General features: G+C 46.0%; 1 protein-coding gene across 2 annotated transcripts; it reads left to right on the forward strand.

Annotated features, from left to right (window-relative positions):
- Positions 1–1735: 1735 nt before the first annotated feature.
- On the forward strand, positions 1736–76760 carry CYSLTR1 (cysteinyl leukotriene receptor 1). 2 transcript variants are annotated; one of them, XM_069746889.1, is made up of 3 exons: positions 1736–1874; positions 63555–63690; positions 73187–76760. In XM_069746889.1, the coding sequence occupies exons 2-3, from the start codon at positions 63670–63672 to the stop codon at positions 74231–74233; spliced, it is 1068 nt and encodes a 355-aa protein (XP_069602990.1). In that variant the 5' UTR covers positions 1736–1874; positions 63555–63669; the 3' UTR covers positions 74234–76760. The 2 variants fall into 2 exon arrangements, with proteins under 2 accessions (XP_069602990.1, XP_069602991.1); XM_069746890.1 differs by lacking the exon at positions 1736–1874 and adding an exon at positions 58918–59040.
- Positions 76761–144179: the final 67419 nt, after the last annotated feature.

Below are 144179 nucleotides of genomic sequence, written 5' to 3' on the forward strand. Positions count from 1 at the left end.
TTCAGCAGGCTCCTTATCATCAGAGGTGGGATTACAATGACTGGTAACACTTCTGTGCACAGCAGATAACACAGGATCCACCAATCACAGCAGGCGATTCACAGCTGACCCTTCTCCTTCTGCCTTCACAATGACTCTTTTTACACACTCATTAGATGCTTCAATATAAAAGACAGGGTTTGCAACTGGTCTTATTGCTGCTAATGTACATGTGAAAAACTAAAACAAAGGCAAGTCTAAAAAAAGCACCAATAACTCTTGTGAAAATTGCAAGATTCCTCTTTTTATTTTTAATAAAGATTGTGATATGATAAAAAAAAATTCAAACATTTTAAAAAAATACATTTAACATAAAAAATGAGGGTAACTAATGAGTTTTCTAAGATGGTCCCCCTTGTTTGTTGACTATTTATAGGGAACCTGTCACCTCGAGAGATGCTATTTGCCTGCGGATATAGTTGCCGGAAGAAAATTACATTTAAACTCTGTGTGGACAGATTACTGGAGCAGCAGGTACAGGGCGAACATTACGTTTTATTCTCCCTGCAGCCTCTTGATCTCAGTCATTGCTGCTTCGGTAAGCCGGGTAAATGTTATTTACTTACAGATTACCATTGTATCTGCAAGTAAATTTTTCTCAGAGTGATGGGTTCCCTTTTTGTTGTTCTATTGTCTGTGGTCTCTAAAGGATTGTCAACATGGGATGTTCACTGACCAGCACCTCCAGCGTGCACTATACATGTATGACACAGTATAGGCAGGGGATGAACATTTTTAGAACATATATTTGTAACATAATTGCTAACATTTGATTGCAAAATTACCACAGACATAAACTTTACATTAGCTTTACCTCCATTTCACCCCAAAACATCTCAGAAACACCTTATGCAGCTTCTGCTGCCCCATCTAAAAAAGCAGCATGATGTAGAGGCAGAGACCCCAATTCCAGTGATTTATCACCAACAGGTCTGCTTGCTGTAGTTTTCATAAAATCATAGTTTTATCTGCTGCAGATCTAACAATTCTATGAATGCTGAGCTCTGTGTAACCCCAGCCTACACCATCGACTGGCAACTTTCTGTGTACACTGTGCATAGGCAGAAATCTGCCAAACAGTGGTAGGGGGTGCAGTTATACAGAGCTCATGAATATGAAGGACTACCTGGCAGCTGGATTTCTAGTCCGCTAGAGCTACTCTCTTGCTTATAAAACTGTGATTTTATGAAAACTACAGCAAGCAGCCCAGTAAGTGACACATCGCTGGAATCAGGGTCTCTGTCTCTACATTATGCTGCTCTCAGATTAGGTGTCAGAAACCTGGTGACAGATTCCCTTTAATTTAAATTGGTACAATTACCAAGAAATAAGAAAATGTGTAGGACTGGGGACTGGGTGTGTGTGTTTTTTTAGAGGAGCAATGCAGGAACATTTTATTTAACTGCGTCTGTTACAATTTTGTCATCATTTTTCCTTTTTACGGTACGGTAGCATTGCAGTTTTCATGTGATCTTGTGAATATGTGAACCTCTCAGAAATCTTACAAACTAAAAGATCTATTAATATTACTTATGATGTATAAATATATAATATGTTCTCAATGTCAGGTGTAATTCTTCTTTAAGAGAAGGGTGAATGGTCTCCGGATTACGTGCGGGGAGTGATATTCGGGGCGGGTGACATGGGAGGTCCAGGCAGGCACATTATTTAGTCTGCAGTCCTCGCAGCTTCTATCAGTTCCTTCTTGCCAAGCACAGATGAGGGTTTCTCCGCTCCTGGAACTTCCTCTGTTCAGCCCTCAGCAGCTCCTCTCCTCCCATCTCCTCTCCTCCAGTCTGACAACTCAAGGCTTCTGTTCTCCTCCACCTTCTCGGGTAAGTCAATGAGATATTCAGGCTCCATACATTCGTTTTCTGCAAAGCAGAGGAGGTAACACTAACTGCATGAAATAGGTAAGTACTAACCTTTCCTTCTCACCTCTGTGCTCACCTTATTATTATGCTCCATTGCTATGATCTGTGCAGAGTCTTGTTCCCGAGAGCTGAATGTAAGGACTGTGATGACTACCGGGGGTTCTTCATTTACACGCCGTCCTTCATGTGGGGCACACCGGTGCCCATTAGTAAGCAATGTTGCCCTCCATGGAGCATTCCGGTCATGACCCAGAAATCCTTCTAGTTTCTTATATGTCTAAGGCGTGGGAGACATTGTGGTCTGAGCACTAATTCATCATTGGCGCTTTACTGTCCGCTCCGCACCGGATCCTTGGATAAATGGACGTATTACGGCTATAGAATATATGTGCGTATAGACATATCACCAATTTGCCCTTTTTTGTGAGACGGTCCTTTTTTTTTTACCCTACTGTTTCTTTAAAGGGAACCTGTCAACCCCGAAGTCGAGGGTGAGCTAAGCCCACCGGCATCAGGGGCTTATCTACAGCATTCTGTAATGCTGTAGATAAGCCCCCGATGTATCCTAAAAGATGAGAAAAAAAGGTTAGATTATACTCACAGGGGTGGTCCGGTCGGATGGGCGTCATGGTCCGGTCTCCTATCTTCATCAGATGACGTCCTCTTGTGGTCTTCACGCTGCAGCTACGGCGCAGGTGTACTTTATCAGCCCTGTTGAGAGCAGAGCAAAGTACTGCAGTGCGCAGGCGCCGGGAAAGGTCAGAGAGGCCCAGCGACTGCGCACTGCAGTACTTTGCTCTGCCCTCAACAGGGCTGATAAAGTACACCTGCGCCGTAGCTGCAGCGTGAAGACCACAAGAGGACGTCATCTGATGAAGATAGGAGGCCCCGGACCGCGACACCCATCGGACCAGGACCTGAGTGAGTATAATATAACCTCTTTTTCTTATCTTTTAGGATACATTGGGGGCTTATCTACAGCATTCCGGAATGCTGTAGATAAGCCCCTGATGCTGGTGGGCTTAGCTCACCCTCGATTTTAGGGGTGACAGGTTCCCTTTAAGGAAAATTGTTTTTTTTAGATTGAGTTCTCACAATGAGTCTTCGGTGAGTCTTTTACACGTATTTTCAAAAAAAATGTTTTAATTAACAGATTCAGAAAATCTGCAATATCAAAATCTCATTGTGGGAACTTGGCCTTATGGAAAAAGGAAATTCTGTCAAAAGGGCATTAAGATTTCAGGATATTTCAGTATATATTATTATTTTGTATAATGAAAATTCTGCCTTAAATTTTTAAATAACTTTTTTTAGTGCGTTTTTATCACATTTTTGACACTGCTTTGGGTCTCTTGTTGGTATGTCATGTATTAAATAACGCTGATTTATTTTTTGATACTTGTGGAAATGCGCTAAATACGCATGTTCATTTTTTACCTGCCGATTTTCCGCATCTAATACATGTCTATGGGAAAAATCTGCACACAAAACTCAGCGTACCCACAAGAGAAATTGACATGTTGCTGATTTGAAACGCGCACCGCAGGTCAGTTTACGTGGAATAAAAAAGCGCAGGAGGCAGGAGATTTCTATAAATCCCATCTGCTTTGCTGGAGGCCACGTTCACACTATCAGTATTTGGTCGGTATTTGACATCAGTATTTAAAAGCCAAAATCAGGAGTGGAACAATCGGAGGCTTGGAGAAACGTGTCCACCGCTTCTGTATTTTTCATCCACTCCCGGTTTTGGTCTGACTTGCTGATCAAACTCTTCCATTCATGTAAATGGGACCCTGAAAAAAAAGAATCTGATAACACTTGGATGTGTTATTCATTTTTCGATGAGTAAATGATAGCAGAAGCTTTGGAATGCCTCTCTAAATATTTCTAAACTGATGATAGAAGATTGGTAAAAATGAAAACATGGGTCCAGAACACGGAACAAAAGTCTATTTTTCCAAAAAAAAGAATGTATGAGAGCGGTCACTTTTTCCTCTCTGAAATGTTTAAAGGTCTAAAAAAATGAATCCATCCTTTCACTATGAACCAACCCAGGAATTATGGATCCGATGGCCGGAGTGTGCGGACATGTGAGCGCTGTATGCTTGTGAACTATGTACAGTATGTATCGTCCGTAATGTAGAAGTGAGGTTATATCTTACTACATCGTTCTCTTCCTGTGACAAAATCTAAGTATATCTTAAAAGGAGGAACATGTTATGTTTTGTAAAATGTTCATGGTGTCACGCAATCCTTCTGCACGTTTTACTGAGACACAGACAAGATACTTGACTGATTTTGTATTATGTTGTGGGGTCATCAGATCTCATTCATTCATGGATACACATTTTGGGCCTTTCATTACACTTCCAAACAGTAACGTGTAAGCAGGATTGTGCTTCAGTGGTCCGCACAATTCTCTATTATTGGGGTCCTGGGTGTAAATCTGACCACTATGGAGCTTGTAGGTTAACACTAAGGCCTGTCCCACACGTCCAGATAATTCCGGTACCGAAAAAAATCGGTACCGGAGTTATCCATGTTAGTGAGCTCACGTAGGCCATCCGTGTGGCACACGTGCGGCACACGTGTGCCGCCCGGGTACCACACGGAGCGTGCAGGAGACAGCACTAGAGATAAGCACTGTCCCCTGCATCTGGTGCTGAAGCCGCCATTCATATCTTCTCTCCAGAAGCGTTTGCCATAGGGGTGGAGCCGCATATTCATGACTGTAATGGGCGGCACCACATGACCGCTCATACAGGAGAAGCTGCGGCGAGGACAGGAAGCTGCGAGGGAGCCGGGTGAGTATTTTATTAACAGCGGGCGGGCGCACAGGGGGTGGGAGGGGGGTGGGGACAGGGATCTTTATTTAAAACACGAAAAAAAAAAAGGATTTTTCATATCATCTTTCCAGCGAACGTTGCTGGAGAGAAGATATGAATGGCGGCTTCAGCACCACGTGGGGGGGGGGGACAGCTCTTACTTTAGCGCTGTCTCCTGCACGGCACACGGACTGCACACGGACTGCGGTACGTGTTTTACACGGACTCATTGACTCTAATGGGTCCGTGTAATCCGTGCACTCCCACGAACACTGACATGTCTCCGTGTTTTGCACACGGACACACAGTCCGTGAAAACACGCTGACATGTGCAGAGACATTGATTTCAATGTGTCTACGTGAGTCAGTGTCTCCGGAACGTGAGGAAACTGTCACCTCACGTACCGGAGCCACTGACGTGTGAAACCGGCCTGAGAGTTGAAAAACATATGAAGTTAATTGGTGTTCTGTGCGGAGTGTCCATGTGCGCCCATGTGTGAAAATGAGATGGGGAAATCAGATTGTGAACCCTGACACGTGCCATGACAATCTCTATAAAATGGAATGTGTCGACTCCGTGAGAGCTGCAAAAAATACAGGAAGTCATAAGTGATCGTGCTGCTGTCCAAAAGAGAATCTGACACCTGAATCAAATGGAGATTATAGGGGAATGTGTGTGCTAATAGTTTAGTATTTTTAAGCATTTCTATGATTCGTCTGCCTTCAATTCCTGAAATGGAATACTTGACTAGGTATGCTCCAATCTTGTATTCTGCTGCACGGTGCACGGTCTGGCGGATTGGCAGGTAGTAAACCAGAGCGGTGAGGTTGAGGACTGATCATCTCATGTTCAGCTGTGTTAAAAGCATGATCATTTAGGAATAATGTGCAGTTTATATCTATTTCTGTGTGATATCACTCATAGGTCTACTGCCATAGGCCAGTATGTGGACAATGGTGACCACTGGTTCATTTACTTCAGGGCTACATGGAAATCTGATTACTAATGCAGTCTAATTTTGGGCAGACCGATTACTCTTGAATAGATTCTCAGACAAAATCCTAGAAAACGTAACATCCAGTCTCTCCGAGATGACGCGAGTCTTTATCGCAGTGGCGTCTTGCCATCGAGCTGAGGGAAGAGGCATCAATGCTTGGCAGAATACCAAACCCAGCTCTCGCCTTCATCCCGCATGGAGCAGAATAATCGTACTAATCTCTCTCTAGTCATTGAAACACTGGCCTTTCATTGAATGTGCTCCGGATTCTGATTAATGAATATAATGATGAGAATACTGTCCTGCGAACCTGCCAGTTTCCTCCCGAGTCAAGCAATGTTAAAGAGGTTGTCCACTACTTTAACATTGGTTATCAACCCTAAGTGTAGGTCATCAATGTCTAATCGGTGGGTACCGACACCCGGTACCCCTGACGATCATCTGTTTTTGGTGTCGGCGGCGGCCAGAACTACTCAGTTAGGCCAAGGTTCACACTTGCGAGTGCAATGCGAGAAACTAACTTGAGTTTCTCGCATCAATACCCGGCACTGCCGCCGGCATTCGGGACTGGAGTGTGCAGCTACATGTATTTCTATGCAGCTGAATGCTCTGGTCCTGAGAACCGGCGGCAGTGTCGGGTATTGATGCGAGAGACTCGTGCGAGTTTTTCGCATTGCACTCGCAAGTGTGACCCCGACCTTATGGAGCTGTTCTGCTTACTGATAGTGGCCATGGCCAGGTACGGCACATCCACCCCCTATTGATTTGAGTAGGTCGGGGATGTGCAGTACCCGGCTGTGGCCACTATCCATAAGCAGAGCAGCTCCTTAGCTGAGCACTTTCATCCAGCACTGAGAACAGCTGATCGGCGGGGTGCTGATTGTCGCACCCCCACTGATCAAGCATTGATGACCTATGCTAACGATAGGTTAAAAATTACACACTGAACAAATTAAGAAAGGGAATATGTAAGATTGCAGATACCCATCGAGTGATGACCATAAAATAATAATAATATGTAGCTTAATTCTGGAGTGAATGGCAGACCATTCGGGAGATAAATATGTACAAGGAAGAAAAAAACGAACTATATGGTCCAGTTAACAAAAAATGGAAACCAATGCGTGGATGGAGTACAAAAATATTTATTTAGGACAAATAAAGGGAAGCACAAGATGATAACAGGATGCTAAGAATAAAAAGTGTATATCTGCCATTTAACACAAAAAGTGACTACAAGAAAAAAAGATCATAAAATACTGACATTGATGAACATAAAGCATGAATAAATCACTAAGTGTGATAATTATACAAAGGAGGAGTCAATGTACTCACAAAAGTTAAACTGAGTACATGTAATTTTGTTTGTATATCTAAGAAACTGCACTACTGTGCAAAAGTAAGGTAGAAAGACTCCAGATGAAAAAACGTGTATGTCTATTTCAGGGTACATATAGTAAATGTCAGTTTGGCAAATCACCACAAATATTTTTAACAGGTAAAAGGAGCCTTGTGACTCACATATATATAATATTTGCCAGTACAAAAAAATAGTAATATAAGTAATAAAGTGCATGTGCAAAGAAAATGTTGTAGCCACAATAGATTACCAGGCTGTGAAAAAAAGTAAGAGTAAAAGTCAGAATGAATGACCCCATACTGCAGAATAGGAGACCTAAGTACTATACAAATGATAAGCCTGGAAGAGTACAAGGCAAAGACTAGCGTACAGTGATCTGGTAAAGCTAATTGTTGCCAGAGGCAATATTTACCTGTATGGTCATGATAGTGTAGGCAGACACGCACCCCGACGCGCGTTTAGGATAAGAATCCTTCGGTTACCAATGTTAAAGTACTGGACAACCTTTATACATTTTGAATTGCGATTTGCATGCAGAAAACCTGCTCTGTATAATGTTACAAGCTTTCTGGATGGGATTTTACAAAATCTCATCCAGACGCTGTGGAGATTGAACTGCGTACGGATTTGAAATAATTTGACCAGTTGTGGATTTGCAGTGAGCATTTCATTCCTTTAGATATCCATTCTATTCATTTCTGGAAAAGCAATACAAAAGTAACAGGTTTGCGGATGTGCTGTATTTTCCTTTGCAACAACAAAAGAAAACATGCAGCAAGATCACAGCATTTTCGCAACAAAATGAACTGTGTGGTTTGATGGATGCCGTTAAAGACTTTGCATTCTTTTTTCATTCTTTTTTTTAAATTGCCATGTGGAGGAAAAAATTGCAAATAATTGTGGCAGATTTGCGAAATTTTGAACTTCTTTTTTCTCTCCACGTTACTTTTGAAAAGTGGATGACAATTAATGAAGGTGTATGACCTCAGGCGTCCAACAATTGTGCTATCATTTACACCAGAAAATGGCATAAATTATAGTACCTATGATTTGCTGGCATACAGATCGGCATCTTAATACATTAGGCACATCTCGCTTCACTGGGTTTTTTAGAAAGTCTAATGTACTAATGTTTCCTTTTTTTTTCTTGTCACAATCACTTATGAACAACCACAATGTCATCAGCACGCTAGCGTCCCATAAGCAAAGCGTCACAGAAGATAAGCGTCGTGATACCGCAGTTATTCCATGGCAGTTAGTCAGGGCAGGAGTCAGGTAACCCACACTCTGCTCTCCCGTCTATCCATGTGCTTTATTCCTATCCTCCTATGTTCCCTTGCAATCCACATTCACCGCCCAATCCCCCCTCCATCACGACTCGTATACATCAGCTCCTCTCTCCTTCCCTCTCCCATGTACAGCTCCCATGCACTTCTCACCTTCCTGAAAAACCTCAGTCCATCTTACCCAAACAGACTGCATAAAAAAACTTCATACAATCTCAAAAGCTACTTGCTTTTTATCTTCCTACTCCTGCTGATATCATTCAGGAGACATCTCCCCAAACCCCGGTCCACCATCCACCAACCTCAACCCCTACCCTACCTCACATCGAAACCTTAATAATCTTACTAATATTAATTGCACTCCTCCATCTCCTCCTCCTTTTTATTGTGCCCTTTGGAATCCACGGTCTGTATGTAACAAGCTTCCTTTCCTACACAATTACTTTCTGAAAAACTCTCTGAATCTGCTGGCCCTCACGGAAACCTGGATTCAGGATTCTGACACTGTCTCTCCTGCTGCCATTACCCATGGTGGCTTACAATTCTCCCATTCCCCGAGACCAACAAACAGACCTGGTGGTGGAGTTGGCATACTCCTGTCCCCACAATGCACTTTCCAGGTCATCCCCTCAGTTCCATCACTCTCATTCCCTTATTTTGAGGTCCACACAATCAGGCTCTTTCGTCCCCTCTCCCTCAGAGTAGCGGTCATATACTGGCCCCCAGGCTCACCCACCCACTTCCTGGACCATTTCTCTGCCTGGCTGCCTCACTTCATGTCCTCAGAACTACCAACCCTTATCCTGGGAGACTTCAACATCCCCATTAACAGCCCCACTTCCACATCTGCATCCCAGCTTCTGTCACTAACCACTTCTCTCGGCCTCTCACAGCTCTCAACCTCTGAAACACACAAAGACGGTAACACCCTGGACCTGGTTTTTGCCCGGCTCTGCTCAATCTCCTACCTAGATAACTCACCGCTTCCCCTCTCTGACCACAACATTCTCTCCTTCACACTCACATATCCTCGCTCACCCCAGCACCCTCCTACCTACCATTCAGTCAGAAATCTACAAGCCATTAACCCTCTTACACTTTCAGACTCCTTACACTCATCACTGTCCCCAATCTCTTCGTTTCCTGTCCTGATCTGGCTGTACATCACTTCAATGACACTCTTAGAAGCACCCTGGACCAAGTAGCTCCCCTCACCCTCAGAACCTCCAAACACAGAATAAAACAGCCCTGGCTTACATCACAAACCCGATTTCTCCAGCGATGCTCTAGGTGTGCTGAACGCTTATGGAGGAAAACACGTACACCAGAAGACTTCATACACTTCAAATTTATGTTAAGGACCTATAACTTTGCCCTTCACTTCGCTAAACAGACCTACTTTACCACTCTTATCTCCTCACTATCCAACAACCCCAAGAAACTTTTTGACACCTTTCACTCCCTCCTCCGGCCAAAAGCACAAGCCCCTATCACACATATTTGTGCTGGTGACCTGGCCTCCCACTTTATAGAGAAAATAGACAATATCCGTCAGGAAATCCGCTCCCAACATCTAAGTTCAGTGACTCCCATCCCTCCCCTCATTGCCCCTGGCTCACTCTCCACATTCGATCCCATCACAGAAGAAGAAGTCTCCAAGCTCCTCTCCTCTTCTCGTCCGACTACATGCACTACCGACCCCATTCCCTCACATCTCCTCCAGTCTCTCTCTCCAGTTGTCACAAGTCACCTAACTACAATCATTAATCTCTCCCTGTCCTCTGGCATTTTCCCCTCCTCCTTCAAACACTCTATCATTACTCCATTACTAATGAAACCCACCCTCGACCCATCCTGCACAAACAACTACAGACCGGTCTCCAATCTCCCCTTCATCTCTAAACTCTTGGAGCGCCTGATATACTCCCGCCTTACCCGTTACCTCTCCACTCACTCCCTCCTAGACCCTTCACAGTCTGGTTTCCGCCCCCTACATTCGACAGAAACTGCACTCATCAAAGTGACCAATGACCTTCTGACAGCAAAACGTAATGGTGACCACTACTACTCATTCTTCTCGACCTTTCTGCAGCTTTTGACACTGTTGACCACCCTCTCCTTCTCTCTAGGCTCCAGTCACTAGGCATTAAGGACACTGCTCTCTCCTGGTTCTCCTCCTATCTTTCCGACCGCTCCTTCAGTGTTCTGTTCTCTGGCTCCACTTCATCTCCTCTTCCTCTCACTGTTGGGGTACCTCAGGGCTCAGTCCTTGGCCCCCTTCTGTTCTCTCTCTACACGGCCCCAATTGGACAGACCATCAGCAGATTTGGCTTTCAGTACCATCTTTATGCCGACGACAAACAACTATACACATCATCCCCTGGCCTTACCCCCGCTGTACTACAGAACGCCACTGACTGTCTGTCCGCAGTCTCCAACATCATGTCCGCTCTCTATCTCAAACTCAACCTCTCCAAAACTGAACTTCTTCTGCTCCCACCATCTACTAACCTCCCTAAATCTGACATTTCCCTCTCCGTGGGTGGCACCATAATAACACCCCGGCAGCAGGCGCGCTGTCTGGGTGTTATGTTTGACTCCGATCTCTCCTTTACCTCCCATATACAATCTCTTGCCCGCTCGTACCGCTTACACCTAAAGAACATCTCTAGAATCCGCCCTTTTCTCACCATGGAGACAGCTAAAACCCTCACTGTTGCCCTGATCCACTCCCGCCTGGACTACTGTAACGCTCTATTAATTGGCCTCCCCCTCACTCGACTTTCCCCTCTCCAGTCCATCCTTAATGCAGCAGCCAGGGTCGTCCATCTGGCTAATCGTTACTCGGACGCGTCTGCTCTTCGCCAGTCGTTACACTGGCTACCCATTCATTACAGGATACAATTCAAAGTACTTGTTCTCACCCACAAAGCTCTCCACAGTGCGGCACCCCCTTACATCTCCTCCCTCATTTCTGTCTATCAGCCTAACAGACCACTGCGCTCTGCAAATGACTTTCGATTAACCTCTGCACTAATCCGTACCTCCCACTCCCGACTCCAAGACTTCTCCTGTGCTGCGCCAATCCTCTGGAATGCTCTACCCCAAGATATTAGGACCATCCATAATTTGCATAGTTTTAGGCGCTCACTCAAAACACATTTGTTCAGAGCGGCCTATCACGTTCACTAATCAAAGTTATGTTATGTTTGTGTGTGTGTGTAGCCCATTCACTATCTCCATCTATCCCCCACCCCCTGAAGATGGCTGGACCATGATTGTAAATACATCATTGCAAATACACACCTGTACTTTGCATCTCCCCCACCTCATTGTAGATTTTAAGCTCTCACGAGCAGGGTCGTCTTATTGTGCTTTAATTATTGTATTGTTAACGTTGTTACTTATGACTTTTGTGTTTGAAACTGTTAAACTGTAAAGCGCTGCGGAATATGTTGGCGCTATATAAATAAAGATTATTATTATTATTATTATTATCAGTGTTCGTTGATATTTCTTTTTCACATTAGATGCTTTTTTCGGTTTGGCAGTACCCAACATTGCCAGTTACTGTCAGGCAGATGTTTTCTTGTTAAATTTAGTTTGCCTTTGTTTGATTCTCTTGTGGCTTCCCGTAGGGACACTACATGGCTGCTTTTTCCTACATTAATAATACATGCATGGTTGGCCGGGGACAGATAACCTTGGCAAAACTGCTCATGGAAGGATTGCACTGCGCTGATGAGACCATTTTCTGCACAAATGTGAAAATACATGTATAGTGTTATTCTAGTTGTGAGCAACTTCTGATTTATCATTTCTTCTGCGTTGTCTACCTTTTAGCTCTGCTCTATTAAATTGAATCTGTCAGCAGGTTTTTGCTACCTCATCTGAGTGCACATAAAACCTACAAGAAGCAAAATAAACATAAAACCTACTGTAAAAAAATAAGTAAAAAGCAAAAATGCATTTAAATAACACAGGGTTCTTAGTAATACTGTTTTTGATTGAAAAAAAATAGTATAAAAGCCATCTCACCATCGACAAGGTGACCCGGATCGGGACAGTCCTACACTGTCTAATATTAAAAACCTTACCATTAGTGTTGAGCGATACCTTCCGATATCGGAAAGTATCGGTATCGGATAGGATCGGCCGATATTCAAAAAATATCGGATATCGCCGATACCGATACCCGATCCCAATGCAAGTCAATGGGACCAAAATATCGGAATTAAAATAAACCCTTTCTTGCCTTGTAGGTTCATTCTACATGAAGGAAAACAACTAAGAATAATGTAGGATGTATTGTGGGAGGTGGCGGAGACATTAAAGGCAATGAGGTTTAGCCCAATCAAATAGAATAGCATGTTTTTGTTTTTTTTAAAGACGTTCGGAGTGAAAAAGATATTGAGTATGTAAATTTTTTTTTATTTTGTCAGATATTGATGTTTCACTATTCCACGCCCTTCCCCTTCTTTTTTTTCTTTTTTTTTTTTACTTTTCCCACACTTTCATCTTCATCATCATCAGCATCTTTGACATCAACTTCTTCTTCACCTTATTCATCTTCTTCTTCATCTTCTACCTATTTTTTTTTTTTATTACATTCTTCATATTCATTTTATTCAACTATTATTATTCTTCCTATTCTACATATTCTTTTTATTCCACTGTTATTATTCTTCCTATTCTACTTCTTCATCATATTCTCATTTGTGACAGGCATTCCCGTAGTTGTTATCTATAAAAGTTGGAAGATTACACCTTCCGTTCTGCCAGTCACAAAAGTTACATTTGTCCGTGTTCAGTTTGGCCTGCAGCATCAGGCTTTATCCAGGGGCACCACGAGGCGGAACGGACTCACCCCCATACACTGCTTAGTCTTCTTCTGCATATAATTTAGATAATATCTTTTGCTCTGATATTAAGTCTTATGCTTAATGTTCTTCTGCTCTTTGTTCTGCAGCCTCTTGTTCTTCTGCTTCTCGGTCTTCCATGTCGTCGTCTCCAGGGTCGTCGTCTCCAGTGTCATCATCTCCGCCGTCGTCGTCTCAGCCGTCGTCGTCTCCGCCGTCGTCGTCGTCGTCATCGGGGTGGTCTTCCGGGTCGTCGTCGTCGTCATCGGGGTGGTCTTCCGGGTCGTCGACTTTAGGGTCTTCAACTTGGAAATGTAGCAGAAGGTACAAGAAGGCTGAGAAAATGCCAAGAACCAGCTGATGGAACTGGAACTCGGATGGCTACCCGAAGGTTCAAGAGCCTATGGAACTACCGAGGACCAGCTGACGTTACTGGAACCCGGTTACTAAGCAGGAGGTACCCGTGCTAAAAAGCACTACCAAGGACCGCCTGACGTTGGCGGAACTCGGATACCCAGAAGGAGGCACCTAAGCCAAAGGCTCTGCCCGGAACCAGCTGACGGTACTGGAACCAGGATGGGGAGCAGAAGGTACAAGAGCAAAAGACACTGCCGAGAACCAGCTGACGGTACTGGAACCCGGATGGGTAGCCGAAGGTCCAAGAGCCAATGGAACTACCGAGGACCAGCTGACGTTACTGGAACCCGGTTACTAAGCAGGAGGTACCCGTGCCCGAAAGCACTACCAAGGACCACCTGACGTTGGTGGAACTTGGATACCCAGAAGGAGGCACCTAAGCCAAAGGCTCTGCCCGGAACCAGCTGACGGTACTGGAACCAGGATGGGGAGCAGAAGGTACAAGAGCAAAAGACACTGCCGAGAACCAGCTGACGGTGCTGGAACCAGGTGGTGGACCTGAAGGTCCACAGGAGAAGAGAGAACAGCTAGGTCGCGAGGCAGCCGCAGTTACCGAACCCCAACAGTGCTACAGGGGGAGCTGGGCCTACTGGCACTACAGAACCAGCCTTGACTACCAGTTCACGCAGCCCACATAGGAAGCTCCTAAACTGGAGGCACCCTGGAGTTGGCTAACCCGACCGCACCACGACGGGGCAAGCATAGGCGTCTCAGTGAGCTTGACACAACCCGGAAACAGCTGGCGGTGCTGAAACCAAGCTTGGCACGAGGGAGTACCTGTGTCAAGAACACTGCCGAGAACCAGCTGGCGGTGCTGGAACCCAGATGCGTTGCCCCAGTGTGCAAGAGCCAATGGCACGACCGAGGACCAGCTGACGGTGCTGGAACACGGTTACTAAGCTGTAGGTGCCCGCGCTTAAAAGCACTACCAAGGACCGCCTGACGTTGGCGGAACTCGGATACCCAGGAGGAGGCACCTAAGCCAAAGGCTCGGCCCGGAACCAGCTGACGGTGCTGGAACCAGGTGGTGGACCCCAAGGCCCACAGGAGAGGAGAGAACAGCTAGGCCGCGAGGCAGCCGCAGTTACCGAACCCCAACAGTCCTACAGGGGGAGCTGGGCCTACTGGCACTACAGAACCAGCCTTGACTACCAGTTCACGCAGCCCACATAGGAAGCTCCTAAACTGGAGGCACCCTGGAGTTGGCTAACCCGACTGCAACACGACGGGGCAAACATAGGCGTCTCAGCGAGTTTGACACACCCCGGAAACAGCTGACGGTGCTGAAACCAGGTTTGGCACGAGGGAGTACCTGTGACAAAAACACTGCCGAGAACCAGCTGGCGGTGCTGGAACCCAGATGCGTTGCCCCAGTGTGCAAGAGCCAATGGCACGACCGAGGACCAGCTGACGGTGCTGGAACACGGTTACTAAGCTGTAGGTGCCCGCGCTTAAAAGCACTACCAAGGACCGCCTGACGTTGGCGGAACTCGGATACCCAGGAGGAGGCACCTAAGCCAAAGGTTCGGCCCGGAACCAGCTGACGGTGCTGGAACCAGGTGGTGGACCCCAAGGCCCACAGGAGAGGAGAGAACAGCTAGGCCGCGAGGCAGCCGCAGTTACCGAACCCCAACAGTCCTACAGGGGGAGCTGGGCCTACTGGCACTACAGAACCAGCCTTGACTACCAGTTCACGCAGCCCACATAGGAAGCTCCTAAACTGGAGGCACCCTGGAGTTGGCTAACCCGACCGCAACACGACGGGGCAAACATAGGCGTCTCAGCGAGTATGACACACCCCGGAAACAGCTGACGGTGCTGAAACCAGGCTTGGCACGAGAGAGTACCTGTGACAAGAACACTGCCGAGAACCAGCTGGCGGTGCTGGAACCCAGATGCGTTGCCCCAGTGTGCAAGAGCCAATGGCATGACCGAGGACCAGCTGGCGGTGCTGGAACCCGGTTACTAAGCTGTAGGTGCCCGCGCTTAAAAGCACTACCAAGGACCGCCTGACGTTGGCGGAACTCGGATACCCAGGAGGAGGCACCTAAGCCAAAGGCTCGGCCTGGAACCAGCTGACGGTGCTGGAACCAGGTGGTGGACCCGAAGGCCCACAGGAGAGGAGAGAACAGCTAGGCCGCGAGGCAGCCGCAGTTACCGAACCCCAACAGTCCTACAGGGGGAGCTGGGCCTACTGGCACTACAGAACCAGCCTTGACTACCAGTTCACGCAGCCCACATAGGAAGCTCCTAAACTGGAGGCACCCTGGAGTTGGCTAACCCGACCGCACCACGACGGGGCAAGCATAGGCGTCTCAGTGAGCTTGACACAACCCGGAAACAGCTGGCGGTGCTGAAACCAGGCTTGGCACGAGGGAGTACCTGTGTCAAGAACACTGCCGAGAACCAGCTGGCGGTGCTGGAACCCAGATGCATTGCCCCAGTGTGCAAGAGCCAATGGCACGACCGAGGACCAGCTGGCGGTGCTGGAACCCGGTTACTAAGCTGTAGGTGCCCGCGCTTAAAAGCACTACCAAGGACCGCCTGACGTTGGCGGAACTCGGATACCCAGGAGGAGGCACCTAAGCCAAAGGCTCGGCCCGGAACCAGCTGACGGTGCTGGAACCAGGTGGTGGACCCGAAGGCCCACAGGAGAGGAGAGAACAGCTAGGCCGCGAGGCAGCCGCAGTTACCGAACCCCAACAGTCCTACAGGGGGAGCTGGGCCTACTGGCACTACAGAACCAGCCTTGACTGCCAGTTCACGCAGCCCACATAGGAAGCTCCTAAACTGGAGGCACCCTGGAGTTGGCTAACCCGACCGCACCACGACGGGGCAAGCATAGGCGTCTCAGTGAGCTTGACACAACCCGGAAACAGCTGGCGGTGCTGAAACCAGGCTTGGCACGAGGGAGTACCTGTGTCAAGAACACTGCCGAGAACCAGCTGGCGGTGCTGGAACCCAGATGCGTTGCCCCAGCGTGCAAGAGCCAATGGCACGACTGAGGACCAGCTGGCGGTGCTGGAACCCGGTTACTAAGCTGTAGGTGCCCGCGCTTAAAAGCACTACCAAGGACCGCCTGACGTTGGCGGAACTCGGATACCCAGGAGGAGGCACCTAAGCCAAAGGCTCGGCCCGGAACCAGCTGACGGTGCTGGAACCAGGTGGTGGACCCCAAGGCCCACAGGAGAGGAGAGAACAGCTAGGCCGCGAGGCAGCCGCAGTTACCGAACCCCAACAGTCCTACAGGGGGAGCTGGGCCTACTGGCACTACAGAACCAGCCTTGACTACCAGTTCACGCAGCCCACATAGGAAGCTCCTAAACTGGAGGCACCCTGGAGTTGGCTAACCCCGACCGCACCACGACGGGGCAAGCATAGGCGTCTCAGTGAGCTTGACACAACCCGGAAACAGCTGACGGTGCTGAAACCAGGCTTGGCACGAGGGAGTACCTGTGACAAGAACACTGCCGAGAACCAGCTGGCGGTGCTGGAACCCAGATGCGTTGCCTATTAAAGATTGTCTTCCTAGAGCCCCAACTAGCGGTGTTGCAGCTAAGGGTAAGCAGGGGGAGCAGAGTGTAGGCCGAAGCCTGCACTGGAGGCAGTTTTGTGTCTGCGTTGCGTTTGCAGGACACCTTGCCGGCTACACAGTGGGGGAACAGCTGGCGTTGCTGAACCCCACTAACACAATGGCGTGTGTTTTTCTCTGTGCAGCTAGCACTTGCGGTCAAAAACCAGCGATGTTAGAGCCCGTGTTGAAGCAGGAGGAGGAGGAGAGGAGCAGAGTGTAGGCCGAAGCCTATTTGAACCAATTTCAAAGGAAACCTTTAACCCCCCCTCAGGTGTTACAAAGTACAAGAGACACACCTTGTGCAGTATTAATGCTGCACAAGTGAAAGGTTGCTCTATTAATTTGTCTACTTGCACACGCTGAATGAAAGACGTACACAATTTAGCCCATTCTACAGTCAAACTGTAGTGGATGCGTGACTTGGCTTTTTAAGGAGACGCAGCACAGGTGTCCCAAATAACACCTTGGTGCTTGGCGCAGCTTCCTGAGCGTTGTTATTTGCTGTACAGGAGTCTGCGCTCTTGTGTTATCCCTTGGCAATGCCCTGTTAGAGCTGCCCGTCTTATGACCTCATTTCATGTTGGCCGGTGCGGTTAACGATGGCCATAAATCCCAGACCCACAGTGCCTTTTCATAAAGTCACACTGCGGTGCTGTGATTCGTGGCCTTGAGCAGTAAATATTTTGGCCCCTCACACACGTCCTTACACCTGCTTCAGACTGGGCGGCCTCTGCTGATCCCTTCTCGCATGCCGCGGCCATGAGGCTGCACAGTCTGAAGAAGGCGGAAGGAGATGAGTTAAGACAGGTGAAGATATGCACTGCTCGTGCCCATCAATCACACCCTCGCAGTCAAAATAAGACAACGAGGAGCATTGTTTCAGGCAGGGCAGACGCACAGGCGCAACAAGCCAACCAATGATGTCAGAAGACGGGAAGCGCTACCAAGGGGGGTGCTGCGTATCATTAGAAAGGAAAGTCACACCTCAGGGACAGTGGAATGGTCTCAATGAGACACATTTTGTACATTTTGAGTTCCACGTGGGCAAGGACAAAAAGTCAGCCACCTTGTACAAATGCAGCAGTACTGCTGTACAAGGTGGCTGTTATACATAGAAACACCTGGGGGTGGGGGGCAGGCTCCCTTCAATTTCAGTTCATGTGCCTGCGTGGCGTTTGCAGGACACGTTGCCAGCTACACAGCAGGGGAACAGCTGGCGGTGCTGAACCCCACTAACACATTGGCTGGTGTTTTTCTCTGTGCAGCTAGCATGTCCGGGCAGAAACTGGCGTTGTTTGAGCCCAGGGTCAGCAGGAGGAGGAGAGGAGCAAAGTGTAGGCCGAAGCCTGCACTGGTGGCAGCTTTTGTTCAGTTGTGCCAGCGTGGCTTGTGCTGGACACGATGCCGACTACACAGCAGGGGAACAGCTGGCGGTGCTGAACCCCACTAACACATTGGCTGGTGTTTTTCTCTGTGCAGCTAGCATGTCCGGGCAGAAACTGGCGTTGTTTGAGCCCAGGGTCAGCAGGAGGAGGAGAGGAGCAGAGTATAGGCCGAAGCCTAGTTGAACCAATTTCAAAGGTTACCTTTAACCCCCCCCTCAGGTGTTGCAAGGTACAAGAGCCACACCTTGAACAGCATTAATGATGCACAAGTCAAAGGTTGCTCTATTTAATTTTGCTCCTTGCACACGCTGAATTAAACACGTACACTATTTAGCCCATTATACTGTCAAACAGTAGTGGAGGCGTGACTAGTCTACTAGTCTTTTTAAGGAGACGCAGCACAGGTGTACAAATTTACACCTAGGTGCTGTGCGCAGATTCCTTACCGTTGTTATTTGCAGTACAGGAAACTGCGCTCTTGTGTTATCCCTTGGCAATACCCTGTTAGTGCAGGCCGTCTCATGACCTCATTTCATGTTGGCCGGTGCGGTTAACGATGGCCATAAATCCCAGACCCACAGTGGCTTTTCCTAAAGTCACACTGCGGTGCTGGGATTCGTGGCCTTGTGCAGTAAATATGTTCGCCGCTCACACATGTCCTTACACCTGCTTCAGACTGGGCGGCCTCAGCTGATCCCTTATCGCATGCCGCGGCCATGAGGCCGCACAGTCAGAAGAAGGCGGAAGGAGGGGAGTGAAGACAGGGGAACATATGCACTGCTCGTGCCCATCAATCACACACTCGCAGTCAAAATATATGAGACAACGGGGGGCGTTGTGTCGGGCAGGGGGGACGCACAGGCACAGCCAGCCAACCAATGATGTCAGGAGACGGGCAGCGCTAACAATGGGTGTGCTGCGTGTCATTAAAAAGGAAAGTCACACCTCAGGGACATTGTAATGGTCTGTAATGAGACACATTTTGTACTTGTTGAGTTCCACGTGTGCAAGGAGAAAAAGTCAGCCACCTTGTACAAATGCAGCAGTACTGCTGTACAAGGTGGCTGTTATACATAGAAACACCTGGGGGGGTGGGGGACAGGCTCCCTTCAATTTCAGTTCATGTGCCTGCGTGGCGTTTGCAGGACACGTTGCCAGCTACACAGCAGGGGAACAGCTGGCGGTGCTGAACCCCACTAACACATTGGCTGGTGTTTTTCTCTGTGCAGCTAGCATGTCCGGGCAGAAACTGGCGTTGTTTGAGCCCAGGGTCAGCAGGAGGAGGAGAGGAGCAAAGTGTAGGCCGAAGCCTGCACTGGTGGCAGCTTTTGGTCAGTTGTGCCAGCATGGCTTGTGCTGGACACGATGCCGACTACACAGCAGGGGAACAGCTGGCGGTGCTGAACCCCACTAACACATTGGCTGGTGTTTTTCTCTGTGCAGCTAGCATGTCCGGGCAGAAACTGGCGTTGTTTGAGCCCAGGGTCAGCAGGAGGAGGAGAGGAGCAAAGTGTAGGCCGAAGCCTGCACTGGTGGCAGCTTTTGGTCAGTTGTGCCAGCGTGGCTTGTGCTGGACACGATGCCGACTACACAGCAGGGGAACAGCTGGCGGTGCTGAACCCCACTAACACATTGGCTGGTGTTTTTCTCTGTGCAGCTAGCATGTCCGGGCAGAAACTGGCGTTGTTTGAGCCCAGGGTCAGCAGGAGGAGTAGAGGAGCAGAGTGTAGGCCGAAGCCTAGTTGAACCGATTTCAAAGGTTACCTTTAACCCCCCCCTCAGGTGTTGCAAGGTACAAGAGCCACACCTTGAACAGCATTAATGATGCACAAGTCAAAGGTTGCTCTATTTAATTTTGCTCCTTGCACACGCTGAATAAAACACGTACACTATTTAGCCCATTATACTGTCCAACAGTAGTGGAGGCGTGACTACTAGTCTTTTTAAGGAGATGCAGCACAGGTGTCAAAATTTACACCTAGCTGCTGTGCGCAGATTCCTGAGCGTTGTTATTTGCTGTACAGGAGTCTGCGCTATTGGGATCCCTTGGCCATGCGCTGTGAGCGCTTCCTGTCTTCTGACCTCATTTAATGTCGGCCGTTACGGTTAGCGATGGACATGAATCCCAGACCCACAGTGTGTTTTCAAAAAATCACACTGCGTGGCTGGGATTCGTGGCCTTGTTCAGTAAATATGTTTGACGCTCACACATGTCCTTACACCTGCTTCAGACTGGGCGGCCTCATCTGATCCCTTATCGTCTGCCGCGGCCATGAGGACACCCAGTCTGAAGAAGGCGGAAGGAGATGAGTGAACACAGGCAAACATATGCACTGCACATGCCCATCAATCACACCCTCGCTGTTCAAAAAAATAAGACACCGAGGGGCGTTGTTTCGAGCAGGGCAGACGCACAGGCGCAGCCAGCTAACCAATGATGTCAAAAGACGGGCAGCGCTAACAAGGGTGGTGCTGCGTATCATTAGAAAGGAAAGTCACACCTCAGGGACAGTGGAATGGTCTCAATGAGACACATTTTGTACGTGTTGAGTTCCACGTGGGCAAGGAGAAAAAGTCAGCCACCTTGTACAAATGCAGCAGTACTGCTGTACAAGGTGGCTGTTTTACATAGAAACACCTGGGGGTGGGGGGCAGGCTCCCTTCAATTTCAGTTCATGTGCCTGCGTGGCGTTTGCAGGTCACGTTGCAAGCTACACAGCAGGGGAACAGCTGGCGGTGCTGAACCCCACTGACACATTGACTGGTGTTTTTCTCTGTGCAGCTCGCATGTCCGGGCAAAAACTGGCGGTGTTAGAGCCCAGGGTCAGCAGGAGGAGGAGAGGAGCAATGTGTAGGCCGAAGCCTGCACTGTTGGCAGCTTTTGGTCAGTTGTGCCAGCGTGGCTTGTGCTGGACACGATGTCGGCTACACAGCGGGGGAACAGCTGGCGGTGCTGAACCCCACTAACACATTGGCTGGTGTTTTTCTCTGTGCAGCTAGCACTTCCGGGCAGAAACTGGCGGTGTTTGAGCCCAGGGTCAGCAGGAGGAGGAGAGGAGCAGAGTGTAGGCCGAAGCCTGCACTGGTGGCAGCTTTTGGTCAATTGTGCCAGCGTGGCTTGTGCTGGACACGATGCCGACTACACAGCAGGGGAACAGCTGGCGGTGCTGAACCTCACTAACACATTGACTGGTGTTTTTCTCTGTGCAGCTAGCAGTTCCGGGCAAAAACTAGCGGTGTTTGAGCCCAGGGTCAGCAGGAGAGGAGCAGAGTGTAGGCCGAAACCTAGTTGAACCAATTTCAAAGGTTACCTTTAACCCCCCTCAGGTGTTGCAAGGTACAAGAACCACACCTTGTGCAGCATTAATGCTGCACAAGTAAATGGTTGCTCTATTTGTTTTGCTCCTTGCACACGCTGACTAAAACACGTACACTATTTAGCCCATTATACTGTCAAACAGTTGTGGAGGCGTGACTTGTCTTTTTAAAGAGACCCAGCACAGGTGTCAAAATTTGCACCTAGGTACTGGGCGCAGATTCCTGAGCGTTGTAATTTGCTGTACAGGAGTCTGCGCTATTGTGATCCCTTGGCCATGCGCTGTGAGCGCTTCCTGTCTTCTGACCTCATTTCATTTCGGCCGTTGCGGTTAGCGATGGACATGAATCCCAGACCCACAGTGTGTTTTCAAAAAATCACACTGCGTGGCTGGGATTCGTGGCCTTGTGCAGTAAATAGGTTTGCCGCTTACACATGTCCTTACACCTGCTCCAGACTGGGCGGCCTCAGCTGATCCCTTATCGCCTACCACGGCCAGGAGGCCGCACAGTCTGAAGAAGGCGGAAGGAGATGAGTTAAGACAGGCGAACATATGCACTGCTCGTGCCCATAAACCACACCCTCGCTGACAAAATAAATATGACAACGAGGGGCGTTGTTTCTAGCAGGGCGGATGCACAGGCGCAGCCAGCTAGCCATGATGACAAAAGACGGGAAACGCTACCAAGGGGGGTGCTGCGTATCATTAGAAAGGAAAGTCACACCTCAGGGACAGTGGAATGGTCTCAATGAGACACATTTTGTACGTGTTGAGTTCCACGTGGGCAAGGAGAAAAAGTCAGCCACCTTGTACAAATGCAGCAGTACTGCTGTACTAGGTGGCTGTTATACATAGAAACACCTGGGGGGGTGGGGCCAGGTTCCCTTTAATTTCAGTTCATGTGCCTGCGTGGCGTTTGCAGGTCACATTGCCGGCTACACAGCAGGGGAACAGCTGGCGTTGCTGAACCCCACTAACACATTGGCTGGTGTTTTTCTCTGTGCAGCTAGCACTTCCGGGCAAAAACTAGCGGTGTTTGAGCCCAGGGTCAGCAGGAGGAGGAGAGGAGCAGAGTGTAGGCCGAAGCCTGCACTGGTGGCAGCTTTTGTTCTGTTGTGCCAGCGTGGCTTTTGCTGGACACGTTGCCGACTACACAGCAGGGGAACAGCTGGCGGTGCTGAACCCCACTGACACATCACCTAGTGTTTTTTCTGTGTAGACAACACTTCCAGGTGGCAACTGACAGTGTTGAAACCCAGGGAATCAAAGAGGAGCAGAGTGTAGGCCGAAGCCTGCAGTGGAGCAAGTTGAAAGGGAACCTTTAACCCCCCCCCCAGGCATTTGTTGCTGAAAGAGCCATCTTGTACAGCAGTAATACTGCACATGGAAAATGGTGGCTCCGAAAATTATGCTCCTTGCAAACGCTGAAGTACACACTCATATAATGTGTCCCCTCACACCGTCAAACCATCCCGGAAGTGGGACTTTCCTTTGTAATGTGACACAGCACAGCCGTCATTCCAACCCCCTTGGTGCCGGGCGCCACCTCCTCAACGTTGTTTGGTTCTGTCACGGAGCCCGCGCTGTAATGTTATCCCTTGGCCATGCACAGTTAGCGGTGCCCGTCTTCTGACATCATGTAGGTGTCAGGCTGGCAGTGCCTGTGCGTCCAAGCTGCCCGAGATCCAACCTTGCAGTGTCATCTAATGTAGTCCCACTGCGGGCCAGGGATCCATCGGCATGCGCAGTGCATATCATCGCCTCTCACTCACCTCCTTCCTGCTTCTTCAGACTGTGCGGCGTCACGGCCGTGGCATGCTATTAGGGATCAGCTGACGCCGCCTAGTCTGAAGAAGCGTGAAGAAGGGGAGTGAGAGGCTAGTATATGCACTGCGCATGGCCATGGATACCAGGCCCACTGTGGGATCACATTAGACGACACTGCGAGGTGTGATTTCGGGCAGCGTGGACGCACAGGCGCAGCCAGGACGACAACAAATGATGTCAGAGGACGGGCAGCGCAAACTGTGCATGGCCAAGGGATAACATAACAGCGCAGGGTCCATGACGGAATCAAACAACGCTAAGGAGGCAGCGCACGGTGCCAAGGGGGTAGCAATGACGGCTGTGCTGCGTCACATTACAAAGGAAAGTCCCACCTCCGGGACAGTTGGACGGTGTGAGGGGACACATTACATGAGTGTGTAGTTCAGCGTTTGCAAGGAGCATAATTTCAAGAGCGACCTTTCCCTTGTGCAGTATTAGTGCTGCACATGGTGGCTCTTTCAGTAACAAACGCCTGGGGGGGGGGGGACAGGTCCCCTTACATTTTAGTTGTGCCAGCGTGGCGGTCGCATGACACGTTGCCGGATACACAGCTGGGGATCAGCTGACGTTACTGAACCCCAATAACAGAGGAGCGACTGTTGACTGTGCACACAGCACTTCCAGGCACCAACTGGCGGTGTTAGAGCCCAGGGACAGCAGGAGGAGCAGATTGGAGGTATTGCCGCACACACAGCTGGGGATCAGCTGACGTTACTGAACCCCAATAACAGAGGAGCGACTGTTGACTGTGCACACAGCACTTCCAGGCACCAACTGGCGGTGTTAGAGCCCAGGGACAGCAGGAGGAGCAGATTGGAGGTATTGCCGCACACACAGCTGGGGATCAGCTGACGTTACTGAACCCCAATAACAGAGGAGCGACTGTTGACTGTGCACACAGCACTTCCAGGCACCAACTGGCGGTGTTAGAGCCCAGGGACAGCAGGAGGAGCAGATTGGAGGTATTGCCGCACACACAGCTGGGGATCAGCTGACGTTACTGAACCCCAATAACAGAGGAGCGACTGTTGACTGTGCACACAGCACTTCCAGGCACCAACTGGCGGTGTTAGAGCCCAGGGACAGCAGGAGGAGCAGATTGGAGGTATTGCCGCACACACAGCTGGGGATCAGCTGACGTTACTGAACCCCAATAACAGAGGAGCGACTGTTGACTGTGCACACAGCACTTCCAGGCACCAACTGGCGGTGTTAGAGCCCAGGGACAGCAGGAGGAGCAGAGGAACAGAGTGTAGGCCGAAGCCTGATTGGAGCAAGTTGAAAGGAAACCTTTAACCCCCCCCCCCAAGACGTTTGTAGCTGAAAGAGCCATCTTGTGCAGCACTAAGGATGCAAAAGGAAAAGGTTGCTCTTTTAATTATGCTCCTTGCAAACACCGAAGTAAACACTAAAAATGTGTCCCTTTATACCGTTAAACCATTCCGGAGGTGCGAATTTCCTTCGTAATGGGACACAGCACAGCTGTCATTCCTATCCCCTTGATGCCGTGCGCTGCCTCCTCAGCGTTGTTTTAAGCTGTCACGGAGCCTGCGCTGTTCTGTTAGCCCTTGGCCATGCCCAATTAGCGCTGCCTGTCTTCTGACATAATTTGGTGTCAGGCTGTCAGTGCCTGTGCGTCCACGCTGCTCCAGATCCCACCTCGCAGTCTCGTCTAACGTAATCCCACTGCGGGCCTTGGAACCATGGGCATGCACAGTGCATAACCTCGACTCTCACTCCCCTCCTTCCCTCTTCTTCAGACTGTGCGGTGTCACGGCCGTGGCATGCTAGGGATCAGCTGACGGCGCACAGTCTAAAGAAGGCGGAGGGAAATGAGCGAGAGCCCGAGGGGAAGATATGCACTGCGCATGCCCATGGATCCCAGGCCCGCAGTGTGACTCAATCAGAAGACACTGCGAGGCGGGATCTCGGGCAGCGCGGCCGCACAGGCGCAGCCAGCCTGACACCAAATTATGTCAGAAGACAGGCAGCGCAAATAGGGCATGCCCAAGGGATAACAGAACAGCGCAGGCTCCGTGACAGCTTAAAACAACGCTGAGGAGGCAGCGCATGGCACCAAGGGGGTAGGAATGACGGCTGTGCTGCGTCACATTACGAAGGAAAGTCCCAGCTCCGGGACGGTATAACGGTATCAGTGAACACATTTTATAAGTGTTAAGTTCTGCGTGTGCAAAGAGCTAAAAAAAAAGAGCTACCTTTTCCTTGTGCAGCATTACTGCTGCACAAGATGGCTCTTTCAGTAACAAACGACGGGGGGGGGGGGGACAGGTTCCCTTACATTTAGGTTGTTGTGCCAGCGTGGCGGTCGCAGGACACATTGCCGGCTACACAGCTGGGGATCAGCTGACGTTACTGAAACCCAATAACACTGGGTCGTATGTTTTTACTGTGCAGCCTGCACTTCTGAGCCGCAACTGGCGGTGTTGGAGCCCAGGAATAGCAGTTCAGGTGGTAGAAAGATGAACACAGCAGGAAACCTGGATGACACCCAATTACTTAATCAGGCAGAGGAGTGGCAAATTCCTGCGAGATCCAGGCCTGGTTCATTTTCAGGAAAGTAAGCCGGTCAACGTTATCGGAGGATAGTCGCATGCGACGGTCTGTTAGTACACCACCTGCGGCACTAAAGACACGTTCCGATAAGACACTAGCCGCAGGGCAAGCCAGCACCTCCAATGCATACTGGCTTAGCTCTGGCCATGTATCCAGCTTAGAGACCCAAAACTTGAACGGGGAAGAGCCGTCTGGGAGTACAGTAAGAGGGCAAGCCATGTAGTCTGTCACCATCTGACGGAACCGTTGCCTCCTGCTGACTGGAGCCGCCGGTGATGGTGTAGACATTTGGGGCGGGCACACAAAAGTGTGCCAGAGTTGTGCCATACTGGGCTTGCCTTGGGCAGAGGCACTGCTTCTGCTCCCTCTTTGGGCAGAGCCTCCCCCACTGCCTCGACGCACTGAGCTGCTTTGTAAAGCACTAGCAGCACTCCTCTCAGTTGGACAGGAGAAGATGATGGAATTCACCAGTGTGTCGTGGTACTCCCGCAATTTACGCTCCCGGGTCAACGCAGGGATGAGGTTTTGGACGTTGTCCCGGTAGCGAGGATCGAGGAGGGTGAACACCCAATAATCAGGCATGTTGAGAATGTGGTCGATGCGGCGGTCGTTTCTGCTTGAGACATGATCTCTGCCCGCTCGTCATCACCCCACCCTCGCTGTACACACTGACCACTGGACAATTGTGTCGCTCCCTCCTCTGGACGGAGCTCTTCCTCCTCCATTGACTCCTCCTCATCCTCCTCACAAATTGGCCCCTGCGTACCCCTTTGTGAGGAACCACGTGGCGCTGACTCTCCAGAAGCTGATGGAAAAGGTGACTCCTCATCCTCCACCTCTTCCACCACATCATCCCTTAACCCTTGCAAAGTTTGCTGAAGCAGGCAGATAAGGGGGACAGTCATGCTGACTAGTGCATCATCTGCACTTGCCATCCGCGTGGAATAATCAAAAGGACGCAAAACCTGGCAGACGTCCTTCATAGTGGCCCACTCTGTGGTTGTGAAGTCTGATCGGCGCTGACTGCGACTTCTTTGCGCCTGATGCAGCTGGTACTCCATAACTGCTTGCTGCTGCTCACACAACCGCTCCAACATATGTAACGTGGAATTCCACCGGGTAGGTAGGTCACATATGATGCGGTGTTCCGGAAGGCGGAATCGGCGCTGCAGAGCAGCAATGCGGGATCTGGCCAAGCTGGAACGCCGCAAGTGAGCACACTCTAGGCGGACCTTGTGCAGCAGGGCATCAAGATCCGGATAGTCCCTCAGAAAACTCTGCACAACCAAATTGAGCACATGTGCCAGACATGGGATGTGAGTGAGGTTGCCAAGGGCCAAAGCTGCCACCAGATTTCGGCCATTGTCACACACTACCATGCCTGGCTGGAGATTCGCTGGCAGTAACCACACATCGCTCTCCTGCTTGATGGCATTCCAGAGCTCCTGCGCTGTGTGGCTTCGATGCCCCAATGAAACTAGTTTCAAGACGGCCTGCTGACGTTTGGCCACGGCTGTGCTCATGTCGGTCATAGGTAAACGTTCACGGGTCCATGTGGAGGTGGACTGTGACGGATCCTGCAGAGAGGAATCAGAGGAACTGGTGTAAGAGGAGGAGTCGATGCATACAGACTGGATTCCTGCAATCCTTGGAGTGGGCAGGACACGTCCTGCGCCACTCGCACGATCTGTACCTGGCTCAACAACATTAACCCAATGGGCAGTGAGGGAAACATATCGCCCCTGTCCATGCTGACTGGTCCACGCATCGGTGGTGAGGTGGACCTTGCTACTGACGGCGTTCAGTAGCGCATGTTTTATGTTTGCCTCAACATGCCTGTGCAGGGCAGGGACAGCCTGCCTGCTGAGGTAAAAGCGGCTGGGCACCTTGTACTGTGGGACTGCCAATGCCATCAAGTCACGGAAGCTGTCAGTCTCCACCAGCCTGAACGAGAGCATTTCCAGGGACAACAGTTTGGCAATGCCTGCATTCAGAGCCTGTGCTCGGGGGTGGTTGGCCGAGAATGCCCGCCTTTTCTCCCATGCCTGGACTACCGATGGCTGTAGAGTAGACTGGTAGTGTGAGGATGACTGGGAAGGTGGTGCTGTGGGTGGAATTACACTAGGTCTCTGGACAACAGTGGAGGAAGAGGCAACACGAGATGAAGAGGTGGTAGCTGCCGCTGTTGGTTGGCCTACGTCTTCACTGTGTTTCTGTAACTCCACCGCGTGCCTGTTCCGCACATGTTTCCACATATTTGTGGTATTGAGGTTGCTGACACTTTTACCTCTTTTTACTTTCTGATGACACAGCTTGCATTTGACAAAACAAATGTCATCTGCAACTGTGTCAAAAAAGGACCAGGCACTGCAAGTCTTGGGAGCGCCCTTTTTGGCTTTGGAAAGAGACAGGCTCCTAACGGGTGCCAAAGTGGAGGCTACAGGCTCCGCAGTCTTCCCCCTCCCTCTCCCTCTTTGGCCCGTAAGGGGAAGCTCTTCCTCAGAGCTGCTCCCACCACCTTCCTGTTCCTCACGCCACGATGGGTCAAGGACCTCATCATCTCCACTACCCTCTGCCACCAACTGCTCCTCCTGGGTAGTCTCGGCAGCACAGTACGCATCAGAAAGCGGCACCTGAGTTTCATCATCAGATGCGTACTGCGCTGTGGTCACCGGAGGCACTGGCCCACCTGCCTCTTCAGAGTCAGAGAGATAAAGCTTTTGGGCATCACTGCACACTGCCTCTTCTTCCATTTCTCCAATGCTGCTTGGCTGGCCCCCTGTTTCCAAGCCAAGAGATTCAGAGAACAGAAGTAGAGACGGCTCCTGTCCTGGGCTCTCTGACTGCCTGGCCAATTTGGCAGGTGGTGAAGAGACAGATGGCTGCTCTCCAGTGCTCTGTGCCTGAGAGGATGTGGCACTAACTGAAGTCGATGCCGAGGCGTTAGCTGCCATCCACCCGACAACGGCTTCAATTTGGTCTTCACGTAGCAGCGGTGCACGGCGCTCTCCGACAAAGCTGCGCATGAAGGACTGTTCCCTGCTGAAACTGAGTGACGACGAGTCACCGGCGCCCGCAGCAGGCACAGAATCACCACGTCCTCTCCCTGCTCCTCTCCCTGCTCCGCGCCCACGCCCACGTGCCTTACTCCCTGCCCTCTTCATCTTGGTTGACAGATAAAGATAAGCAGAAAAGTACTAAGGCCTTAGTGTGCTTATTCCTGAAATGCTCCTCCTAACAGGTGTAAGAAACACTAATGTTGTAAATTGTGGACTAAACTTTATTATTTTTCAAATGTGGCCTACACAAGTGTTAAGTTGTGTTTGGTGAACTTAACTTTTTTTTTGGTGCAGATCGGGCTACAGAGCTAGTTTAAATCACACGGAGACCGTGTAGACAGCCGTAAACGGCGCTGCAAGGCCAAAAAACCCTCCTCTCGGTTATCCTATATAGTGTTTTTCCACTATTTAGCTGGATACGAGTGGAAAGACACTAATAGGAATTTTTTTTTTCAAATTTTAAACAGGCTGCACTATTTGAAAAAAAGTAAAATTTTTCTCAAGGTATGAGGCAGTAACGAACCCTGAGCTGAATCCAACCGGCTATGGCTGCACACAGACTACAGGGCGAGCTGGGCTCACACGGAGACCGTGCAGACAGCCGTAAACGGCGCTGCAAGGCCAAAAAAACCTCCTCTAGGTTATCCTATATAGTGTTTTTCCACTATTTAGCTGGATACGAGTGGAAAGACACTAATAGGAATTTTTTTTTTCAAATTTTAAACTGGCTGCACTATTTGAAAAAAAGGAAATTGTTTTTCAAGGTATGAGGCAGTAACGCACCCTGAGCTGAATCCAACCGGCTATGGCTGCACACAGACTACAGGGCGAGCTGCGCTCACACAGAGACCGTGCAGACAGCCGTAAACGGCGCTGCAAGGCCAACAAACCCTCCTCTAGGTTATCCTATATAGTGTTTTTCCACTATTTAGCTGGATACGAGTGGAAAGACACTAATAGGAATTTTTTTTTTCAAATTTTAAACAGGCTGCACTATTTGAAAAAAAGTTAAATTTTTCTCAAGGTATGAGGCAGTAACGAACCCTGAGCTGAATCCAACCGGCTATGGCTGCACACAGACTACAGGGCGAGCTGGGTTCACACGGAGACCGTGCAGACAGCCATAAACGGCGCTGCAAGGCCAAAAAAACCTCCTCTAGGTTATCCTATATAGTGTTTTTCCACTATTTAGCTGGATACGAGTGGAAAGACACTAATAGGAATTTTTTTTTTCAAATTTTAAACTGGCTGCACTATTTGAAAAAAAGGAAATTGTTTTTCAAGGTATGAGGCAGTAACGCACCCTGAGCTGAATCCAACCGGCTATGGCTGCACACAGACTACAGGGCGAGCTGCGCTCACACAGAGACCGTGCAGACAGCCGTAAACGGCGCTGCAAGGCCAAAAAACCCTCCTCTAGGTTATCCTATATAGTGTTTTTCCACTATTTAGCTGGATACGAGTGGAAAGACACTAATAGGAATTTTTTTTTTCAAATTTTAAACTGGCTGCACTATTTGAAAAAAAGGAAATTGTTTTTCAAGGTATGAGGCAGTAACGCACCCTGAGCTGAATCCAACCGGCTATGGCTGCACACAGACTACAGGGCGAGCTGCGCTCACACAGAGACCGTGCAGACAGCCGTAAACGGCGCTGCAAGGCCAAAAAACCCTCCTCTAGGTTATCCTATATAGTGTTTTTCCACTATTTAGCTGGATACGAGTGGAAAGACACTAATAGGAATTTTTGTTTTTCAAATTTTAAACAGGCTGCACTATTTGAAAAAAAGGAAAATTTTTCTCAAGGTATGAGCCAGTAACGAACCCTGAGCTGAATCCAACCGGCTATGGCTGCACACAGACTACAGGGCGAGCTGGGCTCACACGGAGACCGTGCAGACAGCCGTAAACGGCGCTGCAAGGCCCAAAAACCCCCCTCTAGGTTATCCTATGTAGTGTTTTTCCACAATAGAGCTGGAGACTGGTGGAAAAACACTAATAGGAAATTTGAGAAAAAATGTGCAGCAGGCTGCACTAAGAGCAAAAAAGGACAACTGTGTGAGGCAGTGTGAACCCCCCCTGAGCTGAATACAACCGGGTATATGGCTGCACACAGACTACAGAGTGAGCTGCACACACACACACACACAGAGACCTTGCAGAACGCTGTTAAAACAGCGCTGCAAGGCAAGAGCAAGGTGAACAGTGAAGAACACACAGCGTTTTGCTAAATTAGCCTTTGGAAAGGAAAATAAAGCAATTAGCAAGCTCAACTGGCCCTCAGTTAGAACACAGCGTCCTGTCCCTAACTGAAATCACAGCAGAGTGAGCGCAAAATGGCGGCAGCGTTTTTTATAGTGCAGAGTGACATTATTTCAGCAGCCAATCCAAGCCTTGCCAGTACTTACATGCCCACCATGCTAAACAGGATGTGCCCACACTTCCAATCATTCCTCATTGGCTGCTGCGTTCAGTTTGAATTCTGGGAACTTCCGATTCCGGTATCCGATACGCGGGAAGTATCGGAATTCAGTATCGGAATTCCGATACCGCAAATATCGGCCGATACCCGATACTTGCGGTATCGGAATGCTCAACACTACTTACCATGTATCAGAGTTGACCTCAATGTGTGAATAATGGCAGACAAAAGGACGGGGTCGCGGCCTGTGGACACCAGTCTGGGGAAGCCTTTGAATATAATTTCCAGCTCTGGAGAGGGAGGCCACACCCCGGCTTGAACAGAATGCAAAAATGCAAAAAAAAGCACAAAAATTGAGCTTGATTTAAGTTGGTATACATGCAGCACATAAACGCATGTTCACTTTGGTCATAAAACATACAAAACCTACAAGAAGCAAAAAACCATAAACCCTACTGTAACTAAATAAGTAAAAAGCAAAAGTGCATTTAAGCAACACAAGGAAAAAAGCATAAAAGCCTGTAATTGTAATTTCCAGCTCAGGAGAGGGAGGCCACACCCAAGCTTGCACAGAATGCAAAAATATTCACACAGGTCAACTGTGACACATGGTAAGGTTTTTAATATTAGACAGAGTAGGACCATCTCGATCAGGGTCACCTTGCCGATGGTGGGATGGCTTTTATGCTATTTTTTTTTAATTAAAAACAGTATTCCAAAGAATTGTGTGTTTATTTAAATGCATTTTTGCTTTTTGCTTATTTAGTTACAGTGGGGTTTTAGTTTATTTTGCGTATTGTATGCTTTATGGCCAAAGTGAACATGGGTTTAGGTGCTGCATGTATACCAACATACATCAAGCTCAATTTTTGTTTGTTTTTTTCTCATCTGAGAGCAGCGTAATGTAGGAAAAGAGAAGCTGAATACAACAATGTATCACTCAGATTACTGGGTGCTGCCATTCTAAAACAATCAGAGCTTTTAGATTTAGAATGAAGCAGAGCTGAGAAAGCTAACCCCGCCCACACGAGGTTCTATAAGTGCAAAGTCCATTGACAGCGAGCTGCCTATCACAGGAGGGGGCGTTGTCAGACTAATGTAGTATAACAATGTTAGTCTTTTAGTGATAAATCCTTCACAGTTAGTAAACAGCACGCACTTTGACAACTGAATTCTTCGTTTCAGCCTCTATCTCCTGCTGTCTTCAGATTACATAGCAAAAACCTGCTGACAGATTCCCTTTAAGGCACGATGATCTTACCTTAGTTATATTGTTTATTGGGAGTTTAATTTACCCACTGTGTCATCAGAGGTTCAGAATGCAGCACCCTCCATTATGCTTTATCCTGCAGTTCTGCGCATATTAATATGCATATATAGTAGCATATTTAATTTCTTACCATTAAATGATGGAAATCCTGAAACTTCAATGCTCCTAGATCAGACACTTTGCCTAAATACTCTTCAGAAGCTCACCAATTTCTATGCCTACTACCTTTCAACACCTGTATAGGGCAGGCACATCTACAAAGGGACTTATATCTGAATTTTGTTTTTTAAATGCTGGTCTAGTTAATCCAAATCGGTAACAACTTACTTGACAAAAATATATAAAAGTATTGGAGGAATTTGTAAATCAGAATCTGCCTGATGACACCAAGAGTATAATCTGAAAAATAGAACTTAAGACATCCATCTGCTCTAAATCAGTGAAATTAAAAAAAATCCCAGCAGCCTCCACTAGAGGGAGCTTTCGACTGCGTATTGCTTAGTAATGAGCTGAGTATATATTTACAGTTGCTAGTAAGAGCTTCAGCTCCCTCTAGTGGTGACCGCTTGCAGTAAGGTTTTTGTTCCTCTGCATATGCAGCTCTGTATCACAAAAAGAGGTTCTATTCTTCATATTGATCAGGCACTTGAATTGCCTGCACATCGGTTGCTGTTCTGAATCTAGAGACCACCCACCAATCGTGCAGTAGACCCATTCAGGGCATGGATTCAATAGAAGGCCTAGAAAGTTTAGTTATCCTTTAAACATGTATTGTATGCATTGTGATGCAGCAGTTTTCACAACAGTCAGGGCCGGACTGGGACTAAAATTCAGCCCTGGCATTTGAAGTCACGCAGGCCCACTTGTCACATGGTGACTGTATAATATCTTTGTACACTTGCAGGTTACAAGAAGTGAGGGGAGTGTAACACGACTATATAACATATAATTACAGCTGTATCCAGCATTACAGCTCAGTCCCCATAGAATGTAATTCAGCACAGCCCCATAGAATGTAATGTAGCCCAGCCCCATAGAACGTAATGCAGCCAGTCCCCATAGAATGTAATGTAGCCCAGCCCCATAGAAAGTAATGCAGCCAGTCCCCATAGAATGTAAATTAATGCAGCCAGCGCCCATAGAATGTAATGCAGCCAGTCCCCATAGAATGTAATGCGGCACAGCCCCTATAGAATGTAATGCAGCCAGTCCCCATAGAATGTAAATTAATGCAGCCAGCGCCCATAGAATGTAATGCAGCCAGCCCCCATAGAATGTAATGCAGCTAGCCCCCATAGAATGTAATGCAGCTCAGCCCCATAGAATGTAATGTAGCCCAGCCCCATAGAACGTAATGCAGCCAGTCCCCATAGAATGTAATGCAGCACAGCCCCCAAAGAATGTAATGCAGCCAGTCCCCATAGAATGTAAATTAATGCAGCCAGCCCCCATAGAATGTAATGCAGCCAGTCCCCATAGAATGTAATGCAGCCAGTCCCCATAGAATGTAAATTAATGCAGCCAGCCCCCATAGAATGTAATGCAGCCAGTCCCCATAGAATGTAATGCAGCCAGTCCCCATAGAATGTAATGCAGCACAGCCCCCATAGAATGTAATGCAGCCAGTCCCCATAGAATGTAAATTAATGCAGCCAGTGCCCATAGAATGTAATGCAGCACAGCCCCCATAGAATGTAATGCAGCTAGCCCCCATAGAATGTAATGCAGCTAGCCCCCATAGAATGTAATGCAGCATAGCCTCCATAGAATGTAATGCAGCCAGTCCCCATAGAATGTAAATTAATGCAGCCAGCCCCCATAGAATGTAATGCAGCCAGTCCCCATAGAATGTAATGCAGCCAGTCCCCATAGAATGTAAATTAATGCAGCCAGCCCCCATAGAATGTAATGCAGCCAGTCCCCATAGAATGTAATGCAGCCAGTCCCCATAGAATGTAATGCAGCACAGCCCCCATAGAATGTAATGCAACCAGTCCCCATAGAATGTAAATTAATGCAGCCAGCGCCCATAGAATGTAATGCAGCACAGCCCCCATAGAATGTAATGCAGCTAGCCCCCATAGAATGTAATGCAGCTAGCCCCCATAGAATGTAATGCAGCATAGCCTCCATAGAATGTAATGCAGCACAGCCCCCATAGAATGTAATGCAGCCAGTCCCCATAGAATGTAATGCAGCACAGCCCCCATAGAATGTAATGCAGCCAGTCCCCATAGAATGTAATGCAGCCAGTCCCCATAGAATGTAATGCAGCACAGCCCCCATAGCATGTAATGCAGCCAGTCCCCATAGAATGTAAATTAATGCAGCCAGCGCCCATAGAATGTAATGCAGCTAGCCCCCATAGAATGTAATGCAGCATAGCCTCCATAGAATGTAATGCAGCACAGCTCCCATAGAATGTAATGCAGCACAGCCCCCATAGAATGTAATGCAGCACAGCCCCCATAGAATGTAATGCAGCACAGCCCCCAAAGAATGTACTGCAGCACAGCCCCCAAAGAATGTAATGCAGCCCAGCCCCCATAGAATGTAATACAGCACAGCCCCCACAGAATGTAATGCAGCCCAGCCCCATAGAATGTAATGCAGCACAGCCCCATATAATGTAATGCAGCCAGTCCCCATAGAATGTAAATTAATGCAGCCAGCCCCCATAGAATGTAATGCAGCCAGCCCCATAGAATGTAATGCAGCCCAGCCCCATAGAATGTAATGCAGCACAGCCCCCATAGAATGTAATACAGCACAGCCCCCATAGAATGTAATGCAGCACAGACCCCATAGAATGTAATGCAGCCAGTTTCCATAGAATGTAATGCAGCCCAGCCCCATAGAATGTAATACAGCACAGGCCCCATAGAATGTAATGCAGCACAGGCCCCATAGAATGTAATACAGCACAGCCCCCATAGAATGTAATGCAGCACAGCCCCATAGAATGTAATGCAGCCCAGCCCCCATAGAATGTAATGCAGCCCAGCCCCATAGAATGTAATACAGCACAGACCCTATAGAATGCAATGCAGCACAGCCCCCATAGAATGTAATGCAGCCAGTCCCCATAGAATATAATGCAGCCAGCCCCCATTATTATTATTATTATTATTATTTATTGTTATAGCGCCATTTATTCCATGGCGCTTTACATGTGAGGAGGGGTATACATAATAAAAACAAGTACAATAATCTTAAACAATACAAGTCATAACTGGTACAGGAGGAATGAGGACCCTGCCCGCAAGGGCTCACAATCTACAAGGGATGGGTGAGAATACAGTAGGCGAGGACAGAGCTGGTCATGCAGTGGTTTAGTTGATCGGTGGTTACTGCAGGTTGTAGGCTTGTCTGAAGAGGTGGGTCTTCAGGTTCTTTTTGAAGGTTTCGATGGTAGGCGAGAGTCTGATGTGTTGTGGTAGAGGGTTCCAGAGTAGGGCTGATACGCGAGAGAAATGTTGTATACGATTGTGAGAAGAGGAGATAAGAGTGGAGTAGAGAAGGAGATCTTGTGAGGATCGGAGGTTGCGGGTAGGTAAGTACCGGGAGACGAGGTCATAGATGTATGGAGGACACAGGTTGTGGATGGCTTTGTACGTCATGGTAAGGGTTTTGTAGTGGAGTCTCTGGGCAATGGGGAGCCAGTGAAGGGATTGACAGAGGGGAGAGGCCGGGGAATAGCGGGGGGACAGGTGGATTAGTCGGGCAGCAGAGTTTAGAATAGATTGGAGGGGTGCGAGAGTTTTAGAGGGGAGGCCACAGAGCAGGAGGTTGCAGTAGTCAACAGCCCCATAGAATATAATGCAGCACAGCCCCCATAGAATGTAATGCAGCCAGCCCCCATAGAATGTAATGCAGCACAGCCCCCATAGAATGTAATGTAGCCAGTTCCCATAGGATGTAATGCAGCACAGCCACCATACAATATAATGCAGCCCAGCCCCATATTATGTAATGCAGCCCCCCCCCCCAATATCCCCACAATCCAGTTATCACTCATTGATATATAATAATAATAATAAAACAAACACTCTACTCACCTTTCCTCTTGCCCCACGCTGCTCCTAGTTCCGGTCTCAGCAGCTGCAGTCTGCCCGCACGGTCACACAGCAGGTGCACGATATGACGTCATCGCGCACCCGAAGTGTCAGCGGCAGGCAGAGCGGGGAATGATGGGAGAGGGAGCGACAGCAGACGCTCCCTCCTGCATCACTGCATTCATCTGTACTGGTGTCTATGACGCCGGTATAGTTGAATGCGGGGCCGGGAGTGTGCCGACAGCGGGGTGAGTGTGCCGACAGCGGCACACTCGAGTGGCCCACTACTGCCATCGGCCCTTCTGGCATTTGCCAGAACTGCCGATGGCCAATCCGGCCCTGACAACAGTGCAGTAAAGAGGCAGTGATGCAGGTTAGTCCAAATTAAATTTATTTATTTTTGGCAACTTACAAAAATAACTGAAACCTTATCCTCAGATTCGCAGCCGAATCGTCCATAACAGTTGGTAGCAAATCCATTGCCATGGGCGACTGTACCACTGTATCACACTTGGGTGCATCATTGGCTTTGCATCCTGTGACCCGTGTTTAGTCTCACACAGACCTGACCTGCACAGAGTCTCCTGCTCTGATGCTTGCAAACCAAACACTGACACACCCAAACCTTAGATTGCTCCTTTTTTACAACAGGGGGGTGTAGCTTGGAGTGGGAGCAGCTAAGATATGCCACCGGGGGAGGGGGCTAAACTACGATTTTTCCTGCCCTAGGACCATGACCAAATATACCCTATTAACCCCTCACCATCCTAAATCACTGTCTTTGCACATTAACCCCTTCTCTGCTACAGGCCACCATCTTTATTAACCCTTTCTGTTAGTCCAGCAGGAATGTGGTCACTAACCCTATCACTACCCGTTTAAGGAATGTCAAAAATGGAAAATCCAGCAGCAATTCTGCAGCGGAAAACATGCAGCAAAATGTGCACCATTTGACGCAGATTTATTCAGGTGTTTTTTATGGTGCAGAAAAAGTTAAATATTTTGCCTAGTCAACGAACTACAAAAATTTAGCCTCACTTTTTGGTCTTAAGCCTCACAGCGCTGATGCGGAGCGACCCGTGAGCTCAGATACCTTCTTGAAGAGCACAAAAGATTTCAAAATGAGTACTGAAACTAAGAACCTTTGCTTCATTGCCTCCTCTGGCTGAATGGAATCCTCGGGAAGCCATACTGTTCTGGCACCAGAAGTGTGAAAGCCGTGCCCGCCATCATCCGAAGTGGTTACAAAAAAGGTAACTCACTGGCAGACAGTGGGGAAAAAAGTATTCTGTCAGCCACCATTGTGCAGGTTCTCCCACAAAAAAAGATGAGAGGCCTGTAATTGACATCATAGGTAGTGTTGAGCATTCCGATACCGCAAGTATCGGGTATCGGCCGATACTTGCGGTATCGGAATTCCGATACCGAGATCCGATACTTTTGTGGTATCAGGTATCGGTATCGGATCCATAGTGAGGTGTAAAATAAAGAATTAAAATAAAAAATATTGATATATTCACCTCTCCGGCGGCCCCTGGACATCACCGCAGGTAACCGGCAGGCTTCTTTGTTTAAAATGAGCGCGTTTAGGACCTGAGGAATGACGTCGCGGCTTCTGATTGGTCGCGTGCCGCCCATGTGACCGCGACGCGACCAATCAGAAGCCGCGACGTCTTTCCTCAGGTCCTAAATTCCTAGAATGAGCGCGTTTAGGACCTGAGGAATGACGTCGCGGCTTCTGATTGGTCGCGTGCCGTCCATGTGACCGCGACGCGACCATTCAGAAGCCGCGACGTCATTCTCAGGCACTAAACTCCTCATTCTAGGAATTTAGGACCTGAGGAATGACGTTGCGGCTTCTGATTGGTCGCGTCACCCTAAACGCGCTCATTTTAAACAAAGAAGCCTGCCGGTTACACGCAGTGATGTCCAGGGGCCGCCAGAGAGGTGAATATATCAATATTTTTTTATTTTCATTCTTTATTTTACACATTAATATGGATCCCAGGGCCTGAAGGAGAGTGTTAGGAGTCGAGTTTCCTCTGCTGCACAGGGGGAATCTCGATCCGTCTCCGCTGCGGTCTCCCATTCTCCTCCAGCCGCAGTGGAGCCTGCTCAGCAGGGACGTCGATCCCAGCGTCTCGCTCAGTCTGACTCTGTGAGAAGAGTTACTGCTGCTTCTCCAGCTTCTGCCTTTAAAGCCAATACTGGTCAGCAGCGAGCGGACTTCTCTGGGACTAAGTCCTTATCTGCACACACTGAGCATGCCCAGGGCAAGATCTCCCGTTGGAGATCGAGGGTCATGTGCTCAGGCTCTGCGGCACATTCCATTGGTCCTCTTGGCAGGTCTTGGAAGGGCAAAAGTTCTGTGGCCACTTCCTGTGCTGCAACTATATAAACTGCGCATGACCGCACGGCCATGCGCTAGTATTGTCTCATAATGTTATATGTGTGTGTGTAGATGAATGTATGTCGATGGATGAAAGCTCCTAAATATCCCTCCCTAGAGTTGTTGTCTGCTCGCGGATGTTGGTACCTATCTAGCGCCCGACTAATCATATGCACGATACACACATTACAGCGTCCTCTTGCTGTGTCCGCCTGTACAGCGCCGTGCGCTTGCCTAGCGCTTTCCATACCTAAACCAGTGTGGTTGGTGGCGTCCGTCAGTGCGGCATTGCTCGCACTCCTGTGCATTTATATATTTATATTTAGTTTCCTTTCACACCCAGTTGCGGTGTAGTGCCAGCGAGGGTCTAATCGGACTTCAATCCCAGTTGGGGTTAAGTACACTGACTACTCGCTCGCGCTTTAGGTGCGTACCGCGATCCTGTGACGCAACTTCACGCTGGGTGTGGTTGAACCCACGTGTATATACTTTAGTGTACCGCCACATAGTCTGTATTTACTAGCAGCAGGTTTTCACCTGTACGGTGGACCCCGGACTGCGAACGCATCTATATCACCTTTCTTGGTGCGATCCGCCAGTCCTAACAGAATACTAGCGCCAGGGTCTGGCTAGTAAATGATGGACGATCAGCGTTCACAGCGGTACATCCAGCAGCTGGAGGGAAGGTTGGCGGCTCTTAAACGTTCAACCTCAGCTGTGGATGTCACTGCTGTCGCTGTTCAGGCTGCTTATGTTGCTGCAGCCACCTTGTCCACTGCCGCTCCTGTCCCGACTCTAACTCGCCTCCCGCTTCCAGAGAAATTCTCTGGTGACTGTAAGTCTTGTAGGGGTTTCGTGAGTCAGTGCTTTATCCATCTCGAGCTTCTGGCCTCTCGTTTCCCAACAGAGCGGGCTAAGGTGGGATTTTTAGTGTCTCTTCTGTCGGACAGAGCGTTGCAGTGGGCTACGCCGCTATGGGAGCGTAGCGATCATGTGGTGCAGAGTGCTCCGTTGTTTCTGAGCACTCTGAAACAGGTCTTTTTGGGACCTCGTGTCACCCATGATACGGCGCTCCAATTGTTGGCATTGACTCAGGGCTCGTCCTTGGTCAGTCATTTTGCCGTCCACTTCCGCACCCTAGCATCTGAGCTGGAGTGGTCGGATAAAACCCTCATTCCAATATTTTGGAGGGGGCTGGCTGACCACGTTAAGGACGCCCTGGCCACTAGGGAGATTCCCGCCACACTGGAGGAATTAATAACTCTATCCACTCGTATTGATCTCCGTTTTCACGAGCGGAGGTTAGAGCGAGCCCAGTGTAGGCAGAGGTTTCGGCTGGCTCCCACCTTCGCCAAACCTTTGGAATCTCCAGACCAGGCTCCTGAGCCCCATGAGCCTGTGGTAGAGTCTCGAGCAGGATCTAAGTCCCGGACCGCTCGTGCACTCCAGATTTGTCATCTTTGCCAACAGTCTGGACATCTTGCCTCCAAATGTCTCCAGCAGTCGAGGAAACGTCAGCGTCTAGTGGTAGTTGGTGGAGGTGCACTAGACACGGCGATGTTTGCCTCCAAATTGTCCTTTAAGGGGACAATAACATTGGGCTCATCCTCTCACTCGGTAGAACTCTGCGTGGATTCTGGGGCGGAGGGCAATTTTATGTCTTCAGCCTTCGCCCAACGTCACGCAATTCCTCTGGTCATGCTATCTCAACCAGTAACGGTACGAGTGGTGAATGGGTCGACACTGCCCACACAGATTACACATCAAACTATCCCTTTTACTCTGTCCATCTCACCATCTCATCAGGAGATTATATCTCTACTCGTCATTCCTGAGGGAATTGATGAGGTTCTCTTGGGGATACCTTGGTTACGGTACCACTCTCCTCACATCGAGTGGTCCTCAGGCAGAATTCTGGGATGGGGTGAATCTTGTGGGAACAGGTGTCATCGAGAGTGCGTTCAGGTTACTACTACAGAGGTACCCGCAGATCTCTCCTCTCTCCCCAAGCAATATTGGTTTTATGCAGACGTGTTCTCCAAAAAGGCAGCGGAGACTCTTCCGCCCCATCGCCCCTATGACTGTCCTATTGATCTCTTGCCTGGTGCTGAGCCTCCCCTGGGTCGAGTCTATCCATTATCTCTCCCGGAAACGGAGGCAATATCTCAGTACATACAAGAGAATTTGGCAAGAGGGTTCATCAGGAAGTCAGTGTCACCTGCTGGGGCAGGGTTCTTTTTCGTGCAGAAGAAGAATGGAGAACTACGTCCATGCATAGACTACAGGGGTCTTAATGCTATCACAGTTAAGAACAAGTACCCTTTGCCGTTGATATCTGAGCTTTTCGATAGGCTTCGGGGAGCTAGAGTGTTTACTAAACTAGATTTGCGGGGTGCTTATAACCTGATTCGCATCCGTGAGGGGGACGAGTGGAAAACGGCATTTAACACCAGAGATGGGCACTATGAGTATCTGGTGATGCCCTTCGGGCTCTGTAATGCACCTGCCGTGTTCCAAGACTTTGTCAACGATATCTTTCGGGATATGCTTTCCACCTCGGTAGTAGTCTATCTGGATGATATTCTCATCTTTTCTCCAGATATTGACTCCCACCGGAGAGATGTTGGCAGAGTCTTCGATCTCCTACGGGCAAACTCTCTTTATGCAAAGTTGGAGAAGTGTGTGTTTGAGCAGGAGTCCTTACCTTTCCTGGGCTATATCATCTCCGCCCAGGGATTGGCTATGGATCCTGCCAAACTACAGGCTGTGATGGACTGGCAAGAGCCCCATTCTCTTAAAGCGGTGCAGCGCTTTATGGGGTTCATAAACTATTACCGCCAGTTCATTCCCCACTTCTCAACTCTGGTAGCTCCCTTTGTAGCCCTCACCAAGAAGGGAGCGAATCCCAAATTGTGGTCAGAAGAGGTCTCCAAGGCCTTCACTTCTATTAAGTCCCACTTTGCTAGCGCTCCCATCTTACATCGTCCCGATGTGGATAAGCCATTCCTAATGGAGGTGGATGCCTCGTCCGTTGGTGCTGGAGCAGTCCTCTACCAAAAGGATGCTCAAGGTCGGAAGCATCCATGCTTCTTCTTCTCTAAGACCTTCACGCCAGCGGAGAGGAACTACTCCATCGGGGACAGGGAGTTGCTAGCAATGAAGTTGGCCTTTTCAGAGTGGAGACACCTTCTGGAGGGTGCGCGGTTTCCCTTCCAAGTTTACACGGACCACAAAAATTTGGTCTATTTGCAGACAGCCCAGCGGCTAAATTCTCGCCAGGCCAGATGGTCCCTGTTCTTCTCCCGGTTCCACTTTTCTCTTCATTATCTCGCCGGGGAGAAGAATATCCGTGCTGACGCTCTCTCTCGCTCCCTTATGTCAACTGAGGAGGAGGAAGAGGAGCCTCGGCTTATTGTCCCTTCCGAGAGCCTGAGAACCGTGGTGCCGGTTTCGCTAGAGTCTGTGCCTCCGGGCAAGACTTTTGTGCCCATTAATTTGCGACCGGAGGTTCTCTCTTGGGCTCATTCGTCCAGGGTGGGTGGACACTTTGGGACAAAGAGGACATCTGAGCTACTGGCGAGGACGTACTGGTGGCCGCATATGGTCCGGGATGTCAGAGATTATGTTCTGGCGTGTGTCTCCTGCGCCAAAAATAAATCTCCGCGTCAAAGGCCAGCTGGTTTGCTCTATCCCTTGCCGGTGGCAGATAGGCCCTGGGAGATGGTCGGGATGGACTTTGTTGTGGGTTTGCCCAAGTCTCGCGGCTGTACCATCATTTGGGTCATCACCGATCATTTCTCAAAAATGGTGCATTTGGTGCCGCTACCACGGTTACCTTCTGCACGGGCATTGGCAGCGTTGTTCATTAGACATATCTTCCGCCTGCATGGTATGCCAGACAAAATTGTCAGTGACCGGGGTCCCCAGTTTGCGTCTCGGTTCTGGAGAGAGCTCTGTCGTCTTCTCAGTATTGAGTTGAATCTCTCTTCCGCTTATCATCCCGAGACGAATGGCTTGGTAGAGAGGGCCAACCAGACCTTGGTCACATACCTGCGACATTTTGTTTCAGCCAGGCAGGATGACTGGGCATCCTTGCTATCATGGGCAGAGTTTGCACTGAACAACGCCGTAGCCGACTCAACTGGACAAACCCCATTCCTCCTCAACTATGGTCAGCATCCACGGGTACCTGTGCCTATGCCCGTGTCTTCCGCCGACTCCAGGGTGGCAGACTGGGCTGTGGAGGCACGGGATATTTGGGACCGCACTCAGGATGCCATTCGGGCCTCTAAGGAGAGAATGAGGTCCTCCGCCGATGCTCATCGGCGCCCCGCTCCGACCTTTGCTCCGGGCGACTTGGTGTGGCTCTCCGCCCGTAACATCAGGCTGCGAGTTGAGTCCACTAAATTTGCTCCTCGCTACTTGGGCCCTTTCAAGGTCCTCGAGCAGGTTAATCCTGTGGTCTATCGTTTGGCCCTTCCGCCACGCCTGGGTATCACCGACACCTTTCATGTGTCCCTCTTGAAACCCGTGTATATGTCCCGGTTCTCCGAGTCATCTGCTGGGACATCGGGTTCGTCTTCGGACGATTATGAGGTGAACGCTATTTTGGGGTGCAAGGTGGTGCGTGGTAAAAAATTTTATTTGGTGGACTGGAAGGGTTATGGCCCCGAGGACAGGTCCTGGGAGCCTGTTGAGCACATTCGGGCTCCGCAGCTCATTGCTGCCTTCGAGCGTAGCGAGGCCCAAGGAGGGGGGCCATGTTAGGAGTCGAGTTTCCTCTGCTGCACAGGGGGAATCTCGATCCGTCTCCGCTGCGGTCTCCCATTCTCCTCCAGCCGCAGTGGAGTCTGCTCAGCAGGGACATCGATCCCAGCGTCTCGCTCAGTCTGACTCTGTGAGAAGAGTTACTGCTGCTTCTCCAGCTTCTGCCTTTAAAGCCAATACTGGTCAGCAGCGAGCGGACTTCTCTGGGACTAAGTCCTTATCTGCACACACTGAGCATGCCCAGGGCAAGATCTCCCGTTGGAGATCGAGGGTCATGTGCTCAGGCTCTGCGGCACATTCCATTGGTCCTCTTGGCAGGTATTGGAAGGGCAAAAGTTCTGTGGCCACTTCCTGTGCTGCAACTATATAAACTGCGCATGACCGCACGGCCATGCGCTAGTATTGTCTCATAATGTTATATGTGTGTGTGTAGATGAATGTATGTCGATGGATGAAAGCTCCTAAATATCCCTCCCTAGAGTTGTTGTCTGCTCGCGGATGTTGGTAGCTATCTAGCGCCCGACTAATCATCTGCACGATACACACATTACAGCGTCCTCTTGCTGTGTCCGCCTGTACGGCGCCGTGCGCTTGCCTAGCGCTTTCCATACCTAAACCAGTGTGGTTGGTGGCGTCCGTCAGTGCGGCATTGCTCGCACTCCTGTGCATTTATATATTTATATTTAGTTTCCTTTCACACCCAGTTGCGGTGTAGTGCCAGCGAGGGTCTAATCGGACTTCAATCCCAGTTGGGGTTAAGTACGCTGACTACTCGCTCGCGCTTTAGGTGCGGTACCGCGATCCTGTGACACAACAGGATTGCTCCCTTCACGCTGGGTGAGGTTGAACCCACGTGTATATACTTTAGTGTACCGCCACATAGTCTGTATTTACTAGCAGCAGGTTTTCACCTGTACGGTGGACCCCGGACTGCGAACGCATCTATATCACTTTTCTTGGTGCGTTCCGCCAGTCCTAACAGAGAGTTTCCTCTCCTTCAGACCCTGGGAACCATCAGGATACCTTCCGATACTTGGTGTCCCATTGACTTGTATTGGTATCGGATATCGGTATCGGCGATATCCGATACTTTTTGGGTATCGGCCGATACTATCCGATACCGATACTTTCAAGTATCGGACGGTATCGCTCAACACTAATCATAGGTAGACCACAACTACGAGAGTCTGTTTCTGGTGTCCTTTGACAGCTGTTTGGTCTTCACCATAGTGGAGTTTGGAGTGTGACTGATTGAGGTTGTGGACAAGTGTCTTTTATACTGATAACAAGTTCAAACAGGATCCATTACTACAGGTAATGAGTGGAGGACAGAGGAGCCTCTTAACCCCTTCAAGTCGCGGCCCTTTTTCGTTTTTGCGCTTTCATTTTTCACTTCCCTCCTTCCCGGAGCCATAACTTTTTTATTTTTCCGTCAATATGGCCATGTGAGGGCTTATTTTTTGCGGGACGAGTTGTACTTTTGAACGACACCATTGGTTTTACCATGTCTTTTACTAGAAAACGGGAAAAAAATTCCAAGTGCGGTGAAATTGCAAAAAAAAAGTGCAATCCCACACTTGTTTTTTGTTTGGCTTTTTTGCTAGGTTCATTAAATGGTAAAACTAACCTGCCACTGTGATTCTCTAGGTCATTACGAGTTCCTAGACATCTGACATGTCTAGGTTATTTTTTATCCAAGTGGTGAAAAAAAATTCAAAACTTTGCTTAAAAAAAAAAAGTGCCATTTTCCGATACCCGAAGCGTCTCCATTTTTCGTGATCTGGGGTCGGGTGAGGGCTTATTTTTTGCATGCTGAGCTGACGTTTTTAATGATACCATTTGGGTGCAGATACGTTCTTTTGATCGCCCGTTATTGCATTTTAATGCAATGTCACGGCGACCAAAAAAACGTAATTCTGGCGTTTCGGATTTTTTTTCTCGCTACGCTGTTTAGCGATCAGGTTATTGCTTTTTTATTGATATATCAGGCGATTCTGAACGCGGCGATACCAAATACGTGTAGGTTTTTTTTTTTAATTGTTTTATTTAGGATGGGGCGAAAGGGGAGTGATTTAAACTTTTATATTTTTTATATTTTTTTCATATTTTTAAAAACATTTTTTTTTACTTGTGCATGCTTCAATAGCCTCCATGGGAAGCTAGAAGCTGGCATAGCCTGATCGGGTCTGCTACATAGCAGCGATCATCAGATCGTTGCTATGTGGCTGAAATGCAGGTGTGCTGTGAGCGCCGACCACAGGGGGGCGCTCACAGCAGGCCGGCGTCAGTAACCATAGAGGTCTCAAGGACCTCCTATGGGTACCTTCCTGATGCATCGCCGACCCCCGATCATGTGAAGGGGGTCGGCGATGACATCATTTCCGGCCGCCCGGCCAGAAGCGCCGGTTAAATGCCGCTGTCTGCGTTTGATAGCGGCATTTAACAGGTTAATAGCTGCGGGTGAATAGCGATTTCACCTGCCGCTATTGCGCGCACATGTCAGCTGTACAAAACAGCTGTCATGTCACGACTTTGATGTGGGCTCACCGCGGAGCCCTGCATCAAAGGGGGAGACACAACATGCGCCTTACTAGTACGGGGCATGTCGTGAAGGGGTTAAAGAAGAAGTTACAGGTCTACGAGAGCCAGAAATCTTGCATGGTTTTAGGTGACCAAATACTTATTTTCCACCATAATTTGCAAAACAAATCTTGCCAACTCATTCAAGGTAATTTTCTGGATTTGTTTTCTCTTTTTGACTCTCATAGTTGTGGTCTACCTATGATGTCAAATACAGGCCTCTCTCATCTTTTTATGTGAAGAACTTGCACAATTGGTGGCTGACTAAATAGCTTTTTCCCCACTGTATTCAGCTTTGCTAAGACACGTCAAGGAGACAGCCCACAGGGGGAGGATGCCACAAAAACAAAGAAAAGGAAGCTGTTGGCTTTGACAAGTTAAAGGGAACCTGTCACCCCCAAAATCGAGGGTGAGCTAAGCCCACTGGCATCAGGGGCTTATCTACAGCATTCTGTAATGCTGTAGATAAGCCCCGATGTATCCTGAAAGATGAGAAAAAGAGGTTGGATTATACTCACCCAGGGGCTGTCCCGCTGCGGTCCAGTCCGATGGACTCCCATTTTCTTACGATGACGTCCTTTTCTTGTCTTCACGCCGTGGCTCCGGTGCAGGCGTACTTTGTGTGTCCTGTTGAGGGCAGAGCAAAGTACTGCAGTGCGCAGGCGCTGGGAAAGGTCAGAGAGGCCCGGCGCCTGCGCAATGCAGTACGCCTATGCCGGAGCCGCAGTGTGAAGACAAGAAGAGGACGTCATCCTATAAAGATGGGAGGCCCCGGACCGGACCGTGACTCCCATCGGACCGCAGTGGAACCGCCCCTGGGTGAGTATAATCTAACCTCTTTTTCTCATCTTTCGCGATACATCGGGGCTTTTCTACAGCATTACAGAATGCTGTAGATAAGCCCCTGATGCCGGTGGGCTTAGCTCACCTTCGATTTTGGGGGTGACAGGTTCCCTTTAATTTTACATAATTATGCCACAATGGTTTACATTACTTATAACTGTAACTTACACATGGTAATTGCTTTCAATGTGTAGTTGTCTTTTCACTTTTAAAATACTCAGAGCAGAATGACTTTCGCAGTTTTTAAGTGAAATGTTTTGATTACTACAAACCATACGCAAGATACTTCTGTACTTAAATCCGTGTTCTTGATTATGTACCAAAAAATTTAGGATGTGGTTGTGGGACAACACAAATTCTTTGTTTGATGCTCAATTATAGGAGTTGTCTGTTATTATAGGAAAGGATTCCCGAAATTGGATTTCTCTGCAGTTTGTTATCTGATATTGAGGACAGAGGGACTGAAGTGAAGACAATATATGCAACATATTGGAGCTATAAAAGCAATGGGAGATCAGAAATACACTTGACTTTTTTTCTAATCTCAAGACAATCCATTTAATGGGAATCTCCACCTTTTTTTTAAGAACTTATTAGTAAATTGCTCCCATTATGGCTTGTACTGTACATGATACACATATGGAAATTTGCTTTGGAGATGATATCCAGGACTTGGATACTGATTACATCTCCGCCCCCCACCGATCAGCTGTTACTAGATTCCATGGCCACCGGAAGTTCACAAGTTAATGAGCAGGAACCTCAAAGATTCTTACACAGGATAGTGAGCATTTTTGGGTAATGCAGCCCCGATCACACTCCCTTACATGAACAAGTCATCAATATATTAGTCCCGGATTATGCCTTTATCACCACATTCGATGTTAGCACTTAGAGATGATCGATGAGAGGCTCTACATAGTGGTCTTAGTGAGATTCCTAGATCCTTCTCCCCAGTCAATACTTGTCTAACATGGAGGGTCCCATCTCATTTAAAAAATTAAAATTTAGATTTTTAGGAGCAAAACAATGCAGTGACATGACAAGAATCTGCAAAACTAATCAGATACTAAATAGTTGGGAGTCAAATTTGTGCATGAGATAGCCAAGATGATTGTCTATAAAATGATGGTAGTCTCACGTACGAAGCTGTAGTAGATGGTGAGATATGGAGCCTGAAAGTCAAAAGTTCTAAACATTGTTGTCAGCATTTTGGTCATCATTGTATGTGTCAGTGAAAAACACAGACGGCGCAAATACGTAAAAACTGAGCCCTATGTCTGAGACCGATCTCTTGTGGTTCAGTTACGCCTTTTAAATCTTATTAATATACAGATTTGTTTCCAGATTACACATTAAAGCTGCTGATCCTATAAGAAATTCATAGAGAGAATGATTGCCATCTTCATTTTCACAGTAGGCGTCCTAACCTCAGTGTGACAGGGTAAAATGTTATATGGGCTAATTTACAAGCTACATATATCTGTCGCTAATGGAACAGACAAGTGCTGACATAAGTGTTATCCTAATTGGTTTATGGATACTAGTTCCTCCTTCTGTCTATCGGTATGGGTCCTAGCGGTTAGAGCCACATCGTTAAACAAATTGTTAACTATCCTGTGGATATGTGATGACTTAATTTCACTGCACAAACCCTTTAAACTCTTACTGACATATGATGTACTGGATTATCTTAAGATGGCTCCTTGTTTTGTCTTTGTCCCTGTCTCAGGAACACCTGGGCCCACATATTTGCCCGCAGATGATGGCTGTGCTATTCAGCCATCATCTGCTTTTAACAGCTTCAAGTGCACTATAGCTTCGTCTGTGGATGTTAAGTGTCGCTGTCAATCTGTGCAGGGGGCGTACTGTTCTAACCGCCATCGGCAGTCCTGCGATATGATCACGGGGTGCCCATTGGTTGGCAAGATGGCTATGGGTCTTATGAAGACACCCATGCCTGTCATAACAGTACTAGTGTTAATAGGAGATTGCAATTTTTTTCTATATACAGCAATAATGTGCATAACCGTGCCCCATATATTGGCAGCTTTCTGTCAATCAGTGGGGTGGTGGGGTAGGACCAGGAGGCACAATACATTTAGTCTTGTAGTGTTAATCTCCTTGTCACACGGTTACCACAACAGAGAGGAGCCAGAAGACTGCATCATCTGATTCTTCCCATTCCTGCACTGAGTAGAAGCACTTCACCTTCTTTTTAATGGTGTTTATTTATTTTGGCAGAACAGGGGTTAATCTGCCATGTTGGAAACTCTGAGCTCAGTTATCCACTCCCATCCCTTTTATAATCTGGGTCCTGTTTCAAACCCACGTCAGAGCTAGCATTTGCTGCATGGCTAAGGAAGAGAGGTGTTCATATGAGAAGGAGTTTTTGGATGAGTTATCTGTGACTGTTGTGTGGTAATTCGCTTTCCTCCTATAATTTGTTTTTTCCCCATCCTCTACTCAACATCCAAAATTAAAGATGTGTCTGACAGGATATCTGGACTCTTCAGATCCACAGATGACCACCCAATCTTGCTAATACATGTGGGGACAAATGACACCGCAAGAAACCATCTGCAGTGACTTTAAAAACTTAGGTAAGAAAGTGAAAGAACTGGGAGTGCAGGTGGTCTTCTCTTCCGTCCTCCCAGTGGATAGCTATGGAGCAAGGAGGTGGAATAAGATTCTGCAGGTGAATAACTGGCTACGTTGAGTGTGCCACCAGCAAGGATTTGGATTTCTGGATCACGGAGTGAATTACCTACACGATGGGGCGCACCTTACGAAGACTGGAAAACATGTATTGGGAAGTCGCCTTGCTACACTCATCAGGAGAGCTTTAACCCCTTTACTCCCAAGGGTGGTTTGCACGTTAATGACTGGCCAATTTTTACAATTCTGACCACTGTCCCTTTATGAGGTTATAACTCTAGAATGCTTCAACGGATCCCAGTGATTCTGACACTGTTTTCTCGTAACATATTGAACTTTATGATAGTGGTAAAATTTATTTGATATTTCCTGTGTTTATTTGTGAAAAAAAATTAAATTTGGCGAAAATTTTGAAAATTTCTCAATTTTCCAACTTTTAATTTTTATGCCCTTAAATCACAGAGATATGTCACACAAAATACTTAAATAATAACATTTCCCACATGTCTACTTTACATCAGCACAATTTTGGAACCAAAATTTTATTCTGTTAGGGAGTTATAAGGGTTAAAAGTTGGCCAGCAATTTCTCATTTTTACAACACCATTTTTTTTAGGGACTACATGACATTTGAAGTCTATATGATAGAAAAAAAACCAAGTGTGACACCATTCTAAAAACTGCACCACTCAAGGTGCTCAAAACCACATTCAAGAAGTTTATTAACCCTTCAGGTGTTTCACAGGAATTTTTGGAATGTTTAAAAAAAGAATGAACATTTAACTTTTCTTCACAAAAAAATTAATTTAGCTCCAATTTGTTTTATTTTACCAAGGGTAACAGGAGAAATTGGACCCCAAAAGTTGTTGTCCAATTTGTTCTGAGTATGCTGATACCCAATATGTGGGGGTAAACCACTGTTTGGGAGCATGGCAGAGCTCAGAAGGGAAAGAGCGCCATTTGACTTTTCAATGCAAAAATTGACTGGAATTGAGATAGGACGCCATGTCGCGTTTGGAGAGCCCCTGATGTGCCTAAACATTGAAACCCCCCACAAGTGACACCATTTTGGAAAGTAAACCCCCTAAGGAACTTATCTAGATGTGTGGTGAGCACTTTGACCCACCAAGTGCTTCACAGAAGTTTATAACGCAGAGCTGTGAAAATAAAAATTATTTTTTTTCCACAAAAATTATTTTTTAGCCCCCAGTTTTGTATCTTCCCAAGGGTAACAGGAGAAATTGGACCTCAAAAGTTGTTGTCCAATTTGTCCTGATACCCCATATGTGGGGGGTAACCACCGTTTGGGTGCATGGCAGAGCTCAGAAGGGAAGGAGCGCTGTTTGGAATGCAGACTTAGATGGAATGGTCTGCAGGCATCACACTGCGCTTGCAGAGCCCCTGATGTACCAAAACAGTAGAAACCCCCACAAGTGACCCCATATTGGAAACTAGACCCCCCAAGGAACTTATCTAGATGTGTTGTGAGAACGTTGACCCCCCCAAGTGTTTCACTACAGTTTATAATGCAGAGCCGTGAAAATAAAAAATCATTTTTTTCACACAAAAATGATTTTTTAGCCCCCAAAATTTTTATTTTCCCAAGGGTAACCAGAGAAATTGGACCCCAAAAGTTGTTGTTCAATTTGTCCTGAGTAAGCTGATACCCCATATGTTGGGGTAAACCCCTGTTTTGGCGCACGGGAGAGCTCGGAAGGGAAGGAGCTCTGTTTTACTTTTTCAACGCAGAATTGGCTGTAATTGAGATCGGATGCCATGTCGCGTTTGGAGAGCCCCTGATGTGCCTAAACAGTGGAAACCCCCCAATTCTAACTGAAACCCTAACCCAAACACACCCCTAACCCTAATCCCAACCCTAACCATAACTCTAACCACACCCCTAACCCGAACATGCCCCTAACCCTACTCTGAACCACACCCCTAACCCCAACACACCCCTAACCCTATTTCCAACCCTAACCACACCCATAACTCCAACACACCCTTAACCCTAATTCCAACCATAACCTTAACCACACCCCTAACCCTGACACACCCCTAACCCTAATCCCAACCCTAATCCCAACCGTAAATGTAGTCCAAACCCTAACTTTAGCCCCAACCCTAACCCTTACTTTAGCCCCAACCCTAACCCTAACTTTAGCCCCAACCCTAACCCTTACTTTAGCCCCAACCCTAACCCTAACTTTAACCTAATCCCTAACCCTATATTTAGCCCCAACTCTAACCGTAACTTTAGCCCCAACCCTAACTTTAACCCCAAACCTAACTGTAGCCCCAACCCTAACCCTAACTTTAGGTCCATTCCAGCTCTATCATTCTATGATTCTATGATTCCTGGGTGTATTCCTCTCTTATATGGGAGTGAATATTTTGTATGCCTGGTGTTTTCAGGTTACCCTTGTTTGTGTACCCTTGTTTGTTGAGTTGGTGCACAGTAGCACTCCTCTTCCCTGGGTGGAGGAAAAGAACAGACGGAGGGCTAACTCAGGAGATAAGGCAAGGTAGGCGGCCATGGCATCTTCACCTTCAGAAGTATTCCAGGGAATAGGGCGAGCTAGGGTGCTCTCTAATGTTAGGGACACAGAAGGAACTCATGGTCCCAGGTCATCTGACAGCTATAAGGCCTCTTTCACACTTCTGTCTTTTAGCTCCCGTCGAAATCCGTCGATTTTTGAAAAAACAGGATCCAGCAAATTTTTCTGCTGGATCCTGTTTTTTCCCATAGACTTGTATTAGCAACAGATTGTGACGGATGGCCATCCGTTTCATCCAGCGTGCACTGGATCCGTCGGAAAATTGCTGTCCGTCGGGCGGAGAAAATGTTCAGAGGAACGCTTTTTCTGCACGTCGGCAAATCGCTCAACAACAGATCCTGAGCTGCCCATCGTTGGCTATAATAATAATAAAATAATAATAATTATATAGTGCTAACATATTCCACAGGGCTTTAAAGTTTGCACACATTATCATCACTGTCCCCGATGGGGCTCACAATCTAAACTCCCTATCAGTATGTCTTTGGAATGTGGAAGGAAACCAAAGAACACAGAGAAAACCCACGCAAACACGAGGAGAACATACAAACTCCCTGCAGATGTTGTCCAAGGTGGGATTAGAACCCAGGACTCCAGTGCTGCAAGGCTACAGTGCTATCCACTGAGCCACCATGCTGCCCAGGAAGCCTACGAGCGCAAGATCTGTCGCTGACTGGGAAAAGCAGGAATCCAGCGACGGATGCGGTCTTTTCAAACTGAGCATGCGTGGAAGAAATTCCCATCAGGGAAATTCTCTCTCACTCGCTCTCTCTTTTTTTACTATAGATGCTGCCTGTGCAGCATCAAAAGTAACAAGATATAATGTTAAAAATAATTTAAAAAATTTAAAAAAATCGCAATATTCTTACTTTCCGGCGTCCCGCACAGCATTACCGATGCTCGCGATGATCCCGGTAGCTAGCATTCCCAGTAATGCATTGCAAAATGACCCGATGATGTTGCGGTCTCGTGAGACCGTGATGTCATCAGAGGTCATTGCACGCAAGGCATTACTGAGAATGCCAGCTGCCGGGAGCATCGTGAGCATCGGTAATGCTGTGCGGGATGCCGGAAGGTAAGAATATTGCGATTTTTTATTTTTTTTTTAAATTCTTTTTTACTTGTGTTGTGTATGCATTTTTGCAGCGGAAAACCGCTGCGAAGACGCATACACAACAGGTGTACATAGTCTCAATGGGTCTGTCAGAAAAATGGGCCTAGTGCACCCATTTTTTACAATCTGCACAGGATCCGTCATTTCAACATTTTCACGGATTCTGAGCATATTGTAAAACGGAAGTGTGAAAGAAGCCTAAGTCGCGACACTCCTGCTAATAAAACACTGATTTCTTTTTAAACAGCAACACAGTCCACCAAGTGACATATCGTTGGAATCGGGGTCTCTCCAATACATCATGCTGCTCTCAGATTACATGAAAAAAAGAGGAAAAAGAAATGCAATAGTGATGTGCACACCTCACGTCAAGAACATTGTAAAAACACACTTTAATAGCCAATCAAATAAAAGTTTGTTTGTTTTTTAAAGAAAGTAACAGCACGACCTGATGCACATGTGACAAAAAATATTGAAAGGAATATGTCATGTAAAAACTCTGGCATAAATGGAAGGAGACCAATGCCTATAGGGATCGACCAACATAAGATGCTAAGTGCAAATAAAATGCAATTAAAGCAGATATAAGGCTATAAGGCAAGTTTTACAATTGATCTACAGTAAACGATATTATATTCAAAGATGTTGATAAACTCCTATAAGCACCTTATATCTAAATCCTTGTATCAGTCAAAATAGGACAATATAATAAGAAAACTATTTTAAGCCCCATAATATAAGCAATAGGCATAACAGACACAAAAAAGGGTCAAAATCACCCATGAAGTCCCATCAGGTATGCAGTCCCAGACACCCCACGCGTGTCACTGTGGAGCACAGCTTCATCAGGGTGATTGTCTCAGATTACATAGCAAAAATCTGCTGACATATTCCATTTAATTAAAAAAAAAATCTATGCATGTTTGGTATCACTGTAATCATTCTGGCGTAGAGAATCCTATTTCTAGGTAATTTTTATCTTATAATTAAAACACATCCCCCCAAAAATTGCTCCTTTTTTCTTTTTTTTTTTGTAATTTTGCCACACCACATAATAAAATGGACGGTGTTATTCAAAAGTACCGTAATACAACTCGTCCCCCCCAAAAAAAAAAGTCCTCATGCATCTATGCTGATGTAAAAATATAAGTTATGGTTGTTTCCATATGAACAAGTTCATAGTTATTTGATGATGAGGAAACATTTCCTCAATTATTGGCCATTTTTTCAATAAATATCAAGGTCAGCTCGCAACTTTGCCCAAATTTTTAATTTTGGCCCTCTGTGTATTTGAGTTTGACATCCCTGCACTCGGCTAAGACAGTGCAATCCTTATTTATTTCACACAGTGGATAGAGAATAACTTCCTGATGCTTGGGGTCTGACCGCTGGAAGTATGCATGATCGACCTCCACTCCATTCACTGTCTATGGGTCTGCTAGAGAAATCCGAGCATGGTAATGAGCTGCTTCGAGGAGTACCATTGACAAGGAATGGAACAAGTCTGAGCATGTCCACTTCCAGTCTATTCAAGACGGGTACAAAGCCCTGTTCTTGGGGGGTCTAGGGAGATCGATTCTTGAGGTCACTGGGGTGTTACAGTGGTTGGATCCACAGCAACCAAGCATAGTACTAATATGAGTCTAGTAGTACTATTGATGTGTATATTATAGCGATCTTATTTAGGTGTATGATGGTGTTATATAGGTGTGCAATGGTCGTGTATGGTGTGTTATCTTATATATGAAGCTTTACCAGCTCTGTTATAATTTTAGGAATCAATTGGTGACAGACAAAAGGTGAAAAACAATTTGACATCACTGTCCGGAAAAGTATTAGAGCAAAAGAGGAATGAATGCCAAAAACCCAGTTTTAGGTTCTTAGGTGTCATGTAAATAAACAGTAATGATCGCCAGCAGCATTACAAAAAAATAAGACCCTTACAGTAACATTGTAATTTTTGGAAAATCTGACAGATTATAACTGTATTGTCCACTTTTGAGTTGGAAAATGTTGGTGAAAATAGTCGGACATACTGGCTTTTCAGTAGTCAGGATTTCTCCTAAAATATACGCAGACAACTGTATGATGAACTTTTACATCAGCGATCTCATACAGCTGCCATATTCCCAAACTTCAGAGTAAATGCTGAGTTGCATAAATAAAGCTAATAATATACGCCCAAACGTGAAGGACTAAAGACAACTGTAGACATTAAAGAAACACTCCCATCAAAGGTTTTATTCTTTTAATATATTGCAATCATCATAGAATGTTAGAGTTGGAAGGGACCTCCAGGGTCATCATGTCCAACCCCCTGCTCGATGCAGGATTCACTAAACCATCTCAGACAGATGACTGTCCAGCCTCTGTTTGAAGACTTTTTGTGTTTCCATGTACAAATGAGAATAAGAATGATTCCCTCTACACTGTGATATTTGTAGATAGCTAATAAGTCTAAACATTCCCAGATCCTTTAACCATTCCTCGTAGGACATACTTTGCAGTCAGCTCACCATCCTGGTAGCTCTTCTCTGAGCTTGCTCCAGTTTTTGAATGTCAAGTTTTAAAATGTGGTGCCCAGGAGTGGACACAGTTTTCCAGATGAAGCCTGACCAAGGAGGAGTAGAGAGGGGGAATTACTTTTATCAATGGGATCTAATCTCTAGTACCCACCAATCGAAACAGTAAAGGAGACATGCATCTCATGATCATGTTATGATGTTTACCTGATCACAAAAATTCCTACAATAGGTTTGGCCTGTGATCACCTATCTTGTTGGGTATTGATGCCGATATATATTTACCAGCAGTTATGAAATTGGAAAGGCAATTAAGTGGTGGGATTTACGACAACCCAACAGTGGGCATTTAGTGGGCAGTTTTTGGAAAATTTGATGAGGGTTCTTGTTGGGGCCTGGATGAGGCTTAAATGTACCAATTTTTGCCATTAAAATGTTATGCTGGAGTATGCGGAAGTTAAAAAAAAAAGATCAATCAAATACAGCTTCATTGTTACTGTGACACACAAGGAAGGTCAACATTGTAATGATAGCGTGGCAATTCCTAACATCACATACCATATAAATTCTGTAGTCTTTGTCCTATCTATGCAATACAAATATGTCAATTTAAGGAAATTATTTTCTATAGGGACACTAAAAGACAAAATAGGCTCATTTGCTTCCTTATTTTGGGATACGAGCACAGACTCCGCCACAATTATGTCTTGCATCACAATTTCTTTCTTGTATTTTTCTGTAAATAAAATCTGATTACAGGCTTATCTGTAAGGGAAAACCGCATTTACCACCAATTTCAGATAAAATTTGCAAGCTCGAGAAACACTCCAAGAAAAGCCTACACACTGATATGTTTGGGACACAAAGATTCTCTCTTTGCTATTCTTTAACCCGTTCAAACAAACATTTGTGCAATTAAGCCCAAAATATGCATATATATTCTATCATAAGGACTTGTATAAAAAAAAATCTGCCAGGTTAGATGAAATTACATGAAAAAAATATACACACACACAAAAAACCATTGACGGTATTGCTTATTTTCATCCCCTCCGAAAATGTACAGTGCTATCCAAAAGTTTTAGGCAGGAGTAGAAAAAATACCGCACAGTAAGAATGAATGCAAAGTGAGTAATTAAAAGAAAAATCTATATTACATCAATATTTAGTCTGACCTCAATTTGCCTTTGAAATGGCATCAAAATATTGATTCTCCTAGCTACACTTGCACACAGTTTTTGAAGGAACTCTACAATGAAGTTGTTCCAAACATCTCGAAGAACTAACCACAGATCTTCTGTGGATGTCGCTTGTGCAAATAGTTCTCGTAATCCCAAGTAGACTGGATGATGTTGAGATCAGGGCTCCGTGTGGCCATATCATCACTTCCAGGACTCCTTGCTCTTCTTTACACTGAAGATATGTCTAAGGCTTCTCTTACACATACAGTGTTTTCTTGCGGCCCGTTATAGCGGGTCTTTTTTGCGGGCCGTATTGCCGCAATTTTCAAGGTCTGCCGCAATAATGAACTGCAAAAAACTTGCGGATCGCCATTTTCCAGGTTCCCAATACTATAGCAAAAGTATTGGTAAAAAAAAAAAAACGGGGCACCGTAAAAACAACCTGTCGTTGTTTTTGCGGCCCCATTGATTTTCAATGGGGGCCGTGTCCGTAAGCCATGAAAAATATCAAGCAGACTCGATATTTTTTCACGGCCGTAAACACAGCCCTCACGCCCATACGGCGCATGGCGCTCCGTGGAATTATTGCGTCCTGTTTTTGCGGCCCCATAGAAATCTATTGGGGCCGCAAAATCACGGAAAGTATAAAACCAGCCTTAATGACATTTTCTGCATGTTTGGGGTCGTTGAACTTCTGCAGAAGAAATTTTAAGCCAGCTGGCTGCGATTTGTATGGAATTGTATATTTAGGAGGTTTAGCAAAGGTTTTATTTATTGTCTGTGAATGATCTCCATGGCAATTTAGTTTAATTCTGGTTAACCCTTCCTGTAATCTGCATAGCTTATACAAAGATATTATTCGCTCTTTACAACACTTGAGCTAAAGTGTGAAGTCCATCATTTATTTCTTGATCTTGCTTCGTAGAGGTGTTGTCCAGGACTTTAATATTAATGATGACCTTCACCCCCACATATTTGTTGTTTTTTTGTCTCATGTCGGCCAAAAAAACCACTGTGTATGGAGCCGGAACATCGCAGCTCCGTACACTGTGTAATGGTGGACCTTTGATTCCACATCTCAGCTCTCGATACCCCAAAATTCAACAATGTTGTGTACAAAGCTTCTATGGACTTCCGGTGGCTGTGGCATCTGGTAACAGCAGACGGCTTTTTTGTGCCAGGTGTCTGTTGTTTGTCATCAATATCTTGGACAATTGCTTTTATATGTTTTTTGTATTGCAGTCAGAGCTCATAATGATAGTCAAGTCTGCAGGGATCCACCACTTGGGTAAGATGAGAGCTGATTGGATACAGTTTGTACATGAAATGTCTCTTGGATTCATATTGTTCCCATAAGCCTTATTGGACCGTAAGGATCTCGTAGATTAGGGTTTTCCTTGTTTGTGACCCTCCTCCAAAGAACTTTGCGCAAATCGTTCTGGTGCCATCCTTGTTTTACGAGGATGGTCCTTTATCAATATTTATATTATTCTTCAGCGAAAAATATCTGGTGGCCACAGCATTTTCTAGCAAAATCAATTGTGTAGGTCAAAGACAACATCTCTGTTCAATTAGCTGTTCACCTCCAGTCTCTAGTGCGACAACCCCTTTAATACAGTAATAAGCAGTATGCAGCAAGCTCCTATGCTCCCTTTAGTGGCTCCAAATAGACAAAAAAATTAATTTAATGGGAACCTGTCATATCTCCAAGTGCTTCTTACCTGCAGATATGGGGTTAATCTGCAGGTTGAGGGTATGTACAGACGATCAGTAAACGCTATGGGTTGGACACTGTGTACTTGTTCGGCTTCCAACCCGCAGCGTCCAGATGTTACAGCATAGTGGATGGGATTTCAAGAAATCCCATACCCACTATGTGTCCACAGACGCCCACGACTCACCCACGGAGACGGACATGCGACGCATCTCTCCAGATTGCAGCATGTCAATTTCTCTGGGAAATTTCACCAATAGAATGTATTGAATGCAGTGAATCCGCACGGTTCAGTGAACACATGCGGATTTACCTGCGTTCAATAGACGGCAGCTCTTTGGATGAAGCGAACATGCGTAGCGTCCAAAGCGCTGCTACTTCTGCATCATGTGCACCCGGCCTAATAGCTTTCCATTGCTGTCTGGCCACCTGACTGAAAGCCCGGGTACTGGGAGAAAATTAACTTTATTCCTCCCAGGAACCTCTGACTTTCAGTCATCAAAGCATTCCAGCACAGCTCCAGCCACCACTCACAGCCTTGTGCATGGCCACTATATCCACCCTCCACCACTTTGACAGCTTGCTCTTTATCAGAATTTGATCTGCACAGAAATTTTAGACTAATTAAAATGACAGTAAATTATTTCCATAATTTCTATTACGCCTATTGTACGGAATAACAGGTTGATCTGCCTTCTAGTAAGCAAAACCGTGATTGTAAAGGCAAAATGTATATTGTTAAAGAAAAAAGTGAGGAAGAATTCTCTCCAGGCAGATCATCACAGGACTGACGCATAGAGCTGTCGCACTGCGGTCCCACCTAAATTCAGCTCCTCACAATCCAAACATTAGGGACATCCTATCCATTTCCAGAACAGGATACATATGTTTTTTCCTTTTTCGGGCATTTTTTTAAAATCATTTAACACCATAATACAGCAATTTTCCTAGACACAAAAATCCTAAGCATTTTACTTTTTTTTTTTTGGACTCCTGGAGGTTGGGTTGCTTGTGAGGTTAGATATACAGTATATTTGCTATATTCTATTTATTGTATGTATTATAGAGTATTTATATGGGGGGAAGAAAAAAAAAAAATATATATATATATATATATATATATATCTAATATATAATTGCCTAGAATACTACTTCCTGCAATTTGTGCCAACTTCCTGTCCGGAGCTAATGTCCGGAGCTAATGTCCGGAGATAAGTGACGTCAACAGTGTCCAGTGTCTGATTGGTTGCCGCCTGCTGCGAGCGACCAATCAGAAACGTGCCGTACTGTGACACACTCCGCCCGCCATTTTGGTGTGATTTTTGAATTTTTACCTCACAGCAAGTTTCTACTGCGTGGAGGCGGGCCCAGTGACGTTGCTCTTCAAGCTCCTGCCGAATTTCGTCAAAAAAATGATAATACCATTTACCAAAACTATATATATTTAGTTGTGAAGTGGTTCAGTGACATTTTCACACCAATTTTGAACTTTTGTTTGGTGTTTTCTCCATATACTGCCTATTATTTTTGTTCTTTCTTACTATTATTTATTAATTGTATTATTCTTACATTTGAATAAATAAAGTATATATGGATTCTAGACTCCCGATTCTTTAGAATCGGGCTGCCATCTAGTATATATATAAATAAGCAAGCTCTGATATGGCTCCTATCCAAGCATTAACGGGTTATTCCGGCTGTATGATATTCATACCTATCCCTAGGATGCTGGGTGCTCACTGCCAGGTGTTGGACCCCCATCTGTTATCACCTTTCGTAGAGGACAGATGTATAGAGTGAATGAAGCTGGAGCACCCCGGCTCCTTCTACTGTCTAGTGGCCATTGCCAAGCTCCTATTCCAATGAACATGGGAGGGGGTGAATCCCCATCAATGTGAAAATGATGACTTATCTTCATCTGTTACTTTGCGACACAACAAAACCATAAAAGCTATTAGCAATGAATGATATATCGTTCCTGATGCCATTAGTGGATAACTATATCTATCTATAGCAGTTAAGCCCTCGGCATGTGACTTCCCAGCTTCAGGAGCCACGTGTGACCCCTAAACCCCTGGTAGAGCAGCACTGAATTAGGGCGTAATCTAATGTCTTGACCCCAGTCATGGGAAACTTTTTTCTTAAACCCGACTGCATGAATAACCATTTCTCTGTATCTGTTTAATAGGTTATAAACATCTGATGGTGACATCTCACCTCTTTAGTGATTGGAAATGGTCAGTGTGTGAGATGTAAGGGCTGGGTTTATTTCCTAAGAAGAATGTTGCGGACGCAGTTCAGTTTCCTTTATTCCTTTTCTTGCTTTTATGAGCTATACAAGCAAAAACGGTTGTCAAAGGACAGAATGCAAGGGACCCACAGTCGTAAACCCTAAGCAGTCAGAACTGATGGGCTTGTGGTGGTGATTTCGCTTTAATCTTCCAGCCATACGCACTCTGCTATCTCTCTCTGGGATATTCCAGCTAAACTGATTCAATCCAGTTGAACCAATGTCTTAACCGCCATCTCCTTAGCGGGCATCTAAATGTAGTACGCTATTGTTGACTCCTGAAGGCTCTGTGTTTCGCTGAGAGATTCCTCTCCCAAACTACCTGTCCTGAGCCGCTAAACAATTTTTGGCTGTCTCTTTCCTCAGGCTCACGGTCACTTGCTGGAACTTCTTTCACAACTTAATATTGGTTCCTCAATCTTGCATGATATTTGTCAGTCATATGCCAATATTTCTTCCTAAAAAGAGGGCTCAGCCTCCAAAACAGGGTACCAGGACCTACTTTTCCAGACACCATGCCACCAGTAATGAAAATTGGACAAAATACCACCCCAATCAAACATAGAAGGGCACAAAAATAAGTGCAAAGTACAGCAAAAAAAACAGTCCAGTAATATCTGTGCTGGTTACAGAAACAGCCATTGAGTTTTTCATAACTCCCATCTTTCATTCTTGAAAGCCCAGTCATGGCCATAACTGGCAATTATTCAGACAAGTCTTGCTGCTTGCTTTAGGTTTAGTATTGTGATGCAAAAAGTGTAAAACAGATCTTACTAATTGCCTCGAAAACCCAACTTGCACCAAAACAAAAAAATATTCACACAATCTAAAACCACTCCTACCAGGTTTGACTATGTCCTTCACACTGACATGATGGTGGCTCTGGCTGGCAATGGAATCAAAATCGATACTAAATGAAATTATTTCCTTTTAGGTCTCATTAGTGGCAGACAATGTATTTCCAATCATATTTTTCAGGCAATTTTCCTCCTTTTTCCAATTGAAAATATAAAACATTCATACAGATTAAAATTAAAGTGAGCGCATAACATTGAGATGATGATGAGAGTGAAAACCTATTTTTCAAATTTCAATTTTTCAGGTCATTATTTCAAATTGATGAAAGGGCCCCATCATATACCTGCAGCATCTTGTTGAAGACTATTTAAAGGGGTTGTCCACTACTCTAACAATCCCTTCTAAATTTAACTTCCCCCCACCCACCCAGTAAAATAACACTTTTTACTTCCTTCCGCAGCCGATGGCATTCCAGCAGTGTCGGCAGTGGCTCTATCTTGGATTTCGTGACATAACAATCCCTACTGCCAATCATGGCTGACTTAACTCTCCCCTCCTTCTGACAAATAAAGACTTTTGGTGGAAGTTAGAGAGCAGCCACAGCGCTCACTTCCTCCGAATGTCAATTGCATCCTTTGAAGAGGAGAGTGAAGCCAGCACATATTGGCCACAGTGATTGCGTGACATAACAATGTTACGCAATCCCCAGAATATCTAAATTAATAAAGCTATTAATTGCAAGGTTCCTTTTATAGTTTTCCTTCAAATGCACTAGAGCAAATTAAAATGCATATTCTTTATAGAGGTTTTCCACTTCTACACTAGTATAGGTTACCAATATTGTAGTAGTGGACAACCCCATAAGTAGCATTCCTCTCAGATTATGCATCTCCTGTACATCGTGATTGATTGATTGATTTCTGTAAGGTAGATTCAGCTTAACGGGACAATTCTGAAATTTCTTGAAAAATAATCATAATGGTTTTCCCTTGATTTTTAGGAATTACAACAACCATGTCAAGAGTCTCTAGAAGATTATTCAAAGATCAATAAAACACAGAAGACAATTTCCAAGAATTAGAAGCAGTTCCCAAGCATCTTCTGCAAGGATTAAGATGTTACCGCTCACAAGTCAGGTACACAGGAGCGTTTCCCTTACAAAGAAGTTCAATTCCTTTAGTGTGGCATTCAGTAAACGTACATTAATGTTTAGAATATGCCAGTGCTGTTGTCAACCAATAATGGCCACACGTCAGTGGTCACCTCACCATCATTGATGGTCTGCAACAATAATCAGTGGCGTAGCTATTACTGGTACAGACCAAGTGTAAAATTTGGACCTGGCCATCCCCAGCCCGCATGTTGGTCAGATATACGGACCCTTGTAGCATTCTATAAGGGTATACAAGTTGCCCTTTCTCCCCCATTATGTAGTAATGTCCACCCTGGGCTCCTTCCCGGTATATATGCCCCCCATCCTAGTATATGTGTCCTTATCCTGGGCCCCACCCTGGTATATATATATCTCTCCCATCCTGGGATATATGTCACTTATAATGGGCCCCACCCTGATATACATATCCCCATCCTGGTATATATGTCACTTATCTTGGGCCCCATCCTGGGATATATGTTTCCCATCCAGGGAGCATAATGGTCTATGTCACCCATTCTGCTGTTCTCTGATGCGTAGAAAAAAAAAATATTCTACTCTCCTCCTCTTTCCCTCGATATTCTCTTTTGAAGTCGGCAGCTGACTTCAGCGTGCAAGCGACGGGAGCGAACAACATCACTGCCATGCACCTCGGTCATGTGCACGCTGACGCCAGCTGCTGACCTCTGATTGGCTGACAGCATGTATTGCAGAGCACAGACCTGTTGGGTCCCCTGAACCACAATACTCTATAGCTGAATGTGCGCCCAAGGTTGCACATCCAGTTGAAGTTGGTGCCGGCGGACCCCCAAAAATTCGGGCACAGTCGCTGTCGTGACCTCTGCAATTGCTATTGTTAGGCCTCTTTTCCACTTGCGAGAAAAAAAACGGTCCGTAATCTGGACCAAAAAAAGGGATGAAAAGTATGCGTTTGTCATGCGAGTTCAATGCGATTTTTTTTAATCGCACCATCCGTTTTACATCCGTATGACATCCGTATGCAATCCTTTTTTTTTCTCTGCAACTATTTTTATACAGTCATTTACAGGACTATTTACAGTGTTCTATGCCACAGAATGGTAAGGTATCCGTAAAAAACGGATGGAATACGGATGGTCCGTATTCCATGCATTTTTTTTCTCGCACCCATTGACTTGCATTGGCGAGTCTCGTCCAAGACTCGCAGCAATATGCAGCATGCTGTGATTTTTTTCTCAGTCCGATTTCAGCTGAGAAAAAAATCGCAAATGGAATGTCACCTATTGAATAACATTGGTCCGAGTGCAATCCGATATACGATATGATTTTTTATCAGATTGCACTCGTCCGTTTTTCTCACAAGTGGAAAAGAGGCCTTACACCTCTGCCAGTAAAGACTGTTATCTTGTCACGCCGTAAGTGGCATTAAAGAGGCAGGACGGCATACTGGGACCTGCACCTGACCCTACCACTTTAATGAGGCCCTGGCTTTCCCTTATCTCGGGGGTACCTATGATGGTTAGGAGGCCTGAGCCGCCAGCGTATCCCTGTCTCCTGTGCAGGCCCTATGAGTGGCCCTCTCTCCCCCCAAAGGAGGTGGACCGCACCCGTGTAATAATACAACAAACAACAGGGTAAACAGACAAGGTAACTAAACGATTCAAACTCACCAAATGCTCACACAACCACAGAGGAACACAGAGAAGGGAAGAGAAGGAATAAACTTAGGAAGGAAAACAGGTTTAATATGCAACCAAAACTGCAGACACCAATCTCTGTATATAAACCTACAACACCAACACCTCTCTCCATCAACCTCCAAGCCAGGCAGTAGAACAAAATAATAATATGGATGTCAACTCTTAGGCTGCCATCACACTAGCAGTGTTTGGTCAGTATTTTACATCAGTATTTCTAAGCCAAAACCAGGAGTGGGTGATAAATGCAGAAGTGGTGCATATGTTTCTGTTAGACTTTTCCTCTGATTGTTCCACTCCTGGTTTTGGCTTACAAATACTGATGTAAAATACTGACCAAATACTGCTAGAGTGACGGCAGCCTTATAGGCGAACTATCATAAAAAAAGACCTATTGTTTAAATGAAGTTTTTGCATGAAATGTGTTTATTTTTTAATTTTTGGGAATATTTTTGTGCCATATCACAATCTGTATTAAAAATATTAAATAGAACTCTACAATTTTTACATTGATCACTGGGGCTTTTCTAGCTTTATCGGCTGTGTAGAGGTGTCTCATTGTTATCCTGCCTCTGCTGATTATTATTATTATTATTTATTTATATAGCACCATTGATTCCATGGTGCTGTATATGAGAAGGGGTTACATACAAGTTACAGATATCACTTACAGTAAGCAAACTAACAATTACAGACTGATACAGAGGGGCGAGGACACTGCCCTTGTGAGCTTACATTCTACAGGAAGGTGGGGATGGAGACAATAGGTTGAGGGTTGCAGGAGCTCTGCTGTTGGTGAGGCGGTAGCTTCGGTAGGGGTGAGGAGGCAGCGGGGTCAGTACAGGCTGTAAGCTTTCCTGATGAGGTGGGTTTTCAGGTTCCGTCTGAAGCATCTGAATGTGGTTCATAGTCGGACGTGTTGGGGCAAAGAATTCCAGAGGATGGAGGATATTCTGGAGAAGTCTTGGAGGCGGTTGGGTGAGAAGCAGATAAGTGAGAAGGAGAGAAGGAGGTCTTGGGAGGACCGGAGATTACGTGAGGGAAGATATGGGGAGATTAGTTCGGAGATATATGGAGGAGATAGGTTATGGATGGCTTTGTAGGTCAGTATTAGTAATTTGAACTGGATACACTGAGGGAATGGGAGCCAGTGAAGAGATTTGCAGAGGGGGGAAGTGGAGGAGTAGCGAGGAGAGAGATTAATTAGTCGGGCAGCAGAGTTAAAGATGGACTAGAGAGGTGCAAGGGTGTTACCAGGGAGGCCACAGAAAAGGATGTTGCAGTAGTCAAGGCGAGAGATGATGAGGGCATGCACAAGCATTTTAGTAGTTTGACGGTTGAGGAAAGGACGGATATTTTTGAGCTGGAGGCGACAGAAGGTGGAAAGAGCTTGGATGTGCGGTTTTAAGGACAGGGCAGAGTCAAGGGTTACTCCAAGGCAGCGGACTTCCGGTACAGGGGAAAGCGTGATGTCCTTAATTACGATAGATAGGTATGGAAAATCTATGAGATGGAGGAAAGATGATGAGTTCAGATTTGTCCACATTGAGTTTGAGGAAGCGAGAGGAGAAGGAGGTTATGGCTGATAGACGCTCTGGGATTCTGGACAGCAGAGGGGTGACATCTGGGCCAGAAAGGTAGATCTGAGTGTCATCAGCATAAAGGTGGTAATGGGAACCATGGGACTTTATGAGTTGTCCCAGGCTAAGTGTATAGATTGAGAAGAGTAGGGGTCCTAGAACAGAGCCTTGGGGGACTCCAACAGAGAGAGGGTGGGATGAGGAGGTAGTGTGGGAGTGGGAGACACTGAATGTGCGGTTGGAAAGGTATGAGGAGATCCAGGATAGGTAGAGGTCTTTGATGCCAAAGGATCTGTAGTAGGAGGCAGTGGTCAACTGCTGATAATTAATCTGCTGAAAACTGTTCCTGAAAGGACAGGAATTATAAATCTAAAATGGCTCAAGTGGCCAATGTAAACATAGCAAGATTACTCATTTTGTTTTTTAATAAATATTGTGATGTGAAAAAGTTGAAAACAATTTTTAAGAAATACATTTTTGGAAGTGCATTGAACAGCAAGGTGGATTGCTGCTGAGGGGAAAGAAAAAAAAACTCTTTAAATCTTCAGCATAGCGAGTGTGAACGAGCTGAGTGTGACCTGAGTGTAAGTGTGAACGGCGGTAAGTGTGACTTGAGATTCAGTGACTTTGGATTCAGGGAGTTTCCAAGGGAGGAATTACTGAATTGCTCTGTGTTTTATTGATACTTTGCATTTATTTTTTATCTAACTTTTCTGTCTAGTGAAATCCCCATTAGGAAATGTGCTCCACTCTTGTTAATGCCATCCAGTGCACATCTTGCCACATGTATGCAGTCCTTGATCAGCTGGTCGAGGGAGCATACTGCTGTGCGAGATGTGAGCACGTTGTGCATTTGGAATCCCAGATTCTGAATCTAAATGTGCAGCTGGCAACACTGAGATCCATTGACAATATGGAAAGGAGTCTTCTGCTCACGGAGCAGACGCTCAATGGGATAGATGAGGGGGGGATGGTAGGATGGAGCTGCAGGACGATGAAGTAGCAAGCTGGGTGACAGAAGGCCGGGTAGAGGGAAGAGTGCCAGGGAGGCTAGTCCTGACATCTCACACCCCAATAAGTTTGCTAAGTTGGCAGATGAGGGGGGTGCCAGTACAGGGGTAGCACTGCTGCAGCCAGGCATGTCCTCTGAAAGCCAGAGGAGTGACTGCTACAGTAAGGAGGGAAATAGGAGAGCAGGGCAGGCCAGACAGGTGCTGGTAGTGGGGGACTCAATTATTAGGGGAACAGATAGGGCAATCTGTCACAAAGACAGGGATCGTCGAACGGTGTGCTGCCTACCTGGCGATCGAGTCCGACACATCGCTGATCGAGTTGACAGATTACTGGGAGGGGCTGGTGAGGACCCAGCGGTCATGGTGCACATTGGCATAAATAACAAAGTTAGAGGTAGGTGGAAGGTCCTTAAAAACGATTTTAGGGAATTAAGCTGCAAGTTGAAATCAAGGACCTCCAACGTGGTATTTTCCGGAATACTGCCTGTACCAAGTGCCACACCAGAGAGGCAACGGGAGATTAGGGAGGTTAATAAGTGGCTCAAGAATTGGTGTAGGAAGGAGGGGTTTGGGTTCCTGGAGAACTGGGCAGACTTCTCAGTTGGCTACAGGCTCTACACTAGGGACGGGCTGCACCCCAGGAAGGTGCAGCTGTGCTGGGGGAGAAAATGGCTAGAAGGTTGGAGGAGTGTTTAAAATAGGGAATGGGGGGAGGGTATTCATTTTATAGGAGGGGAAGATAGTGCAGACAGAGACCTGGGCACAAATAAGGAAGTTGGGGGTGGCGGTGGCATGGGGGGTGGGGTTAGAACAATTAATAATTTAAGACAGAATAGAGGTGTAGAGAGATACATAAAATGTATGTATACTAATGCCAGAAGCCTCACCAACAAAATGGACGAATTAGAATTAAGTTGTTGGAGCATAATTATGACATGGTGGGAATATCTGAAACATGGCTGGACAAGAGCCATGACTGGGCTGTTAACTTGCAGGGTTATAGTCTGTTCAGAAATGACCGTACAGATAAGCGAGGGGGAGGGGTGTGTCTGGGCAGCACGGTGGCGCAGTGGTTAGCACAGCAGCCTTGCAGCGCTGGAGTCCTGGGTTCTAATCCCACCTTGGACAACATCTGCAAAGAGTTTGTATGTTCTCTCCGTGTTTGCGTGGGTTTCCTCCGGGCACTCCGGTTTCCTCCCACATTCCAAAGACATACTGATAGGGAATTTAGATTGTGAGCCCCATCGGGGACAGCGATGATAATGTGTGCAAACTGTAAAGCGCTGCGTAATATGTTAGCGCTATATAAAAATAAAGATTATTATTATTATTAAATGTAAAATCATCCTTAAAACCCATCCTGCGTGATAATATAGGTAAATCGAATGAAAATGTAGAGTCCCTGTGGGTGGAGATAAGGGGAGGGGGGGAAATAATAAATTACTGATAGGGGTTTGTTATAAGTCTCCAAAAATAATGGAAGCAACGGAGAATATCCTCATAAAGCAAATAGATGAAGCAGTGACTCAAGGAGAAGTCATTATTATGGGGGACTTCAACTACCCTGAAATAGATTGGGGAACAAACCTGCAGTTCCAGCAAAGGTAATCGGTTTTTGACAACTATGAGAGACAATTACCTTTCACAACTGGTTCAGGACCCAACAAGGAGGGGGGCACTGCTAGACCTAATATTAGCCAACAGGCCAGACCGCATATCAAATATAAGGGTTGGGGGTCACTTGGGAAATAGCGATCACAAAATAATAAGTTTTCATGTATCCTTTAATAAGATGTGTAGTAGAGGGGTTACACGGACACTTAACTTCAGGAGGGCAAATTTCCAACGGATGAGAGAGGATCTTGGTGCAATTATCCTGAGACATAAAAATACACAAAGAAAATGGGAGACGTTTATTAGCATCCTGGATAGGACCTGTGCACAGTATATACCGTATGGGAATAAACATACTAGAAATAGGAGGAAACCAATATGGCTAAATAGAGCTGTAAGGGGCGCAATAAGTGACAAAAAGAAAGCATTTAGAGAATTAAAGGAAGTAGGTAGTGAGGAGGCATTAAATAAATACAAAAAATTAAATAAATTCTGTTAAAAGCAAATCAAGGCAGCAAAGATTGAGACAGAGAGACTCATTGCCAGAGACAGTAAAAATAATCCCAAAATATTCTTTAACTACGTAAATAGCAAGAAACTAAAAAATGATAGTTTTGGCCCCCTTAAAAATAGTCTGGGTGAAATGGTGGATGAGGATGAGGAAAAAGCCAATATGCTAAATGACTTTTTTTCATCAGTATTTACACAAGAAAATTCCATGGTGGACAAAATGATCAGTGATAACACAAAGTCCCTATTAAGTGTCACCTGCTTAACCCAGCAGGAAGTGCCGCGGCGTCTAAAAATCACTAAAATTGACAAATCTCCGGGCCCGGATGGGATACACCCTCGAGTACTGCAGGAATTAAGTACAGTCATTGATAGACCATTATTTTTATCTCCATAATAACAGGGTCTGTACCACAGGACTGGCGTATAGCAAATGTGGTGCCAATATTCAAAAAGGGGACAAAAACTGAACTCGGTAATTATAGGCCAGTAAGCTTAACGTCTACTGTGGGTAAAATCCTGGAGGACATTCTAAGGGATACTATGCTGGAGTATCTGAAGGGGAATAACCTCATGACCCAGTATCAGGGACCGTTCCTGTCAGACTAATCTGATCAATTTCTACGAAGAGGTAAGTTCCGGACTGGACCAAGGGAGCCCAGTGGACGTAGTGTATATGGACTTTTCAAAAGTTTTTGATACGGTGCCACACAAAAGGTTGATACATAAAATGAGAATAATGGGGATGGGGAAAATATGTGCAAGTGGGTTAAGAGCTGGCTCAGGGATAGGAAACAAAGGGTGGTTATTAATGGAGCACACTCGGACTGGGTAGCGGTTAGCAGTGGGGTACCACAGGGGTCAGTATTGGGCCCTCTTCTTTTTAACATATTTATTAATGACCTTGTAGGGGGCATTCAGAGTAAAATTTCAATATTTGCAGATGACACTAAACTCTGCAGGGTAATCAATACTGGGGAGGACAATTTTATATTACAGGATGATTTATGTAAACTAGAAGCTTGGGCTGATAAATGGCAAATGAGTTTTAATGGGGATAAATGTAAGGTCATGCACTTGGGTAGAAGTAATAAGATGTATAACTATGCGCTTAATTCTAAAACTCTGGGCAAAACCGTCAATGAAAAAGACCTGGGTGTATGGGTGGATGACAAACTCATATTCAGGGGCCAGTGTCAGGCAACTGTTACAAAGGCAAATAAAATAATGGGATGCATTAAAAGAGGCATAGATGCTCATGAGGAGAACATAATTTTACCTCTATGCAAGTCACTAGTTCAACCACACGTAGAATACTGTGTACAGTTCTGGTCTCCGGTGTATAAGAAAGACATAGCTGAACTAGAGCGGGTGCAGAGTAGAGCGACCAAGTTTATTATAGGACTGGGGGTCTGCAATACAAAGATATTACACTTGGGGCTATTTAGTTTGGAAAAACGAAGGCTAAGGGGTGATCTTATTTTAATGTATAAATATATGAGGGGACAGTACAAAGACCTTTCTGATGATCTTTTTAATCACAGACGTGGATTCTTTACTGTAAGAGCAGTGAGACTATGGAACTCTCTGCCGTATGATGTTGTAATGAGTGATTCATTACTTAAATTTAAGAGGGGACTGGATGCCTCTCCTGAAAAGTATAATGTTGCAGGGTATATACACTAGATTCCTTGATAGGGCGTTGATCCAGGGGACTAGTCTGATTGCCGTATGTGGAGTCGGGAAGGAATTTTTTTCCCCAATGTGGAGCTTACTCTTTGCCACATGTTTTTTTTTTGCCTTCCTCTGGATCAACATGTTAGGGCATGTTAGGTTAGGCTATGGGTTGAACTAGATGGACTTAAAGTCTTCCTTCAACCTTAATAACTATATTACTATGTAACACAAAACCTGATTTAAACAATAGCTTATTTTTTAGTGATGGTGGTCTTTTAAATACCTTAAAACGGTGGACCGCAATCCCAATGAATTTTCATCCTTAATACTTATATATTTGATGCCATAATCTAAACTATTGAAACTATTTTCTAATATACTTTTCTCTCTTTTTTTACTTCCTAATTTCTTTTTGATAACACTTCACTTGAGAATCCCATTGCATGCTGGGACTCTCAAAACGAAGTGCCATCAGGGGACAAAGACTTTGATCACTGCCACAGTCCCTGCCCCCTCTCTGAAACAAAGAATCAACAGTGATGCTTGTTTCAGGGGCTGACCTAGTACCTGTACACCAAGCGGTGGGCACAATGACAGCGTGTTCACTGTTATCGACTGAGATCAGCAGCAATAAGCCGGCAACAGAGCGCGTTGTCAGGATACCCAGCATGCAGAGGCCAGCACCGCTCCCATAATTGAAGTCCGTGGTCTCTGCACAGCGGGTATTCTGACAAGGTGCTCTGTTGCCGGCTCAATACTGCTGATCTGAGCAGCCAACAGAGTGCGCTGTCACTGTGCATATCATACAGGGACTAACCCAGCCCGTGAAAGGCGTGTCACTGAAAAGCTGTAAGTGTAGTTGGGGAACTGAAGGGAATTTTTAATTCATTTTCTTACTTATTCTGGCCATCTCTAATGTAGAATGATATTACATTGAATATTCCAAATTCTAATATTTAACCTGTTCTTTATCAGAATTGACAATTGGTATTACCACTTGCACACCACACTGTCCAAAGCCACCAATTTCCTCAAATCAACCAAAATTGACATTGAACTAAAGGAGTCATAAGCGAGATTATTCCATTACTACTAAGTTAACCACTAAAATAGCTGAAAGGACCCCCAAATGCCAAAGTTGCCGATACCCAAATAGTACCAAGCCCGTGTGCCACCCATACAGCTTCAATACAGAGAAATGGAATTATCACATGAGGGGTAGGATGAGACTTCTAACTTGCCACTCCTATACTAGGATTGCCCTGTTCCCAAAGTTTCCTTATTTTTATACCATCTCCCCATCCTGTTATACCCCTCTCCTAAAAACCATCCAGGCTCCTCCCTACAAACCCCAGTCTTACGGACCTCTGCTTATTGCTTATGTTCTTTTTTTGTTTTTGTTTTTCTAGATACCTGATATGTGGAATACCACAACTCCAAGTTATGATGCATCATCCTGCAGCATTGATGATTTCCGTAACAAGGTCTACTCTACCGCTTATTCAATGTTTACAGTATTTGGCCTCGTCGGCAATAGCTTTGCTTTAGTTGTCCTGATAAAAACCTACAGACAGAGAACGGCGTTCCATATCTACATGCTGAACCTCGCCATCTCTGATCTGCTGTTCATCTGCACCCTTCCATTGAGAGTGGTCTATTACGTCAGCAAAGGAAACTGGTACTTTGGTGGATTCCTTTGTCGAATCAGTTCTTACGTCTTCTACGTGAACTTGTACTGCAGCATTTTCATTCTGACAGCAATGAGCATCACACGCTTTTTGGCAATAGTCTTCCCAGTTAAAAATCTCAAATTTGTGTCTATACGGAGAGCAAAGTGGGCTTGTGTAGGAATATGGCTCTTTGTCACTCTAACAAGTTCACCATTTTTAATGTCTGGGTCATATGTAGACTCAAAAACCAATGCAACCAAGTGTTTTGAGCCACCACCTTCCGAAGGTAAAAAAAAAATGGTGCTCATTCTCAACTACATTGCCTTCATCATTGGCTTCATATTACCATTCATTGTAATATTGGTGTGCTACACCATGATTATAAAGACCTTGCTAAAGAACTCTATGACAAAACAGCAGAATTCCAGAAAGAAGGCCATTCGCATGATTATCATAGTCATGGCCGTGTTCTTCTTAAGCTTCATGCCATATCATATCCAGCGGGCAATACACCTTCACACAGTAAGCAAGAATAAGGACTGCAATGAGACCTTATGGGAGCAGAAGAAGGTAGTGATAACGTTGGCCCTTGCAGCCTCTAATTGCTGCTTTGATCCAATGCTCTACTTTTTCTCAGGAGAAAACTTTCGAAGGAGGCTCTCAACTTTAAGGAAGCAGTCTGTTTCAAGTATGGCCCAAGACAATAAAAGGAAAAAGTCGGGAAGCTCACATGACAAATCTGAAATCTTTCCTGCCTTGGAGAAGCAGGACAGTAGTGAAAGTTAGATCCTGTGTCAATCTTACATTACCAGATCAACATGATGGTCCTTGCTTCCGATTACCAAAAATTGAAATAAATGGAGTCAAGTTGGATTAATGAATAAACATAAGCACTTCACAAAGGACTGCCACATCTCGGCAAAAGAACCATATGTAGATTCATCCATGAGGCGACGGAAGTGTTTTCCGCCCTAGCGAAGAAGGAACCTTCCATGATTCAAGCTCACTATTTTCTAGATTTGCGCCGTTGTAAATTCTTTCAACTGTTGATTTCCTGGTAGACTATCAAATGAATAAGCTTAAGAAACTATGTCTGTGGATGATTTACTCTAAATACTTTCTGAAATAAGATCTTGGTCTTCATTGGCCCATTTTTGAAAACTTTGTGTTATTGTATATTTACCTTCTCTTGGGTACAACTTAAAGATATTGCACTTGGGTCACTTAGCCAAAGATGGGCCATTGGACCACTTTTACTTTTCACCAAAGATGTAAGACTTTACAGCAATGTTGTGTGTGTTTGCGTTTGGCAGAGACATTTGCTTAAATTGTTATGCTTTTCCTATGGAATGTTTCTCAAGACATAGTAAATTCACTTAATTCTTCAAGTGACTTCAAAGAAGCAAACAGACTTTGAGAAGATGTGAAAACTTTCTTAGTGTTACTGTTAATTTCTTTGTTTATCATGGAAAACAGAAGTATGGTAAAAGGTCTCAAATCTTGGCAGTTATACTCAAGGACATTTTCACTGCTGATTTCCAATTCGTTCCATGTATTAGGAAACCACTGCAAAACTGTAAATGCAATATGTTTCATGTATATGTAGATCATAATGACTACAGACTAAGGAGGATAAATGTAAAATCACATTTTAATGACAGTTATAATAAGGATATCAGCATTGATATGTGTGCAAAGCAATATGGTCATGTAAAACTGTCACGGGTATGCCAGAAGCTGCAGATAGTCTCACTGCATCTAGCTGCAGATGGTCTCTGTGTTTGGTTCTGCAGACACCTTCTTAACCCTTCTGACTCTTTGACTCAGTGTTAACCTTTCTCCAGCTCTAATTGACACACGTGGACCTGGGTGTTTATAGACTCCCAGCCTGCTGCTGGGAATCGCCGGTGATATTTCCATTTTCCCCTGTTGAGGCTTGGAGCTATAGCAGTCGGCTATCTTCCTCTTTGGTTTTGCTGGAGGACGTCTGTGTTATCTCTCTGAGTCTACTCAAGATAAGTGTTCCCCCGTGTTTGTCTTGCGAATGTTTGATGGACATTATATAGCGGTTAGCTGGGAATCCAGCATTGGGATTTGATGAGCATTTACCAAAAAGCTGCAGCAGGATCTGTCTGTATCTCACTCTACTTATTTTCTCAATATGCTCCTCCCTTCCTTCTTGATAGTCAAAAATATATTTCCCATTAACTCTATCAGCTCACCTTTATAAAATCTTAATTTCACACATTGGCGGCAGCAGGACTGCTGATCATTCGCTCTGGGTAACGGTTTAGTCCAGGTACTCTCCACTTTAATGAATAAATACATGTTTTTTTGCATAGAAGAATCTGTGAATATTGTATTTGATTTCAATGAAAATTATTTATAAGCATTTATTTCACCTAACCTTGGCAAAGGCTGGTCCGTGAGACCTTGGCACTGCCCAGCTGCTTTGTTACAGGTCACGAATTGAAACGTTCTCTAGGGATCCCAATTGCAGCCAGATCTTGTTCTTATATACAGAATATAACAGGGTATCTGGTATTTGCAGCTTTTTTATGCCATTTCCTTTTTACTATTTTTGTATTTATTTTTTTTAGTAATTTAAAAGAAGAGTTGTATAATATCTTTTTCAAATTTTACCACTTTAATGTATATTTATATTGATATTAATCAGCACTTGAAATATCACGGTTATCCGAAAGTAGTTTTATGCTGATTTAATTACTTTATATATCTTTGTAGAGGTCAGATATAGGCTTTTCTGATCTAAAGCTCAAAATCCCCTGCATAAATACAAAGGTAAATTGAAAGATTATGGTTATTTTATGTGACCACTAGAGGGAGCTATAATGGGGTTCATTGCAGTAAGGTTATCTGATCCACCTAGTGGTAGCTGTTTATATTAAAAAACAACTAAGCTGTACAAAATGTTTAATTTCCATCAATTAAAATTAATTTGCTTAATTGTCAGCATTTTATCTAGTGGTTTAAGCTCAGCTCAACCTCCAATGAAAGGGAGAAGAGAGATTTTTGACAATTTAATTCCCAATCAACATAATTCCTACATCCACCAAAGAGTTAGGAGAATATTGTCCTCCCAAATCTGTACTATCCCCATTGTACTTATGTGCCTTATCCCACTACTGAACAGTATTGCTTTAATAGATGTTGCAAAATGTAATATATTTGTGCCAGGAGCATAATTGTATCATGCCGGTTGTTTTTTGACCAAAAGAAATATACTATTATGACTGTATTTTTTTTTCTTCCTTGTCGAAAATAAATTACAATAAAGATATATACTATAGAACGCAATGTCTGAAATATATTTGCATCTGCCACCTTCTCCACCTCCTGGAGGATACAAAGATAAGGTAAAGACAATGTACACCTTTTTGCCCTTATTTTATTTTAATTGCTTTCATTCTGAATACAAAATTCAGCAACTTTTCAAATAGTTTTGATTACAAATCTTTTTACCGTTTTGCTGTTGAAAAACCAGTCACCTCACTAGTTTAGTCTGCAGGATCGGAAAGGTGGTAGATTGTTATACACAGCAGATTGGAGTGCAAAGAGGGAACAAAGCATGTATAGTCTCAGGGAGGGCAGACAAAATAGGCAGCGATTGCAATGGGAATAGACGCAGGATAAAATGGTAAAGGAATACATGTGCTGAAACATGAGAGATAGTAAAGACAACAGTACCCTAGATGGAACGAGCTCACATCCAGCATGAATCACTGTTAGGGAAGTAAAGGGCGTAGATAGACTGGCGAATAATACAGACAATGATCGCATTGCAGTGCAGACTAGCAGGCGGCTCTCCTGACCCGAGTGTGACAGCTACATAGAAATACATGCTGCTACACTCAGGTCAGGAGTGCCGCCGGCCAGTTCAAGGATAGCAATGCTACCATCGTCTGTGTTATACGGCTGCCTGACTGTGCCCTAAGAGTGAAGTCGGAAACTAATATTTGACTGCAATCTGCTTATCAGGGGTGGTTAAAGGGGTTGTCCTCTACACAGACAACCACTTGTCAATCTATATGTTTGCCCCCAGTATAATAATAATACTTAGGGTGCCAGATCCATTCCAGCAGTGTCGGCACTGTCTCTCCCGGGGCAGCTGCTCTCTCACCTCCTCTGGATATATGTGATACGTCCAAAGGCGTGGAAAGTGAAGTGGCCGCTGATTGGCCACATGGATCACGTGACCTTGTTATGCCTCAGGAGACACATTTATGTCCCTACTATACTTATTACAATTTTGCAAGGCTTAGAAAACAATCAGATGGCCGTATAACTCATACAATGATCGCAAAGCAATGTTTAGATAGACCGGTGGCTCTGGGGACCCGAGTGTGACAGTTGTATAGAAATGTATGCTGTCAAGGCTCGTTAAAGGGACGACATTGACTGTTAGGATGGCTACTTCCAATAGGTGGCGCTAGAGTTCTAGTCCTCTTCCTATCTGAAGAGACAATTTGAACCAAAAACGCAACAAATCCTTATACCTGTGTTTTTTGCACTTTTCAATTGCTTTCTATGGGTGAAAAAATGCTGAAAGAAAGTGACATGCTGCAGTTTGCAAAAAATGCATATATACCTATAAACAATCAAGAGCATAATGCCCCAGAAAAACAATGCGCAACATCATCAATTTCATATGAAACATATACATTTTATTAACAAAGTACAAAGACAAAAAAGTGAAACATCAGATAATACCAATATTGAGGATAAGGTGAATGACTAAAAGGCACACCAGCATGGAGATACACAAGTAATAAATTGTAAGGGTGCAATCGCAGGTCTGTGTAAAATATATGTATACTGGGGTAGGAAGGAAAACAGTAATCTTAGGCTGAATAGCCAGTTACCCATTAGTGAAAATCTACCCTGTCCTTCCTAACACCTACCCATATTGCAACCTGCCCATAAAGTGCAAATGTAACTAAGCCACAGATCATGTGTTGCGCTTACCCATGTGTGTAGTCTCCTGTTTGGGGTGTCCTGTCGATAGCCCCAGTTTGCAAAATTGCAGCAGTTTTTCAAATCAGGAAAAAAAAAAAACAATTTGTGCATGAGATTTCTGAAATCTCATAGCTTTTTCTAGCAGTGCAAAATTTGCATAAAAAAACGCAGCAAAAACGCAACGTTTGAGCATAGCCTTACAAGCATTTGTAAGGGGGCATTAAAAAAGTGAGCAAGGAGCATCATCTGTATGTTTGTGGCATACTTTTGGGGGAGGGTTTCTACATATTCTGAAGTCCAGCCAGGAATTGTCTCCTTTGTTCCTTTCCTGTCTGACACCAACTAAAGATTTCACTGCCGCAAATGATCATCTTGTCCGGTGCTCGTCTGACGTTGTGAAGAGACGCGCCATATGTAAGGCTCATTTGGATGATCACACGGGATTTGGTGTCATAGGAAAATGCCACGCAAACAAAGGCAGGAAATTTCATGTAATCATAGAATAGAAACAAACACCACTTGCATCACATTCAAAATGACTCTTTTCTCTCATGCCAGACGTTTCAGAACCACCAACGTTTAATCAACAGTAGAAGCCTTCCATGTCCTTTATTGTTATTCCCACTTCCTGCTTTTTCTCAGTAGCATTAGTAATATAAGTATATATACCTTTAAAGTAGGGATGGGGAATATTTTTTTCTGCCAAGGCTCATTTGGAAATTTATACCATTCTTTGGGGGTTGTACAAGTTGCGCTAACTCTGCCCACAAAGTACATCCTGGCGCTGCCACTGGTGTCAGGACGTAATCTTTCATTTGCACGCGCCTCAGAGTTCAGTAGTGAACGCTGCGTGTGCGTCCTGACAAAATAAGAAGAAATTAAAGGGCCGTCAAAATACAACTGCCGGCCTGAGCATTATGGTTCCCGGGAATCGGCTTGGGGGCTGGATAAATGGTCATCAAGGGCAGTGAACATCCCATAGACCTGAGGTTCCCCACCCCTGCCTTAAGTCATCTATTTACTTTATTTAAAATTAATTGTTCGTGTTTTACTTTTTTTATGCCCTCCCTCCACACTGACTCCTGAAGGCTAAAAACGGTTAATCACACTCGGGTCTGCTGTGCTCCAGCACAGGTCATCACTCTGCAGTGAGGAGGACAGACTGTGTCATTATGTCTCACACAAAAGTAGCCTGTTCTTAGCTATTGTGTGTGGGGGGGGTTCTTTTGATTGATCAGCTTCAGAAACATGTGAAATCTCTCCGATAATGCCCACTTGGACATAAATAAATGTTTAGGTGCCAAGTACTTTGATCAAAATGATCGCTACACCAGTAGATAAATTCCCAAAGGGGTTTAATTTCCAAAATGCGGTCACTCGAGGGAGGATTCTGCTCTTCTAGCACTTAATGGCTCTGTATATGGAGTCTGCAAACTATTCTAGGAAAATCTGCACTCCAGGGGTCAAATAGGGCTCTGTCTCTCCTGAGTCTCGCCTTTTGGCTAAGCAGTACTGTACAGCCACATATGGGGTATTTCTACATTCAGCAGAAATTGTGCTGCCATTTTTACCCATTTCCCAGTGGAAAAATGAAATCTGGGGCTAAAACGAAATTTTTATAGTAAAAATGTGATTATTTTTTTGCTCACTGCCCAATGGTATAAAATTCTGTGACACACCCGTGGTGTCAACATGATCACTGCACCCCTAGATGAATTCATTGAGAGGTGTAGATTGTAAAATGGGGTCACTTATGGGAGGTTCTGCTTCTTACAAAAACAATTAAAAAGATATACATAACAATGGGATCAACCATTATTACATGATTCAATACATAAAGGCAAGAAGAAACACATGATTTAAAAACAGTTAAAAGCCCACATGGCAAAATAACATTGAACTCAGTCCTCCCCAAGTAGTAGGAATTCATTGATAATAATTCAAAAATTGCACATGCACTAGATCATGGGTACAGGTATAAGACATATTAATATCCCTGATCAGGTGTAAAATAATACTCACAGACCCTAATAGTATGCAGTTCCAATATACGGTCAGCTACACCCGTGGATACCAAACAATAATAAATACTGGCTTACACAAGAAATGTACTACACATATTGACTACAGTATCTATTCAATGTTAAAGCATGTCCGTGATGCCCCTAACCATCCTAATGGTCTATACCTGTCGCCCATTAAGAGGTCTCCTCTCTGAGAAGAGAGGGGATATAACCCAGAAGATCCAGATGGTCATGGAGGAATCAATGAGCAAATGCTAAGTGCAGCCCTTGGGGAGGCTGGGACCCCACGCATATCGACGCTACAAAGGCGTCTTCATCTGGGCTTCCGTAACGCCTCAACAGTGACACAGGCTGATCGCCTCCAGGCCTTGATGCAGTAATTGATGCAAAAGGAGCCCCAACCAAGTATTGAGTGCATTTACTGAACATACTTTTCAGTAGGCCAACATTTCGGATTTTAAAGGGACTCTTGTCACCTCAAATTGGTGGGTTATTTAAATGATTTTTTTACCTGTCCGATGGGCTGCGTTTCATCTTCATTTCTCCACCCCGTCCGCCCTGTTGCTTTGCAAGTATGCTTTGCCCAACTGCGGGCGAAGCCAAAAATCATTACTGCGCATGCGCCCGCGCACTATGTCCCGGAAGTATTTCGCTGTGTTGCTGGTCACAGTGCGCGGGCGCATGCGCAGCAATGCTTTTCGGCTTTGCCCGCAGTTGGGCAAAGCATACTGCGCGTGGCGACCGAAGATTGCATTGCGCACACGACAACTATGGAGCTCAAGTACCCTAATTCAAAAACATATTGCGGACAATAGGGATGGACGAGGTGAAGAAATGAAGATGAAACGCCGCCCATCGGACAGGTAAAAAGTCATTTAAATATTCCGCAAATGTGAGGTGACAGAGTCCTTTTAAAATCATTTTTCAAGTTGGTGTCATAAAGTATTCTAATTTACTGAGATAATGACTTTTGGGTTTTCATTGGCTGTAAGCCATAATCATCAACATTAACAGAAATAGACACTTGAAATAAATCACTCTGCCTGTAATGACTCCATATAATATATGATTTTCAATTTTTGTATTGAAGAACTGAAATAAATTACGGTAACTTTTTGATGGTATTCTCATTTTTTGAGAAGCACTTGTATTATAAGAGCCATAACTTTAAATTTTTTTTAGAATACAAAGTTCTTTTATTACATTTGTCGTTACAGATGTGGTGAGTGGTGACACAAGATTTGTGTTTTTCTTTTTTATTAAGTAACTTTAGATTCTAAAAAATTGTATTTTTTATAATATTTCTTTATCAAACCTATTAGTGTCATATTGACAGACTGCTATAGATATTGCCTGTAGCATAGTCTACCAGGCTTTGATCTGTGGCAGATCTGTAAGCCACTGATAGGTTTCTATTTGCCACAGCAACCATTGGCACCCTGCTGTCACGTTGCAGGGACCCAATGGTGTGAAAAAGGGAGAAAGCTCCCTCTATGAAACTCTTTACATACGGCAGTTGATGTTGACCTCAGCATGTAAAGCGTTAATTGAGCACTGCAAATTATGACTTCATTCAATTCCCTATGCTACATCTTTGCTATGAGGGAAAATTTAATGCTAATAGACATCGGAAACTCTGGGATGAGAATCCCCAGGTGAATAATCAATGCCTTTTCACTTCCTAATGAAAAGTGGCACATCCATTAAGAAAGTAAAAAGGCAGCGATGGAATGAGATGTGGTTAAGACAATGTGTTACCCTCCACGGCAGAGTATTGACGATAAGGACAATTGCTTCTTTTTGAGCAATATACCTTCCCCCATTATGAGCCAAACACAGCTACAGAATGATATAAGGACATGAACAATACAGTGTGCATCACTCGTCTTTCTGCAAAAGCACACAGATTTTACAAAAATTATATCATTTTTGATAGACATGTAGAAACCACGTCAAAATGCACGTTGAGATGAAGCTAGAATAAAGATATAATACCAGAAAATTGTGTAAAAAAATTGGAAATGTCCAGTCAACATTAAACTTTCGAGGAAGGCATTTACGTAAGGAGGACTTCAATATACAGTATGAGAGGTCAGAGGCGTACATAGAAACCATGGGGTCAAGAAGTGGACATATCATTGGTGCAACTATTGCAGCCATACAGGGGCCCAAGATGTAAGGGGGCCACAAACACCTTGAAAGCAGGTGGAATTGTTCATCATGATGAGCTATACGATACGAACTGGCCGTGATCGTTGGTAAGTCGTTGTGTGGTCGCTGGGGAGCTGTCACACAGACAGCTCTCCAGCGACCAACGATGCCGAAGTCCCCAGGTAACCAGGGTAAACATCGGGTTACTAAGCGCAGGGCCGCACTTAGCAACCCGATATTTACCCTGGTTACCATTGTAAATGTAAAAAAAAAAAAACACAACATACTCACATTCCGGTGTCTGTCACGTCCCCCGCCATCACCTTCCCGCACTGACTGTCAGTGCCGGCCGGCCGTAAAGCAGAGCACAGCGGTGAAGTCATGACGTCACCGCTGTGCTCTGCTTTACGGCCGGCTGGCGCTGACACAGTCAGTGCAGGAAGCTGATGCCGGGGGACGTGACAGACATCAGAATGTGAGTATGTACTGTTTTTTTTTTTAACTTTTACAATGGTAACCAGGGTAAATATCGGGTTACTAAGCGCGGCCCTGCGCTTAGTAACCCGATATTTACCCTGGTTACCAGTGAACACATCGCTGGATCGGCGTCACACACGCCGATTCAGCGATGACAGCGGGTGATCAGCGACCAAAAAAAAGGTCCTGATCATTTCCCAGCGACCAACGATCTCCCAGCAGGGGCCTGATCGTTGGTCGCTGTCACAAATAACGATTTCGTTAACGATATCATTGCTATGTCACAAAAAGCAACGATATCGTTAAAGAAATCGGTATGTGTGACGGTACCTTTAGGGTATTGAAATTCTGACGTGTTGGGGGTTGGGTTCCAGAAAGCCCCGCAAAAATTTCTGTAACAAATCTGCCATCTTTGAACAAAATCAGGAAAATACATTATATATAATGGCTTAATACATTTTTATTAGCTACGCACTAGTGTTTGGAAATTAAAGCTTACCTGTAGTGTCAGATAACTTTTAAAATTAAAATTTTTTACAAAAACCGAACCTGTGGATATAATTGCTAGTATAACAATCCCTTCTACGGGAAATGCCCATTGCACTCCAGCAAGGGAAAAAGGGGGCAAAACTCCCAAACATATAGAATCCTATCAATAACCAAGAGCATAATGCCCCATAAATGTTCATGACAAAAGATTAAATGTAAAAATGTATACATTTTATTCATGTAAGTACAAAACAAAAAAATAATACAATACCAGTAATGAGGATAAGGTGAATGACTAAAAAAGGAAACCAGCCACATGAGAACACACACATAACGAGTATAAGGGTACTGCCAATCAACAGCAAATGCAATAAATGTCTCAAAAAAGGCAGGGCATTATGTGAACGCTAATAGGGTGAGGGGGAGGCGTGATGGTCTAAGGCTCAGTGGCCAGTGACTCATGAGCATTGCTCTATCCTATCCCTTTTTGCACCCATCCATATTGCAACAGTGCCCATAAAGTGCGAATATACTTAAATATGCCTAAGTGGCATGCCGCATGTTAGGCTTACCCATGTGTGTAATCTCGTGCAGGCGGTATCCAACAGAAAGCCCCGACGCGCGTTTCGCGTACTGAGCTTCCTCGGGGGGCTGTGTGGATACTAGCTATACCGGGGTTTTATAAGTCCGTATTACATTGACTGCTAATTGCCGAGCGAATCATGCGGCGCATGGGGGAGGGTCCTCACGTCAGTGCCGCGCTCCTTCCGGCCATCACAGTGACGCACAGAGAGGGAGAAATACTCCCGTGACGTCAGAAGTCTGGGCGTCGCTGTTTGTTGATGCCTTAGGGGGCACGGTCTGCCCGAGAGTCCATTGCGCATGCGCACCACCACGGCGGCCATTTTGGATAAGGGAAGATGTACTGGAAAGTTAAAAAACACACAGGTAACATGTATTCCAAATCTAAAAAGCGGTAAACTGTGCACGATACATCAAAGGGATGCCAAATATGCATCCTTACTCTCATAACACCGCACTTAATAAGGGTCAAGAGGATACAAAAAAACAGTGACAAGAGTGGAATCCAGGTATTCATATATAACAACAGTGATGTAAGAATATCTAAAAATTCTGGGGGGGATTGGGCTATAGTGACTCCTTACCAATTGGTCTTTAATACTCCTTCCCCTTCTCGCCATGAGCTGGTGGCAGCCAAGACAAAACTTAATGAAGAACTAAAGGGGGAATTTCAAAAATGGGAGAAGGACATTGTTGCATCTAAGACTGAAAAATATCAGAGAGATGTGTTGGACTATCAAAACAATCATGTGTATAGATGGAGAAAAAAAGCAGGCAACTTAGCCTAAACCCCCGATTCATCGAAATTCCTTCTCATCTGCATCCTCTATGGATGATGAACAGGACGGTATGAGCCACCCCAATAGCACCTTAAATGAAAGATTAGGATTGGTGAAATTTGGAAATCGCAAAGGAAAGAAAAAGCGCCGTTTCACTCCACCTCAATCCCTGGAGAAAAAACCTAAATCAGCTAACAATTTAGAGGTAATTAACCTATCGGATCATGTGTTATCCGAGGATAAGTGTTGTGAATTCTGTTTTCGGGCTCCCTCCTGTGGTCATGAATGGTACTTCGGCTGGTTCTGTTCATGGACTTTCTCTGATGCCTGTGGGTGTTTCTGAGTTTCCTTCCACAGGTGACGAGGCTAATTCGTTAGTGGGCTGCTCTATTTAACTCCACTTGGACCCTTGTCCGATGCCAGCTGTCAATGTTGTAGCATTGGTCTAGTTCGCTCCTGGATCTTCCTGGTTACCTGTTTCCTCCAGCAGAAGCTAAGTTTTGCTTTGCTTTTTTCTTGTTTGCTATTTTTTCTGTCCAGCATGCTTATGTGAATTTTGCCTTGCTTGTTGGAAGCTCTGGAGCGCAGAGGGGAGCCTCCGCTCCGTTAGTCGGTGCGGAAGGTATTTTTCCCTGCACTCTCTGTGTGGCTTTTTTAGGGTTTTGTGCTGACTGCAAAGTGACCTTTCCTATCTTCTGTCTGTTTAGTAAGTCGGGCCTCTCTTTGCTAAATCTATTTCATCTCTGTGTTTGTGATTTCATCTTACTCACAGTCAACATATGTGGGGGGCTGCCTTTTCCTTTGGGGAATTTTCTCTGAGGCAAGATAGGCTTATTTTTCCTATCTCTAGGGCTAGCTAGTTCTGAGGCTGTGATGAGGCACCTAGGTCTTGATAGGAGCGCTCCACGGCTATTTCTAGTGTACGTGATAGGATCAGCAGAGGTTCCACTTCCCAGAGCTTGTCCTGTATTAATGTGCTATCAGGTCTTTTCTGGTGCTCTAACTATCAGGTCCACTATTTGTTCTAACCACCAGAACATAACAGATAAGTAAGGAAGACAGTATTGAGCATTACAGCTGTGAATCCAGCTCTGGGGTAAAGGAAAACACTTTCTAAAAAGCAGCAACAGTAAGGGAGACATTATAATGCAGTATTGAGCATTGTAGCTGTGAATCTAGCACTAGAGTGAGTTAAAGCTTTCTAGAAAGCAGCAGCAGGTCTATGTCTGTGCCTTTCTCTCATTCTGCTCTTCCCCTTCACCTCTCCAAAGACTTTAATAGGCATCTGTAGTGTAATCCCTTTAGTGAGTTGGCAGTCGACAGATTTTAGCAACTTTTCAGAGTGATTGATAAGACGGAGGTGGTAAGAAGTGATTCATAAGTGGAGTAAGGAACATACTTGTCTGATAACATATATTACAAGGTTTCTTAGATTTGATTGTACTACTGCTTTATGCAGTTTGCTAGAATGACAGCGACCATCGGCTTCGATATCTTCCCTACATTCCATATACAGACAGCAGAATGATTCATCTGTTCTTCTGATGTATGAACAAATTAGCGCACATTCCTAGAAAACATCGAAGAAAGCAAATACTATATAGCTCGAGGCTAGGAAACAATGTTTGTATACTCCAACGACCATGTAATATTAACATTCGATATGTCAACACATGTTTTATGCATTTTCTACTATATTTATTTCCAGTTAAAGAATAGATAAAGTGAATTTTGGAAAAAAAGAAAGTCAGAAAAAGAGATCATAAAAAATATAAATTCTCAGTTTTAGCCTAAATGGAGCTTACAGCTGTATATCATTCAGATGAGCTTAAACAATCATTTAAAGAAAAAAAAGAACAAAAATAAATATGGTATAAGTAATAAAACAGCTTAGCCTTCTCGTACTGCCAAGATTAGTATCATAAGTAACCACATAGGGCAAAGCTCCCGCACTGCTGCTTGATGCAACTATGCTGCCAATCATCATGTACACAGAAAAAAAAGTGCTCACACCTCCTAAATAAACCTTTACCAGGCAGTAATCCTGCGAATACTGACTAATCATTTACTCTAAATACAACACTCCCTTTTTATTTAGAAACTATGCAGCACATTAGGGAGCCTATCATTCAATTCGTGCTGCCCAAACCATAGGCAACATGAATGAGAGCCCGACTGGAGACAAGTATGTATTTCTTTGAACCACTATGTACAATAACAAATTGTATTGTGGTACCGTGTTAGCCAGAAAAATCGATGTGAATACTTTTCTGCCCAATGATGAAAGAAGTATTCTGGGAGTGATACCTTTATTGGCTAACCAGAAAATAATATGTTTGCAAGCTTTCAGAGCACAGTGGCTCCTTCTTCAGGCAAGATTGCCTGAAGAAGGAGCCACTGTGCTCTGAAAGCTTGCAAACATATTATTTTCTGGTTAGGCAATAAAGGTATCACTCCCAGAATACTTCTGTCATCATTGGGCAGAAAAGTATTCACATCTGAACCACTAGAAATTGTTTAAAAACCTCTAACCCCCTAGGCCTCTTTCACACTTCCGTCGTTTGGCGTCCGTCGCAATCCGTTGTTTTGGGCAAAAAACGGATCCTGCAAATGTGCTCGCAGGATGTGTTTTATGCCCATAGACTTGTATTAGCGACGGATCGCGACGGATGGCCACACGTCGCGTCCGTTGTGCGACGGATCTGTCATGTTTTGGCGGACCGTCATCACAAAAAAAGTTCAATGTAACGTTATTTTTGTCCGTCGCATCCGCCATTTTCTACCGCGCATGTGTGGCCAAAACTCCGCCCCCTCCTCCCCAGACTGCAGAATGGGCAGCGGATGCGTTGAAAAGCTGCATCCGCTGCCCACGTCGTGCACAAATTTCACAAAATCCGTCGGTACGTCGGCCCGACGCATAGCGACGGACCCGTACCGATGGAAGTGTGAAAGAGGTCTTAGTGACGGAGCCAATTTTGACCTTAATGACCAGGCCAATTTTTACAATTCTGACCACAGTCACTATATGAGGTTATAGCTCTGGAACGCTTAAATGGATCCCACTGATTCTGAGTTCGTTTTTTCGTAACATATTGTGCTTCATGCTAGTGGTAAAATTTCTTTGATTTGACTTGTGTTTATTTATGAAAAAAAAAGTAAATTTGGCAAAGAATTTTAACATTTTTTGAAAATTTTGCAATTTTCAAACTTTTAATGTTTGTGCCCTTAAATCAAAGAGTGGTGTCACACAAAATAGTTAATAAATAACATTTCCCACATGTCAACTTTTCATCAGCACACTTTTGGAAACAATTTTTTTTTTTTTGTTAGGACGTTATAAGGGTTAAAAGTTGACCAGCGATTTCTCATTTTTACAGAAAAAATTTACAAAAAAAAACATTTTTTTTAGGGACCACCTCACATTTGAAGTGAGTTTGGGGGGTCAGTATGACAGAAAACATCCAAAAGTGATAGAATTCTAAAAACTACACGCCTCAAGGTGCTCAAAACCACATTCAAGAAGTTTATTAACCCTTCAGGTGCTTCATGAGAACTAAAGCAATGTGGAAGGAAAAAATGAACATTTTTCTTTTTTCACAAATAATTTACTTTAGAGCCAAACTTTTTTTTGTTTTCACAAGGGTAACAGGAGAAAATGGACCACAAAATTTGTTCTGCAATTTCTCCTGAGTTCACTGATACACTGTATGTGGGGGAAAGCCATTGTTTGGGCGCATGGCAGGGCTCTGAAGGGAGGGAGCACCGTTTGACTTTTTGAACACAAAATTGGCTGAAATCAATGGCAAGCGCCATGTCGCGTTTGGAGACCCCCTGATGTACCGAAACAGTGGAAACCCACTAATTCTAACTCCAACCCTAACACAGCCCTAACCCCAACCCTAACCACAACACACCCCTAACCCTACTCCCAACCTTAACCGTAATTCCAACCCTAACCACAACCATAACCCCAACACCAAAACCCTAACCCCAACACAACCCCAACCCTGACCCAACCCTAACCCTAGCTCTAACCTCAAACCTAACCCTAGTTAAAAAGCAGCGCTGAGCAATAAGTACACTTAACTGCCACCGTTAAAAGGCATATCGGCGGTCGTTAAGGGGTTAAAATGTGTTTTCTCTGAAAAGCCAGAGCAATTTAGAGTAATGTAAAGCGAAGAGGAAAAAGTCAGCTCATCCACTGGACTGTCCTGAGGAATAGAACAATTGGTGTTACAACAAACACAAAACCAGAAAAAGGGCAGCATCACAAGAATGGGATCACCACAAATCGATTACACAAAAATATATCAAATTTTATTAGAACCACACCACACAGACAACCATAGTAAAAACAATTAAAAACTCCCACAAACAATGGGAGATAAGGGTCCATGCAATACATAGTATAATACTACAAAAGCATATTAGAGTCTGATCACAACAAAATAATGCCGGCTAAACAGTCTGGATAATGGGATAAAAAGACAATTGTGAGATCGTACATAAAACACAACCCCTATGTGCATGCTGTGTCACCTATAATAATCTGGTTAGCCTCCCCACCTATATTTCAAAGGTATGGGACACATGCTGCCTATGCAGACTTATAAGGGTGTGCTAAAAAATCCAGAGGGACCTGACTGGGATCAGCTACAAGATGGAAATAGAGCCGCCCAGAGTAAAGTACCCTACCCACAGCAAGAACATATAGCCGATTTAAATAAATTCCAAGACCCTAATAATGCATGGTCAGATTATTATTTTCCATGCATCAGGTGATCCCCTTTTTAATTTGATAGTGGATGGTGCCCGCTCTACCTTTGTTATCCAATTGGTGTTACAACAGGCACAAAGGAACAAGTTAAGTATGAATCCAGCTTCTAGGGACATCCAATAAATTATATTAAAATATATTTAATATATAAATATTACATAAATACAATCAAATATATTTATTGAAAAAATTATTAAAAGCATTGCAGCTACAACACAATAATAGTAAAAGCAAAATGTGTTTTAGACACTAACGTCCTTAACTTGACTTAACTTATGAAGTCATATTGCCAATTTGCCAATGCCAATGAATGTGAATGATCTGAACTTAGCTTTAAGTGGGCATTTATAAAGGGCTTTTGCCAGTTTTCTAGCTTTAAGAAGTTGTATAATTTTATGTAAGCCAAACTTTCACAAACATATACAACTTTTTTTGCCAATATCTAATGTCCATTCCAACTTTTCTATAAAAGTGTGTGGGACTTATTAGGAGGAGTTGGCTACTCTTTACCAACAGATTTATGCATGTGGGGTGTTTCCTACTTCAACGCTCTTTTGAATAAAAGCATATGACAAGAAAATGACCTGAAAAATGTAACATCTGCCTGAGGCCATAGGCTCAAAAGTCTGCCTCGGACAGACTTAGCACAAGCCACTCCATCTGGCAGAGAGATCCCAATACTTTAATACTTTAACTACTGTACAGGGATCTAGTTTTACAATAGGGCCCAGTGGAATGCTACCACGGATGATCTGCTGTCCAGAGGTAGGAAACGTTACCAAGCAGGGTCAGAGCCAAGATGTCACGTCAAGGACAAAATGAGGATTCGTAAGGATTGTCAAAAACAAGCCGGGCTCAAATCAGGAATACACTAAACAAACCAGGAGGAGAAGAAGCATACCTATCCAGGGAAACACTAAGCTATATCTGGCAACTTCCAGCAGCAACCTGGGAGCCTTAGTAAGATGTGCTCTCCATTTGGATGGAGCAGGGAGCTGATAATGTCAGCTGAATAGTGGAGCGCCCCCAGACACAGGGCCACAAGTCACTCGGTACCGGTCCCTTCTCCTTCTGTTCTGCGGTTGTCACGGTGGCTGGACCCGGTCCGTGACCCTGCTAAGGGGCGTCCAATGAAAGTAGTAGTACAGTCTGTCAGTAGTTTGTGACGCCACCTGTGGTGTTCGGTCAGGGCGACCGACGCTGCTGTGGGGTCCGCTGGGGTGATGGAATGGCAGCTGGATGGTATACCTTCCCACAGGTGAAGCATGTCCCCAGGGCTTCCCAGTAAGGTGGATGGTGATGGTGTGAGGTGCAGGCAATAACGAGGACACAGGGTTGCAGTCTCTTTACCTTTTACTGAAGGCTTCAGTACACTCAGTCCAGAGCACGTTCAACTGGGCTATCAGAGACCGGCCGGTCCGATGGGCACATCCAGAGTTTCCCTCGCAGATGGAAATCGTTGTCTACCAATAGCGCCTGTGTGTTGCAGTCCTACTCTGCTGAGCATTCGGAATAGTCCTCACAACTGCTGTTCTCTTTCGTTCGTTCTCTACAGCTCTCTCTCTCTCGTTCTTTGGTTCCAGATGTTGCTAGTTTCTAATGTCCCCCAGATAAAGTATGGCTAGGACGCCACCCGTTTGACAGGAAGGCTTGGAGGTCTTCCGGGACCCTAGAGACGCCCTTCTCCCAATGTTGCCCCCTATGTCTTCGTAGGTGTAAAAGGTAGACAGCCAACCTATAATCAACTGTCCAGCGGAATTTGAAGTAAGGCCTGAAGTCAGTTACTCCTACGGTGATCCGGCCACCGACTACGCGCCTCAGTAAGATGTTGCCTTCCTCTCTCGGCACAACTCTTACTGGCTCTCCTTTGTGCTGATCTCGTTTACACTGTTCCACAATATTCTTCCCCTCTTGTCTCTTTCTTAGGATACCGCCGCAAGGTGTGCAGGCGCGGTTCCGTTACGTTCTGTTCTGTCGCTAGGCACCTGCCAGGTTCCCACGCCTGACAGGGACCCCCCCTGTGTCTTCTCCCCGCAACACCCCCTGCCACAAGATGTTGCCTGGTTCCAACCCAGTCAGCTTCTGACTAACTTCCTCCCCAGCCCCTAGTTTTACCAGTGTGAGGAGTGGCCCAATAAATAAAGCCTTTTGCTCCCCCTAGTGGCCGGAGAGTGAAGTGTGATGTGTTCTGGTGATACCTGGTCAGGAGAACTCTTTAGTGCCATCGGACGTACTGCTACTCGCCTTGGGGCCATGCTGCAACGACCAGGTCTCTGGGGCGCTGCACTCCCCCCGGTTAAATCCAGTACTCCTGGACTGGGAAGAAGAACAACAATATAATGCAGTGAAAGACACACAAAATTTTTGGATGCTAAGAACAGATAAATAGAAAAGGTGCTTCCCTTTATGGGAGGTAAGGACACTTGAACGTTACAAACAAAAATAACAGTTAAATATCTTTAAATAACATTATGACTATAAATAACTCTCTGTACCCAGCCGGGTATTCTACTAAGTGCAACATTTTTGAACATTAAACTAACTCTTCCTTTAAGGGCGTATAAGCTGAACCCACTAAAGGCCTACTATCAAGTACTACAACAACTCAACTTTTTTTCCGTTCTCACTTCACCAATGCAGGACCGCCTAGCTCCTTGGCTGAGCCTACTGCCATTGTGCCGACCATCTTTCTACATTTCTCAGGAGGACTCTCTCTCTAACCCCTATGGGTTCACTTCAAACTTTCCTGTCCTCAATCTTTATTAACATTATTAAACTATCTAAATTCTTCAGCGTTATTAACGTTTTAGTAAAACAATCATCAAACATTCCCTTTAAGAGGGACCCAAGTCTCTGGTACAGACTCTCTTTCAGCAAGTTCACAGCAATCAAGTTTTTCTGCGGCGAGTCTTCGCAAAGTCTTCCTTGACTTATAAAACCAGTAGGGGGCACCTTTAAGAAGGTGCAACTATTTACAAAGCCAGTTTGTGAATCATTCACCGTCCATGATTCGGCAGTCTTTAAAACAATGATGAACAGTAGAAAAACAAACAATAGAAAACAATAGGGATCCCGGGTCAACAAAGGGATCTCTAGGAGTTAACCCTGGACGGGTCTGAAGTAGCAGCAGGTAACAGTTAACTATTTACATATTCAGGTTTTCGAGGTTTAAGGTACCGTCACACTTAGCGACGCTGCAGCGATACCGACAACGATCCGGATCGCTGCAGCGTCGCTGTTTGGTCGCTGGAGAGCTGTCACACAGACCGCTCTCCAGCGACCAACGATGCCGGTAACCAGGGTAAACATCGGGTAACTAAGCGCAGGGCCGCGCTTAGTAACCCGATGTTTACCCTGGTTACCATCCTAAAAGTAAAAAAAACAAACACTACATACTTACCTACAGCCGTCTGTCCTCCAGCACTGTGCTCTGCACTCCTCCTGCACTGACTGTGAGCACAGCGGCCGGAAAGCAGAGCGGTGACGTCACCGCTCTGCTTTCCGGCTGACCGACGCTCACAGCCAGTACAGGAGGAGTGCAGAGCACAGCGCCGGGGACAGACGGCTGTAGGTAAGTATGTAGTGTTTGTTTTTTTTACTTTTAGGATGGTAACCAGGGTAAACATCGGGTTACTAAGCGCGGCCCTGCGCTTAGTTACCCGATGTTTACCCTGGTTACCAGTGAAGACATCGCTGAATCGGTGTCACACACGCCGATTCAGCGATGTCTGCGGGGAGTCCAGCGACGAAATAAAGTTCTGGACTTTCTTCCCCGACCAGCGACAGCACAGGAGGGGCCTGATCGCTGCTGCCTGTCACACTGGACGATATCGCTAGCGAGGACGCTGCAACGTCACGGATCGCTAGCGATATCGTCTAGTGTGATGGTACCTTTAGTGCTGTAACTCAGGGGGTAGCCCAGCTGGATACTGGCGACTACCAGGTGCCACATAGGGAGCTCCCTCACTCCAGATGGGGGTCTCATGGCTTTGCATGTCTCTTTTCTCATCCGATGCGTTATCAATGTCACTATTCGGTTTTTCAGGTATCATCTGGGTTCGAATGTCAATTTTGGTAGTAGGTTCAGCAGCGGCAATAATGCCCACTGTGGTTGTAGTATCAGGATTTGTCAGTTCAAAGTTATTCTTAGTCATGGCAGCAGGTGGCGCTGCTACGTAGCTTATCAGTAGGGTTGAGCGACCTTCACTTTTATAGGATCGGGTCGGGTTTCACGAGACCCGACTTTTGGAAAAGTCGGGTCGAGTGAAATCGGCCGATCCTATAAAAAAGTCGGGGTCGGGGTCGGCCGAAACTCGAAACCCAATGCAGTGCATTGGGTTTCCATGGTTCCCAGGGTCTGAAGGAGCGGAAACTCTCCTTCAGGCCCTGGGATCCATATTTAAGTGTAAAATATAGAATTAAAATAAAAAATATCCTTATACTTACCCTCTGACGCGCCCTGGTACTAACCGGGAACCTTCCTTCCTTAGAATCAGCCTTCCAGGACCTTCGGTGACGTCGCGGGTGACGTCGCGGCTTGTGATTGGCCGCGCGGCCGCCCATGTGACCGCTCGCGCGGCCAATCACAAGCCGCGACGTCACCCGCGACGTCACCGAAGGTCCTGGAAGGGCTGATTCTTAGGAAGGAAGGCTGTCGGAAGGAAGCAGGGCGCTTCCGAGGGTGAGTATATTCCTATTAGGTATATACTCACCCTCGGAAGCGCCCTGCTTCCTTCCGACAGCCTTCCTTCCGATGAATCAGCCCTTCCAGGACCTTCGGTGACATCGCGGGTGACGTCGCGGCTTGTGATTGGCCGCGCGAGCGGTCACATGGGCGGCCGCGCGGCCAATCACAAGCCGCGACGTCACCGCGACGTCACGGCAAGGTCCTAGAAGCGCGGATTCGAAGGAGGAAGGCTGCCGGTTAGTACCAGGGCGCGTCAGAGGGTAAGTATTGCAATATTTTTTATTTTAATTCTATATTTTACACTTTAATCTGAATTCCGATACCAATTCCCGATATCTTAAACATATCGGGAATCGGGATCGGAATTCCGATTCCAGATTCAAAAGATCGCCGACTTCATGGCCGACCCCCCACTGGGGTCGGGTCGGGTTTCATGAAACCCGACCTTGCCAAAAGTCGGCGACTTTTGAACAATTTCGACCCGTTTCGCTCAACCCTACTTATCAGTAGGTCTTCAGTCACTGGGGCAGGGTCAGCATTCTTACCTGCCACCACGGTGTCCTCGGGGTCGGCCTGCTCCGTCTCCGCTGGGATCTGGAACGTTGACTGCGGGGCCTTGCGCTGCAGCGTTGCCATCTCTGTTTGCAGTAGCTCGCTTTCTGGCAGGACCTTGCTTTCTGGCTTCGGAGCGCTGGAACTTCTTTCTCGCTCCGGACCACACGAGGCTGCCGACAGACGTCTGGTGAGGCCCGCGGTGACGATCTCCTTCCACCTGGCCTCAGTGCTCAGCTGCGTCTGCCGGAGTCGATCGCTGAGCTCGTCCACTCCAGTCTGCAGGAAGTCAGGGCCAACAGGTGACGCCTGGCCGCGGTATCTCTCTGGGTAGCTGAGGAAGTCCTCTGCTTCGACCCCACGCTCCGATCCCGATCCCGGGCGGCTGGCTATGGCGTCTCCCACGTGGTTCAGTTCTTCTCCCTCCTTGTCCTTTTCCCGCTCTCTCCTTCGTGGGCGGGTTCGTTTTCTTTGTCTCCGCCCTCCACTGAGGATCAGGAGGCGGATCTCGGCTGCTGACGGACACGTCCTCAAAGTACAGAAATATTTAGACTGGGCGGCCATTATCTTTCGCGCTCTTCAGCTTGCTCACGCCCACTTCCACGCCCTTCTTCTTCTCCTGCGCTCCTCGTGGCGCGGCACTGGTGGCGGTTTTGGCGAGAATCTTGCGGCAATAGCAGCACACAGTCTTTGCAATAAATCACAGTCCAACACATCTCAATCACAGTTCCAAGGCACACATGACCCAATTCTTCAGGCTTAAGTACGATCCTGTTCGTGACGCCAAGTTGGAGCGCTCCCAGACACAGGGCCACAAGTCACTCTGTACCGGTCCCTTCTCCTTCTGTTCTGCGGTTGTCACGGTGGCTGGACCCGGTCCGTGACCCTGCTAAGGGGCGTCCAATGAAAGTAGTAGTACAGTCTGTCAGTAGTTTGTGACGCCACCTGTGGTGTTCGGTCAGGGCGACCGACGCTGCTATGGGGTCCGCTGGGGTGATTGAATGGCAGCTGGATGGTATACCTTCCCACAGGTGAAGTTTGTCCCCAGGGCTTCCCAGTAAGGTGGATGGTGATGGTGTGAGGTGCAGGCAATAACGAGGACACAGGGTTGCAGTCTCTTTACCTTTTACTGAAGGCTTCAGTACATCAGTCCAGAGCACGTTCAACCGGGCTATCAGAGACCGGCCGGTCCGATGGGCACATCCAGGGTTTCCCTCGCAGATGGAAATCGTTGTCTACCAATAGCGCCTGTGTGTTGTAGTCCTACCCTGCTGAGCATTCGGAATAGTCCTCTCAACTGCTGTTCTCTTTTGTTCGTTCTCTACAGCTCTCTCTCTCTCTCGTTCTTTGGTTCCAGATGTTGCTAGTTTCTAACGTCCCCCAGATAAAGTATGGCTAGGACGCTGTTGTGAATTCTGTGGCAGAGCTCCCTCCTGTGGTCACAAGTGGTACTTCGGCTGATTCTCTCTGGGAGCTTCCGTTTGTGGAGGAAACTGGTACTGCTGCTTCTGAGTTTCCTCCCTCAGGTGATCTGGTGAGGTCGTTAGGTGCTTCTCTACTTAACCCCACCTAATGCTTTGATTCATGCTTCCTGTCAATGTTCCAGTGTTGGACTTGTGTTTCTCTGGATCATTCCTGTGGCCTGCTGCTCTGCATAGCTAAGTGCTTCTTTGCTATTTGTTGCTATTTTTTCTGTCCAGCTTGTCTATTTGTTTTGCTGGAAGCTCTGGGACGCAAAGGGTGTACCTCCGTGCCGTTAGTTCGGTACGGAGGGTCTTTTTGCCCCTTTGCGTGGTTTCCTTTAGGGTTTTGTGTAGACCGCAAAGTTATCTTTCCTATCCTCGTTCTGTCTAGAATATCGGGCCTCACTTTGCTGAATCTATTTCATCCCTACGTTTGTCTTTTCATCTTACTCATAGTCATTATATGTGGGGGGCTGCCTTTTCCTTTGGGATATTTCTCTGAGGCAAGGTAGGCTTATTTTTTCTATCTTCAGGCTAGTTAGTTTCTCAGGCTGTGCCGAGTTGCATAGGTAGCGTTAGGCGCAATCCACGGCTGCCTCTAGTTGTGTTTGGACAGGATCAGGGATTGCGGTCTGCAGAGTTCCCACGTCTCAGAGCTTGTTCTATTATTTTGGGTTATTGTCAGATCACTGTATGTGCTCTGACCTCCATGTCCTTTGTGATACTGAATTGCCTTTCATAACAGTACAGGAAGCCAAAAGTACTAATGATTCTCAATAGAGGGAAAAAAGAAGTTCTGAGACCATTTTTTTTTCTTGGCTTTGTGTTTTGTCTTTTTTTTCCCCTAGACATTTGGGTGGTTCAGTACACAGGTGTAGCGATGGACATTAGAAGTCTGTCTTCATTTGTGGATCAGCTCTCGGCAAGAGTACAAAAGATTCAAGACACTATTGATCAGAAATCTATGTTAGAACCAAGAATTCCTATTCCTGGTTTGTTTTTTGGAGATAGAACTAAGTTTCTGAGTTTCAAAAATAATTCTAAGTTATTTCTGGCCTTGAAACCTCGTTCCTCTGGTGATCCAGTTCAACAGGTTTTGATTATTATTTCTTTTTTGCGCGGCGACCCTCAGGACTGGGCATTTTCTCTTGCGCCAGGAGATCCGGCATTGAGTAATATCAATGCGTTTTTCCTGGCGCTCGGATTGCTGTACGATGAGCCTAATTCAGTGGATCAGGCGGAGAGGAATTTGCTGGCTCTTTGTCAGGGTCAGGATGAGATAGAGGTATATTGCCAGAAATTTAGAAAATGGTCAGTGCTCACTCAATGGAATGAATCTGCGCTGGCAGCTATGTTCAGAAAGGGTCTCTCTGAAGCCCTTAAGGATGTCATGGTGGGATTTCCTATGCCTGCTGGTTTGAATGAGTCTATGTCTTTGGCTATTCAGATCGGTCGACGCTTGCGTGAGCGTAAATCTGTGCACCATTTGGCGGTATTACCTGAGCTTAAACCTGAGCCTATGCAGTGCGATAGGACTTTGACCAGAGTTGAACGGCAAGAACACAGACGTCTGAATGGGCTGTGTTTCTACTGTGGTGATTCCACTCATGCTATTTCTGATTGTCCTAAGCGCACTAAGCAGTTCGCTAGGTCTGCCACCATTGGTACTGTACAGTCAAAATTTCTTCTGTCCGTTACCTTGATCTGCTCTTTGTCATCATATTCTGTCATGGCGTTTGTGGATTCAGGCGCTGCTCTGAATTTGATGGAAATGGAATATGCTAAGCGTTGTGGGTTTTTCTTGGAGCCCTTGCAGTGTCCTATTCCATTGAGAGGTATTGATGCTACGCCTTTGGCCAAGAATAAGCCTCAATACTGGACCCAGCTGACCATGTGCATGGCTCCTGCACATCAGGAGGATATTCGCTTTCTGGTGTTGCATAATCTGCATGATGTGGTCGTGTTGGGGTTGCCATGGCTACAAGCCCATAATCCAGTATTGGATTGGAAATCCATGTCGGTGTCCAGCTGGGGTTGTCAGGGGGTACATGGTGATGTTCCATTTTTGTCAATTTCGTCATCCACCCCTTCTGAGGTTCCAGAGTTCTTGTCTGATTACCGGGATGTATTTGATGAGCCCAAGTCCGATGCCCTACCTCCGCATAGGGATTGTGATTGTGCTATCAATTTGATTCCTGGTGGTAAATTCCCAAAAGGTCGACTGTTTAATTTATCCGTGCCTGAGCACACCGCTATGCGCAGTTATGTGAAGGAATCCCTGGAGAAGGGGCATATTCGCCCGTCATCGTCGCCATTAGGAGCAGGGTTCTTTTTTGTAGCCAAAAAGGATGGTTCGCTGAGACCTTGTATAGATTATCGCCTTCTTAATAAGATCACTGTTAAATTTCAGTACCCCTTGCCTTTGTTATCTGATTTGTTTGCTCGGATTAAGGGGGCTAGTTGGTTCACCAAGATTGATCTTCGTGGTGCGTATAATCTGGTGCGAATCAGGCGAGGCGATGAATGGAAAACTGCATTTAATACGCCCGAGGGTCATTTTGAGTATCTAGTGATGCCATTCGGACTTGCCAATGCTCCATCAGTGTTTCAGTCCTTTATGCATGACATCTTCCGAGAGTACCTGGATAAATTCCTGATTGTGTACTTGGATGACATTTGATCTTCTCGGATGATTGGGAGTCTCATGTGAAACAGGTCAGAACGGTTTTTCAGGTCCTGCGTGCTAACTCTTTGTTTGTGAAGGGATCAAAGTGTCTCTTTGGTGTGCAGAAGGTTTCATTTTTGGGGTTCATCTTTTCCCCTTCTACTATCGAGATGGATCCTGTTAAGGTCCAAGCCATCCATGATTGGACTCAGCCGACATCTCTGAAAAGTCTGCAAAAGTTCCTGGGCTTTGCTAATTTTTATCGTCGCTTCATCTGCAATTTTTCTAGTATTGCCAAACCATTGACCGATTTGACCAAGAAGGGTGCTGATTTGGTCAATTGGTCTTCTGCTGCTGTGGAAGCTTTTCAAGAGTTGAAGCGTCGTTTTTCTTCTGCCCCTGTGTTGTGTCAACCTGATGTTTCTCTTCCATTCCAGGTCGAGGTTGATGCTTCTGAGATTGGAGCAGGGGCTGTTTTGTCGCAGAGAGGTTCTGATTGTTCAGTGATGAAACCATGCGCTTTTTTTTCCAGGAAGTTTTCGCCTGCTGAGCGGAATTATGATGTGGGCAACCGAGAGTTGCTGGCCATGAAGTGGGCATTCGAGGAGTGGCGTCATTGGCTTGAAGGAGCTAAGCATCGCGTGGTGGTATTGACTGATCATAAGAACCTGACTTATCTCGAGTCTGCTAAGCATTTGAATCCTAGACAGGCTCGTTGGTCGCTGTTTTTCGCCCGTTTTGACTTTGTGATTTCGTACCTTCCGGGCTCTAAAAATGTGAAGGCGGATGCTCTGTCTAGGAGTTTTGTGCCCGACTCTCCGGGTTTATCTGAGCCGGCGGGTATCCTCAAGGAAGGAGTAATTGTGTCTGCCATCTCCCCTGATTTGCGGCGGGTGCTGCAAAAATTTCAGGCTAATAAACCTGATCGTTGTCCAGCGGAGAAACTGTTTGTCCCGGATAGGTGGACAAATAAAGTGATCTCTGAGGTTCATTGTTCGGTGTTGGCTGGTCATCCTGGAATCTTTGGTACCAGAGAGTTAGTGGCTAGATCCTTTTGGTGGCCGTCTCTGTCGCGGGATGTGCGTTCTTTTGTGCAGTCCTGTGGGATTTGTGCTCGGGCTAAGCCCTGCTGTTCTCGTGCCAGTGGGTTGCTTTTGCCATTGCCGGTCCCGAAGAGACCTTGGACACATATCTCTATGGATTTTATTTCAGATCTTCCCGTATCTCAAAAGATGTCAGTCATTTGGGTGGTCTGTGATCGCTTTTCTAAGATGGTCCATCTGGTACCCTTGTCCAAGTTGCCTTCCTCCTCTGATTTGGTGCCATTGTTCTTCCAGCATGTGGTTCGTTTGCATGGCATTCCAGAGAATATCGTTTCTGACAGAGGTTCCTAGTTTGTTTCGAGGTTTTGGCGAGCCTTTTGTGGTAGGATGGGCATTGACTTGTCTTTTTCCTCGGCTTTTCATCCTCAGACTAATGGCCAGACCTAACGAACCAATCAGACGTTGGAAACCTATCTGAGATGCTTTGTTTCTGCCGATCAGGATGACTGGGTGTCCTTTTTGCCTTTGGCTGAGTTCGCCCTTAATAATCGGGCCAGCTCCGCTACCTTGGTTTCGCCATTTTTCTGCAATTCTGGGTTCCATCCTCGTTTCTCTTCAGGACAGGTTGAGTCTTCGGACTGTCCTGGTGTGGATACTGTGGTGGACAGGTTGCAGCAGATTTGGACTCATGTAGTGGACAATTTGACCTTGTCCCAGGAGAAGGCTCAACGTTTCGCTAATCGCAGACGCCGTGTGGGTCCCCGACTTCGTGTTGGGGATCTGGTTTGGTTATCTTCTCGTCATATTCCTATGAAGGTTTCCTCTCCGAAGTTTAAACCTCATTTCATTGGTCCTTATAGGATTTCTGAGGTTATTAATCCTGTGTCTTTTCGTCTGACCCTCCCAGATTCTTTTTTCATACATAACGTCTTCCATAGGTCGTTGTTGCGGAGATACGTGGCACGTATGGTTCCATCTGTTGACCCTCCTGCCCCGGTTTTGGTGGAGGGGGAATTGGAGTATATTGTGGAGAAGATTTTGGATTCTCGTGTTTCAAGACGGAAACTTTAGTATCTGGTTAAATGGAAGGGTTATGCCCAGGAGGATAATTCCTGGGTTTTTGCCTCTGATGTCCATGCTCCCGATCTTGTTCGTGCCTTTCATGTGGCTCATCCTGGTCGGCCTGGGGGCTCTGGTGAGGGTTCGGTGACCCCTCCTCAAGGGGGGGTACTGTTGTGAATTCTGTGGCAGAGCTCCCTCCTGTGGTCACAAGTGGTACTTCGGCTGATTCTCTCTGGGAGCTTCCGTTTGTGGAGGAAACTGGTACTGCTGCTTCTGAGTTTCCTCCCTCAGGTGATCTGGTGAGGTCGTTAGGTGCTTCTCTACTTAACCCCACCTAATGCTTTGATTCATGCTTCCTGTCAATGTTCCAGTGTTGGACTTGTGTTTCTCTGGATCATTCCTGTGGCCTGCTGCTCTGCATAGCTAAGTGCTTCTTTGCTATTTGTTGCTATTTTTTCTGTCCAGCTTGTCTATTTGTTTTGCTGGAAGCTCTGGGACGCAAAGGGTGTACCTCCGTGCCGTTAGTTCGGTACGGAGGGTCTTTCTGCCCCTTTGCATGGTTTCCTTTAGGGTTTTGTGTAGACCGCAAAGTTATCTTTCCTATCCTCGTTCTGTCTAGAATATCGGGCCTCACTTTGCTGAATCTATTTCATCCCTACGTTTGTCTTTTCATCTTACTCATAGACATTATATGTGGGGGGCTGCCTTTTCCTTTGGGATATTTCTCTGAGGCAAGGTAGGCTTATTTTTTCTATCTTCAGGCTAGTTAGTTTCTCAGGCTGTGCCGAGTTGCATAGGTAGCGTTAGGCGCAATCCACGGCTGCCTCTAGTTGTGTTTGGAGAGGATCAGGGATTGCGGTCTGCAGAGTTCCCACGTCTCAGAGCTCGTTCTATTATTTTGGGTTATTGTCAGATCACTGTATGTGCTCAGACCTCCATGTCCATTGTGATACTGAATTGCCTTTCATAACAGAACGCCACCCGTTTGACAGGAAGGCTTGGAGGTCTTCCGGGACCCTAGAGATGCCCCTCTCCCAATGTTGCCCCCTATGTCTTCGTAGGTGTAAAAGGTAGACAGCCAACCTATAATCAACTGTCCAGCGGAATTTGAAGTAAGGCCTAAAGTCAGTTACTCCTACGGTGATCCGGCCACCGACTACGCGCCTCAGTAAGATGTTGCCTTCCTCTCTCGGCACGACTCTTACTGGCTCTCCTTTGTGCTGATCTCGTTTACACTGTTCCACAATATTCTTCCCCTCTTGTCTCTTTCTTAGGATACCGCCGCAAGGTGTGCAGGCGCGGTTCCGTTACGTTCTGTTCTGTCGCTAGGCACCTGCCAGGTTCCCACGCCTGACAGGGACACCCCTGTGTCTTCTCCCCGCAACACCCCCTGCCACGGGATGTTGCCTGGTTCCAACCCAGTCAGCTTCTGACTAACTTCCTCCCCAGCCCCTAGTTTTACCAGTGTGAGGAGTGGCCCAATAAATAAAGCCTTTTGCTCCCCCTAGTGGCGGCCGGAATGTGAAGTGTAATGTGTTCTGGTGATACCTGGTCAGGAGAACTCTTTAGTGCCATCGAACGTACCGCTACTCGCCTTGGGGCCATACTGCAACGACTAGGTCTCTGGGGCGCTGCAATAGCACACACACCCACACTGTCAGAATGGACGGCAGTACAGGTCTCAGCCACTCTGACCTTAGTGGCTGGACAAAGCCTGCTTTCCAAAGCTTCTGGTTCTGACATTTCTATCACCAGCGTTGCCCCAGACTGAATACAGTGGCGCCAGCAGCAGAAGTAGCAGGTGCTGGTTCTGATGGAGATGTCACAACAGAAGGGAGAAGATGAGCTACCAAAAGAGAGACAATGAACTGCCAGATGAGAGGAGATAAGTCAGTAGGGAGTTGATGAGCTGCAACAGAGGAGGAGATAACAATGCAGAAGTAGCAGGTGCTGGTTCTGATGGAGATGTCACAACAGAAGGGAGGAGATGAGATACCAATAGAGAGACAATGAGCTTCCACATGGGATGAGATAATAAATCAGAAGGGAGAAGAAGAATAGTAGACATCCTTTGGTGTTATGTGATAGCTATAAGAAACCTTCAAACTTTATCTACGTCAAATATAAGAACTAGAATAATAGATTTATAAAATCTACAATCCAACATCTAAAATACGACATCCCATTTTATGCTTTGTAAGGTGGCAGCAGGACAGGTCGTGGATGGGAGCTATGTGTCCCCCATATCATGGTAGGACATGGTTAATGTCCTGTTCTCTCAGGGTTAATCTTGCTGGCCTCTCTTTCAAGATGGGAGGGGTATTTATACTCACTCCTAGCTGGGGTTCTTTGTGAGCTATACTTTCTGCTTTGGTTTGTGTGCTTGACTCCTGGAGTGTGGGCTCTGTCTGCACTGTGTTTACATTGCTCTCCGTGCTTTACTCTGTTTGCTATTCTGGATTTCTGACCTCTGGCTTTGCTTCTGACAATCCCCTATCTCATCCCTTTGGTACCTCGTGATCTCCTGGCTCTGATCCTTGCTTGTTTGGAAACTCTCTAGTGTTTATCCATTCTCTGTTCCCCGGCGTCTGGCTCTGCCCCCTGACCTCTTCCCACTCTGTCACATGTCTAAGGTCCTGTTGGTGACCAGGTTAGAACCCAGTGTTTAGTTCAGCTCCGTTGCTGCTGTATGCAGCTCTCTCCGCAGCATTAGTACCCAGGAGCAATGACACCCTAGATGCCAAAACTCGGTGATGTAGAACCAAGAGAAGCAGGATCCAGCACATATAGTGCTGAGAGCCTTTTTTATGAGCCCAGATTATGGGTCCGGATTTTACGAGCAGCTGAAAGAGCTGGGTGGGATCGGCTGCTCACTTACCTCCAGTCCAGATCTTGGATGGTCTGATTCAATCCAGCTGGGGCTGAGTTACTTGGTCTGTGTGTTTTGCAAGGTGAGGAAGCCTTGCATGTGCTGCTCAGAGCCTTCTGGATATAATTAATTAGATCAGAGCCACATATGAATCCTCTCAAGGACAGAAAAACTCCCAACAGTATATATGCAATTAGAAAAAAGGAGTCACAAGCTGCCAATTTTAGTAGATAAAACTCACAGGGAACTGCAGCCCTGACAAAGAAGGAATTTATCCTTCGAAACGCGTTGGATTGCTTTTGTTCCCATACGCGCCCCGTCCTCTCACCTGTGTGACGTCACATTCTATTCATGCCCCTTCCACACTCTGCCATAGCTTCGGCGTCGCTTCCGGCCGGGGCACGCCTGAGGCAGGCGGTTCAGTCCAACTTCCCGTGGTTAGTGAGGAGGATCGCAGCGGGTGAAAGCCCTCGCACTACCTCCCAGCTCCACTCTATTGCGGGACCGACTACTGAACACTCTTTGGGAGCAAGTGTAGCCATGCTGAATCATCACTACAGACTAACTCAGTAAGTGCATGTGTGCTAAGTATCTCTCTGTTTGAGACATAACGAGGGTCCCCACTGTGACCGACACTGCTGTATTGTTCTCGGACTTTTGTATTTACTTATCTTTGTTCTTTTCCCCTTAAGGTACCGTCACACATAATGATTTCGTTAACGATATCGTTGCAACATCACGCTTTTGGTGACGTAGCAACGATCCCGCTAATGATCTCGTTATGTGTGACAGCGACCAATGATCAGGCCCCTGTTTGGAGATCGTTGGTCGTTGGGGAATGATCAGGACCATTTTTTGGTCACTGATCACCCGCTGTCATCGCTGGATCGGCGTGTGTGACGCCGATCCAGCGATGTGTTCACTTGTAACCAGGGTAAATATCGGGTTACTAAGCGCAGGGCCGCGCTTAGTAACCCAATATTTACCCTGGTTACCATTGTAAAAGTTAAAAAAAAAAAAAAAAACAGTTCATACTCACATTCTGATGTCTGTCACGTCCCCCGGCATCCACAGGGTTAAAACTGCTTTCGGCAGGAGCGCTGCTAATGCACGCGCTCCGGCCAAGAGCTTCCCTGCACTGACTGTGTCAGCGCCGGCCGTAAAGCAGAGCACAGCGGTGACGTCACCGCTGTTACTGCCGGCGCTGACACAGTCAGTGCAGGGAAGCTCTTGGCAGCAGCGCGTGCATTAGCAGCGCTCTTGCCGAAAGCAGTTTTAACCCTGTGGACGCTGGCGGGGGACGTGACAGACATCAGAATGTGAGTATGTAGTGTTTTTTTTCTTTTACTTTTACAATGGTAACCAGGGTAAATATCGGGTTACTAAGCGCGGCCCTGCACTTAGTAACCCGATGTTTACCCTGGTTACCCGGGGACTTCAGCATCGTTGAAGACAGTTTCAACGATGCCGAAGTCCTTCCCCTGATCGTTGGTCGCTGGAGAGAGCGGTCTGTGTGACAGCTCCCCAGCGACCACACAACGACTTACCAACGATCACGGCCAGGTCGTATCGCTGGCCGTGATCGTTGGTAAGTCGTTTAGTGTGACTAAAGCTTTAGTGCGAGCAGCAATTTGTCATGTGTTTACTTTCACTTTCACTTTCATAGCGCAGGTGATAGCTCTTATACATTTATACCTTTGTGTTTTATTATCAGCAGGGCTTTACACAGACCCTGTTCCTTCACCAGCAGCTCAAGTTTTTAGATTAATCTCCCCTTTTCTTTTCCATAATCAGTGTAGCGCCAGTGTGCATTTATTTTATACTACAGTAGATAAAACTTGTTTGTAACATTTATTAAATAACATCATATATTAAGATAATCAGATAAACTGATAGTACAAGAACATATAATCCATATAGGGTTACTGTGTGAACAACAGACACAGGTAACAAAAACACACACCACACCAAATGCATTACGACTTGAGGTCACAGGTTCAATGGAGTAGGTATACCATATAGTAATTGAACACTAATTGACCCTCTGGGAACCCATAAAAGCAAGTATCTAAGTAAGTGTCTAAGACTGGACCTCACCCATGTTAGTCGTGGTGTGGATGTGGAAACGCCAGCCCCTACGCGCGTTTCGCGTAGGCTTCTTCGGGCTTTTATGGGTTCCCAGAGGGACAATTAGTGTTCAATTACTATATGGTATACCTACTCCATTGAACCTGTGACCTCAAGTCGTATTGCATTTGGTGTGGTGTGTGTTTTTGTTACCTGTATCTGTTGTTCACACAGTAACCCTATATGGATTATATGTTCTTGTACTATCAGTTTATCTGATTATCTTAATATATGATGTTATTTAATAAATGTTACAAACAAGTTTTATCTACTAAAATTGGCAGCTTGTGACTCCTTTTTTCTAATTGCATATCAGACCCTTCTGGAGTCTGAGAGGAAAAGACTCACATTTATACGGCTGAACCGGTGTGTTATATGGACTTATTATGGACTTATTTCCGTTTTTGTTTTGTGATACCTTTGTTTACCTAGAAGAGGCCGTTATATTTTTGGTACCACTGACGGTTTATGAACTCTGAATAAACTGCTTGTTTATTTTGAACCAACAAACGACGTCCCGTGTGTGAACCAGTGTCTACTGCAGAGCTGATCCCTCACGGCTTCAACATTATTTATGTTCATTTCCCATCAGAGATCATGTTAATGTCTTTGGTTGACTCTTAAGTAATCCTTTACTTAAAATATTACATTAAGAACAAGTATGGGGTGATGAGAACATGGTAGATCTCATGAAAGTCTGTACGAAAATATTCACTAATGTTTTGCAATTCATAAACAGACTCATAATATTTTATTGATACTTTTTCATCGTTGACTTATTGCAAGGATTCATCAACATCTTAACACAGACGCCTAATCCTTGTTTAGATGAGTGTAGAAAAGTCATGAGAATATTTAGTATTTCAAGCATTTGCTTAACATGCTGGATCACAATTAGCAGCCGTGTGAGCTCACGTTGACCCTCGATGTCCCACAGTCTATGAAAAAAGCTACAAAATGGAAAGCGGCTATAATTCAGTTCCTGTCATCATCTACATGTGCGAGTGCACTACATGGCATTCTACTATATCATGTAAAGCGGTGCAGGTATATGGAGCTCCCTCAGGAAATGAGGTAATGAGGTAAATGTATATGATAGGAGCCACCACCTACCTCCCATTGTAGCTGTGTTACCCCATAAGTTCAGAAAATTCAATACCAAATTTGTAGGGCTCCAACACCTGGCACCACCCCTAATCAGTTGTTATTTGCTCATGAAACAGAGCCACAAAGAGGAGCTCCATTCAATATGTAATGGCCTAGAGAATAGGCGTCACCCCCGCCTCCCCCATCCACCGATCACCAATTTTTTTTTACTGATGGTTGGTTCTTTCAAGCAATTTTTGTTCAATGTGAATGGTGGCGTGATTTTTATGATGACGTGTTTTTCATTCTTACATTCTAGAGATTTCTAAAGTCTGCTAAGATGAGTTGATGGGGAAGAGGGGTCGCACTTTGCGTTATTTCTAGGGTGCCAACTAGAAGCGAGTGAATTAATCAGCCAAGGATCGAGTTTGAGTCTAATTTTCTGAAATTGAAGGTTCCACTTGAATTTGAGCACACAAAACAAACAAATGCCCAGTTTGGTGGACCATATACAAAACACCGGAGCAGTGAAATACATAGTGGATACAGAGTGATGGAAGACGGCTACTTGCTGTCGAAACGCGTTGTGAATAAAGATTTTAATATCCCCATTTCTGTACCCTTGGCCTCTGTCATCAGTGCTACCTCTAGACCGCTTTACATTCCTAGACTCCATTGCCTATCCCTCCGTTGAGTGCTTGCGGTGGGAGCTGCAGCTGACAAGTCACTTTTCCTCTGTTGCTCCAGGACCTTCCACCATGTGACCGGCAGGTCCTCGATCACGTGGTGTGTACTGCTCTGAATTTCCCACACGTCGGCAGCGTTCCGGACCCAGCCATTTTACATCAGAAATTTTCCCCCGGACATGCTGTGCCGACACCTCAGAGCTGCTGTCTACCTGCCTCACAGGACAGGGAATCTTTCTAGCTAAACAACATTGTTATACTTGATCAGCATAACCTTCTATGGTGAGTAGGTCCGTGACCACCTTTATTACCTGTTTCCGGCTGGTACCATTCATGTGCGCTCCCCTTTTTTTTTTTCTCTCTCTCTCTCTTTTTTCTTCTTCTTTCCTTTTTCTCTTTTTTGTTTTCAAAAAAGAATAAACAGCTGATACTCATTTCATCGCTCACCTCGCCAGCCTCCCCACTACTCACCGACCGCCATCCGGTCCTCCTCTTTCTGTTCTTTCTGTCGTCGCAGCATCTCCAGCCTTTCCACCAGCATTTCCACCTAAGGCCAGGACTTTAGGTCTCAATCATGATTTATATTTAAGCTGTTCTATAGTGGATCTCTAGATTTACGTATTTCCTTATTGTTAGTCTCCGGACAACTATTTACAGTTTTTTTTGGGGGTGCCACTGGATTTTTTTTGTAAAACAGGAAAAATAAGACCATAGATATAGGATCTGCTTAGTTTTATTCAGATCCTGACATACCGTCTTTCCCTTTACCCAAAACCCAGATGGCACTAGTATAAAATCTCATCAATTACGGTATCTTAAAATCCTAGAAAACTAAGGGCCCAACATCATGGCTCCAGTAAAAATTCTGCTTTAGCTAGAGATTTACCGTCCACTCCTATTTACAAAATCTGGATGGGGAAACTGATATTGTGCCTGTGAACCCAAACGTTCCACTATTCATGAGCACTGAGCTACGGCATTGGGTATAATAGTGTGCACAGAGTACAGCTGGGGACATTGTGAAGAGCATTGTGAAGTAGTAGACCTACTACCTATTATTATGCATCAACCAACCTCTGTTATGATCAATATTTTCCTAATATATTTTTACACTGTGTTACCGACTGTTTTCTTTTTAGAGAGCTCATCTATATAGACAGAGATAATAAAATCCTAGCAGTGAAATTTGGATGGGGTGCCGCCACAGAACGAGGGGTACAGCAACAATTAGCAGACTCGCACAAAGATTAGATAATACAATATGACTATTTACTAACCAAGGAAAGGATGGTAGGGAAACAGTATATACTGTAAGTAACAAATACAATGACAGCAGTTACTCTCAATAACACCGACAAAGAGTATATGGAGGTACACTTAGAAAGAATTAACAGTTCTAAGCGAGTAAAATACTATGCGATCAGCCCTTTCTATGCATAAATCCCTAAAACGACAGTATTGTGCCAGTACTTTAGTAATTGCCTAATTGGAGCAGTTTTTGAAGTGTCTCTTACAGAAGAGGCATTTTCCCCTAAGCAACTGGACTTCTATAAGGCTATTTATATATGTGCATACATATTCATATGTAAAATGGTACCAGTACATCCTGAAACTGAAGTAGAAGGGTCCTTGCTTGGCTGAGTTCCGAATAATCAGAAACACCATCTTGAAGCTCTTAGGGAATGCCAATCTCTCCAATGCATGGGCTTCTCTTAGTCCTTAGAGATAAGGCCTCACGTGGCCTAGACCAAGATGCTGTGTACTTGGTTGTCCTCATGGAATGAACTCATGTCAAGCTGAACAATGCCTCCAAAAGTCACCCAATAGATCCACAGTCACACCATCCTATTCAGACTTTGTCCAAGGATCCGCAGCATCACTTCCACCCTGGACTCTCCTTCGACTTCTCCCAACCGCCCAACAACCACCAAAAACCCTGGCACTCCAACTGTCATTAACCCTTACAGGAGTACAGCCATCACTAGAGGAAGCCACAGAGCTTACTGCAAAAAAGCATACACAATGAACTCAGAAAAAAATGACAGTCTGGGGTAATTCCAAACCTTATTATTTTTGCTATATCTAACCAAGAAGTTCAGAGCTCGTAATCTGTAAAATAAAGCTCCGTCATCTTTAAAGATATACACACAAACTAATGAGGCACAAAATAAAATTTAAACTATATAGTATGGGAACTGATAATTGTTGTAAGTGGATAAGGACTAATAACAGTGGGCTACACTATTATAATACAATATATCAGCAATTGAAGAGCCAGTGCATGATCTCTAATAGTATCTAAAGATATTATTTCCTTTTTGAAAACAGTAGAAATCTCATAAAATCATACAATGGGTAATTGAGCTCCTACCAAAGCATGTGGGCGACCTCTGCTGCTCAAACATGAATATTACATGCATACATAATCATGTCTACTAACCCATGAGTATCAGGGTGAGCAAGTCTGAAGGTGACCGCCCTGGAAAAATGTTTCACTCTGTGCAATTCATATATACAATTTGCGCTACCCTTTATTAATGTACAGTATGTGTATATGTACATGTAATATCTATGTTTGTCCAGCAGAGGTCAGCCACATTCACCCGCTAGTCAGTAGTTAGCATGATTTTATACGATTTTTACGATATATATACATAAACTAGCTGAAGAGCCCGGCGTTGCCTGTGCATAGTAAATATCTGTGGTTAGTTATAGCACCTCACTTCTCTTATTTTCCCATCATGCCTCTCATTTTCTCCCTTACACCTCTCATTTCCCCCCTCACTCCTCTTATTTTCCCCCTCACTCCTCTCATTCCCCCCTAACACTTGTCACTTCGACCTCACATCTATCATTTTCCGATCACTCCACTATTTTCCCTCACTCATTTTGCACTCACACCTTTTCATTTTCACCTCACACCCCTCATTTTCACCTCACACCTCTCATTTTCCCCTCAGTATATACATGTTTGTCATCTCCATTATATATAGTATACACCTGTATGTCATCTCCTGTATATAGTATATACCTGTATGTCATCTCCCCTGTATATAGTATATACCTGCTGTATGTCATCTCCTCCTCAATATACCTATGTGTCATCTCCTCTTTTATATAGTATATACCTGTATGTCATCTCCTCCTGTATATAGTATATACGTGTGTCATCTCCTCCTGTATATAGTATATACCTGTAAGTCATCTCCTCCTGTATATAGTATATACCTGTGTGTCATCTCCTCCTTTATATAGTATGTACCTATATGTCATCTCCTCCTGTATATAGTATATACCTGTGTGTCATCTCCTCCTGTATATAGTATATACCTGTGTGTCATCTCCCCTGTATATAGTATATACCTGTGTGTCATCTCCTCCTGTATATAGTATATACCAGTGTGTCATCTCCTTCTGTATATAGCATGTACCTGTATGTCATCTCCTCCTGTATATAGTATATACCAGTGTGTCATCTCCCCTGTATATAGCATGTGTGTGTGTGTCATCTCCTCCTGTATATAGTATATACCTGTATGTCATCTCCTCCTGTATATACTATATACCTGTGTGTCATCTCTCCTGTATATAGTATATACCTGTGTGTCATCTCCTCCTGTATTAGACCTCGTTCACATGTTATTTGCTCAGTATTTTTACCTCAGTATTTGTAAGCTAAATTGGCAGCCTGATAGATCCCCAGCCAGCAGGAAGCCCTCCCCCCTGGCAGTATATATTAGCTCACACATACACATAATAGACAGGTCATGTGACTGACAGCTGCCGTATTTCCTATATGGTACATTTGTTGCTCTTGTAGTTTGTCTGCTTATTAATCAGATTTTAATTTTTGAAGGATAATACCAGACTTGTGTGTGTTTTAGGGCGAGTTTCATGTGTCAAGTTGTGTGTGTTGAGTTGCATGTGGCGACATGATTGTAGCGACTTTTGTGAGATGAGTTTTGTGTGGCGACATGCGTGTAGCAACTTTTTGTGTCGAGTTGCATTTGACAGGTTAGTGAATCAAGTTGTGTGCAGCAAGTTTTGCTCATGGCGAGATTTGCACGTGGCGAGTTTTATGTGTGGTGCGTTTTGAGTATGTGCAAGTTTTGTGTGAGGCAACTTTTGCATGTGTTGCAACTTTTGTGCATGTGGCAATTTTTCCGCGTGTGGCGAGTTTTCCATGAGGTGAGTTTTGCACGTGTGGCGAGTTTTGCGTGAGCCTAGTTTTGCATATGGCGAGTTTTGCGCGTGGCGAGTTTTGAGCGGTGACTTTTGTGTTTCGACTTTTATGTAGCGAGGTTGGTGTATGTGTGGTGAAATGTGTGCTGAGGGTGGTATATGTGTTCAAGTACGTGGTAGTTTGTGGCGCATTTTGTGTGTGTGTTCATATCCCCGTGTGTGGTGAGTATCTCATGTCGAGGCCCCACCTTAGCAACTGTACAGTATATACTCTTTGGCGCCATCGCTCTCACTCTTTATGTCCCCTTTGTTCACATCTGGCAGCTGTCAACTTGCCTCCAACACTTTTCCTTTCACTTTTTCCCCATTATGTAGATAGGGGCAAAATTGTTTGGTGAATTGGAACGCGCGGGGTTAAAATTTCGCCTCACAACATAGCCTATGACGCTCTTGGGGTCCAGACGTGTGACTGTGCAAAATTTTGTGGCTGTAGCTGCGACGGTGCAGATGCCAATCCCGGACATACACACATACACACATTCAGCTTTATATATTAGATATTGGTTCGTACTTATTATTATTTTTATTATTTATTTTACTATATATATACAGTATATATATATATATATATATATATAAACTCTGCTAAAGAGACTTGTTACAAACTGATACCCATGATTATCTGAGACAGATACGTTTTTTATTTCAACAGCACCCAGTGCTGCTAAAGAGGGCAACCGCAGCAGCTACTATTGAAAATAATATATGTGTAGGGGCCCGCCGACGCCAGCAGAAACCTCAACTGGATGTGCGTCCAGTTGAAGTGGAATGCGGAGCACAGACCCATAGTGTCCGCACACCAAAATACACACTGCCAGCCAATCAGAGGCCAGCAGCTGATGTTGGTGTGCTTGTGACGGGGTGCATGGCAGTGACATCACGTGCTTCACAAGAGGATGTGCCCAGCAGAGGAGCGAAAGGAAGGTGAGTATTTATTTTTTTAAAAATCAGTGGCCATACTAGTATATACTGTAGATGACTATAGGGATGGACTATATTTTATGGATGACTATGGGGGTGCATTATATTATATGGAGGTCTAAGGGGGTGCATTATACTATATGGAGTGGAGGACTATGGGGAGAGCATTATACTTCTGCTATGGGGCCCCATGACTCCTCTGTACACCCCGGGGAAGATAATGGTCTATTTTCTTCTATACATTAAAGAACAGTGGCAGAGCGAGGACATATATCACGATGGGGGATAAATATACCAGGATGTGGCCAGGATGAATGACATATATCTCAGGATGGAGGGTGCATATATGTCTATATTTTGTTTATTCAGGATTTAGGTGGAGGGGCCCAGTCAAAATCTTGTAACGGGGCCCATATGTACACACAGGCATGGCTGAAAGTGGCACTCTTGAAATTGGTACAGAAAATGAAGTATTTCTCCCAGAATATTATTGCAGTTACACATGTTTTGTTATACACATGTTTATTTCCTTTGTGTGTATTAGAAGAACACAAAAAAAAACTGAGAAAAAAAACATTTATAATACATAACTGCAATCAATCGATTCCTATAACCATCAGCAAACTTCTTAGGGTATGTTTCCACGGTCAGGATTGCATCAGGATTTGACGCAAGTGAAATCTGCACCAAATCTGAGGTCACTGGTAGGTCACCTGCGCTTTTGATGCGTTTTTTACATGCATTTTTTATGTGTTTTTTCACTGCATGTTTTTGTCACTTTAAATAAAGCTAATTGAAACTTGGCTTCTGGGAAGAAAAAAAAGTGATTTCCTGTTTGCAGATACAGTATATTGGGATATGTTCCCACTGTCAGTAAACGCTGCGGGTTGGGCGCTGCGTACATCCGCGTGTTTCATGCTTTTTTTATGCAGATTTGTGTGTGTTTTTGTGAGCTAAATAAAGATATACAAAAAAAAAGAATTGTGATGTAATTTCCTTGTCCAACATCTTCTTTTACATGCTACATTGAAGAATAATGTTTAAACACATAGATAGATAGATAGATAGATAGATAGATAGATAGATAGATAGATAGATAGATAGATAGATAGATATGTGCCAGAGAGAGAAAGCCAGCGACTGGGGGACCAATGTTTGTAGCCTGGGAAGGGGTTAATACCCATGGAGCTTCCCAGGCTATGAATATCAACCCGCAGCTGTACATTTAGCCTTTACTGGCTATTAAAATAGGGTGACCCCCCAAAAAATGACATGGGGACCCCCTATAATTTATAACCAGAAAGGCTATGCAGACAGCTGCAGGCTGATATTCATAGTCTAGGAAGGGACCATGGACATTGCCCCCCCCATTGGCTACAAATACTAGCTTCCAGCCGCCCCAGAAATGGCACATCTGTAAGATGCACCAATTCCGGTGCTTAGCCTCTCTCTTCCCACTGCCCTGTAGCAGTGGCATATGGGGTAAAAAGGGGTTAATGTCACCTTTGTAAGGTGACATTAAGCCGCCTTAGTAATGGAGAGGCGTCAATAAGATACCTACCATCACTAATCCTATAGTTTATAAAGGGTTAATAAAACATACACATGCAGAATAAAGTTTTTTAATTAAATAAAACACCACACAGTTTTGACATCTTTCTTGTACTGGTAATCCAAGCGAAGCCCTCGATCATCTGGAAAAAAATTAAAAAATATAAACCAACAATATAATCCTTGAGTCCGATGTAGTCCTCAATAACGAGTGTCCCATGACAAGTTCAGCTCTGCTACATCAGGATGCCTGACATCCACACATAGCAGAGCTTGTAGAAGATCGCTGAAGAGTTATCACCTACACTGCAGTGTTCTCACAATCAGCTGATCAGCTGATTGTGAGAACCAGACTAGTGACCGGAGAACCCCCGGTCACATGCACGACAGTTCTCGCGGTAAAATAAGTTATTGCGAGAACTGCAGTGGACGCGGACTTCCAGCGGTGGGTCTGGTACGTACAGTATGTAAATTAGGAGACATGCGTAGTAAGCTCCATTTACGCAGTTACTACACATGAATTTCAGTTCTCAAGTCCTCAGACAGTTCTCTTCTGTGCTTTATATTCTCCATGTTTAGTGTGGTGCACACAGACACACAATGAAAAGATAGATTGAGTCAACTTCTCCCCTTTTTTATCTGGTTTCAGGTGTGATATTCATATTTCCAACACCTCTGTTACTTGCCACAAGCAAGTTTAAATGAGCATCACATGCTTGAAACAAAGTTGTTTACCCACAATTTTGGAAAGGTGTCAACAATTTTGTTGGTCTCCCTTTAAGGAATTTGTGTGAAATTATGTCCATTTTGTTATTTTTCCTTTGATTTCTTTGTGTTGTTCCAATTCACACAAAGGAAATAAACATATGTATAACAAAACATGTAATTGCAATAATTTTCTGGTGAGAAATACTTCATTTTCTGGAACAATTTCAAGGGTGCCAACACTTTCAACTAAGACTGTATATTATATTTAGTCTCTTCTCTACTAACTCTTAGATGTACACTAGTCATAGGCAGTACAGCCCTTTTTGGTAAACTGGATCATTTGGCTTAGCTTCCCAATTGGAGCCTAAGTATTCTATTGAATCCCAAACAACTCTCTAATAAATACCAGTTCACAAGCAGCCTGAATGGGTATGTAGGATAAAATCACCTAGTCCGGTTGAAGCCCCGCACTACTGCAGTTATCTAATGGCAGCACAATTTTCAATCGTTTACTATAAGCTGCTTGTTGGGTAGTCATAGTATTTTTCACTATCTGCAGTTGTCTGCAAAAACATCTTACTGTCATACAGTGACTATAAAGACTGCAGACATTATCATTATATGTATATACTTGTGACAAAGTCACTGGTGAAGTACTGGAGGGGAGATGTGTCACTACGCTTAATGGCATCAGTGATGCGAAACCCAGAATATTTTCCTCCAGCGTACTACGAGTAGTGAGGATTAGAGTTGAGCGACCTTGACCTTTTTAGAGTCGAGCCGGGTTTTGCGAAACCCGACTATGTCCAAAGTCGGGTCGAGTGAAATCGGCCGATTATGACGTAAAGTCGGGATCGACCGAAACACGAAACCCAATGCAAGTCAATGGGGCAGCATAGTCGGCAGTGAGTGGGGGCCAGGAAAACACCTAGAGTGGCCATTTTAATGTCAAAACCATCCATTCTTCTTAATGAAGCTTGTCAAGCGTAATTTACCTTATAATAATTGGAAGGCATTTGAAATTGGGGGTCATTTGGCTAAAGTTGTGGGGGGTAGGGCTGGTTCAAGTAATTAGTGGGCCCAGGAAATCTGGACCACGTCACGGCAGTGGAGCAGGGAGAGGTAAGTATTTCAACTTTGCAAGTGCTGTGAACCTGAGCAAGCAGGGGGGGCCCACTCGTTGGCATTGGCACTGGCACAGGGCCCCTCAAAGTACAGCGGTGTGTTTGCACGGCGGGGGCGCCTCCCACCGGCAGCAACACTTTTGCGTACTATGAGAGGCCCTGTGCCAGTGACGTCGCCAACTAGTATTCCTCCCCCCACCTGATGAAGGAACCTGCACTTTCATCTGCACCTTCCTCTTTGTCCCCGTGTAAGGTGGTATGGTATGCGGGAAGAGCAACCTGACTTTCAGCAGGGTCACAATGTTGTTGTGTAGCGTGCACGGGGAATGTTGCGTTATGGGTCAATGTACCAGCAGACTCATCTATCACTGGCTGGGCAATGGGCACGATGAAGTGGAAACACAGATATAGGCCCAAAGAAGAAAGTGGGCTAAATGCAGTTCAAAATTGGTAACACAGGAATAACCAGGGGGCATTGCAGTGGAGGACAACTGGAATGAGAGGCTGACACAGAGAGTAGGGCCAAATCAGTAAGTAGTCGAAATGCAGTTCAAAATTGGCAACCGTAGTAAACAGGCGGCACAGCTTTGTTCAGTGGAGGAGAACAGCAAGGAGTGGCAGACACCGATAGTAGGCCCCAAACCAACTAGTACGCCAAATGCAGTTGTTCCATTTAACCACAATTTAATGAGAGCCTGAAGATAGAAGCTCAGGAAAGGCAACCTGGGGAACACCTTGGAGTGTAACACACCATCTCTCTCCACCCCATACCCATTTTGTATGGCCTAATGCAGTGTACTTTTCTACAACTACTAAACGAGAGTCGGAAGACCGAAGCAATGGCAAGGAAACCTGGGGAACACCTTAGAGTGTAACACACCCTCTCTCTACACCCCATACCCAATTTGAAGGTCTAATGCAGTGTAGTTTCCAAGAACTACTAAACGAGAGCCGGAATATCGAAGCTCAGGAAAGGCAACCTGGGGAACACCTTGGAGTGTAACACACCCTCTCTCTACGCCCCATACCCAATTTGTAGGCCTAATGCAGCGTAGTTTCCGACAACTACTAAACGAGAGCCGGAATATCGAAGCTCAGGAAAGGCAACCTGGGGAACACCTTGGAGTGTAACACACCCTCTCTCTACACCCCATACCCAATTTGAAGGCCTAATGCAGTGTAGTTTCCAAGAACTACTAAACGAGAGCCGGAAGATCGAAGCTCAGGAAAGGCAACCTGGGGAACACCTTGGAGTGTAACACACCCTCTCGCTACACCCCATACCCAATTTGAAGGCCTAATGCAGCGTAGTTTCCAACAACTACTAAACGAGAGCCGGAAGATCGAAGCTCAGGAAAGGCAACCTGGGGAACACCTTGGAGTGGAACACACCATCTCTCTACACCCCATACCCAATTTGAAGGCCTAATGCAGAGTAGTTTCCAAGAACTACTAAACGAGAGCCGGAAGATCGAAGCTCAGGAAAGGCAACCTGGGGAACACCTTGGAGTGTAACACAACGTCTCTCTACACGACGGAAGGGCTGATTCTTAGGAAGGAAGGCTGTTGGAAATAAGCATTGCGCGTCCGAGGGTGATTATATTCTTATTAGGTATATACTCACCCTCGGACGCGCCCTGCTTCTTTATTTGGAATGAATGTTTATTTGCAATGTGGTGTTGACTTTCTCTATTATTTTGGTAATTAATGATTTTATTATTTTCATTATTTTGCATCTTCTCGGCAATAATATAAAGAAGACGCGACAGGACAACACTCGGTGGATGCCATATGTGTGTTTTCAATTTAAAAAAACTTTCAGTTAACTACTTGCAGGAGAAAGTAATTGTAGCTGGTGGCCATTTTTAGTACTGTACCAGATTTTAGTTGTGTGTTTGTTTTTAATGTTAAAATGTCTGCATTTGATATCTCACCAGTATTTTCTTTTTTATAAGCAAAATACTTATTTTTATATTTTCTGATGTTGGTTCCAGGGGTACACGGCCAGCAGTGCCCTGGTCAGTGTAGTAGTAGTTGAAAGAATGGACCGCAGACAGGCATCGAAGGCCTAAAATAATAACACATGGCTGTAGGCAATTTTAAATTGGTTCCAGGGGTACACGGACAGCAGTGGTGTGGTCAGTGGAGGCCTAGTGGAAGGAGTGACCGCAGACAGGCATCGAAGGCCTAAAATAATAACACATGGCTGTAGGCAATTTTAAATTGGTTCCAGGGGTACACGGGCAGCAGTGACCTGGTCAGTGTAGTAGTAGTTGAAAAAATGGACCGCAGACAGGCATCGAATGCCTAAAATAATAACACATGGCTGTAGGCAATTTTAAATTGGTTCCAGGGGTACACGGGCAGCAGTGACCTGGTCAGTGTAGTAGTAGTTGAAAGAATGGACCGCAGACAGGCATCGAAGGCCTAAAATAAAAAAATTGGGCTGGCTGTAGGCAATTTTAAATTGGTTCCAGGGGTACACGGACAGCAGTGGTGTGGTCAGTGGAGGCCTAGTGGAAGGAGTGACCGCAGACAGGCATCGAAGGCCTAAAATAATAACACATGGCTGTAGGCAATTTTAAATTGGTTCCAGGGGTACACGGGCAGCAGTGACCTGGTCAGTGTAGTAGTAGTTGAAAAAATGGACCGCAGACAGGCATCGAATGCCTAAAATAATAACACATGGCTGTAGGCAATTTTAAATTGGTTCCAGGGGTACACGGACAGCAGTGGTGTGGTCAGTGGAGGCCTAGTGGAAGGAGTGACCGCAGACAGGCATCGAAGGCCTAAAATAATAACACATGGCTGTAGGCAATTTTAAATTGGTTCCAGGGGTACACGGACAGCAGTGGTGTGGTCAGTGGAGGCCTAGTGGAAGGAGTGACCGCAGACAGGCATCGAAGGCCTAAAATAATAACACATGGCTGTAGGCAATTTTAAATTGGTTCCAGGGGTACACGGGCAGCAGTGACCTGGTCAGTGTAGTAGTAGTTGAAAAAATGGACCGCAGACAGGCATCGAATGCCTAAAATAATAACACATGGCTGTAGGCAATTTTAAATTGGTTCCAGGGGTACACGGGCAGCAGTGACCTGGTCAGTGTAGTAGTAGTTGAAAAAATGGACCGCAGACAGGCATCGAATGCCTAAAATAATAACACATGGCTGTAGGCAATTTTAAATTGGTTCCAGGGGTACACGGGCAGCAGTGACCTGGTCAGTGTAGTAGTAGTTGAAAGAATGGACCGCAGACAGGCATCGAAGGCCTAAAGTAAAAAAATTGGGCTGGCTGTAGGCAATTTTAAATTGGTTCCAGGGGTACACGGACAGCAGTGGTGTGGTCAGTGGAGGCCTAGTGGAAGGAGTGACCGCAGACAGGCATCGAAGGCCTAAAATAATAACACATGGCTGTAGGCAATTTTAAATTGGTTCCAGGGGTACACGGGCAGCAGTGACCTGGTCAGTGTAGTAGTAGTTGAAAAAATGGACCGCAGACAGGCATCGAATGCCTAAAATAATAACACATGGCTGTAGGCAATTTTAAATTGGTTCCAGGGGTACACGGACAGCAGTGGTGTGGTCAGTGGAGGCCTAGTGGAAGGAGTGACCGCAGACAGGCATCGAAGGCCTAAAATAATAACACATGGCTGTAGGCAATTTTAAATTGGTTCCAGGGGTACACGGGCAGCAGTGACCTGGTCAGTGTAGTAGTAGTTGAAAAAATGGACCGCAGACAGGCATCGAATGCCTAAAATAATAACACATGGCTGTAGGCAATTTTAAATTGGTTCCAGGGGTACACGGACAGCAGTGGTGTGGTCAGTGGAGGCCTAGTGGAAGGAGTGACCGCAGACAGGCATCGAAGGCCTAAAATAATAACACATGGCTGTAGGCAATTTTAAATTGGTTCCAGGGGTACACGGACAGCAGTGGTGTGGTCAGTGGAGGCCTAGTGGAAGGAGTGACCGCAGACAGGCATCGAAGGCCTAAAATAATAACACATGGCTGTAGGCAATTTTAAATTGGTTCCAGGGGTACACGGGCAGCAGTGACCTGGTCAGTGTAGTAGTAGTTGAAAAAATGGACCGCAGACAGGCATCGAATGCCTAAAATAATAACACATGGCTGTAGGCAATTTTAAATTGGTTCCAGGGGTACACGGACAGCAGTGACCTGGTCAGTGTAGTAGTAGTTGAAAGAATGGACCGCAGACAGGCATCGAAGGCCTAAAATAAAAAAATTGGGCTGGCTGTAGGCAATTTTAAATTGGTTCCAGGGGTACACGGACAGCAGTGGTGTGGTCAGTGGAGGCCTAGTGGAAGGAGTGACCGCAGACAGGCATCGAAGGCCTAAAATAATAACACATGGCTGTAGGCAATTTTAAATTGGTTCCAGGGGTACACGGGCAGCAGTGACCTGGTCAGTGTAGTAGTAGTTGAAAAAATGGACCGCAGACAGGCATCGAATGCCTAAAATAATAACACATGGCTGTAGGCAATTTTAAATTGGTTCCAGGGGTACACGGACAGCAGTGGTGTGGTCAGTGGAGGCCTAGTGGAAGGAGTGACCGCAGACAGGCATCGAAGGCCTAAAATAATAACACATGGCTGTAGGCAATTTTAAATTGGTTCCAGGGGTACACGGGCAGCAGTGACCTGGTCAGTGTAGTAGTAGTTGAAAGAATGGACCGCAGACAGGCATCGAAGGCCTAAAATAAAAAAATTGGGCTGGCTGTAGGCAATTTTAAATTGGTTCCAGGGGTACACGGGCAGCAGTGACCTGGTCAGTGTAGTAGTAGTTGAAAGAATGGACCGCAGACAGGCTTAGAAGGCCTAACATAACAAACTTGGGCTGGCTGTAGGCACTTTTAAATTGGTTCCAGGGGTACACGGGCAGCAGTGGTCTGGTCAGTGGAAGTCTAGTGGAAGGAGTGACCGCAGACAGGCTTCCAAGGCCTAACATAACAAACTTGGGCTGGCTGTAGGCACTTTTAAATTGGTTCCAGGGGTACACGGGCAGCAGTGGTCTGGTCAGTGGAAGTCTAGTGGAAGGAGTGACCGCAGACAGGCTTCCAAGGCCTAACATAACAAACTTGGGCTGGCTGTAGGCACTTTTAAATTGGTTCCAGGGGTACACGGGCAGCAGTGGTCTGGTCAGTGGAAGTCTAGTGGAAGGAGTGACCGCAGACAGGCTTCCAAGGCCTAACATAACAAACTTGGGCTGGCTGTAGGCACTTTTAAATTGGTTCCAGGGGTACACGGGCAGCAGTGGTCTGGTCAGTGGAAGTCTAGTGAAAGGAGTGACCGCAGACAGGCTTCGAAGGCCTAACATAACAAAATTGGGCTGGCTGTAGGCACTTTAAATTGGTTCCAGGGGTACATGGGCAGCAGTGTATGGTCAGTGGAAGTCTAGTGGAAGGAGTGACGGCAGACAGTCTTCGAAGGCCTAACATAACAAAATTGGGCTGACTGTAGGCACTTTTAAATTGGTTCCAGGGTAACACGGCCAGCAGTGGCCTGGTCAGTGTAGTAGTTGTAGAAAGAAGGGACCGCAGACAGGCTTCGAAGGCCTAACATAACAAAAATGTCAAAACAATGGTATTGTCAGTGCCAGGCATTGAAGGATGTCAGCGGCTAGACTACACATTGGTGAAGCTGTGAGAGATAATTTTGCTAGTGGTAGAGCACTGTTTGAGCTGGGGGGGGGAACTGTCTTGTGGCCGGCGGTACAGGCACAGGGCCCCTCATATTACAACGGTGTGTCTGACGTTGGGTGCGCACCACCACCGCCAGAGACACTTTATTGTACTATGAGGGACCCAGTGGCAGTGCCGTCGACCAAAAGCGGCCACACCCACCTCTTCAGACAAACAGCACTCTCAAGGGTCCAAGCGCAAAGTGGCGATAGCACGGCCCCGTGTGGGGAGTTTGGCCATTTCGTGAGGTGGAAACATGTCGTATGCTGGACAATCAGGTGAAGAAAATTACGAGATTGGAAAAGTCATTCAGAATAGTCCACAGGCAAGACCTTTTCATAGGAAAGCTAGGTGTCAGCCGGGCAGGGTGGGGCAAAAGATTTTGAAATCCAGTTGTGGTTCATTTTAATGAAGGTTAGATCATCTACATTTTGGGTAGCCAGACGAGTCCTTTTTTCTGTTAGTATTGAACCTGCAGCACTGAATACTCTTTCTGATAGGACACTAGCTGCCGGGCAAGCAAGCTCCTGCAATGCATATTCTGCCAATTCTGGCCAGGTGTCTAATTTGGATGCCCAGTAATCAAATGGGAATGACGGTTGAGGGAGAACGTCGATAAGGGATGAAAAATAGTTTGTAACCATACTGGACAAATGTTGTCTCCTGTCACTTTGAATTGATGCTGCAGTACCTGTCCTGTCTGCGGTCATAGAAAAATCACTCCACAACCTGGTCAGAAAACCCCTCTGGCCAACGCCACTTCTGATTTCTGCCCCTCTAACACCTCTGGTCTGCTGGCCCCTGGAGCTCGTGTGAGAACGATCACGGGCGCTGTGTGCAGGGAATGCCAGAAGCAAACGGTCAACAAGAGTTGATTGTTTTGTTGCTAATATTAGTTCCAAGTTCTCATGTGGCATAATATTTTGCAATTTGCCTTTATAGCGAGGATCAAGGAGGCAGGCCAACCAGTAATCGTCATCGTTCATCATTTTTGTAATGCGTGTGTCCCTTTTGAGGATACGCAAGGCATAATCCGCCATGTGGGCCAAAGTTCCCGTTGTCAAATCTGCGGTTGTGCTTGGTTGAGGGGCAGTTGCAGGCAAATCTACGTCACTTGTGTCCCTCAAAAAACCAGAACCCGGCCTTGCCACGCCACCAATTTCCCGTGCCCCCGGGAAAGCTTCCTCATTAAAAATATACTCATCCCCATCATCCTCCTCATCCTCCACCTCCTCTTCGCCCGGTACCTCGTCATGTACACTGCCCTGACCAGACAATCGCTGACTGTCATCAAGGCTTTCCTCTTCCTCTGGTGCAGACGCCTGATCCTTTATGTGCGTCAAACTTTGCATCAGCAGACGCATTAGGGGGATGCTCATGCTTATTATGGCGTTGTCTGCACTAACCAGCCGTGTGCATTCCTCAAAACACTGAAGGACTTGACACATGTCTTGAATCTTCGACCACTGCACACCTGACAACTCCATGTCTGCCATCCTACTGCCTGCCCGTGTATGTGTATCCTCCCACAAAAACATAACAGCCCGCCTCTGTTCGCACAGTCTCTGAAGCATGTGCAGTGTTGAGTTCCACCTTGTTGCAACGTCTATGATTAGGCGATGCTGGGGAAGGTTCAAAGAACGCTGATAGGTCTGCATACGGCTGGAGTGTACAGGCGAACGGCGGATATGTGCGCAAAGTCCACGCACTTTGAGGAGCAGGTCGGATAACCCCGGATAACTTTTCAGGAAGCACTGCACCACCAGGTTTAAGGTGTGAGCCAGGCAAGGAATGTGTTTCAGTTGGGAAAGGGAGATGGCAGCCATGAAATTCCTTCCGTTATCACTCACTACCTTGCCTGCCTCAAGATCTACAGTGCCCAGCCACGACTGCGTTTCTTGCTGCAAGAACTCGGACAGAACTTCCGCGGTGTGTCTATTGTCGCCCAAACACTTCATAGCCAATACAGCCTGCTGACGTATGCCAGTAGCTGCCCCATAATGGGAGACCTGGTGTGCAACAGTGGCAGGTGCGGATGGAGTGTTTGTGCGACTGCGGTCTGTGGACGAGCTCTTGCTTCTGCAGGAGGACGAGGAGGAGGAGGAGGAGGAGGAGGGGGTGCGAACGGCTACAGACAACTGTTTACTAGACCGTGGGCTAGGCAGAACTGTCCCAAACTTGCTGTCCCCTGTGGACCCTGAATCCACCACATTTACCCAGTGTGCCGTGATGGACACGTAACGTCCCTGGCCATGCCTACTGGTCCATGCATCTGTTGTCAGGTGCACCTTTGTGCTCACAGATTGCCTGAGTGCATGGACGATGCGCTCTTTAACATGCTGGTGGAGGGCTGGGATGGCTTTTCTGGAAAAAAAGTGTCGACTGGGTAGCTCGTAGCGTGGTACAGCGTAGTCCATCAGGTCTTTGAAAGCTTCGCTTTCAACTAACCGGTAGGGCATCATCTCTAACGAGATTAGTCTAGCTATGTGGGCGTTCAAACCCTGTGTACGCGGATGCGAGGCTAAGTATTTCCTTTTTCTAACCATAGTCTCATGTAGGGTGAGCTGGACTGGAGAGCTGGAGATCGTGGAACTAGCGGGGGTGCCGGTGGACATGGCAGACTGAGAGACGGTGGGAGATGGTATTGTTGCCGCCGGTGCCCTAGATGCAGTGTTTCCTACTACGAAACTGGTGATTCCCTGACCCTGACTGCTTTGGCCTGGCAAAGATACCTGCACAGATACAGCAGGTGGTGCGCTAAATGGTGGTCCTACACTGCCGGAAGGGATGTTGCGTTGATGACTAGCTTCATTGGCCGAGGGTGCAACAACCTTAAGGGACGTTTGGTAGTTAGTCCAAGCTTTCAAATGCATGGTGGTTAAATGTCTATGCATGCAACTAGTATTGAGACTTTTCAGATTCTGACCTCTGCTTAAGGAAGTAGAACATTTTTGACAGATGACTTTGCGCTGATCAATTGGATGTTGTTTAAAAAAATGCCAGACTGCACTCTTTCTAGCATCGGATACCTTTTCAGGCATTGCAGACTGAGCTTTAACCGGATGGCCACGCTGTCCTCCACCAGGTTTTGGCTTTGCCACGCGTTTTGGGCAAGATACGGGCCCGGCAGATGGAACCTGTGGCGATGTTGATGCCTGCTGCGGCCCCTCCTCCTCCTCTGCTTCAGAACTGCTGCCGCCTGCACCCTGTTCCCCCAATGGCTGCCAATCGGGGTCAAGAACTGGGTCATCTAATAACTCTTCTTGTACCTCCTGCGCAACTTCGTCTGTGTCACCGTGTCGTTCGGTGGTATAGCGTTCGTGATGGGGCAACATAGTCTCATCAGGGTCTGATTCTTGATCAGCACCCTGCGAGGGCAATGTTGTGGTCTGAGTCAAAGGACCAGCATAGTAGTCTGGCTGTGGCTGTGCGTCAGTGCACTCCATGTCAGATTCAATTTGTAATGGGCATGGACTGTTAACTGCTTCACTTTCTAAGCCAGGGACGGTATGTGTAAAGAGCTCCATGGAGTAACCCGTTGTGTCGCCTGCTGCATTCTTCTCTGTTGTTGTTTTTGCTGAAGAGGACAAGGAAGTGACTTGTCCCTGACCGTGAACATCCACTAACGACGCGCTGCTTTTACTTTTACCAGTTTCACGAGATGAGGCAAAAGAGCTAGAGGCTGAGTCAGCAAGATAAGCCAAAACTTGCTCTTGCTGCTCCGGCTTTAAAAGCGGTTTTCCTAATCCCAGAAAAGGGAGCGTTCGAGGCCTTGTGTAGCCGGACGACGAACCTGGCTCCACAGCTCCAGACTTAGGTGCAATATTTTTTCCCCCACGACCACCTGATGCTCCACCACTACCACTACCCTCATTACCAGCTGACAATGAACGCCCCCGGCCACGACCTCTTCCACTAGACTTCCTCATTGTTTTAAAAACGTAACCAAACTAACGTTATTTGTTGCAGTCACACAACTTACACGGTGAGCTATAACTTCAGTATGATTTAGCTACCCCTTTACAGGTTGGTGAGACCACAGCGAAAATCAGGCCCAATGTTACACACTCTTTTTTTGGTGGCTGCAAATTAGAGAGATGCCCCACACGCAGGACTGTCACTGAAGCACAAATGTTAATATTAATGTCACACTATTATTTTTTTTTTATTTTTATTTTTTTCAGGAACACTTTAGAAACCCCCCAAAAAAAAAAAAATAGATTTTTGCAGGGAGAATTTAGAAAACAAATGTAACAAACTATATGCTTTCTATGGGCCACTGAGTGAGAGATGACGCACACAGGAATCAGGAGTGGCACACAAGCCCAGAGGCCAATATTTTTCTACCAATGATTGATGGAGTTATTTTCTCTGGTAGATTTTGGAACCCAAATCAAGGAAAAAAAATATAGGCTTTCTATGGACCACAATTGGAGAGAGAGAGAGAGAGAGAGAGAGAGAGAGAGAGAGAGAGATGGCACACCCAGGAGTCAAGACTGGCACACAAGCAGAAAGGCCAATATTAATCTTCCACTGTTTTTTTGGGTTGTTTTCTTTTTTTTTTTTTCAGGGAGACTTTAGAAAAAAAAATAATAAAAAAAATATGATTTTATCAGGAAGAATTTAGAAACCAAATAAAATAAAATGATTTTTTCAGGGAGAATTTAGAAAACAAATAAAACCAAAAATAGGCGTTCTATGGCCCACTGACTGAGAGAGAGAGAGAGATGGAACGCTTAGTACTGGCACACAAGCCCAAAGGGCAATATTAATCTCCCTTTTTTTTTCCAGGGAGAATTTCTAAAACCCAAAAAAAAAATAAAATAGGCTTTCTATGGCCCACTATTTGTGAGAGAGATGGGACGCTCAGGACTGGCACAGATGGCACGCTCAGGACTGGCACAGAAGCCCAGAGGCCAATATTAATCTCCCTTTTTTTCTGGGAGAATTTATAAAACCAAAAAAATATTTAAATAGGCTTTCTATGGCCCACTATTTGTGAGAGAGATGGCACGCTCAGGACTGGCACAGATGGCACGCTCACAACTGGCACACAAGCCCAGAGGCCAATATTAATCTCCCTTTTTTCAGGGAAAATTTATAAAACAAAAAAAAAAATTAAATAGGCTTTCTATGGCCCACTATTTGTGAGAGAGATGGCACGCTCAGGGCTGGCACAGATGGCACGCTCAGGACTGGCACACAAGCCCAGAGGCCAATATTAATCTCCCTTTTTTTCAGGGAGAATTTATAAAACCCCCAAAAAAAATAAAATAGGCTTTCTATGGCCCACTATTTGTGAGAGAGATGGGACGCTCAGGACTGGCACAGATGGCACGCTCAGGACTGGCACAGAAGCCCAGAGGCCAATATTAATCTCCCTTTTTTTCTGGGAGAATTTATAAAACCAAAAAAATATTTAAATAGGCTTTCTATGGCCCACTATTTGTGAGAGAGATGGCACGCTCAGGACTGGCACAGATGGCACGCTCACAACTGGCACACAAGCCCAGAGGCCAATATTAATCTCCCTTTTTTCAGGGAAAATTTATAAAACAAAAAAAAAAATTAAATAGGCTTTCTATGGCCCACTATTTGTGAGAGAGATGGCACGCTCAGGGCTGGCACAGATGGCACGCTCAGGACTGGCACACAAGCCCAGAGGCCAATATTAATCTCCCTTTTTTTCAGGGAGAATTTATAAAACCCCCAAAAAAAATAAAATAGGCTTTCTATGGCCCACTATTTGTGAGAGAGATGGGACGCTCAGGACTGGCACAGATGGCACGCTCAGGACTGGCACAGAAGCCCAGAGGCCAATATTAATCTCCCTTTTTTTCTGGGAGAATTTATAAAACCAAAAAAATATTTAAATAGGCTTTCTATGGCCCACTATTTGTGAGAGAGATGGCACGCTCAGGACTGGCACAGATGGCACGCTCACAACTGGCACACAAGCCCAGAGGCCAATATTAATCTCCCTTTTTTCAGGGAGAATTTCTAAAACCCAAAAAAAAAATAAAATAGGCTTTCTATGGCCCACTATTTGTGAGAGAGATGGGACGCTCAGGACTGGCACAGATGGCACGCTCAGGACTGGCACAGAAGCCCAGAGGCCAATATTAATCTCCCTTTTTTTCTGGGAGAATTTATAAAACCAAAAAAATATTTAAATAGGCTTTCTATGGCCCACTATTTGTGAGAGAGATGGCACGCTCAGGACTGGCACAGATGGCACGCTCACAACTGGCACACAAGCCCAGAGGCCAATATTAATCTCCCTTTTTTCAGGGAAAATTTATAAAACAAAAAAAAAAATTAAATAGGCTTTCTATGGCCCACTATTTGTGAGAGAGATGGCACGCTCAGGGCTGGCACAGATGGCACGCTCAGGACTGGCACACAAGCCCAGAGGCCAATATTAATCTCCCTTTTTTTCAGGGAGAATTTATAAAACCCCCAAAAAAAAAAAAATAGGCTTTCTATGGCCCACTATTTGTGAGAGAGATGGGACGCTCAGGACTGGCACAGATGGCACGCTCAGGACTGGCACAGAAGCCCAGAGGCCAATATTAATCTCCCTTTTTTTCTGGGAGAATTTATAAAACCAAAAAAATATTTAAATAGGCTTTCTATGGCCCACTATTTGTGAGAGAGATGGCACGCTCAGGACTGGCACAGATGGCACGCTCACAACTGGCACACAAGCCCAGAGGCCAATATTAATCTCCCTTTTTTCAGGGAGAATTTCTAAAACCCAAAAAAAAAATAAAATAGGCTTTCTATGGCCCACTATTTGTGAGAGAGATGGGACGCTCAGGACTGGCACAGATGGCACGCTCAGGACTGGCACAGAAGCCCAGAGGCCAATATTAATCTCCCTTTTTTTCTGGGAGAATTTATAAAACCAAAAAAATATTTAAATAGGCTTTCTATGGCCCACTATTTGTGAGAGAGATGGCACGCTCAGGACTGGCACAGATGGCACGCTCACAACTGGCACACAAGCCCAGAGGCCAATATTAATCTCCCTTTTTTCAGGGAAAATTGATAAAACAAAAAAAAAAATTAAATAGGCTTTCTATGGCCCACTATTTGTGAGAGAGATGGCACGCTCAGGGCTGGCACAGATGGCACGCTCAGGACTGGCACACAAGCCCAGAGGCCAATATTAATCTCCCTTTTTTTCTGGGAGAATTTATAAAACCAAAAAAATATTTAAATAGGCTTTCTATGGCCCACTATTTGTGAGAGAGATGGCACGCTCAGGACTGGCACAGATGGCACGCTCACAACTGGCACACAAGCCCAGAGGCCAATATTAATCTCCCTTTTTTCAGGGAAAATTTATAAAACAAAAAAAAAAATTAAATAGGCTTTCTATGGCCCACTATTTGTGAGAGAGATGGCACGCTCAGGGCTGGCACAGATGGCACGCTCAGGACTGGCACACAAGCCCAGAGGCCAATATTAATCTCCCTTTTTTTCAGGGAGAATTTATAAAACCAAAAAAAAAAAATAAATAGGCTTTCTATGGCCCACTATTTGTGAGAGAGATGGCACGCCTAGGGCTGGCACAGATGGCACGCTCAGGACTGGCACACAAGCCCAGAGGCCAATATTAATCTCCCTTTTTTTCAGGGAGAATTTATAAAACCCCAAAAAAAATAAAATAGGCTTTCTATGGCCCACTATTTGTGAGAGAGATGGCACACTCAGGACTGGCACACAAGCCCAAAGGCCAATATTAATCTCCCACTGTATTTTTATCAGGGAGAATTTATACACCCCACAAAAAAAAATACAGAAAAATGAAAAGGCTTTCTATGGCCCACTATGTGAGAGAGATGGCACACACAGGGATGGCACTCTAGCAGAAATGCCAAATTGCCAATCTTAATCTCCCACCAAAAAAAAAAAAAAAAAAAAAACAGGGAATGTCCTACAATTACTATCTCCCTGCCTGCAGTAATCTCAGCCAGGTATGGCAGGCAGCTACTATCTCCCTGCCTGCAGTAATCTCAGCCAGGTATGGCAGGCAGCAATAAGGAGTGGACTGATGCACAAATGAAATAAAAAGTGTGGACAAACAAAAAAGATAGCTGTGCAGAAAGGAAGGAACAAGAGGATTTGTGCTTTGAAAAAAGCAGTTGGTTTGCACAGCGGCGTACACACAGCAATGCAGCTATCAGGGAGCCTTCTAGGGCAGCCCAATGAGCTACAGCGCTGAGGGGAAAAAAAAAAAAAAAAAAACTTCCACTGTCCCTGCACACCGAGGGTGGTGTTGGACAGTGCAAATCGCTGCAGCACAAGCGGTTTTGTGGTTAATGGACCCTGCCTAACGCTATCCCTGCTTCTGACAAAGCGGCAGCAACCTCTCCCTAAGCTCAGATCAGCAGCAGTAAGATGGCGGTCGGCGGGAACGCCTCTTTATAGCCCCTGTGACGTCGCAGACAGCAAGCCAATCACTGCAATGCCCTTCTCTAAGATGGTGGGGACCAGGACCTATGTCATCACGCTGCCCACACTCTGCGTTTACCTTCATTGGCTGAGAAATGGCGCTTTTCGCGTCATTGAAACGCGACTTTGGCGCGAAAGTCGCGTACCGCATGGCCGACCCCGCACAGGGGTCGGATCGGGTTTCATGAAACCCCGACTTAGCCAAAAGTCGGCGACTTTTGAAAATGTTCGACCCGTTTCGCTCAACCCTAGTGAGGATTAAGCTAAGTTGCATAAAAGGGCTGGTTTTTATGTGGACATCCATAGAGTGGGTGGGAGAATGTCCACCTAATCTCCACCTGCAGAGCCAGCACCACCATGTGCTGACAGGACCTGTGTGATGTCACAGTCATGTGATCAGACTTGTGGAGGAGGAGTCACATGCAGGGCTGCCACTAGAAATTTTGGGGCCCCATACTGGAAAAATTTTCGGGGCCCCCTTGAAACTCCGCCCAGGCTCCACCCCAGCCCCGCCTCCAGGCTCCACCCCACGAACTGTCCACAGTCCCACCGCTCTCTCTTGGAAAATCTCCACTTCTCACCTATCACACATTAACAGTTCCCATCACCAGATCACACATATAGCCGGCAGCTTTTGTTTTGGCAAAAGATTTTTTAAGCCGCCACCATAACACGGTAGACACTTTTGGCCAGGCCCTACTCTGCTGTAACCTACTAAATATTTGTTAAAATATGCAATACAATTTAGGTATATTTTTATTTATTTTTCAATTTTTAAAATGACCTATAATACTACATACAAGGAACAAATACCACAACACCATGACCAGATGACATATTACCACCACAGTGATCGAATAATATAAAATACAAGGAACAAATTCCACAACACCATGACCAGATGACATATTACCACCACAGTGATCGAATAATATCACATACAAGGAACAAATACCGCTACACCATGACCAGACCGCATATTACCACCAATGACTGAATACTACAATACTGATCAGTAATCAAAAAAAAAACCCACAATACTATCACCATCAGTGCCATTATGCACAGGAGATCTGTAATTAGTAAGCAGTGTCTGTGTACAGATAATACAGTGATCACCGGTGACATTACACACAGGAGCTCGGTATATAATGTATAGGTAATACAGTGATCACTGGTGACATTGTACACAGGACCTCTTTATATAGTATACAGTGTATAGTGTCAGTGTATAGGTAACACTGACTCACCAGTGACGTCTCTAGGTGAAGTCCTTCATCTTTCATCCAGCACAGACCGTCATCACTTCATCCAGCCAGGACTCGTCTCTGCAGGAAATAAAACAGTTATCTCGACTTCCGCTTGTAGAACACATTACTTAATTTTCCCAACTTATACATTACACCACATGAAGAAGGCAACATAGTATCACTCTACAAAGTAACAGGACCGCCCCCCCATTTAAAACAGTATACTCAAAAAATAAAATAAATACATCACTGCAATAATAATATCCCTTAATTAGCCCCTATGGTAATATTCGCCATCCTAGCCCCCGCGTATCTCATTCCAGGCTCCAGCCATATGTTCTCCCATCCTGCTCTCATGAGTATCCATTCTGCCCCATATGATCTCCCCATCCTGCCCCATCTGTCTCCAATCTTGCCCCATCTGTCTCCATTCTGCCCCATCTGTTTCCAATCCTGCCCCATCTGTGTCCAGCACTCTGTCCCATCTGTGTCCAGCACTCTGCCCCATCTGTGTCCAGCACTCTGCCCCATCTGTGTCCAGCACTCTGCCCCATCTGTGTCCAGCACTCTGCCCCATCTGTGTCCAGCACTCTGCCCCATCTGTGTCCAATCTTGCCCCATCTGTCTCCATTCTGCCCCATCTGTGTCCAATCCTGCCCCATCTGTGTCCAGCACTCTGCCCCATCTGTGACCAATCCTGCCCCATCTGTGTCCAGCACTCTGCCCCATCTGTGTCCAATCCTGCCCCATCTGTGTCCAGCACTCTGCCCCATCTGTGTCCAGCACTCTGCCCCATCTGTCTCCACTCTTGCCCCATCTGTCTCCATTCTGCCCCATCTGTTTCCAATCCTGCCCCATCTGTGTCCAGCACTCTGCCCCATCTGTGTCCAGCACTCTGCCCCATCTGTGTCCAGCACTCTGCCCCATCTGTGTCCAGCACTCTGCCCCATCTGTGTCCACCACTCTGCCCCATCTGTGTCCAGCAATCTGCCCCATCTGTGTCCAGCATTCTGCCCCATCTGTGTCCAATCCTGCCTCATCTGTGTCCAGCACTCTGCCCCATCTGTGTCCAATCCTGCCCCATCTCTGTCCAGCACTCTGCCCCATCTGTGTCCAATCGTGCCCCATCTGTGTCCAGCACTCTGCCCCATCTGTGTCCAGCACTCTGCCCCATCTGTGTCCAGCACTCTGCCCCATCTGTGTCCAATCCTGTCCCATCTGTGTCCAGCACTCTGCCCCATCTCTGTCCAGCACTCTGCCCCATCTCTGTCCAGCACTCTGCCCCATCTCTGTCCAGCACTCTGCCCCATCTCTGTCCAGCACTCTGCCCCCTTTGTGTCCAGCACTCTGCCCCATCTCTGTCCAGCATTCTGCCCCATCTCTGTCCAGCACTCTGCCCCATCTCTGTCCAGCACTCTGCCCCATCTCTGTCCAGCACTCTGCCCCATCTCTGTCCAGCACTCTGCCCCATCTCTGTCCAGCACTCTGCCCCCTTTGTGCCCAGCACTCTGCCCCATCTCTGTCCAGCACTCTGCCCCATCTCTGTCCAGCACTCTGCCCCCTTTGTGTCCAGCACTCTGCCCCATCTCTGTCCAGCACTCTGCCCCATCTCTGTCCAGCACTCTGCCCCATCTCTGTCCAGCACTCTGCCCCATCTCTGTCCAGCACTCTGCCCCATCTCTGTCCAGCACTCTGCCCCATCTCTGTCCAGCACTCTGCCCCCTCTCTGTCCAGCACTCTGCCCCATCTCTGTCCAGCACTCTGCCCCCTTTGTGTCCAGCACTCTGCCCCATCTCTGTACAGCACTCTGCCCCATCTCTGTCCAGCACTCTGCCCCCTCTCTGTCCAGCACTCTGCCCCCTCTCTGTCCAGCACTCTGCCCCATCTCTGTCCAGCACTCTGCCCCATCTCTGTCCAGCACTCTGCCCCATCTCTGTCCAGCACTCTGCCCCCTGTGTCCAGCACTCTGCCCCATCTCTGTCCAGCACTCTGCCCCATCTCTGTCCAGCACTCTGCCCCCTCTCTGTCCAGCACTCTGCCCCATCTCTGTCCAGCACTCTGCACCCTTTGTGTCCAGCACTCTGCCCCATCTCTGTCCAGCACTCTGCCCCATCTCTGTCCAGCACTCTGCCCCATCTCTGTCCAGCACTCTGCCCCATCTCTGTCCAGCACTCTGCCCCATCTCTGTCCAGCACTCTTCCCCATCTCTGTCCAGCACTCTGCCCCCTCTCTGTCCAGCACTCTGCCCCATCTCTGTCCAGCACTCTGCCCCATCTCTGTCCAGCACTCTGCCCCCTCTCTGTCCAGCACTCTGCCCCCTCTCTGTCCAGCACTCTGCCCCATCTCTGTCCAGCACTCTGCCCCATCTCTGTCCAGCACTCTGCCCCATCTCTGTCCAGCACTCTGCCCCCTGTGTCCAGCACTCTGCCCCATCTCTGTCCAGCACTCTGCCCCATCTCTGTCCAGCACTCTGCCCCCTCTCTGTCCAGCACTCTGCCCCATCTCTGTCCAGCACTCTGCACCCTTTGTGTCCAGCACTCTGCCCCATCTCTGTCCAGCACTCTGCCCCATCTCTGTCCAGCACTCTGCCCCATCTCTGTCCAGCACTCTGCCCCATCTCTGTCCAGCACTCTGCCCCATCTCTGTCCAGCACTCTGCCCCATCTCTGTCCAGCACTCTGCCCCCTTTGTGTCCAGCACTCTGCCCCATCTCTGTACAGCACTCTGCCCCATCTCTGTCCAGCACTCTGCCCCATCTCTGTCCAGCACTCTGCCCCATCTCTGTCCAGCACTCTGCCCCATCTCTGTCCAGCACTCTGCCCCATCTCTGTCCAGCACTCTGCCCCATCTCTGTCCAGCACTCTGCCCCCTCTCTGTCCAGCACTCTGCCCCATCTCTGTCCAGCACTCTGCCCCCTTTGTGTCCAGCACTCTGCCCCATCTCTGTACAGCACTCTGCCCCATCTCTGTCCAGCACTCTGCCCCCTCTCTGTCCAGCACTCTGCCCCCTCTCTGTCCAGCACTCTGCCCCATCTCTGTCCAGCACTCTGCCCCATCTCTGTCCAGCACTCTGCCCCATCTCTGTCCAGCACTCTGCCCCATCTCTGTCCAGCACTCTGCCCCCTTTGTGTCCAGCACTCTGCCCCATCTCTGTCCAGCACTCTGCCCCATCTCTGTCCAGCACTCTGCCCCATCTCTGTCCAGCACTCTGCCCCATCTCTGTCCAGCACTCTGCCCCATCTCTGTCCAGCACTCTGCCCCATCTCTGTCCAGCACTCTGCCCCATCTCTGTCCAGCACTCTGCCCCCTCTCTGTCCAGCACTCTGCCCCATCTCTGTCCAGCACTCTGCCCCCTTTGTGTCCAGCACTCTGCCCCATCTCTGTACAGCACTCTGCCCCATCTCTGTCCAGCACTCTGCCCCCTCTCTGTCCAGCACTCTGCCCCCTCTCTGTCCAGCACTCTGCCCCATCTCTGTCCAGCACTCTGCCCCATCTCTGTCCAGCACTCTGCCCCATCTCTGTCCAGCACTCTGCCCCCTGTGTCCAGCACTCTGCCCCATCTCTGTCCAGCACTCTGCCCCATCTCTGTCCAGCACTCTGCCCCCTCTCTGTCCAGCACTCTGCCCCATCTCTGTCCAGCACTCTGCACCCTTTGTGTCCAGCACTCTGCCCCATCTCTGTCCAGCACTCTGCCCCATCTCTGTCCAGCACTCTGCCCCATCTCTGTCCAGCACTCTGCCCCATCTCTGTCCAGCACTCTGCCCCATCTCTGTCCAGCACTCTGCCCCCTCTCTGTCCAGCACTCTGCCCCATCTCTGTCCAGCACTCTGCCCCATCTCTGTCCAGCACTCTGCCCCCTCTCTGTCCAGCACTCTGCCCCCTCTCTGTCCAGCACTCTGCCCCATCTCTGTCCAGCACTCTGCCCCATCTCTGTCCAGCACTCTGCCCCATCTCTGTCCAGCACTCTGCCCCCTGTGTCCAGCACTCTGCCCCATCTCTGTCCAGCACTCTGCCCCATCTCTGTCCAGCACTCTGCCCTATCTCTGTCCAGCACTCTGCCCCCTGTGTCCAGCACTCTGCCCCATCTCTGTCCAGCACTCTGCCCCATCTCTGTCCAGCACTCTGCCCCCTCTCTGTCCAGCACTCTGCCCCATCTCTGTCCAGCACTCTGCACCCTTTGTGTCCAGCACTCTGCCCCATCTCTGTCCAGCACTCTGCCCCATCTCTGTCCAGCACTCTGCCCCATCTCTGTCCAGCACTCTGCCCCATCTCTGTCCAGCACTCTGCCCCCTCTCTGTCCAGCACTCTGCCCCATCTCTGTCCAGCACTCTGCCCCATCTCTGTCCAGCACTCTGCCCCCTCTCTGTCCAGCACTCTGCCCCCTCTCTGTCCAGCACTCTGCCCCATCTCTGTCCAGCACTCTGCCCCATCTCTGTCCAGCACTCTGCCCCATCTCTGTCCAGCACTCTGCCCCCTGTGTCCAGCACTCTGCCCCATCTCTGTCCAGCACTCTGCCCCATCTCTGTCCAGCACTCTGCCCCCTCTCTGTCCAGCACTCTGCCCCATCTCTGTCCAGCACTCTGCACCCTTTGTGTCCAGCACTCTGCCCCATCTCTGTCCAGCACTCTGCCCCATCTCTGTCCAGCACTCTGCCCCATCTCTGTCCAGCACTCTGCCCCATCTCTGTCCAGCACTCTGCCCCATCTCTGTCCAGCACTCCGCCCTATCTCTGTCCAGCACTCCGCCCCATCTCTGTCCAGCACTCTGCCCCCTCTCTGTCCAGCACTCTGCCCCATCTCTGTCCAGCACTCTGCCCCATCTCTGTCCAGCACTCTGCCCCATCTCTGTCCAGCACTCTGCCCCATCTCTGTCCGCACGTCAATAGCGTTAAACAGCTGTAGCGCCGGCCGCCGCTAAGGGCCCGGTTCAGTCTGCGGCTGCCGGTAGGGGCACGGTGAGCAGGTAAGAGGGGGCCCGATGCGGGCCCCTCTGCTCACCAGGCCCCATACGCCAGTCACGGCTGTAATGCCCTGATGGCGGCCCTGGTCACATGGTCTGGGGCTTAAATAGCTGGGCTCCAGAGGCAGTCTTTGTTCAGCTGGGCTGGAGAGAGGATTCTCCAGTGTTTTCTGTCCTAAAGAGGAAAGACTGAACCTGTGGTGCTGCAGAGCGTGCAGCTCCCCGCAAATGTATGGACTGTGTACAGCATTTTTGTTTTCTTTGTCGCTTTGCAATTTTGCCCAGAGGGCCGTGTTTATTTTCCCAGCTTAGTTTATGCTGCCTTTAATATACCAAGCACGTTTTGAAAGAGACGGTGTTCCATTTCTGCCTCTTTGTTCAGCCGAGTGGGCCGGTCTACCACATACGTACAGGTAAATCCAGTGACTTGTGGTGGCGCCTTCTTTGGTTGGAGTTATTCAAAAACTGTCATGATGAGACTGGCCACAACTTGTGCCTGCAGTTTGGTTTTAATACAAAAAGGTTAAAGAAACTATTATTTTTTTACAAAAGTACTGTAAAATTCTTCATTTACAATTTTTTTAAGTCACTTTTATTTATGTGTTATGATATTCGCTGACTTTTTTTTGCGACAAATCCATCAAAATGACTCACGTGTTTCATGAATTTTACGCATAATAAAAGATGTTCTTCATTTTTATCTTTAACCTGTCTTAAAAAGTTTTATGCATTCATAAAATCACACCTGAGTGGACATTTGCATTTTGTGTGACTTTTATAAAAGTAGCAAATGATGAAGCAGATTAAAATATTTGGAAACCTTAAATGCCAACCACAGTATGGGAACTAATAAAAAAAAAAAGGCAAAGACAAAAAAAGACTTGAAATAAATACATACATGGAAAGTGTATGACACAAACAACAAAACAGCCACAAAACGCTAAAAGTCAAAAGCCCCCCACTACAAAAAAAGCAGACACAAACAGTGATGCACATGTTGCTAGAATTCTATTTTTACAAAACCTGCAAATTGTCTCTTCAGAAAGGAACAGGACTAGAACTCTAGCGCCACCTATTGGAAGCAGCAGCTTGGCTTGTCACTCTCCACAAAGAGAAACATTACTCCTAAAGGTACCGTCACATTAAGCGACGCTGCAGCGATCCAGACAACGATCCCGATCGCTGCAGCGTCGCTGTTTGGTCGCTGGAGAGCTATCACACAGACAGCTCTCCAGCGACCAACGATGCCGGTCCCCTGGTAACCAGGGTAAACATCGGGTTACTAAGCGCAGGGCCGCGCTTAGTAACCTGATGTTTACCCTGGTTACCAGCGTAAACGTAAAAAAAAACAAACACTACATACTTACCTTCCGGTGTCTGTCCTCCAGCGCTGCGCTCTGCACTGACTGTGAGCGCCAGCCGGAAAGTACAGCGGTGACGTCACCGCTGTGCTCTGCTTTCCGGCTGGCCGGCGCTCACAGTGCAGAGAAGCACAGCGCCGGGGACAGACAGCTGAAGGTAAGTATGTAGTGTTTTTTTTTTTTAGTTTACGCTGGTAACCAGGGTAAACATCGGGTTACTAAGCGCGGTTACCAGTGAAGACATCGCTGAATCGTCACACACACCGATTCAGCGATGTCTGCAGGAAGTCCAGCGACGAAATAAAGTTCTGGACTTTCTGCTCTGACCAACGATGGCACAGCAGGATCCAGATCACTGCTGCCTGTCAAACTCAACGATATTGCTAGCCAGGACGCTGCAACGTCACGGATCGCTAGCGATATCGTTCAGTGTGACGGTACCTTTAGACCCCATTTTACAAAGCTCAAAGCCATTCTGATGTTATACTATTATTATTATTTGCATAATATCATCCTATCGCTACAAACTCTATGTGATCTCATATCACAGTGCACATAGAAGAGACTAATAATGAAGCTGAGCTGTACCGAATGCTTAGTCAGCACTAGAGGGCACTCATACTGCTCTTACACCCATGACTGAGAGAACAGCACATAAAACCAGAAGGGGGCAGTAATCACATCTTTATGTGTATTTTTCAGAGCAGGCCTTTCTCGGATACTTGCAATTGCCTGTAACACAGACACATTTTAACAGACGTGTGCCTCTTTCTTTTGGAGTAGACTTTGGTTCGGCTTATGTTAGCATTAGTACTGATGAGTGAACGAGTGTCTTCGGCGTGCTTGAAAAATACAGCTCTGGCAAAAACTAAGAGACCACCACCACATCAAAACCCTGTCATGGGCAGCCCAATCTCCAGACCTGAACCCCATTGAAAACCTCTGGTAAGTAATCAAGAGGATGATGGATAGTCATCAGACATCAAGCAAAGAAGAACATTTTTGCGCCGGAAGCAGCGTGAAAGACTGGTGGAAAGCATGCCAGGACCCATGAAAGCTGTGATTAAAAATCATGGTTATTCCACAAAATATTGATTTCTGAACTCTTCCTGAGTTAAAACATTAGTGTTGTTGTTCCTAAATGATTATGAACTTGTTTTTTTTTTTGCATTATTTGAGGCCTGAAAGCGCTGTTTTTTAATTTTGTTATTTTGACCATTTCACCTTTTCAGAAAAAAAATTCAAAATGTATTGCTTGGAAATTCGGAGACATGTTGTCAGAAGTTTCTAAAATAAAAGAACAATTTACATTTTACTCAAAAATATACCTATAAAGAGAAAAATCAGACAAACTGGACATTTTGCGGTGGTCTCTTAATGTTTGCCAGAACTGTATGTTCGAGTCCCTGTTGTGAGACAACCGCAACACATGCAGGGATTGGATAACAGCGGCGACACGTGCAGATGCACCCGAGCATGCTCGGATAACATCCTGACCGGGCACGTTCGCCCATCACTAATTGGCATGTTAGAAGGTTGCATATTGACGTACAGAGTAGATTCCTCTAATAGGTGACACTAGAGAGACAGCATTCTTTCTTCTGGAAGAGAGCCTGTGTTTTGGGTTCTCCATGTGTGTGTTGTGACTGTCACACAGCCGCAACAGCGCAGCTGCAGTGCCGAACAGCTGATTATCGGGAGCGCTCCAGGTATCCAGGTTACCAATGCAGCTAGTCGGTGAGCGCTATAGCTATTCGGATAAGCGCTTATCCGAAGCTATGCGATCAACCCTATTCCCATCCCATTCTCCTCTATCCAATTTCACACCTCACACAAGAAACATTTTGAAGTTATTGGCATATAAGATGTTTCTGCTGAATCTGGGAGATCTTCCAACTTTTCTCAGAGCCCAGGAGAATTCCCCTCTTTCTTGTAGCCCCCAATTCCAGGAGAACTTGCAAGTATGACTTTAAAGAAAAAACCCATAACACTGCAAGCAATGGCCCATTTTTGGACTCATAACCGCAACATTGATAAATTATAGGTCCTATCATCGATTCACAGGGCCCAGTCGATTGGTCACGTCAGTAATTTATAGCCGCAGCACAGGAGCCCTGAAACTCGCCTCCTACCTCCTGATTTACCTGCTTGGTATGACATCACATGTGCGTCACACTGGCTAATCAAAAGAATAGCTGGAGATGCTTGGAGGTAGGGCTTCTGTATATTTTTTTAATTAATTTAACAGCCTTCGGCCCTATCTCGAGCCATGGCTGAATGATCTGTAGGAAGATTGATCTTGTGGAAGCCTAGATAGATCCATCAGGGTCTTCTCCGCCATTATTTTGATTGTATCAAACCATCGAGTTGCTGGTCTTTCTCTTCGCCTTGTTGTTTCTATTCTTCCGATCATGATGTCCTTCTCCAGTGATTGCTCTCTTCGTAAGATATGTTCAAAGTAGGCAAATCGTAGTTCCTTTGGACACATTATACAAAGAGAATTTCTGTTTAGCGGTCACAAATTACTGGCATGGCTGCTGGATTGGGTTTAGAAGAGGGCTTCAATTTAGCCATCATAAATTACTGGCATGGCCATTGGATTGGGTTTAGAAGAGAACTTCTGTTTAGCGGTCATAAATTACTAGCATGGCCATTGGATTGGGTTTAGAAGAGGGTTTCAATTTAGCCATCATAAATTACCAGCATGGCCATTGGATTGGGTTTAGAAGAGGGCTTCTGTTTAGCAGTCATAAATTACTGGCATAGCCGCTGATTGATTCATAAAAATCAGGTTCTTGGGATTGGGTTATTGGAGATGAGCAAATTGGTTTAATGCAAATCAAATTTGGGTTGACTTGTTATAATGGGGCATTGTCTGTATTGGTGACATCAAATATGCCTTTTAAAGGGATGTCATTGGTGACCAGACAGAAAAAGACGACCAGACAGATTTTGACTTGTATGGTGGGTGAGTGTCGGGTGAGTATAATTTTTTGCGTGTTACTTGTATATATTATGCCCTCCAGTCTGCAGAGACCTCACAGCACAATAATGCACATTCAATTTGTATCAAATAAATTTTGTGCAAATCCGATTTGCTTGATTTGAGTAATTCTGCCAAATTCAAATTTAACCAGATTTGTTGATCTTTGTCGAGTTTTTTTCATAAGGTCCCAAAATCTGAGACCTCAGCCATACAGAGAGTATGTTTATATTCGTGTCTATGGGCACCATCAGCACTCACAGTAGGCCTATACATAAAATACATGTACAACCAGATCTCAGCTCAACTAAACACACAGTAAATTGTAAATTACACTTAGCAACGAGCTACAATTATCCGGAGAGTGCCGCATTATGAAACACTGGACTTTGCCATAAATTACGGTAATGCAAGTAGCAGTGTTTGCTTCTGCTAATATGATATTTGGTCAGGTTTATGCTAATTTGCGTGGCCTGAATTTGTACCAGAAAGTGTGAAAAATACTGAAATCATGTACTATAAAAGGTCACAATAGGGTAAGTATGATCAACATTGTGTTGCTCATAGCAACCAATCACAGTGCAGCTTTCACTCTACCAGAGCTGTCTAAATAATGAAAGCTGAGCTGTGATTGGTTGTTATCGGCATCAAAAACAGTTTTACTTTTCAACAGTGTTGATAAATGACTTCCAGTATCAGATTTGTCTGGAAGGTTTCTGTAATCATTAACCCCATGACAACATCTGTAATACATACTGTATACAGGGAGTGTACGCACTACATGTAAAGAGAGGGTTAGCTGTAATCGTAACAATTCAACCCCAAACCCCTTTTTTTTTTTTTCTTTTTTTCAAGATTTCAAAAAAATTGTAATTAAATGTAAAGAAATGTAATTAAAATAAATAAAACATATTATGCAAATTCTGCCCATGTTGTCAGGGAATTCCTTATGGCTTCATCCTGTGTATTAACCTTTAATATTTTCTCATAGTAGTAGGACTGTCTAGGGCTGTGGCTCACATTACAGCAGCCCGTGCCACCGAAAATCCACCCAGTGCGCCAATGGCTACACAATTTTGTTTTACAATCATGCAGCTATTGGCCCTTAACTGGTCGAGACTAGTGATGAGTGAATGTGCGCGGAATAGGCTCGGATTGCCTGGTAGGCAATCCCCGCATGTGTTGCAGCTGTCTAAGGCTAGGGTCACATTGCGTTAGCAGCAGCCCGTTCAGCACATACGCTAATGGGCTGTTGCTAACGCAAGTGCAGGCGCTACTGTTGTGAATTCTGTGGCAGAGCTCCCTCCTGTGGTCACAAGTGGTACTTCGGCTGATTCTCTCTGTGAGCTTCTGTTGGTGGAGGGAAGTGGTACTGCGGCTTCTGAGTTTCCTCCCTCAGGTGATCTGGTGAGGTCGTTAGGTGCTTCTCTACTTAACTCCACCTAATGCTTTGATCCTGGCTTCCTGTCAATGTTCCAGTGTTGGACTTGCTTTTCTCTGGATCATTTCTGTGGCCTGCTGCTCTGCATAGCTAAGTTCTTCTTTGCTATTTGTTTGCTATTTTTTCTGTCCAGCTTGTCTAATTTGTTGCTGGAAGCTCTGGGACGCAAAGGGTGTACCTCCGTGCCGTTAGTTCGGTACGGAGGGTCTTTTTGCCCCCTTTGCGTGGTTTTCTTTAGGGTTTTGTGTAGACCGCAAAGTTACCTTTTCTATCCTCGCTCTGTTAAGAAAGTCGGGACTCACTTTGCTGAATCTATTTCATCTCTACGTTTGTCTTTTCATCTTAACTCACAGTCATTATATGTGGGGGGCTGCCTTTTCCTTTGGGGTATTTCTCTGAGGCAAGGTAGGCTTATTTTCTATCTTCAGGCTAGTTAGTTTCTCAGGCTGTGCCGAGTTGCATAGGCAGAGTTAGGCGCAATCCACGGCTGCCTCTAGTGTTGTTTGGAGAGGATTAGGGATTGCGGTCTGCAAAGTTCCCACGTCTCAGAGCTCGTTCTAATATTTTGGGTTATTGTCAGATCACTGTATGTGCTCTGACCGCTATGTCCATTGTGATACTGAATTGCCTTTCATAACAGTACAGGAAGCCAAAAGTACTAATGATTCTCAATAGAGGGAAAGGAGAAGTTCTGAGACCATTTTTTTTCTTTGCACTGTGTTTTGCCTTTTTTTTCCCCTAGACATTTGGGTGGTTCAGTACACAGGTGTAGCGATGGACATTAGAAGTCTGTCTTCATTTGTGGATCAGCTCTCGGCAAGAGTACAAAAGATTCAAGACACTATTGATCAGAAATCTATGTTAGAACCAAGAATTCCTATTCCTGATTTGTTTTTTGGAGATAGAACTAAGTTTCTGAGTTTCAAAAATAATTGTAAATTATTTCTGGCCTTGAAACCTCGCTCCTCTGGTGATCCAGTTCAACAGGTTTTGATTGTTATTTCTTTTTTGCGCGGCGACCCTCAGGACTGGGCACTTTCTCTTGCGCCAGGAGATCCTGCATTGAGTAATATCGATGCGTTTTTCCTGGCGCTCGGATTGCTGTACGATGAACCTAATTCTGTGGATCAGGCAGAGAAAAATTTGCTGGCTCTTTGTCAGGGTCAGGATGAGATAGAGGTATATTGTCAGAAATTTAGAAAGTGGTCCGTGCTCACTCAATGGAATGAATCTGCGCTGGCAGCTATGTTCAGAAAGGGTCTCTCTGAAGCCCTTAAGGATGTCATGGTGGGATTTCCTATGCCTGCTGGTTTGAATGAGTCTATGTCTTTGGCCATTCAGATCGGTTGACACTTGCGTGAGCGTAAATCTGTGCACCATTTGGCGGTATTACCTGAGCTTAAACCTGAGCCTATGCAGTGCGATAGGACTTTGACCAGAGTTGAACGGCAAGAATACAGATGTCTGAATGGGCTGTGTTTCTACTGTGGTGATTCCACTCATGCTATCTCTGATTGTCCTAAGCGCACTAAGCGGTTCGC

The sequence above is a fragment of the Ranitomeya imitator genome, chromosome 2, assembly GCF_032444005.1.
Source record: "Ranitomeya imitator isolate aRanImi1 chromosome 2, aRanImi1.pri, whole genome shotgun sequence".
In the NCBI taxonomy this organism is placed as follows: domain Eukaryota; kingdom Metazoa; phylum Chordata; class Amphibia; order Anura; family Dendrobatidae; genus Ranitomeya; species Ranitomeya imitator.

Coding starts and splice junctions, on each gene's coding strand:
- CYSLTR1 (XM_069746889.1), top strand. CDS start 63,670: ATGTTACCGCTCACAAGTCAG. Junction 63,691..73,186: donor TGTTACCGCTCACAAGTCAG/GTACACAGGAGC, acceptor TTGTTTTTCTAG/ATACCTGATATGTGGAATAC.